This window comes from Thunnus albacares, chromosome 23 (assembly GCF_914725855.1).
Source record: "Thunnus albacares chromosome 23, fThuAlb1.1, whole genome shotgun sequence".
Lineage (NCBI taxonomy): Eukaryota > Metazoa > Chordata > Actinopteri > Scombriformes > Scombridae > Thunnus > Thunnus albacares.
In genome coordinates, this window is record NC_058128.1 from 24,406,788 (window position 1) to 24,528,683 (window position 121,896).

General features: G+C 40.9%; 4 protein-coding genes, 2 long non-coding RNA genes and 2 other non-coding genes across 20 annotated transcripts; 3 read left to right on the forward strand and 5 right to left on the reverse strand.

Annotated features, from left to right (window-relative positions):
- Positions 1-8,551: 8,551 nt before the first annotated feature.
- Positions 8,552-19,127, reverse strand: slc25a3a (solute carrier family 25 member 3a). 3 transcript variants are annotated; one of them, XM_044342755.1, is made up of 8 exons: positions 19,021-19,127; positions 18,372-18,546; positions 15,937-16,061; positions 12,628-12,807; positions 12,236-12,417; positions 10,669-10,841; positions 9,498-9,608; positions 8,552-9,033 (listed from the first exon to the last, which is right to left on the reverse strand). In XM_044342755.1, the coding sequence occupies exons 2-8, from the start codon at positions 18,514-18,516 to the stop codon at positions 8,873-8,875; spliced, it is 1,077 nt and encodes a 358-aa protein (XP_044198690.1). In that variant the 5' UTR covers positions 18,517-18,546; positions 19,021-19,127; the 3' UTR covers positions 8,552-8,872. The 3 variants fall into 3 exon arrangements, with proteins under 3 accessions (XP_044198690.1, XP_044198689.1, XP_044198692.1); XM_044342754.1 differs by lacking the exon at positions 15,937-16,061 and adding an exon at positions 17,125-17,249; XM_044342757.1 differs by lacking the exon at positions 15,937-16,061 and adding an exon at positions 17,125-17,249 and having other exon boundaries at positions 18,372-18,541; positions 19,021-19,115.
- LOC122975651 lies at positions 9,224-9,425 on the reverse strand. The gene has a single exon (XR_006400758.1). It is a non-coding gene; the product is annotated as a small nucleolar RNA SNORA53 (small nucleolar RNA).
- Positions 10,856-11,844, forward strand: LOC122974802. The gene is made up of 2 exons (XR_006400444.1): positions 10,856-11,073; positions 11,258-11,844. It is a non-coding gene; the product is annotated as an uncharacterized LOC122974802 (long non-coding RNA).
- Positions 11,912-12,113, reverse strand: LOC122975654. The gene has a single exon (XR_006400761.1). It is a non-coding gene; the product is annotated as a small nucleolar RNA SNORA53 (small nucleolar RNA).
- Positions 19,128-20,958: 1,831 nt separating the features above from the next.
- On the reverse strand, positions 20,959-46,825 carry tmpoa (thymopoietin a). Of its 9 annotated transcripts, XM_044342845.1 has the most exons (14): positions 44,831-46,825; positions 36,285-36,402; positions 34,046-34,195; positions 33,523-33,653; positions 29,670-29,759; positions 27,840-27,968; positions 27,409-27,531; positions 26,024-26,116; positions 25,056-25,109; positions 24,713-24,928; positions 24,288-24,422; positions 24,113-24,180; positions 23,857-23,957; positions 22,098-22,187 (listed from the first exon to the last, which is right to left on the reverse strand). In XM_044342845.1, the coding sequence occupies exons 1-13, from the start codon at positions 45,071-45,073 to the stop codon at positions 23,900-23,902; spliced, it is 1,608 nt and encodes a 535-aa protein (XP_044198780.1). In that variant the 5' UTR covers positions 45,074-46,825; the 3' UTR covers positions 22,098-22,187; positions 23,857-23,899. The 9 variants fall into 9 exon arrangements, with proteins under 9 accessions (XP_044198775.1, XP_044198776.1, XP_044198777.1 ...); XM_044342840.1 differs by lacking the exon at positions 24,113-24,180 and having other exon boundaries at positions 20,959-22,187; positions 44,831-46,816; XM_044342841.1 differs by lacking the exons at positions 24,113-24,180; positions 29,670-29,759 and having other exon boundaries at positions 20,959-22,187; positions 44,831-46,815.
- LOC122974841 lies at positions 45,291-47,343 on the forward strand. The gene is made up of 2 exons (XR_006400448.1): positions 45,291-45,374; positions 46,868-47,343. It is a non-coding gene; the product is annotated as an uncharacterized LOC122974841 (long non-coding RNA).
- On the reverse strand, positions 46,948-53,983 carry LOC122974840 (serine/threonine kinase receptor associated protein). Its single transcript, XM_044342850.1, has 9 exons — positions 53,541-53,983; positions 52,945-53,080; positions 51,170-51,251; positions 50,960-51,032; positions 50,623-50,722; positions 50,376-50,513; positions 49,831-49,967; positions 49,493-49,642; positions 46,948-47,706 (listed from the first exon to the last, which is right to left on the reverse strand). Exons 1-9 carry the CDS (start codon positions 53,650-53,652, stop codon positions 47,645-47,647), a joined length of 990 nt encoding a protein of 329 aa, XP_044198785.1. The 5' UTR covers positions 53,653-53,983; the 3' UTR covers positions 46,948-47,644.
- Positions 53,984-55,877: 1,894 nt separating this feature from the next.
- LOC122975408 (protein bicaudal D homolog 1-like) lies at positions 55,878-120,645 on the forward strand. Of its 3 annotated transcripts, XM_044343837.1 has the most exons (13): positions 55,879-56,707; positions 84,460-84,672; positions 85,170-85,322; positions 86,463-86,767; positions 87,662-87,836; positions 90,139-90,645; positions 90,746-90,924; positions 92,365-92,755; positions 93,319-93,513; positions 96,364-96,515; positions 105,944-106,154; positions 114,584-114,667; positions 116,827-120,645. In XM_044343837.1, exons 1-12 carry the CDS (start codon positions 56,489-56,491, stop codon positions 114,635-114,637), a joined length of 2,754 nt encoding a protein of 917 aa, XP_044199772.1. In that variant the 5' UTR covers positions 55,879-56,488; the 3' UTR covers positions 114,638-114,667; positions 116,827-120,645. The 3 variants fall into 3 exon arrangements, with proteins under 3 accessions (XP_044199771.1, XP_044199770.1, XP_044199772.1); XM_044343836.1 differs by lacking the exons at positions 114,584-114,667; positions 116,827-120,645 and adding an exon at positions 106,292-106,619 and having other exon boundaries at positions 55,878-56,707; XM_044343835.1 differs by lacking the exons at positions 114,584-114,667; positions 116,827-120,645 and having other exon boundaries at positions 55,878-56,707; positions 105,944-114,269.
- The last annotated feature ends 1,251 nt before the right edge of the window (positions 120,646-121,896 follow it).

Consider the following 121,896-nt stretch of genomic DNA (forward strand, 5'->3'; position numbering starts at 1 on the left):
TTTCTTGCGGAGCTTTCAACTGCATATCACAGTCTTCATCAGTGGATGGAGTTTACTCAGTGGTGATGCAGATGGCTTGCTTGACTTTGGCTTGGCCAGTGTAATATTTTAGTATCTGTTTTGAATATTATTCTGTGTTTCACTTCTTGTCTGCGCTGTTATGAGCTGTTTACTTCTGCTTCCAGTCTTTATGCTAAGCTAGCATAACCACTGTTGCATCACCTATTGAGTTCAAATGGTGATTTACTTATGACATAGACTTATTATAGAACTCACCCTCCCCAGGCAGGTTTAGTTATTAACTGATGTCAGCATGAAGGTTAGATGAGATGCTAGAGGGGTTTTTTAGTCAATATTTACACCATGAGCACTGACTTTATTTATGTATGATACAACCTTTCTCCATACTAAACACACAGACATGTGATTGAGATTACTGAATACTGCAGTGTGTTAGTGTACATTATTCAGTGTGTAGAATAAAGCATGTATATATGTTTTTATTTCATCCAAATCAAAGTGGAACATTAACAGCTGAAGAACTTTTTTTGCTCTCTTATTGAGCTCTTTTGCCAAAATATTAATAACAATCAATCATTGATTAAAAACACACATATTATAAGTGTGACTTGCTGACAGTGGATTTTCCTTTTGTTCATTAGTTTTTTCATGTGAACAACCAGGTAAGCATTATATTCCAGCCACTTGTGACCTCCTCAGTGAGCTATACCAGCAAGGTCACCAGCAGTGTGACAGTACAGAGTGAATGCTGACATGTAAAAACAGCAGAATCACACAGAGGGAAGCTGCTTCATGTGTGCTCAGTTATTAAGTAAAACAAGCTGCAGTCAGTCAGTTATTACTGTAAACATGGAGGTGACATATAGTGTGTGTGCCAGTGTTTCCACTTCACTCTTCACTATGCAAGGTCAGTCAAGCCTGCTGACCTCCAGTGGCAATGCTAAAGCCTCTGACCAATCAGGATGCATGCAGCTCCGACACAGCAGGAGGCACCAATGACAGAGCAGCATCTGGACAAAAGCACCTGTTGTATTCTTGCAAGGCAAGGATAAAGTTTGTCAGGCTGTGGGGGCCCGACAGGGTCCGACGGAACAAGTCCATTGGTGTAAAGTGATGTCTGCAACCGGAACTTTGAGTGTGAAGTTACTGCTTCACTGACTGTGGTGCTACTTCACAAGGAGGCACATTTTGAAGGAAGCTCTCTTCTGTATAAACTCAAACACCACGCCTTAGTTGTACTTTTCCAGTTAGTGGACCAAATATGGTGTTATGCATGTCCCTCATTGGACACTCCCCTTGCCTCTCTGCCAGTCTAGGACAACGATTGGCCAGAAGCCACATGACCATGTACCCAACCCATCTTTGTAGGTATCCCATTGGCTGATATATGTCTGGATGTACATGATTGGCTGTCTTTTATTTATTTTTTCTTTTCAACTTTTTTACTTTTTTTTTTGCTTCGTATCATCCCTACTTAAATGTTGTTTATGAGATTAAATGAAAGCTCCTTACAAGGCAGATATGGAGCAAAGGTTTTCCAGGCCTCCACGTTTATTACATTCACTGCTCTAAATCTTTTTTTGCGTTTCATGTGACCTGCGATTCTAACTGCAGCTACTTTGCCAAAACTTTCGCCAGACTCTAAGCCGTCACGCGGGCTCGGCCTCAGCTGCCAGCTGTGGTGACTGCTGCTTGTTTTAAAGATTATGCAGCTAATTTTGGTTGTGTGACAGTTGGCATCATGTCATACTTACTAGTACCAAACTACCTCTCAGTACTTATGATTCCTCCCTGGAAAGCAGTATTGATACTAAGTGGATTATCATTGTGAAATAAATAAATGATGTAAAAAAAAGATGCTTGTAATTTTAAAAATCCTCATGGTTGAGCATTGTCATAGCTTGTAGCTTATCAGCATCATATATAAAGTCACTATATTCCAAGTTCTCTTCCCATAAGCCTGTATAAAGATCACTCTGCATCTTCATAGCTGTCCCCACCTTTACCTTTAATGATGCAATATGAGAGATTTAGGGTTTAATAACCTTTATCAACATATATCATCCAATTAAACATGTTGCACCTACTTTTAATAGCTTATGTAACAGTCTCTGACCCTCTCACTGAAGGTCAAAGGTCAGGTCAGGATGTGTCATTTTCAGTTTTTGTTACATAATGAGGGCAGAGGCTGAAACTGTGATTCAGAGCTTTACAAATAAAACTCACTTGCGACAGTTTATTGAAGACAAAGACTTTGCAAAGTTTCACACATCTTGGTTGTGAGACTGCAGGAGCCCAGCTGCATGCAGTGACAGATGTATCATGGATGTAGAACATGCTTCTCCTCATCATGAAGTAGCCCAGCTGACTTCTCCTCAGTGCTGCAGAGACTTGCAGAGGCCTGCTGCTGTGGAGTGGATTCCTCCCACTGCAAATACCTCTCAGCCAGCCAGGCCCCCCCCTCATTCATGTGACCAGGAGCACTGTCTGCTATTCCAGGCTGACCTCCAAAACTCAACATAGGGCTGGAAGGACAATGGCTAGATGCATGAATGCATTCGCACATGCGCCGGCGCGGTCTCCTCCGCCCTCCTTCTCTTTCTCTCTCTGAAGAGTGGAGACAGAGTTAACTCTTTCCCTCCTCACTGTAAGAGCCACACAGCAACAGGCGACAGCTCCCTCTCTCACTGAGACACTTTCAGGGTTTTATTTAAAGAAAAAAATACTCAGTGTGTATGTACAGCTCAGCTTTCATTCTGTCATACACCTGCTTTCATGCATATCAGTAAGCTTAACATAGCATGCCTCTGTGCACACAGACATATGCAAACACATATCTCAGTTTTTCCTATCGCTAACTCCATAGTTTACTTTGCACAGCTGCTTTGTCTGGATGCAGGTCTCATGTTCTTTCTCTCCATACTCCTTGATTGATGTCTTACCTTTTATGTTACACTTTTGTAATAATAAAATAAAATTTGTTGTTGTTGTTCTTCTTCTTCTTATTATGTCATTTAAAAGTACCTCAGGAGTCCCAACAGTCTCAGGTTCACTGCATGTCTGTTGGAGTGCAGGTCAGGCATTATTAGCTAATACTGTGTCTCTGTCTTGAAGAGGAGCATTGTGTCAAAATATAGTTTCACAATCTTCAATATTTTGTTGTGTATATTGTGCTCATGTGGTGCATTTTCCAAAGTAAAGTTTTGTTTGATAAAAATACTACAAACTGAAAATATAGAGTTAAGGGGGGTCAACAGGGTCACACTAGCAACTTTAGGCTCATGAACAGGTCAATATGTCTCTGTTCTTTGAATCTGCTTTGGTAAAATGATATGAAACCTGTTTATATATTGTCTATTTTTTGAACGTCACTGATATCTGCATGCAGACTAACTGATGCACCGACCATCACTTGTTATCAGTCAGACGACCTTCCTGACAGAAGGTTCAGTACGCTTCAAACTAATTCATACAAAGTGTAAAGGCAAAGAAGATTCCATGAACTGTGTGTGTCTCAGTGCACAAACACTGAGAATAGACTTTACAGTGATGTTGGAGACATCTTGTGTCCAACAGTTGAACTTCTGAAATTAATTTCTATATTCATAAATTCTGGATTTCTAAACAAGGGGATGAAAATTGTGTGATTTAAAGATTTTTTAATTAGATAATTGAAGGTTTTTGTGGAATATAAGACAAACAGTCAAAGCAGAGTATTTTACATGACTTAAAACATCACTTGCTGTCTTGTAAATGTTGTTTTAATCCATTATATGCCTTTTCAAATTACCTTTGTGTTTGAAACACGTACAAATAAATTCATCTGACCTCGCCTGACTTCTAAAGAGGCCTATTCATTCTAAGAAATGTTTAAAACCACAGATTTCCAAATCTCATGGAAACTCTAAGTTTTCTTAGTATGAAACGGGAACGCAGCAGCAGGAGGAGGAAGCATTAGTAACTGTGACTCATCATGGGGAAACTCGCAATTTTAGTGCCTACTATCATTAACAATAAAAATAGCGTGCATCGTCTGACTTTAAATGCTAGAGAGAAATGTCTGTATTATAGCTGAAATTGCAGTGTGATGATCAAAAATAATAATCACGACCGCGACGCATGTCAAAATGTTGAAAATGATGATGCCTCAGAAGCCAGCGAATATATACACAAAAAACCCAGTTGAAAAGTGTTGAAGCTGGAGGTGGGAGGGGGACTTGGCAGAGTGTGATGGAAACATAGTTTGCATTAGACCTGATAACAAAGGTTGAAGCCTAACTGTCACTGATGGTGCACACAGTTGTTTCCGTCAGCAGTCGGATGTGCTGGAGATGGAGCCCTAAAATAGAGCTCAGATACTGCTGCAAGCTGGAAGTCAGCAGCAAGAACGATGCTAATGAGAGAACAGACAGCAAATGTGGAATAAATCACTGGACTTCATATATTTACAGGTTATCACTAAGTGTGGAAATTACTGCTAAAAAGAGAATATGTGCAAATTGTTACCCTGGGAAACCTTTTTTTTTTTCTCTCTCTCTCCAAGGCTTGATGTTTTATTCAATGTGACATTATGATCTCACAAACAGGGAACACATAAATGGACTCCATTTCCCATGACCCCTTGCAACCTTCCCTCGTCGGTAGGCCCTGTTAGGCGGAAACGCACGCACTGAGATGCACCCTGTTTCCAACCGAAGACAGCGAACAAATGGGTTTTAATGGCAGCAGCAGTGTGTATGTGTGTGTGTGTGTGTGTGTGTGTGTGTGTGTGACCCAGGCCAGGCTCAGGCCCATTAGATGATGCAGATCTCAGCATGTAGCATCTCTTTCCACATGTGACACATTACGCTCAACACACACATTAACTACTTTTCTAGCTCACCCTCCAACCCCCCCCCCCCCCCTCCCCCCTCACACACACACACACACACACTGAATTTACAGAGAGCTCAGTGCTAACAGCATCATGAGGAAGTGGTAGAGTAATACAAGACAAACTGGCAGGTACAACAGATGCAAATTAAACATAGTGAAATCTTAAGGGTTGGTTCAGTCTGTGATAAAAACTGACAAGTCAAAGTCAGTCATTTAATTTCAAATATTTCCTAAAATCAAACTTTATTTGTACTAACTGTACCGTATTCTTTCTTTTTTTAACATACAGACACTTATTTCTAGAACAAACAAGTTGATTTTAATTAAAAACTGCACTGACAACTTTATAAAGTAAATCAAGTTAGATCCACCTCAACCAGCTATAACCAAATGCATTAATGAGTCAGTAATAACCCCAATATCAGTGATACTGTAGTACCTTACTGAAGTACAGTTTTGAGGTACTTGTGATGCTACTTTCTACATTTCAGAGGGAAATATTGTACTTTCTACTCCACTACATTTATTTGACAGCTTTAGTTACTTTTCAGATGAAGATTTGACACAATAGATAATATAACAAGCTTTTAAAATACAACACATTGTTAAAGATGAAACCAGTGGTTTCCAACCTTTTTGTCTTTTGACGTCTTACAAAAAGCAGTGTGTAGTCGGGGTCACATTTCACATGTCTATGAATTGTTAACAGCTCCACCAAATAGTGATTTTTCCCTCTAAACTTCTCACATGCTTTCATTTCAATAAATGTTCCCTGATTGTGTCACAGCACAAATAAACACGTCACACCTCTGCACAACCCTGCAGATCTTTATACATCCATGACACAGAGACAGAGACAGAGAGCAGAGCGGCCTGTACTACGAAGCAGGAATTACAGTTAGCGATGTAACTTCAGGTTTAATTCTGGGTTTTCAGTCCTACGACGATGGTTCACTTCTTACCGATGTACATCACCATGGTAACTTATGCTGAACAGTTAACCTGCTCCAGAGAGGATCAGATCACAACCTGTCAACACTGCAACCACTGACCTATCAGATCACTGGAAATAAAGAGTCATCATCCAACAGGATCCCTACATGGACAAAAGTCCTGAGTTACAACTGTTATAAAAATTAGGATTATACTGTGATTAGCTGTCTTAAGCTCATACTATATGTTAGTTTGTTTTGAAAAGTCATGATGAATGTTCTTGTTTTGCAGCAAAGTTGCAGAAACAGCAAACACAGCAGCTAAGACTGACAACGGGAGGCCAGTACTATATACGTTAGAGGAAGTCAGGAGGAAATAAAGGTCAACAACAGGTCAGAAGGGTGTCATCTTGATTCAGATGGCCACCAATTAGAGAAGTGAGAAAATGTCATGAATGTCATGTTATCTGTGGAATATGTCTGTAAACATCAGGAGAAAGCTGAGATGCTAAACCAACTGTGAATGCTCCATGACGAGCCTTTTTCTCTGTAACCCTGTTAGTGTGTTGCACTGTGAAACACTCCTTCTTGTACAAGAACATAAATTCAACTTAAACTTTGATACTTCGGACCCGGTCTCCATCATTTAAAGGTCATTAAGAAGAAATTCTTTTAACAACAACAAAGTGACAAGTAAAAAAGAGCAATATATATTTTTATAGGTCAGTAGAAACATGTTATTGTTCCAGGCTTTCTGTTTCCACTCTGGTTTTAAAACAGAGCTTCTAACAAACAGAGAGATTGTTTACGACACTAAACACATCATGATGGTTTTAGCTGCATTATATTCCATCCCTGCCAGGTCCGTTCCACTAGATGCCATCAAATTCTACACACTGGACCTTTCAGTAAAGGATCTGAGTACTTTTTCCATCACTGTCAATATAATATCCTATATAGTCATATTTTTCGTTCGTCGGGCTCTGTGCTTCAGCACTTTCAGTTTGAAATAAAATAATAGATAACCTGTTATATTAAAGTGCCAAGTCTCTGCTTTCATCTGAGTAGGTTTACATCAACATAGAGAGATTTGTGTAGGAGATATAGTGTCTTTAACACAAAGCACCCAAAGTTCAGGGTCTCAAACGTAATTGGAAACTTGGATTCTGAATGTTTCTTGGGCAGCTGTTTGTTCTTTCAACACATGTTTTAAATACTTAATAAGTACATAATAAGTCTGTACTTTATTCATGTGTTTTTACATTACTGCTACTTTTACCAAGTAGTAAGTAAAAGATGTGAAAACTTCTTGCATCCCTGCTGAATAACTGAAAGATAAAGTAACTCTTCCACCAAACTGCAGCTCCTGTTCACTGTGTGCGGGGGGACTCTCCTCTGGATACACCAGAGCATCATGACATCATGGAGAACATCCTGCATCCCGTCCATGACCTGCTGGTCTAACAGTGGAGCACTTTCAGTCAGACTTCTTCAGCTCCGCTGGGACAAAGAACGCTACAGGAAGTCATCAGAATGTACAATGACTGTCCTCTGTGTCAGGAGAGGGAACTCCTCTGACAGAGAGGACATTATTACATCATCAGACTCATTCAGAGTATCTTTAAAGTACTTTCTGTATATACTGTTATATATGTATATACATTGTAGAAATGATCCATGTATCAATGTATACTTTATTCTAACATCAATGGACAATACTCCAGCTTACTACCAGCAATATCAAGCTGACTTGCACTAACATCAGTGTAATATACTGTAGCATATTAACATCATTGAACAATGTATATTCAGCAACAGTATTATAGTTATATCTCTATTCTAGTTTTATTTATTTCTTATATTTGAGTTAGTCTATTTATTGTATATATTTTAGCCTTTAATTGTATTTGTTTCTTTTACAGACCTCTTTGTTTTTATATTTTGATTTCTGTCATGTGGCTGCTGTAACACTAGTTTCCCTTTGGGATTAATAAAGTCTATCTGATCTATAGTCATCCATGCATCAACAGTGGAGTAAGCTCGCCCTCTAGTGGTAGAAAACTAGAACCTGGAAAGATGAGCCACATGGTAGAAAGTTAGTCTGTATTGAAGTACAACTTTCACATACTGACACTTTATGTGCACAACGTTTTAACTCTTAACTACTCACTTTACTTTTGTTTACATATTTTGGATGCATTTTCCTCTCTGTTCATGACAGCATCCTAGACAGTAAACAGTCTCTACTGCTTCTGACAGTGTTACATGCTAGTTGCTTGATAATGTATTTAAAGTGCAGACTGATGTGAACTGTCACCTCACCACAGTCATGGAGCAAAAATGAATACAGACTTCATTCACTGATTATGAAGCAAGTTTCACTCTAATTGATTTTCACACGTTGGCTGACTGGAACGGTAGAGTACACTGACAAATCACCTTGCAAAACAAATGTGATTTGTAGAAAATGGGCCAAAAGATTCAAAAACCCCTGCTATGTTTCCTTAATACCTCCATATAAAGATCAGATGTTATATCTGTATAGATAAACATACTGAGTCTTCTGCAGATTTTGGTTTGAAGTGCTAAACTGTTTTAGGTCCTTTACATCATTACATCATCACCTGGATAATTCCTCAAGTGTTTGTAATCTATTGAACCAATTAAATGCAAATTAAATTTAAGAACCATCAAAGTTTCAAAAGGAAGGAAAGGGACAGATGTTTTCCAGGGTCTTATTACTTTTATTAGAATTTCCACATTTTCTAATGACAGGAAATGATAAAACCAGACAGGTGTTTCTACAGAGGAATATTTTCTGCCTGACGCTTGGTAAACCAAGAGTGACAGCTCCATCTTCTCTCCTCGCTTGTTTTTAAAATATACATGAGTAGTAGCAGCAGCCCTCTGCTCTGTGCAGAGCAGCAGAAGCTGGGGTCATAAATATAGAAAACTGCTGTGTGTGCTGTGGAATTTGGGGGTTTTAGGTGTTGTCAGCTGGAGACTGCGGCTCGATGTTTGGATGTGGAGGAGTGCAGGGGGCTTTACTCTGTGAGGCCGAGCTTCTTCTTCAGAGACTCTGGCATCTCAGGGGGAGGGGGGCGGGGCAGGCGGAAGTAGACCTTGACTGAGTCATAGATGAACCACTGCAGGGCGGTCAGAGTACCGATCATGATGATACGGGCAACCAGACCCTTCCACACACCTGAGGACGACACACACACACACACATCAGATTAGATCTGACTGCTCAGCACTAGGAGCATGAATAATGGTATGCAGTAGATCAAGTGGTTGATCCTGTTAATAGTAGCATCTATATACACAACTGTTTCCCTCAGGGTGACATCAAAACAGCAGTTGAGTTAAGTCAGTCAGCTGTCTGGGATCAGCTGCATGTCCGTCCCCCAGGCTGGCAGCACTGGGAGCTCCCTGTCTGTAGAGGACAGGGTTGCCAGTGGTGCAGGTGAGCCGGGGGACAGGTAGACTGCTCTCACACGCCAATGACTCAAGCACCTCCAACTGTACAGCCAGAAAGCTGCTGAGGAGCTCTGCTCAGAGCACAGCACCTCCAGAGGTGGATCTAAGGAGCGTGTTGATAAAATCTTCACACACACACACACACACTATTCTTTCACTGCAATACTGGGGACCACTGTTGATACAGACCTTTGGGTCCCAGCTTCTTGAGGACACCGACAGCGGTGCTGCCCTTCTCCTTGTTCAGCACAGACACCACAGAGTCAGCAGGGTGGGACACGATGGCACAGAACACACCAGCTGCACACAGAGACAAAAAACACACATCAGGAAACTGGACTCAGCTGAGTGACTTCACTGTGTACACCAATACATATCTGATAGAAACAGTTCAAAAAGGAATGATGCATTATTCTTGGAACCAGATAAAACTGAGATTACTGACACTCTGTAGCTACACGCACTGAGAAATACTATTACTAATATTGCTGGAAATGTTAACATTTGAATGTTGACAGGTTCATTGATTGTTTATGGAGGACAAAGAAACTGTGCATTTATTGGAGAGGCTGACAGCAAGCAGGTTAGGTTCACAGAGTAAATCATCACAGTAGCTGACCCAGAGTTAAAGTTACTGTAAAGAACTTTTAACTGCTTATGAAACAGTCTCATGATGCCTCTATGACCTACAAAAGCAAACGAGACTGTCAGCAAGAAGACTGACTATTTCTATACAGTTATTCTAAATGCCTGCCACCAGGTCACATTCCTATGAAATCAGATGGAACTTTTAGCGGCATGCACAGCACAAGAGCCTTTGTTTCCATTCCATGTAGCTTTGTAGCATGAGGGAGTATAAAGACGTTATTGGGACGAGGAGATCTGCAACCACCGGCAAGTGGCTGTATTGCAGGCTTGAGGTAACATCATCATTAGACATACTGCTCACGTTTCAGCTGATACATTACATTGGTAACAAAAGATTACGGTAGGCAGCAAATGAATCTTTACTCATACACTTATCTGAGAATGTTAAAAGTTAAGTTAGACTTGTTTAAAAAAGACGAGGGAAAAGTGAGAGTGAGAAAGAGCAGCAGTGGTGGAGCGAGCTAGACCGATAAGGATATTAGGGAGTAAAAATTCTGGCATTGATATATCAGCTGATAATCTTATATATACTCTCCATTAACACATTTTTTGCAACAATCCCTCAATTCTGGAAGAGCCCAGGTTTTGTAGTGCTCTAGTATCCATAGGTGGAGGCACATAAACCCATCCTACATAAATGCATGTTTTCATTTGGTTCTTGATAAATGAGTGTTTTGTGTGTTGACGTGAGTTGAGACATTTAATTACTCACCAATGTAACCAGCCACGAAGGTGACCACCAGCTGCTCGGCTTTGCTGCACTCACTGCGGGGCTTAGGAACAACATACTTGTAGAGCATCTCAACGGTGCGCTCAAAGCAGGCAAACTTCATCATGGTGTAGGGGATCTGTCTCATCCACAGTGGTACCACACCCTTATAGAAACTAGAGAGGAGAGGAGACGAGACGGGAGTTCAAAGAGGCATCAAGTGATGAAAACATTTATACAGCAATCCATTCTTTTACAGATGAAGAGATACATGCATACGTCAAACCACAGGACAAGAATGGATGTCCACTACTAATCTTTTAAACTGCATGTGTGTGTTCCTGCTCCTTGTACACAATTATGATGTCAAACAAACAGTGGAGGACTATGTTAGTGAAAGACCCTAGTGTCTACTAAACACCAGGCATGGCTCTTAAAATATTGACAAACCTTTTTAAAATATTGAAACAGTTTTGAACATTTGACAAAATTACATGGCTTTTTTTTTCTTTTTTAAACATTGAAATGTTGAAACAGTTTTTTAAATAAAATGTTGCCAGAGCTTTTAAAAATCGACAATGCATTTTAACAGACGCATTACTTCTGCAATACTGTGTGTGTGTACGTACTACGGGACCACCAATATCACACATTGGCCCATGCCTACTAGATGCAATGGCTGCTGTTTCATATTGAAAGGTTTCCACTGGCAAACCAGCGTCAGGCTTTTATTGTGAAGCAGTTACAGGAAATGCTAGGTGTTTGTATGCCAGTAAAAACGGGTAGTTTTAATCAACATGGCTGTACTGCAGGCTTGAGGTAACGTTCCACTCATGTTTAATAAGTTGTCTTGTATTCAGTCGATGTCACGTTTCTAATAAAAGATTACGTCTGTAGCAAATGAATGTTTGCACACATCTATCTTTAAGGGTAAATGTGAGTGAAATACTCATTGTAGAGCCCTGAACAGTCAATAGTTTTTATACATTTTACATTTGTGTCCTCACACTGTTCTTAATCTAGTTTCCTGAATGCTATTACACTATATCTAGTAGTGAAAATGATGTGACAGTTGGGATGAGATGACCATATCAGAACAAGGTCAGTTTTCACTGCATATTCAAAAAAAGAATGAAATCTAATTCTGTAAACAATCGTTATGTAATTAAAATCTCAGGAGAAAAAAAAAAAAGAAATCAATCAACTCTTGAGGCCACAACCAAACTTTGATAACATTTGTCAGCTGCATGTCCGTCCCCCAGGCTGGCAGCACTGGGAGCTCCCTGTCTGTAGAGGACAGGGTTGCCAGTGGTGCAGGTGAGCCGGGGGACAGGTAGACTGCTCTCACACGCCAATGACTCAAGCACCTCCAACTGTACAGCCAGAAAGCTGCTGAGGAGCTCTGCTCAGAGCACAGCACCTCCAGAGGTGGATCTAAGGAGCGTGTTGTCATCTGAAATTGATTTTCTATTGATTCATTATTCAATCACTAATGTATCCATTCCCATAACCTGGTAGCTATTTCATATAGCTTACTGACACTGATAGATAACTGTTGTAAGACACTTACGCCCAGAGCCCCTCCTCTGCAAACATCTTGGGGGCACACTCTCTGAGGGTGTTGGCGTAGCCGGGCTGGGTCTGGATACGAACTTTGCAAGCCTCCATGGGAGCCAGAGCGATGTCAGCAAAGAACTCTGCACTGGCTGAGGCTGCCAAGTACAGCGATGTCCTCCACAGGTAGGTGTTCTCCTGTTGGGTGACACAAGTAAACAAATGGTCAGACAGATTGAAGTTACACTATGTCAGATCTCCCTCAAATCACTCAGCAGCAGGGAAACAAAAACTGACTACTACTACTATGTCTATATTTGGTTGCAGTTCGTTCTTTTAGACAGTTTAAAGCTAGCAGATGAACAGACATATTCCTACCTATCAGAGCAGAGTTGTGTGTGACCTCACCTCTCCCAGCAAGTCACTGTAGAAGATCTTGAACACTTCATAGAAGCCAAACTTGCACAGTCCCTGCATGGAGTAGCCGATGAAGGTGGGAGCCCAGCCCTTTGCCAGACCTCTGACTCCATCTTCCCTCACTGTCACTGAGAAACCGTTGCCAATGCTCTTGTATTTATCTGGGTTCACCTGAGGAATACAAACACTACAATAAGGAGTCATCTACAAGCTTGTTGGATGACTAGTCATGAGGGTGTATGTGTTCATGTGCTTTGGGCCAATTGTTTTTGCTTAAGGAAATGCATTTCTTGTAACCAACTTGTGTTGGAGGAACCTTTTCCTAGCCTATAACTTGTTTCAATGTGAATAGTTCTATTTATTTAAAAAGTCATGTCATTGTAGAAGAAAAATCCAGCACCATAAGTAATAACTTAGAACGACATGTAAGTCCAAAACAACAAACAGATCAATAGTCTTTTGTATTGCCTTGTCATTTTTTTTGCCTATAATAAATAAGATTATTGATCTGTGAGTGCCGACGTTCTGTTTGTTTTGTTCCTACCACAACTGTGCACCCAATACAGTGTTCAAGATTTGAAGGTGTGCACACCGCTACTTTTCACTATGGCTTATGACACTAAAAGCCATGCTTACAAATTGTGGTACAAGAGTGAATATTTAATTGCAGTCAACTAAATGGACATTTTCTGTGGCTGCTTCAGAAATGATTTTACAGTACAGAGTGCTGTACTCATGTATCAGACTACTCCTGAGGAATGTTAAAAGAGGACATATTCTGCACATTTCCAGGTCTATATTTTAATCCGAAGCTCTACTGGAATATCTTTGCATGATTTACAAAAAACAAATTAACAAAAAAAAAAACCCCTCCTTATTCATCTTACTGGCCCTTTAAAAAGGCCCTCAGTTCAGCCTCTGTCTGACAGGTCATCTCAGCTCCTGTCTGTCTTTAACTGGGCACTCACAGCAAAAGATTCATGAACAGCAGCTGGCGCTGTGGTCACTGGCTGCTCACTGACAGCCCTCTAGCAGTCGTCAGCAGGGGGCAGGTTGTTCAAAGCAGCGTTGCAGACATCACGTTTGGTTGTGGCCAATATCAAGTTTGTAGTAGAGCTATTCGACAGGCTGGCTGAGAACTTCACAAGGCTAACAAAATATACTTTTCGTGTTTACATTGTATTATTTAGTAAGAAAAAATTGTCTAGTCTATATTTCTGTCATTTAAAAAATAATAATGCTGTTTTACTTTCAAAAATCACAATGTTAGTCGAGTAGCCTATGGAATAAATCATTATGGGCTAGTTTTGTTTACGTCATGGTAAACAAACAGCTCTGGGAAACTGGAGACTGCAATGATCAATTTCTCTTTCATTTCAATATGGAACAGATGTTTTCTAGGAACTATAGTATAATGGTTGTTGTGGGGAGAAAATCAAACCCCAATCTGCAAATGACTGCTGATTCAGCAATGCTGCTGCTAATTTGCATAAAGTTAAACTCTGCTCAACTTGGTATCATGCTGCTTCCAAGGCATCTGAAGCCATTCGTCACCAGCTTTCATTGAAAATGAAAGACTGCCAGCTGCTTTTGTCGCCTATGAAACTTTGGGTGTGAGTGCACAGTAAGGCCCCTCCCCAAGGAGCCCGCTCTGTTCTGATTGGCCAGCTCTCGGAAGCTACCCCTCAGCAGTGATCCGCCAAACTATATAAACACACTTAATACTCTTGTTCTTTACTCAAAAATGTCATCTTCTCAAATACATCTCTACATGTTTGAGCCGAAATATGAGTGGACAATGCAAACAGCACATGGAAAAACCTTAGCAACAAAGGCTACAGAATAGATGGCAGTTTATGGGAACGCACGACGACGACAATGAAATGCAGAGGTACGCAAGGTAGCGTTCAGAGAAGGCTGAAGCCCTGGCTTTTGACTTGCAGGGAACATCTCTACATGTTAATCTTAAGTTTTGGAACTTTGACCATGTTTGACAGACATGACATCATAACGCTATATTATAATAAGGATATAACGGTACGTGTATTCACCCCGAACTGTTCTGTACAGGATGTTCGTATGCTCCATGACCCAAACAGTTACTGTAAAAATAGGTTTATAATCCACTTACTCCAGCATGCGGAACAGTAACCTTGGGAGCGTGTGTTCCACCCGGAACGTTTTGGCAGTGCACCACTTAGCTCTAGTATGCTCATGGGTATATGCTAGTCGGCTTTGCCAAGTTAGCCTGGTTGCCCCATGCTCATGTAGTGTTGCTGCCATCGGAATGACAAATGACACACTCAAGCTGGACGATCCTCCCATTACACTGAGATGTACTGTATGGGAGCGTTATGGTGAAACTTGATTTATGGCTGCTCAAAACTGGTTCTTATGACTTGTGGTCCAACCACGTTACAAATCAAATGTTTATAGTTCCTCATAACAGCTTAACTCAAAAGCAGAGTGAAAAGCCAACTGTCACAGAGAGGGGAGGAGGACGAGAGACGTGATATCGTTTCAATTCTAGGATAGTGTTGCACTCGGCTGTTCTGATGTCCGTACAGCTGGCCAATCACTGCATCAAGTGGGTGTGAATGTCAGCTTGTCTGTTTCGGAAAGTTACAGATATGGCCATGTACAGCCGCACCTTATTCACTCTTGGAAAGGTGTGGGGGGAGAAGCATCACAAAACTGTTGGATGTTTACAATTTTCCAGAAAGGAAGTGTAATTTTCTACCTTTCTGTTTTCTCTGCTGTACAGATAACGTATCCAACCACCAAGGTACATACCGAACCGTGAATTTTGTGTACCGTTATAGCACTAGTAGAAGAGCAGAAAAAAGCTTAATGTCCCCTTTAAACAACTAGGTCACTAATAACTTAAATTAAACCAAGGATGAAAAATTCAACAGCCTCTCTACACATTTACAATCTGCCATCCTATACACTATCCAGCAACAACTTCCAACTGTGTGAAGCACATGTCTTTTCACAGTCATAGGTAGTTTATGGGAAAACATTCAGACTACATACTTCCTGAATAAAGCACAGGAACAACATAGAAAATGTTGAGCTTTTGTTTGCTCATTTAACATGAATAGGGTGTCTCTTATACCACACTTTGTAAGCTACATTTTACAGGCTATTGATGGTATTTATGGGTCAGGGTCACCTAAATTTGGTAGACATTTACAATACTGGATGTCTTATGCTGACATGGAGCTGGAGTTGGGGCTGAGAGATTGGAGGAGCTTCTGGCTATTCGTTGCTGCCATGAGGTTCAGTTTCCATACAAACCTGCAGACGGCACTTGACAAGGTCGAGGGGTACCACTGCTGTGTGTGTGAGGCCGCAGCTCAGGATACCCCCAAAGCCACACAGGGCATAGTACTTTGAGGAGCCAAACTCACAGCTGAAATCGTCTGTAGTAGAAGGGAGGGGACACAACATACATGCAACATGCAGGGTCACATGCAGCACAGGACAAAAAAATCAATACCAGACCAGAGCCATATAATGGAAGAGTTCCCGCTCTATGTCACACCTGTGGACAGTTTGATTTAGTTCCTGGACTCTTCCACTATATGTGACTCTGACACTAACATGCCACCATTTATTAGGATCACACACCAACGGTTGATAAAAATCATTGCACACATGTGATTTCAGTATGAACTTTGAAGGACCACAGAGGTGTTTTGCAAGTTCTACCATTCAGTATCAAATCATTTAGTCACTGCTGTCACTTTCCCAAAGCATACCATCAGGTTGCCGACATGTATGGGATTTTTGTTTATTAGGTAAAAAATGCAAAACATTTGTCTGGTCCAACCAGGTTGTGATTAAAATCATTTCTTAAGGAATAAACATAAGCATCAGCTAAAATTATTAACAATAAAAGGCATAATTTCTTTCACTCATAACATAATTCTTTTATCATTTTGACCATAACACTTGTGTCTTATCAAATGTACTTTTGACTTTATACTAGACATTCTTACCTGGCAGTAGAAGGTTAATCAGTCAGCATGTTAATGAACAATCAACGGCTGCCTGCATTAATGTGTTCATATCTCATAGTTCATCTTTATATTGAGGCAGTCGTGACAGACAAGACACACCCGATGGTGTCGAATACCATGGTCAACATTCAGGACATAGTTTCTCTCAGGTCTGGCTCTCCTGACCTTCACCTACACCAGTCCTCTAATGTGGACTGAGTGGGGGAGGGGTTGGCACGGCGGGTGAAGTCATTAAAACACGAGGAACACTGGTGCAGAATCATGCAGCCATGTTATGATCACTCCAACACATTAAAAATCATGGGAATCAAAACACGATGACCAAAACCAACTTCACAACAGTCAGTTGCTCTCATGCAGATTTAGTGTATTTTCAAAAAAAAAAAAAAAAAAAAAGAACACGGTCATGGATGCGGGGGGGTGCGTGACGTTAGGAAACTGGCACCGAGCCACAGAGACAGACCTGCATTCTGCATTTGACCAAGTCGAGGGGAACGACAGCTGTGTGTGTGGTGCCACAGCTCAGAATCCCACCAAAGCCACACAGGATGAAATACTTCTGAGAGCCGAACTCACAACTGTCTCCCTCTGAAGAAACACAGGTGAGACTTGATGAATAGGGCATCTCCAAAGCTTAGAAGAATAGTTCTCTTCTCAGTCACTGGATATCAGAAATTCTGAAGAATTCAACTGGTTCAAGAAATGTTATCTGTGCCATCAGTCCAACGATATGTCTGACAAATCTTAAGCTGTAATAAGGAGACGAGAGCACTTGGAGGTTCATTTGACCAGTCTTGCCCTTATGCAAAGACACTGGTTTAACTTGCCTGCCAGCAATTGTTTAGTCTGAAAACAAAGCCATTTAAGTCCTACAAACCAACCTAGTCTGACCAAACTCGATCCACTCTGAAATTAGACGCAGATGAAATGCATCACTACTGATGTGAGCTAGCTGAACTGTTAGGCTAAACTTGTAAATGCAAGGGAGAGTGGAAGTGAATTTAGAAATGGGTAGATGCACTTAAAACCTCTCTTGGCACATAAAATATATCAATATCTCTCAAAGATGTGGTTGGCTGTAGACTGACTTCATCAGTGGAGGTGAAGCCGTTCAGCAGTTGTGAAACATGCTGGGCATTGCAAACCAGTTGGCAGAAACCTTGTGGATGTAGAGGGGACAGTTTGACATTTTTAAATCACTTTGCGGCATTATTGTCATATTATGTTAATGTAATTGCGGGCAACTTCCTATTTTACAACCTGACATAAATACTCCAAGCTAGGACAATTTGTTCTTGCCAACCGCTGAGCAGCTCAAACTTAGGGGTCCCATTTCTAGGATGGTTTGCAATTGTGTAACAAATAAATTACTGCTTCTCCATTAAAACGGTTTCATTCATCAAAATGTGCTAGACACCGCAAATGCAGTATGCTGCAGTGCGAAGACAAGATCCCACTTTGCCCTTCTGTGTCCTCCACAGGCAGCTGGGCTGCTGCAAAGGCCTAGCAGCCAAGTGCCTCAACACTCGTATCTCGTATATCACAAAACTATTAAAGCGTTTAACGATGACGCGGAGTCCGTACACAGGCAATTGTATGTAAGAATAAATATCCATATGCTGAATTACGCTGAAAAAGTTGCCACAATCGGGCAAATCGGGTGAGCTAGGCTAACGCAGCAACGCTAGCTCTGTAGCCGGCCGGGGTTACCTTGTGCAGTGGCGGCTGCTGCCAGTCTGCGGGTCCTCTGTCCATTATTGAGGCTCTGCTGGGGTTCGTCCACTTTCTGGAGGGTGAAAAGGGGAGCGCTGAACGGGTTGGCCCGGGCCAGCTGCGTCAAAGCAGTCGGGTACATAGTGGCGTCCTGCCTGCTGCCGGAGCTGCGCTGCAATGAGAAAAATGTTAACTCTGCGTTAGCTCGAGCTAACTGGCAGGCACCTGAGCTGATACACTGGGTCACGTGCTGGTTAGCTTCTTCTGACGTCTTAATGACCGTGAACGGGAGATACTAAGCTATTGAACAAACACGCAATGCTAAGCTACACAAATAATCACCACACGTTATATAAGTTACTTAGCCATTTGTAAAATCAATGGACCTCCAAAAATGCCAAAGCAGTATTCCTACCCAGCGATGTAACATGCTCCCCTTTTTTTTTTACTAGCGGATGCTACCTTGCTATGCTAAGCTAACTTGACCGCTGCCATTTGGAAGGGTCCCCCTTACAGAACAGGCAGAGGACGCATTAACAAAACGGCTGCTAGATGTTGCTGCTCATTAAAAATACTTTCTCTACATATAACTTCCAAAGTAGTATTGTCATAATTATAACAAGTGTAAATGAATAATCTCACTCACTCTCTCAGTGTCTTAAGATGGCGGCTCCGATGAGTTGCAACCGGCGGCTCGGAGAGGCCGAATGACCTCGCGGTAAATCCATTTGTCCTTTCGTTACGTCATTGGGGAGAATGGGCGGGTTCATTTGCTTCTCTGTCCCGTAAGAAAACGCCGCAGAGCTGCCAATCAACACTTCTGGTCCAATCACAAAATTAGCCTATCATAAACTAAGGCGGTGCTTCATAGGAACTTCAGCCCGAATTCTGTTCTTATGGTTCCTCCTCGCTGTTGTGTGTTCTATTCATTAATACTGTAGCACTCACGGTTTCACTGTGAATGAATAGTGCGGTACAAATTAAATGTATTATTATTATTATTATGTGTGTGACAGAGTTTGACTCCTCATGACAAACATGAGGGGAACCCTAAGTGGATTACCTGTTGACAGCTGCTTCTACTCTTGTTCTTTGTAATACTGCTTAAAGCCCCCTCAAGAGATGATCACTTAGTGACGTCACCGCACACCTGAGTTGTGGTTGGAAGCACCTTGGGGTGGGTGTGTTTGGTTACATGTGAAGACTGAGTCCTTCACAAGCAGCCAGTATTGCTGGCATTAAAACATATTAGTATTTCTGTCACTCTTTATGCATTATGTGCAGTGTTCCTATGGAAGAGTAAAATCTGGTCCCAGGTTTGCTGTTTGCATTTTTATTTATCGCACTTGTTACAGTTAATCAAAGTATATGTTTTCTTATCTTCCAAGGAACCATTTGTTTCAGTTCTGTCAGTTACATTACTGCAGTGTAGTGAGTACTGTAACAGTAAAAGCAGACATGATAGTGTGACTGTGATGGATTTGCAAACAAAAAGTGTTACCTTAGGTTTTTATAATGAAATAATTATAAAGTAACAGCTGTCAGTGAGGAGAAACACATTCACAAAGCTAAACACTGTGATAGAACTACTAGACTACATGTGTTTTAGGGCTATTATGCAACAGCCACCGGTATTGTCTTTTAAATTTAGTCTGACTCTGCAAGTGCAAGTATGCTTGGATAAAAACCCTCACGAGCCAGTTTACAAAGTCCTGAATGTATGTAAACCTGAAAGTATACAGTATTTCAAATTAAGAAAAGATTTTTTTTTTCTTTGTTATACCTTTAATCATCTTGTGACCCCTCAGATTTATCCTTGGATTGCATGGGGGTCCTAACTCCTAGTTTTGTAACCTCTGCTGTGAGGGAGCTCACTAGAGATAAGACATATAGTGTTTTACTACTACTGAAACATAACTTCAAGTTTTTAAATCTAAGTGGGTAAAATGTTGAGTTTCTTTAACTTAGACTAAATCAAGGATAGGACAAAACTAAAAGTTACTCGAACTCAGAGAAACATAAGTAACTTAGAGCTACAAAAAGATCACAGTTGTGACTGAGTAAAATTAGAAGTTACCTTAAAAGGACAAGTTCACAATTGTTAAAATGTGTCTTAAAACAACAGTCAGGTGTCTATATGAACAGTGAGAGAGGTTTTCCTCGCTGTAATCATTCCTCCTGTTCATACTGGCTTTTCAATGTAAGTGATGGAGGCCAAAATCCACAGTGTGTCCACACAGTCATTTAAAAGTCTCTGTGAAGCTTCTATGAGTCTTCATCAGTCTGAGTTAGTCATATCAAGTGGATATCTGACACATTTACAGTCTTTTTAGCATCAAATTCCCTCTTTGTGTTTCCTCAGACAGTGTTTCCCTGTTGAGCTGCAGGTGGAAGTATAGTAACAAAAAGAGTGAAAGATATCTACTTGATTTGACTCATTTGGACGCTGAAGCTTCATATTAGCTTCAGATAAATGTTTAAATACATTTTTGTACAGAAGGAGGACTGTGAAATCTTTTATGGTAATTTTTTACAGTATACACACATATTGTTTACTCATGAATAAAATGCTCTAACAGACACATTAACAACATAATAGTTTATTGAGTGAATATTCAATATTTGTGACAGTGAATACATAATTAAGTAGAATACAATGGAACATTTTTATTTCATTATAAGAGAACATTTAAGAAAATATCGTAGGGTTTAACAAGATTTAGAAGTATTTGGATTATAACAAGCCTCCCTGTCTCATTAACAAAGATGGTCGAGTACAAAACAAAATTAGTTTCAAACTCCATCTTCAAGGCTGTTAATGACTAACAGACAGACACTAAGGCAAAGTGTGAGCAGAAATCTCTCAACCACACACACATTCAACTCTCTCTCACACACACACACACACACATATAAACGCACCATGCAAGTATGACATAAAAATAATAAAAATACGGCAATAGTAGTGAGTCCACATACTTCTATCAAAGCTACTGCTTCTATTTGTGTTTCTGACAGTTGATTAGTGGCTGGCTTTGTTGTAACCTCGCAGACTGTGAGGTCAAAGGTCAAGGATGGACCAAAACAACAAACAGCAGAGGCGGTACTGTCCTTTCACGATGTGTCATGGAGATCCTTGAAGTGTCACTGAAGCGGCTACATCGCTTCTCTTTATGGATTCACAGAAAAACTTATTTAGAAATAAAAAGGAAAAAAAAAAAAAAAAAAAGACAAAACATGAGGAAACAAGGGCCGATGATGTCAGAGATCATTTCACAGCGCTTGTGAACAAAAATGGCTACAATTCAGATTCACACTTAAAAATGAAAAAGTAGAAGCAGGCAGGCTTCTCTCTCCCCCCCTCCTCTCCCCCACCTCACAACACTTCCTGAAACTCTCTACGCTGTGCTCTCACTGGTCACTTCTGTTTCTGAGCCTGCGAACGGGTTGATCGTGTTGGTCTCCATGGCTTGGTAAACCAGGAAGAGGAAAGCAGCCACGATGGCCAGCAGGAAGAGCTTTATCCACAGAGACACGCTGCGACGCGCCGCTTTGGTCTGACCTGCGGGAGGCGCTGCGGACAGGAGCCTGGAGGAGGTGGAGAAAGAGGAGATGGAGGAGGAGGAGGAGGTAGAGGAGGTGGAGGGGGGCAGGCTGCTGACTCTGTTGAGGGTGCGGCTCTCGGTGTAGGAGCAGGAGTTGCTGCTGGTCTTGGTGGTTTTTGGAGAGAAGTAGTAGTTTTCGTCGTTCCAGAGGTCGCTGGACTTCACCGGGCGACCGGCGGCTCCTCGGATGGGTCGTCGACAGGTGGCGCTAAAAAGAGAGAAGGAGTTCAGTGTCATGTTTTTTTTTCCTAAACACTGACGGCACAGCATCCACATGTTATACAGAGCTGTAACGGGAACATGATTAGCATTGATATGAGATGGTATGAACTGATAACAGTATGGATGTGTGAGGAGAGTCATTGCTGCAACTACAAAAAAATCTCACGTGTAGCAAAAAGTCTCCATCATTATTTTTATTTTAAATCACCTCTTAAAACTAATTCTTATCAATTTTCTTATCAATATTTTATATTCTGCACATTTTAAATGCTTATCTTCATCTCAGTTTTATATAAACAAACTGTAACACTGATAACATTCATATCTTTGTTTGTATTGCATCATTGCTTTGGAAAGAGCTTTAATAAAGTTTATTATCATTATTATAATAAAGCATTACTGATATGATTATAAGAGACTATAAAATAATTGACAGGACACATCCAACTGCAACAACATTAATCATTACCCTTTATGATTTTAAACGTCATAATAAAAAAGTTCATATTGTAAAACATGGTACAGTGTTGGAAGGATGATATAGTTTCACTGTTGACCAGCTGAATGATTAAACTGTAATCACAACCAATAAACTGAGTCAGTCAGCTTGTTTTACAGGTGGAGAGTATGATCAGATGTAATCAACAGTTGGACACGTCATTGCACTGATCAGCAGTTTGATAATTGTGATGTGTGATTTATTATCAGTTGTATGTCCTGTTGTGATGTAAGTGCTGCCGTTAACATGATATAAAGTCAGAGATGTAGAAAGATGATGACTGTGTGGTTCATGTAGTGATGTCAGACTATAAATCTGGAGGTGTGGAGCTGTTGGTTGCATTATGGGATTACTGGCTTGACTCAAATAAATATAATGAAATACCACACATTAGCTGATTACAATATGAAGATGATAGACAATGTCAATATAGAAAGAGTGTATGAAAATACATCTCTAGGTTTGATATTAGACCACAAGATCTGCTGGAAACCTCATATAAGATATGTGTGAGTGAAGCTGGCAAGGAGCGGTGCAATACTAAGAAAAACAAGTAACATTCTGGATGACAAAGCCTCGTTCACTCTATTGTTCACTTGTATTACTGTATCTGAGTTACTGTGTGGAGGTTATACCTATAAAAAGCAACCTACAGCTGTTATGCATACTGCAAATAAGAGCCATAAGGATAACATGGATGAAGAGCTAAAACAAAGTACCAACATGAATCAGTTCAAGAAGATATACATATGATGATTTTGAAGAGGTGTATGCATGAGGAAGGGTTGTGTTAACTGTTGAAGTTTGATCTTATTGACACTGGGTGGATACTTCTTCCTACTCCTTCTTGAACATGTAATATTTAATTTGCGTTGTTTATGAGAATTTGTTTATTGAGGTTGCTGTTTAGGTTTATTGTTTATTTTATTATTATTCTTATTTGGTTTTTATCAGTTTTTTTTATTTTTACATGTTCGGAATAACAAATGTGACGATTTGTTCTGCTTTTATAAATGATCATAAATGTATATATAAAACAAAAACAATTAATAAAACATATAAAACCTTTTTTGAAATGCTGGTCAGACTCTGGTCTTTTTCTACTACTTCACACACTATTAAAAACATGGAAACAGTGATGAGTTAGAGTATTTACCTGATTCCTGTGGGACTGTTGATGTTGTTGGTGAACAGCTCTTTCAGAACATCATTCTCTTCCACTTTGGGGGTTTGGTCGCTGGCTGCGATCTTCTCCACCTGCAGACAAACACAACCAGGTTAGTTAACATCAGTGATTCATGCAGGATACATCTCACCAGCTTCAGCAAGCTTCACACTTCTTGTTCCAAAAAGGACTTTTAATGGATTCTGGTGTGAAGGCAAAGAGTTCACCATGACCCCACTATAATCACCTGCAGGTGCATGTTTGGACCAGCAGAGGGCCCCCGCCTGACACTGGACACCTCTCACCATGTGACCACTTCAAACAAAAAGGCTGGGTCAACCACCATGTTTACTATTGAACCACCTTGTGAGTGTGACAGAACACAGTCTCTGCCCTGTGAACACTGCACAGGTAGAATCTACCTGTCTGACTAGCTGTTGCTTGGACAGAGCGGACGTGCAGCTGGGCGTCTTCACGGGGCTGCACGTGGACAGGAAGCTGGAGATTTTCTGCTGCCTCCTTTTATGCAGCGGGACATCTGGAGGGACACGCTCCTCCTGCTCCCAAACAATGTGTGTGATTGTGAATTTGAACCGACCGACAGTTCAGCTGTCACACAACTGTCCCCCTGCACAAAACCCTCAGCAGCTGCACACGTGCAAACACACAACTGACACATTCATCATTAACAGCCATACACTGAAATATAGGATGTGACGGTTTTTACCCTTCATGTTTCACCACCACCGGCTGAAAATAACACCATTCAGTCAACAAAGTGTGGAGGGAAAAAAAAGAAGAAGAAAAAAAAAAGGTGTTGCCACCAGACGTATGAGCTGAGCTGTACCCCTGCTGCAGAGCCACCGCCAGACTGACATCCAAACTGCTCTGACACAGACCAGTGGGACTCCTGGTTCTTAATGGGTGAGATGTTACACATTGGGCTAAACGTCACTGGGTCAATTTTGGTGAGTTGAACCAAAGGAGATGAAGGCCTGGATGGCTTGGCAGCCAGCTGTGGACTGTGCTCTTCAGGCAGGCTCTTTGACTTGTAGAAAGCAGACTGGTTTATTAGAGAATACAAAATCAGAAATACACTAAAATGAGGCAAAACAAGGTACTATTACAATCAATATACAGGATATAAATGTGTTCACAGATTAATTCTAGTGTGACACAAATAAACGCACCCTAGCTGCTGGTCTCAGAGGTGTGACACAGTGTTCTACTGCTGGCTCGGGTTCCTGAGATACTCACAGAAACACACACACACAATGAAATCACAATTCAAACTGAAATATGATACCCTGTCTACACAGCCCACACTCACGCTGCATATGTCAGTGTAGTTTTCCATCTCACATGCATCTGATAGAACGGATTTGCTTCAGTGTTTTATCAAAGCAGTCGTCTACATTGGTCACGCAAATGCAGCAATGATGCTCCAATCTCACAGTGACCCTAATACCTGAATTAAGCTAATAGCAAAAAATAAAATCTAGATTTTTTTCAAGCCTGGTGATGATTTATGATTGTAATCTATTTATTTTTTCCTGCAAAATGCTGGAAAACATATTTGTTAGGACATCATGTGCAAGACAGTTTAGCAAAAACATTTAAAGACCTACACCACTCGCAAGGCTGTCATTGTTATGCATTTTTAAAACAAACTACAGCTTATCCTAAACAGCTGTGGAATGTTGGTACCAGATGCTTCAACTATGTTGAGCATAGTCATCCAGTCTAACTGTTGTCATATTGTTGGCTTCATCAACAAACAAAGCTCAAAATGAGTTTACAGCTGCAAATAAACAAAGCAGAACAAAAAAACTGTATCTAATGTCACACTGTGCCAGATTTGCTTTATAAGGTCATTATGAAACATATCCAGCAGATTTGAGCATCGCTCATTTTTTAAGGTTCAAGTCTATTTTTTTTGGACTGAGGTGTGTAAGTGTAGCATTGTGCTGCTCACCGCTTATAGTGTGTGGCCAGTGTAGACAAGGTGACTGCAAAACTGTGATGTTGAGTGAACAGACCTCGTCATAGACATTCAACAGTTATTTGAGAGCAGTTCATCTATTGTGGACATGCAAAATCTGAATGTGTGCAAAACATATTGCTGCTCAGACAGATGATGCAACGACACAAAGCTAACCTCGAGTAGAGCGGTGTTGAGAAGAGCGGCTGGCCTGTGAGGAGAATCCTTGCTAGATTTGGGAGGATGCAGCCTCATTTCTTCCTCATGAAGCTACAGGTTTTAAACAGAAGGTTTGGTTGGGCAGAACATTTTTTTTAGGATTCTAATAATTAACTGAACTTCCAGCTCAAACCACAGCAGCCACTGACTGACTGTATCCACAAGTCAAAGCTGGTTAAGACCCCAGTATGCTTCATGCTTGTCAGGCATCTGAAACTCCTTTCTGATGGCGGGTTAGGGGGGGAACTGTGGCTGACAATGTGTGTAACTTCAACGGTCACACTCACTCTACACACTGATTGGCCAGGTGGGGTTGTTACTTCTCTCTCAATTTTCATATACAAATGAGTGCAACAATGTGAATGTCTCCAAGGAGAGACTGTCTAAACATTGGCACTGTTTGTATGATCCAATTTTTAGCCTCATTTGTGACTGCAGCACTGTGTATGTTACTGTGTGGATTCAGTCACAGTGTTCCAAGTGCAAATATTTAGGGAAAGTTAAAATGTTACCCATCACCCAGCAGCAAGTTGTGTAATCTCACATATGTCTACGTTCTGCCAGGAAAAATAAGAAGTTTGCCCTGAGCAAAAACCAGCGTTTAAGATTAGAGCTGCAACGATTAGTCGATCGACAGAAACTGTCAACTATTCTGATACTTTCAATTGTTTGGAGTCATTTTTCTAAGAAAGAAAATGTCCAAATTCTCTGATTGGATATTTTCTGGTTTCTTCAGTCCTCTATGACAGTAAACTGAATATCTCTGGGTTGTGGACAAAACAAAACATTTAAGGACATCACCTCGGGCTTTTTGACATAGTCTGTGGAAATATGATTTAAATGATGGTGTCGTCATCAAACATTTGATCTTTCTGGATAAACTGGGGGATCACGACAATACCTTTGAACATAGAGCCTGCTGTTAAAGTGTTTTGACTCTTCCCCTGAGGTTTGAGTAGAGAATGCTACTGAATCATGGAGTCGTGTAGTGTAGTAGTCAGAGTGCTGAGGTCAGGAATGGAGCTATCCATCATGTTGAAACTATAAAGACACACTTATTGGAGAGGTTGAAGTGACAGTGGAATGGATTGTATATGTTAGTTCATTTGAAGCATACAGAGGCCTTTAGTCTTGAGGACTAATTTCACTTTACTGTTTGACAAGGAACATTGTCACCACACAGGCGATTCCATCTGACTTAACCCTCAAGCTCAGTTCACTGTATTGGTTTCAGTCTGTCAATGCTTGATAGGAATTTAGCTGGATTTGAATCAATGTAAGTGATAGTCAGAGCTGAGACGTGAGACGCTACGGCCTACATCTTCCTGAATAAGTGAGGGCACCTTCAGGCGGGGGCTCCCAAGAGCTCTGCAGACATTCTCTGGTTGGTCGAGCCTGGGTTTGCTGACCACACTCCTCTCTCTCACACTACGGGTCAGAGATTCTCCTGCTGGACTCTGAGGCAGCTGTGTCAGTGAGTGAAACAAACTTGGTGTGATTTTTACTGAATGGTACAGTTGAGTGACTCAGGAAAATAAATAAGCTAAAACACTAAAACAGCCCATGTGATAGTTCTTGATCATAAAGAAGCAAGTGACTCATTTGTGACCATCAGCTTTGTCTACGATATACATATCTGCATACACATGCCCCACCCTTAGGTGCAGTTTGTGACAAGATAACAGGAGACTGCATATCCCTGTATCTCCTCAACAGATCAGCAACAGATCAGGGAGTCCATGCAGTATCAAGTGAGTGAGCAGCCCAGAGCTACCTGAGCAGGTCTGGACGAGGTGGAGGGTGGTTCAGCCCGAGCTGGATGCTCCAGCCTGTGGTGAACTTCTCTGTTAGACTCCAACTGAACCTGATCTGTCAATACAAACCTGAGATCCTCAGGCACTATCTGCTGGGAGAGAAACACTGCATGATCAGGACAGAAAGTGACAATTACACAGAGAGAGAGGACAGGGAAGAAGAAGGGAAATGAGGGGTTGAAATAAGCTGAGATGGACAGTGACAATAAAAAGCTGGAAAATAAACTCAAGTTCAGTTTTTTGACAGTTTTGATTGAACTGGATTGCTTTGAGGAAACTGATCTTTGCAGTCAGTTTGAACCTGATTAGTAAATTGTTGGCTTGAAATTAAAAAAGTGCCTCAGGCTGGGTTTCACTCCTTTATAGCTCTTGCACAGTGAAACACTGAATGTTGACTTCTCATCCAAAGGAAATTTATTAGGTGGCTGGATTGGAATGAAACTCTAACAAGTGCAGACATGATCTCTGTAAAGCAACACAATGACTAAATGAGTAGTATGTAATAAAGATTGGATATTAATACAGGGCTGTGTATGTTTCCTACAAAAAACAAGTCATGATCAAGTCATACAGTCTAAAATTAGAAAGAACTATCTGAGACTACAAACCTGACCAGACACTCAGCACCAACTTTCTATAGTTAGGGCTTTTGATACTCTGTGCACCAGGCACATTTCAGGGTGTACCAAAGACATCATGAGGTTTGATACCCATCTCTACAAACAGGTCATACTCTCCTGCAGTCTGAACATATTTATCAGTGTTGAGGAATAGACAGAAGTGTTAAGCTGTTTGTCAGATGTTCTGCAGCATCTGAAACTCCACCCCTCTACACCTTTCTGATGTCACAATTTGGGGAACTGTGTCTGACAATTTCTGGACCTTTCTGGAACCAACAATCTGACATCTTGATGCAGTGATTGGTCAGGTGGGTTTGAACGTCGCTTTTTGTTCCAGGTCTTAAGAGGAATAAACGTGTAGATACATCTTGGAGAAGGATTCATAAAAAGTTAAATCAGCCACATATGAGCATGATTATCTACTAGAGCAGTCATGTGTAATGTAAATGTAGACAGTGTTTAACAGGGATACCTGAGCAGCCATGCATGGTTCTTCTATGGAAACTATACAATGGTATTCAAGGACAATATTTCAACTACACAACCATCTGAAAGCATGTGTTCATCTAATCATAGCGTAAAGCAAAGGTCAGAGTGGTCTACATAGTTTTTTTTCTTATGTAATTATATAACTCTACTGCAGTTGTGCTAAGTGACATTAAAAAACACTACTAGTGTAGGTTAACCATATGTCTATGTGGGGCAGACACTCATATTTGGACAAACATATTTTAATAGATATATTCTCTTGCACTGTGGGCAACTTTCCAACAGTTAGAACAGACATGGAAGAATGATGCAGAACAGAAGAAGCTGCATGTGCCAAACAGCCCTTTGAAGCCAGGTGTAGTGCAGGTGGACAAAGATTCCTGACTAGAGGAGAAAGTTTCCTTCTGTGTTCTTATCAGACACTCTGGGCCAGGTTTACTGTAGCTTCTGCCCCAGTTTTTCAGGTGCAGATGTGACGTATTCAATCCCAAACACACTCAGGCTGGAGTCTCTCTCTCCACACTGCATATGTATGGAAGGGAGGACTGTGACATGTATGCTGCTGGATTTACTAACATCACTTCTGTAAGAAAAGTTCTTATCTCAGTAAATCTGACCCTCAGTGTACAGTGGGTGTGGAAGTGTTCACCAGTGGGTTTAATTAGTAATGACAGTGTTCACCGTTCTATGGGATAACCTCCTGGATCTGCGCTTTACTATCAGGACAGGGTCTTCATCATCATCATCTTCCTCATCCATCAACTGCTCTCTCTACACACACACACACACACACACACACACACACACACACACACATACACGGTATGCGCATACCAGTAGACAATGAAAATACCTTAGTTTGACTTATAGCCCTAAATGTGCACTACTGATGTGAAACACATACCAGGAGCACTGACAACACCAACTGAATGACGACTTCATGTTCTAGCAAAATGTAGCATAAACAGAACATTATATTGAACAAGCAGCAAAAGTCTTCTTCTGAACTGAAGGTCTTGATGGAGTATCTAACCATGTTTGCACTGTGCACACAGCAGGAGGAAGAAAGAACATGAAATTCATATAAGAAAAGGAACTAAAATACGTGACTTTCTTTAACGAGAGGAGAGGGAAAATGAACTGACTGCTACACTACAGGCCAGATGTTTCATTACCATAACTTCTTCTGATTGGATCAATGTGAACATTGGAATATCTACAACTGCACAGAGTTACAATGTGTGAGGGGTCGCTGGTTCTGTATTCTCATTTCAGATATTTATTTAAACGAGCTCTTCAATATTAGTGAACATAGAAACTCAGGACTCTCCTGGATGATGTAACCATCCTACAGGTTTATATTCTGACCAGCAGTTTACATTACTCACACTTCCTTTCCATGCCTTTTGCTGCTGTTGCTGTGGAGAAGAAGCTATGTGCGTGAATCGGATCGTAATGAATTTAAAAGTTGTAGTTGCTGAATTCACTCGGAAGTGACCCAGAAACTAAAAGCAAACAGAGATTGTAAAAATCAGGTTTCTCAACACCGTAATCTTTAGCTTCTGCCCTCAGAGACGAACGTGACCGAATTTTAAGCTCGGTGATTAGCTAATTCTTGCTGAAATGCACATTGGGAGTTGTAGTTATCCTCTGCCCCCAAATTGTCCACAGTCTAACTAATAAAGCAGATACGTTCTAACAGTTGTTCATCTTTTGTACCGATGATTTAACCAGGAGAGTTTCATGTCCATCCAAACCATACAAGAGCTCAGACTGTACGTCATTAACACTGTCTATGAGAAACATGCACACTGTATAGATTACATAATGCTGCCACTGCTTTACTGGAAACTTCATCAAAAAAGAACCAAAACAAACAAAAAAAAACTAGGAGAGAACCACCTACACTTACACACACACCCCTGGGGACTACTTGCCTAACACACACACACACACACACACACACACACACACACACACACACACACACACACACACACACACACACACACACACACACACACACACACACACACACACACACAGCACTCCAGCCCCTCCTGCACAGCTCATATCAGATTATTGTTGGCGGTCCACTGGTTCCCACGTGCCTCTCATTCCTGGAGGCCTCGGCTCACCAGGTGCACGTTCACCGTGCGGACAGCAGGAGGAGCTGCTCAGTCACATTCACTGCTGGATTCCACCCTACACACATGGGAAATCAGTTCACTCTGCTATTTCCTAAAAGAGGCCATACTTTGATAACATTTTGTACTGATTTTATAGCGCACAAACTAATAGAGCGGGTGAAGGTTGAAACAGGATAAAAGGAGCAGATTTTTAAAGGAGTAGGTCGTCCAAGTTTTAATGATTACAATAACTTTGAAACATGGAACGCCAATTATCAGAGGGGAAAAAAAACAAAATAAAAGGGATGGAAATGAGGAGCAGACGTCGAGGGGTTTGGAGGGTTGAAGAGAAAGATCGGCGTGTGAAGGAGTCCGGGTATCCGACATGGCATGGCAGCAGCTAATCCGCATCATGTGCTTCCAGTCTGACATACAGCGAGCAGCACACGGACGCTCAACCTGCATGGCTCGCGCTGAGCTGGGTGTGACTGCACTCCAATAAAATAGAAAAAAAAAGCCGCTTCCTTCTGCCTGTGTCAAGAGGAAGCTGTATAATTAAATCCAGCTGCAGGGTATCCCATCCTACCTGCTTCAGTGTGTCGCTCGCACCAGAAAAACACATCTAAATGTTTTACATTATCTGGCTTTCTTTGTGAGTTTTCATCCATTTATTAAACTAAAGACAACTAAAGAAACCGTTGGCAGAGATTCACACATGCTGCCGTCACCATTAGGACTCAATAAGACAAAGAGAATCTATGTTGTCTGCTGTAATAACAGAGTATGCAGTGCAGGAATGTGGTTAATTAAGTGGAAACCAACAGGATAAGACTGCTCCTCAAGTCACATAGCAGCTGCTCTTTTCAACATTCACCCATCAAGCTCTCCTCCAATCACAGCGTGCGTTTGCAAATAACTGTGGTTTCAAAGTTCTGATGGTAGAAAAGAAGAACATCTTCATTCAAAATACGCTCTTGCTGAGAAAGACCACAGCTCACCTCCACAGCTGTCGTCAAGAAGATAAAGCGTTGATGCCTTTTTTAGTTCTGATCTGTTTCACGCTGACTTATTATAACGTGAGCTCATACAGACTGACAGGTAGGGAATTCATTGCACGGTTTTGGTGATATCATCCTGAATCATCAGCAGTACAACAACCCAGAGGGAAATCTGATCCTGGCAGCTGACAGCGGGTCATGCAGCACCGTGCAGCACATAGAAACATGTGTTGTCGCTACGTTTCTCTCTGTTTTCAAAGAGAAACTACCAAAATCCACAACACAACACATTTCTGCTTTAAACGTTTTGCATTTTGTGATTGATGGAGACGATCTTCACACATAGGACAGGTTAGCATAGTTACTAAATGATGTTTGCAATATTACTTAGATTGCTAAAGAGATTTATGACGACTCACACAAACACCAGATGGACCCAACATATGACTTGATGCTAAAATCATAACTTACTTTGCTTTCACACAACATCCAAACTAGGACTGCAACTAACTATTCATTTAATTATAGATTCATCTGCAGATTATTTTCTTTGGCTATTAAATTAAAAATTAGTGATCACACACTATTTTTTTTGTATTTTTGCTTCAAAAAATGAAATGAAAATGAAAAATGATCGATTATCAAAATAATTGCAGATTCATTTTGTGTTAATGGTTGCAGTTCTAATCCAATTCAAACCCCCGAAGAACTGAAGCCAGACCATTCCAGACCCAGACCCTCCTTTCCAACTGGTCTCGGTCCAGTCTTTTAGTCCCAGTTTGATTGACAGCTTCCACAGAAGCCTAAACTTTATACCTAACATATCAGGTAAGGTATAAAAAACAAGCAGGCGTATGTTTTGAGCGTTTTTAAAGACACATGGGTAAGAATTAGGAAACAGTGTTTGTGCTATTGAAGATATTATCAAATAATACTGTTCTCTGACAGACGCTGGCCTATCTGATAATAGTGGATCTCAGATTACTGTAGTACAGAAAAAAACATTCAAAAGTGGCAAACTGCAAACGGCCCATGCTGCAAACATTAGAGCTTGCTTTCAAGCACAAGGCTTCCAAACCCTGTCATTTCACCAGGAAATACACAGCTCCCATACATTCTGCTTTATAGTTAGCCGGGGACATAAATGACACCCTGTCAACATCCAAACTACTGCTATCAGAGAGCGAGGCTGCTGCTGCTGCTTGTCTCCTGCACAGATCTGCATCAACACATCTCACCTTCTCTGACCCCATCAAATCTGCAGAGAAGTTACATTTCACATAACCACAAAAGATATTGCGATCACTATCATCACACGTAGCGTATAAGATAAGAAACCTTTCCATCAAACGCTCTTCCACATGGGAAAGGCTTTCACTGAGCGACCGGGTTTGAGGACTGACTCACCGTGTTGTGCTGGCTGCTGCGGGTGCGGGTGGTGACGGGAGTCTTCCCTCGGCTCCTCACTGGCCTCTCCACCACCACCGGAGCCGGTTCAGGTTCTGCCACGGGTTCTGGTTCTGGTGCTGCTGTCACCTCTGAGCAGACAGAGAACGACAATACAGTATGTACATGAGCGCCGGCCGGGCTCCGAGGTGTAGCACATGCTTTTGTTTTCATTATTTACACTCACATCGTCAGTTTCAGCTCATCTCTGAACAGTGAAAATCTAACTTGCAGAGACTTGAAGCTACATTTTTGTTTTCAAAGATGCACTGTCTCTCTGTGTTGCAGGCAGTGACAGTCTGACTTGTCGGTGCGGTTCTTTTCACGGAAAAAACACTTCAGTCTTTTAGGTTTACTTTGACACATAGCTGGTTGAATATAAACACATTTTAAAGTGCATATTTTAGCTAATCATATCACTAGCATACACTATTCCTGTGCATATAATCAGTATGGATGTTGTGTTCTGATGGACTGCTCTTACCGTCCTCCTTGTCACTGTACAGGTCTGATTCGGAGTTGCCGTTGTGGTTGACTTGAATCTCCGTGACGACCAGCAGCGGCTTCGCTGGCTGTGCAGGACCGTCATCCAGCAGCTTCTGCAGTTTCTTCTCGTACAGCTTTCGGGTGGATGCTGGAGGACGAGCGGCAGGGGGGAGGAATTTAATTAAAGCTGCACAGAAGGTCTTGGCATGTTAGAGGAAAACTGCACGATAAATATAGAAATATGCAACTAGTAATTATTTTCATTATCCGTCTGTCAATTATTATTTTGAAAAATGTCAAGTTGAGGTCTTCAGATTCTTTGGTTTATGCAACCAACAGTCCAAAACACAAAGATATTTCTATTACTATTATTTATATATATATATATATAAACAAAGAAAAACAGCAAATCCTCACATTTAAGAAGCTGACAAGTGGCTGAATTGATTAATTATCAAAATATTTGCAGATTAATCAACTACTGGTGTCTGACAGACCTGTGATTTCCTACATCTTTCATCCAACCAACAGTCCAAAATCCCAAAACATAAAATAAGCTGCAAACTCTCACACCAGTTTAACTCTAATGTGTTGGGCTGGGTGGTGGTTCAGTACAATTGTATAATGAAGGATGTTGTTGTTTACAATCATCAGTGTTGCATCTGTTACAGCTGGTCTGTAGTGGCTGTGCAACAAAAGCAGCACAACAGCTGCAGTCCACTCTCACAGTGCACTCTGCATCTGTTTATCCACACATCCACTCAGCCCGATACACAGTCATGTTCACGTTTAAGAGAAAACACGGCTGGTGTAGCCAGCTGTATTATCTCCAGTGGTAGTGTGTGTGTGTGTGTGTTGTCAGACAGACGGGTGGAAGGCCAGCTGACACTCATCAGGTGGAGACAGACTGTTGAGACTGTGGGGAGTTCTACAGTAAGCAGAAAAGCAGCATGTAGTTAGTCTGTATAATGTGCAACTTATTTCAGCACCAGGGAACTGTCAACAACATGAGAACAGCTGGTCCACCTTAAAAGATCAGTCCGCCTTAAGTGAGCCCGGTCAGGTTGTTGCTAACCTTGGGGGACCTTACAGAGCCGCTGGTGCACTATTTGCTTTGTTGCACTCCAGCAGCAGCTCAGTGTGTGTTTAGGAGTCACCAGACTCACTCACTGAAGGACATAGCCTAACTCACATGCTACAGTGATGGAATCTGGGAAACGTAGTCCAATAGCAAGCAAAGGTATCAGGATGAAGGAAACTTTTAACTTTCTTTTCCAAAATTCCCACTTAGTTTAGTATATACACAACGGTTCAGAGCACTGAGCAGGATATATAAGGGGGACATGAACTAAACATAATTTATTTAGAAATAGCTTATTGAGGGGGCAACTTCATGTTTTTCAGAAGTCCAGCTCCAAACAGTTACAACCAGCTGCAGCCAAAGAACCAAATAGATGCTTTTTGTTTCTTGAGACTTCAAGAACATACACTTACACTTGGCTTCACCAGCTTTACAGCAGAAATGACTAAAAAGTGCGGGTGTGTCCCTGCAGCAAAGTTGTAGAGTGTGATATGAGCACTGATGCACCAGCAGCAGCGGTGGTGGTGACAGACCTCTGGAAGCTCTTTGACTTGACTTGTGTGGAAGCCTGCATACCACAAACCTTCAGCCAAAAAGGAGGAAATACTTCACATACCTTAACTAACCTCGACTGCAGAGAGTCAGACGTTTATTACTAACTTTAGTTTCATTAAATCATTTCATCAGGGATGCCATGGTGAGAAAATATTTCCCACCAGTTCATAAAGCTGTGACAACACCAGTGTTACCGGTTACACCAGACAAGATAAGATATATACGTCCATGACGCTCATCAGTAGAGAGCTTCCTTTCATCTTTAATGTTTTTACTTTCGATCTTCCCCTTAAAACAGTTAGTGACGTTGGCTTCAGGCTGCTGGTCAATATACTCAATACTTCACTCTAAAAGCATTCCAAACAACAAGCTGGAATCACTTGGGCGTGTTTTTTATTTAAAAAATGAGCCGAACAGCTCAAATTATTTCATAGTTATCAACTGATTGTTCCAGCTCTAAGCTCCTCATGGCGTGCTATTCACCAACATGTCAAAGCCACTTGTGAATTCCATCACCTGTGTGGAGTGAGTAGCACCGACACAACACATCCCTCCGCATGTGTGTGTGTGTGTGTGTGTGCGTGTGCGTGTGTGGACTCACCGACAATGGGCCCTACGTCCACCCCGTGCTTGAACAGCTCGTCCCTCAGGCCCTCGTCGCTCAGCAGAGTCACGTCCAGCTCATCTGGCCGAACCTTGTCTGTTTTCCTGGTGGCTTTCTGTGAAAAAAGGGAGGACAAGGCAGCTCGGGTTGGTAATGAAGCGGTAAAAGTCGACTCCTGCCCTTGTAGGTCAGGGAAGGTCATGGGTTTATTTTTTCAGTCCTGAGGCTGTGTAAATCAGCACATAATGACATCAAAGAGTGACTGGTGTGCTGCCTGCTGAAGTTAAAACAATGTTCTCATGTCAAACTCTCTGCACTTGCTTACACAGGTCCAACAGAACCTTTCTGTCCACCTCTGAGGCTTTTTGTCTTCCCGGGGATGTTGGAATGATGCCAATTTCAAGCAATGTGGAAAAAAAAACAAAACAGCCAGGGACACAACAGCTGCTCAGTTCACACTCAAGTCCAAACTATCCCACCCTGCCCACCGTTTCACCTCCAAACACCCTCCTGTGAACTTCTGCTTTAGTCGACTAACTTCAAACAGAGGAAAAGTGTTTGTGGAGCATCCGGATAGTTACAGAAACCTGTTTATCAGGTTGGTCGTTATACAGCAGATTACTATCAATGAGCATCACTGACTGGCTGCTTAGAAAAATGTGGGAAAAAAAGTGAGTGGATTCAACATTGAGAAAAAAAAAAAAAAAAATTCCACAACCGCTTCATCACATGCATGACCTATGAGGAGATATGCGGAGGCACATGTCTCATACACACGCACGCTTACAAATCACGCACGGGTGACTATCTCGAGAAGATTCCTTCAATTTCCTACTAGAGAGAGAGACAGGGAGAGAGACAGAGAGAGAGAGAGAGAGACAGAGAGAGAGAGAGGGGATGAAAAAGATGCTGCAGGCGTTTGATGACTGATAGTAAACAAACCTGCTGGGATGAAGCCGTCCCCTCACACACCAGCCTACAGGAAATTACACTGTGTTTGAAGCCAGCGGCCTCTTCTCCTCGGATCACAGCCAAAAAGGAGGCTCTGAGTAGATAAAGCATGCATGCATGTAATGTTTCGCTGGAGCACAATGTGAGCATACCGCTGTGGGATGCAAATGTATGAAACATCTTATGTCTACATTGAAGAAAACAAACATCAGGTCAGCGTACAGCTGTGTGAACTCCTTTGTTTGTGTGCCGGTGTAGTGGCAACGTGAGAGCACAACCGGCCAATCAGAACAGAGTATGTAAATTAGGAGCTTAAAAAAACAGAATCGTCCGCTAGCTCCGACGCCGTCTGCCTCTTTCAGTCTGTGAGGGAGTGAAGTGTCCTCTCATTGGTGGAAGGCTTTTATTGTGAAGCGGCTGCAGGTGGTGTTAAGCTAGCGTTAGCACCTACGTCGTTTCCACCTGCTGTCTGCGTGGTGTTTCACGGGGTTCTAACCTCCAAATATGGCTCCAGCAGTCACCCTGCGACACCACACCCACCGGTACGGCTTAAGATTATGTGGCGACTGAAGAATGTGGCATTTGGACTTCATTTCCTTCAGAATGTGGCCTCACATTGACAATTCCCTCTGGGACCATACGTTCACTCCACACAAGCTAACGCTGCTCACTGATTCCAGCAGAAGGTGAGCTGAGGTTACACAATAGTTTTGCTTTTATTTTCTAGGCACACAGACTATAATACACACACACACACACACAGTTGAAAATATTAGAGATATTATTCCCCGAGTCACTGCCTCTTCTCTCTTTATTTAAAACACATCTAAACAAATATTATTCTGTTCTCTCACGCTGAAATATTTAACACATTCTGAGTATGGCTGACACTCTGTTGTTGAAGCCTGCAGTAAGGACAAATATTACCATTATTGTGTTTGTAGCTCTTTCACTGGTGCACATTTAATGAAAGTGACATTAAAATAAAGCACTCCACCGATCAAGCATTAGTTTGTATTCAGATCATATCAGGCAGTGAATGGATGTAGTGCTTTAGCCTGCAGCGGTGCAGCACCGGCCTGCAATGAGAGATTTAATCCAGAATCAACTTCTGGAGAAACTCAACCCGACGTCAAGCTGAGGTGGCCAATCACAGCCAGCGATCAGACTGATGGGAGCTGTACACTCTGCCATGAAGGAGGACAAAGACGTTACTAGGAGGAGAGGAGGACATTTCTCTTCGTTTGATAACGTTAAAAGTAAAGTTAGACTTTGCTGTCGGCTTTCCGACTCGTTTTCAAAAAGACGAGAGAAAAAAAAAAAGAGAGAGAGCAGCTCTGGTGGAGCGAGCTAGAGAGTGAATGAAGAGAGGGAGCAGTGGTAGCCAGCAACCTGGTGAATCAGATCAATAAAATGTTATTTTCTGATTGTTTCACAGCGGTTACGTTCTGGAGCGCAAATAAACACGCCCACACCCCTCCGCTCAACCTTGCAGCGGAGCGCCACAGCGCCTGATTCAGTCTGAACGCGGCCTGACGCTCCTGTAACAACGTCTGACTCAGACGGACAGTTTTTTTTTTAAAGAAAAGGATTGAAATTGATACAGCATTATTCCACACCTTGTCAAAAGCTGTGCCTACATTACCCACGATGCAACCCGACTCGATTCACTCGACCGTACAGATCGGGGTGTGTGCCAGTATGCTAGTTGTAGCCTAACCTCACTCAGCCCCCAACCCACGCTGACTCAAGTGACATCACTTGAGGTCATTTATCTGACTTTGCACACCTCCCTCTGGAGACTTTAAACTACTTTTTCCACATACTGCAACAGTACTCCCCAATACACGTTATATGGAAAATTCCCCTTTAAAAAGTATCCAGTTAATGTATTTGTGAAAACGTGCAGCTTCTTCTGGTGCACACAAACACATGTAGATGTAATAAGCAAACAGTGTGCTCTTAGTGGGTGAGGCAGTGCATGTCTGTGGAATGTATGCATACAGAAACAGATGTAGTGACAATGAGAAGCATATTACAGCCTGCAGCTAGCTGTTGTGATGTCAGTACAGACTCTCTGCTGTTAAGACTGAGCTGAAGCAGAGTGTGTGAAGGTGGAGCAGCACCTTCCCACAAAAACACCAAACTAAAAAACTGCTTATTGGGATTCTTTGCTTCACCGCATAAAAAAGGTCTCAAAGTGACCGTGAGCTTTAAATGAACATCTGGGACTCAGAGACTCTGCTGCAGCTCATTCAGCTGGCGGCAAATCAACGGAAAATGTGAGGAATGCAAAGAGACGATATGCTCGACTTCAGCGGTGAGGTGCTGCCGTGGTTCACAGCATGTAATAAATGAGAGAGAGAGAGAGAGAGAGAGAGAGAGAGACAGAGAGAGAGAGGTTGTCTTACTATGCGTCTGGCCTTCAGCGGGCCCTGGGCAGGGTTTGGTCTGGATGTGAGCCAGGCTGTTTCATAATCACAGCGGTCTGAGCGAGGAGCGCGGGAGAAGAGGAGGAGGAGGAGGAGGAGGAAGAGGAAGAGGAGGGCAGACCACACCCTGGCCTTTAAAGGCATAACTGAGCCCTGAGCTCACGGCTCTGTGGAGTAAACTCACTACGAAACGCTGTCACACTTTCCTTTACAACTGCTTACTAAAGCAGAGTAGTGTGAGGCTGAGACATGCCAGGACGTGTGGCTGATGATGTAACTCTCCACTCGCTGGAGACGCTTTTTTGTTTTCTTGTTTTGCCTGGCTGAGTAACAACGGAGTATGTGTGTGGTCGGCCGTTATTTACTCTGCTAGGTGTTTATTCTTCTAACTGTACCGCTAATTCTCCTAAATCTCATCAACACAGCTGTGTAAAAAAAGAGCGAAAACTCTCCAAGCACGACAGAAAGTATTTGAGCCTTAAAGGTTTTCTTTGAAAAGCCTCGGAGACTTCAGCAAACTATTTCAACAATGTGAGGAATGTGTTTCTGTGCTGCGCACCCACCTCCAGCTTTTACCTGCACACTATAATCAGTCAGACATGTGAGTTTCACAAGACAAACAAGCTCAACGCTACAAGACCACAGAACCGTAAGCACACACTAATTACACACGAGCTGCGTCTTTCCACAAGCTTGACTTTTCTCCACACACACACACACACACACACACACACACACACACAGACACGTGGTGACAGTCTAACCACGGATTCCTTTTCCTGAGAAAAGTATTTCCTCAATGAAGAAGCCAAACCCAATAAGATAACAGCAGCAGCCGTTCAGCCCTGACTGCTGCGTGAGGTTCAAACACACTGCTATCACCTTACATCACAATGAGCACAAGTTCATCACTCTGACTTTACAAATGGTTGGTTTGTTTGTTTACTCACATGGCACGGCTGCTGGCAATTTGTCTTCCACATACAAGAAGTATAAAGGACTGGTCAACAGTAGCTGAACCTGAAGGTTTTTCCTTAGCTAGTGGAATATGTACTTGGCTAACACCTTAGTGACTTCTGGGTGATGAAGTCCTTCAAACTGAATGAAACAGTTACCTCTGGTTCATAAGGAAACAAGTCATATTTAGGTCAATTTATGATTATCTGGAATAACTAAAGGGCAGGTTCACAATGTTTCAAGTCTTAAACCAGCAGTCAGGTGTTCATATGAACAGTGAGAGAGGTTTTCCTGCCTGTAATCATTCCTCCTGTTCATACTGGATATTAAAAGATCCTTCAAATGTGCTTTCAATATAAGTGATGGAGCCACACAGTCATTTAAAAGTCTCTGTGAAGCTTCTATGAGTCTTCAGCAGTCTGAGTTAGTCATATCAAGTGGATATCTGACACATTTACAGTCTTTTTAGCATCAAATTCCCTCTTTGTGTTTCCTCAGACAGTGTTGAGCTGCAGGTGGAAGTATAGTAACAAAAAGACTGGAACGTTGAAAGAGATCTACTTGAAGCTTCATATTAGCTTCAGATGAACTTTTAAATACATTTGTGCAGAGAAGGAGGACTGTGGATTGTGTGAGGTCATTATGAAGGGATCTTGTAATGGTCAGTATGAACAGGAGGAATGATTACAGCATGTTTAATGTTCATGTGGGCTCCTGACTGTTGGTTTCAAACAGAACTGTCCTTTAACTGAGGTTACAACATAACTTCTTCAGCATGTGACTGAGTAGAATTTAAACTTTGGAAAAAATCAGCACTATGTGGTTTGGTTGATGTATTTCACATGAAGATCACATTCTAGAAGCCACCATGTTAAGATGAGGTAAAGCTGCTGTTTAAACACAGTGAGGATCAGTTCAGCTCCCAGCATTCACCATACTACACCTTTATACCTTCACCTGATATCACATACTTCACAATTTAGTTCCCTTTATGAGACACACACACACACACACACACACAGGAATCAGTGCCTGACCAACTGGTGGGACCCGTCTGACTTGTGATGTCAGCCCCCTGAACAACTTCCCCTCTCGGCGTTTATTCAGCATCTAAAAAAACACTCATGAAAGATTGATCATCTTCACCACACACACAAAGAGCTGCTGTGCTGCTACACGGCAAAACAAACAAGTCAGCTGACCTTTACCTGAGATCTGTGAATAAAGTCGACCGTGAGCTCAGAGAGGAGAGAGAGCGTGAATATAAATCCTCTCTGATGTAGGAAATATGCAGCGAACCACCTGTACTCACAAAACGGCGTAGCGTCACCTCCCACGCGCAGCCGTAAAAAGCTGTTTGACATGTCGTTTTTCAGTCAGTCATCGCCTTTGTTTTGCTCACATCCTTCATTCAAACATCATGTCCAGACCACCCTCTAAAACAAGCCCAGACAGCTCCTGCTTCACACTTGTCTTGACTCTAAATCCACATCCACACTGTAACACACCCTGACATTCCCACCCTGTCATATATGAAAACTCTGTTCTCTGTTCTGAGTCTCTGCTGACCTCTGACACAGTCCTAACATAAAGAAATCTAAATGATTTGCAGTATTTTTAACACCTAAATGAGCTCATATTTTAATCAGCTGCCAGTTGTTGTTGTTGGTTTTTTTTTTAGTGTAGAGCTCAGTGGATCACTATGACTCTTCAGAGTCTGTTGCACACTGTTAAAAGGCACACAAGTGAGCATTCATTATAAAATTAGTATGCAATTATTTTTAATTGTATGTTATGAGAGAGAAACCGCTGCAGTATCTATGACTGCATATCTGTGTGTGTGTGTGTGTGTGTGTGTGTGTGTGTGTGTGTGTGTGCTCTGGCATGTGTGAGTGTCAGTGAATGTGCAGCTCTGCCCTTCTTGCAGAGACGCACATTATGATTGCGCAACAAGTAAAAATAAAGCACTTTAAAGCGAGTGAGTGTGTGTGTTTAATGGTAACGGGTTGGTTTCACTACTGAGCCACTTGCAGGTGCGGGTTTGCAACATTGGACTCGTGCAGAACTCACAAATTTCTGAGAGTGAAACTGTTTGAAATATTTGGATTCTTGTGCAGATACCCGAGCTGCTGTAAAGAGACTAAAACTAGCTGAAGATCAGGAAGTATCTGATGAAAGAATAAGGATCTGACCAGACATCTGATGCAGGACTAACAATTGTTTGGATGATCTTTTAATCTATAGATTATAATGAAACTATTCATTTTTAATCACAGTTTCCCAGAGTTCAAAGTGACGTCTCTGGATTTCTTGTTTTGTACGTCCAACAGTCCAAAGAGCTGCAACTAACTGTTATTTTCATTGTCCATTAATCTGACAATTATTTTCTTGATTAATCTATTAGTTGTTTGGTCCTTAAAAATGTCAGAAAATGGTGAAAAATGTTGAAAATGATGTCTTGTTTTGTCCACAACACAAAGATATTCAGTTTACTGTCATAGAGACTAAAGAAACCAGAAAATATTCACATTTAAGACGCTGGAATCAGAGAATTTGGACTTTTTCTTAAAAAAAAAAAAAGACTCAGAACAATTAATCTATTATCAAAATGGTTGGTGATTAATTTAATAGTTGTCAACTAACTGATTGATGGACTAATGGTTGTGGCTCTAACTCAAAGATATTCAGTTTATTATCATATAATAATAGACTGACAGCAGAGAATGTTTGGAGTGTAGACTTGACACTGACTTCAATGATTAATTGGCAAAATTAACCAATTCATTTTCTATCAATCAACTTCATTTATTGACCAGTCGTGTGCTTGACTGATCCTGCCATGATCCATTTTGATTTGTTGACTTTATTTACAATAAAGTAAACAAAAAGAAACTTGAATGACAAAAAACCTCTGTCAACCTGATGTCATCTGTACAGTAAAGTTCAATCCTCTACACACAGTCAGCAGGAAACAAGCATGAAGTATGCAGGCAGTCTGTGGCTGGAGGGGATTCATAACTCTATTAATTATTATTATTATTATTACTATCATTATTATTATTATTATTATCATCATTATAATAAAAGAACAGAGGACTGCAGAGAAACTGATGCCCACGTTCAACAGAACAACAGTTAAAGTCCTGAACTTGTAGATGAGACTCTCACTCCAACAACAGATACTTCATTCATTCATTCATTCATGACAAACAGCCATCAGCCTCTTCATCAGTGCTTTCACAGTGTCTGTATCTGGGTGTGATTGTGATTTAATCTCATGTAAAAACAAGTAAAGCAGCAACAACTCCATTTATCAACTCAAAATGCTCCCAAAAACACAAACTGATTTAATTATCATGTCAAAGAGCCACAGATGAACAGACAGGAGAGAAACTCCACCCGGTCTAGGCTTCAGATATGCCAACAGATAAGCAGCTGGTTGTATCAGTTGAGAAATCTGCAGCAGCTGTAGTTTTGTTATTATCAGCAGCAGTGAAAACACTCCTCCAACAGGCTAGAGCTGGAGAAAGCGGGAACTTTTTGGAGGGGAAGTGAAAGCTGAAATAATCCGGTTTGTGGGCTGAACAGGGTTTGGCCACCGATTGACGAGGCTTTTAAATCTAAAAGCAAAAGGATATCAAACTAGAGTCCGTGAACCAGCAGGGGGGTCTCGGGGAGGATATAGAGACGGTGCCCGCGTCACATTAATGACAGTAAATTTTAAAATGATCTGCTTGAGGGAGAAAATGAATGGTGACCACTGAAAGCATATATTAACATATCCCTCTGCCCTGGTGAAGAAAACAACTGAGATTTTTTTTTTTTGGGTGGGGGCCCCTGATAAAAAACATCTGGTAGAGGATGAGCAGATGTATATTGAATACACAATAGATAGCCTAATTGATTGACTAGTTTACTGCATGTTAGTCAGGGATTATAAGTAGTTTAAAGCATCTGATAACTCTATGGGCATTTTTATTATATCTCTGCTTTACAGATAATTAATTAATTAAAAAGTAATCAGCAGATGCTGATTAGTAGCAGAATTAATGTGGTGTGTTTAAGCTACATGTTCGTGATGGTCCAGACACAAAGAAACTAAACTTTTAAGTCAAGTTGCTGAAACTTGGACCACCCTGCTTCGGAACCACGTAAGATCCTGCAAATAAAAGAAGTGCTGGAACTAACTGGGACTAAACTCACTCTGCCGGAGGAGCGACTTCTGCTGGAGACGACGGGCGGCGGCAGCTCCTCATCGCTGGAAAAGGCGTCCAGAGTCGCGGCCGTAACACGCTGCTTGTTCTGAGCAGTCAGGTTCTTCAGATACAGCTGCACGTACACGTCCTTGGTCGGGTTGCCGCTCGGAAGCTCCACGTTGTGGGCCAGCAGCTCGCTCTTCAGCTTGTCCTTGGTGAGCGAAGACGGGTCTTCCAGATACTCCGGCATGTCGGCGTGCGGATGGAGGGACAGATTTACAGTCGCCGGGGTACGTTAGCTAGCTTACGCTGAAGGGAAGAAATGCTATAAAATCAGGGGAGGTTTGGTCTGAGCGGAGCGGCTAACCAGCGCCTCTTACCGGAATTAACTCGCAAAGCAAAATACTGACTACGGAGGAAAGGAGTGTGCCTCAAAGGGAAAAGAAGCAATAAAAAAGAGGACGAATATGAGTCGCTGTCGTTGCTCTCGCTTCCTCCTCTACGCAGAAGAAAGGAGAAATGAAAATAGCAGCTGCTGAGTGACTGTTCAGGTAAACGTGCATCGGGGGATGACCCGGACCGGACGTGACTAACTGTAGAGGCGGGCGGCTATTGGTCACACGTGGTTTGAAAAGCTTTTCTTATTGGTGGGACAAACATGCAACTATTGAAAATGAACCGCACGTCACAACTTTGAGACACGCTTCTCAGTCAGTGTTTTTAAATCACCGCTTACAGAAAGGTTCATTTAAAAAACACCATAGAAATGTTACACTTTGTTTATTTGATCAGCATATTTAAGATCTAATGGTTGAAAAAAATCATTATGGAATTTTTAAACCACATAACAAAAGATAAAGTAGTTTACAGCTTCTGATGGGATGCGATTAGTCTTCCCAAATTGCTAGTAAAGCTTTCAAAGTTCTATCAACAGGCTTTATTGTCGTAGAAATTATTATATTCACAGTTTTTCACCACACAAGGTGAACAACACTAACATTACAATATAAGAGCATTCAATAAGAATAAGAGCATTTATTACGAAAATCGGACCGAAATGTTTGATGTAATCTCTTTAGTGAAGATTTTCTCAAAATGAGATCTTTTCCAGTAAAATACAAGTAATTATTTCTGTAACTAAGTCTATTCACATTGACATGTGAGCCCGGTTTCAAAGTTGATCTAAAATGCACAAACGTAGAAAGAACTTCAGTAACCGCAATAAAGTTTCACCCAAAGAAAAAATCCTCTGGAATTAACAGTTTGCATCAGAGCTGGTTTTACACCTTCAGTTCTGTATTTCAAACAAGGTCGGGGAAGTTCATCTTAAACCCAACACAACATTTTCCCCTGTAAAAAAATCATTTCCAAATTTCCTGACATCGATGATTAATGCACAGTTTGTAAACTAGAGCCAGAGGCAGTAACAGCAGGTGTTTCTGGGGAAGTTTTGGAACAACATAAAGGAATTTATTTTCAACAGAACCAGACACTGCAATGATTGTACCTGAAGATTTAATAACCAAATATGAATATGAAATATTTAGGTTTCATTGTTGTCTAATTCTGTGAGATGGATCGTGTAAATGGACAGACACAAAAATAAAACTATTCATTGTTCATCTTTTGATTGTAATTGGTAAATTTCATATCCATACATTTTCCATGTTTCCTGATTTTAGTTTGATAGAATTCATTTGTACATGAGGACTGTTACAGTAATGACAAACAGTAAACATACAGTCATATGATGATCAACTGTTTCCTTATTATTGCTAGTGCATTGATTTATTTATACCATGTATTATTTTAGACAATTTTATAAGTATTTCATAATTGAATGTTTTTAATGTGTATGTATCATTGATTCTATATATTTATCACTTGACACTGAACATATGTAACTGATCATTGCATAAAGCAGAAAAAGAAAAAGCAGCAAGACAATGAATAATATGAGTGAACATGTTCACGGTGGTGCTATGATTTTAAATGTATTTGCTTTATGTTGTTATAAAGAAGTGCTTTTGTTTGCATATTACAGATTTGATATGAAATGATTACATAACCCCATCTGGCACATGTGACAACAGAGAAGAATTAAGACGACCAACAACAATGTGCTTTGCTTTTTGTGCATAACTGAAATAAAACAGTAATGCATTTGTTTATTTAAATCACTGGACACAAATAATGACACAGAAACCAAAATGGAAAAAAAACCCCAGTGACATTTCTTCCCTTTCCACTTTGTCACAAAACAATATTTACTTTTATTTGGACATTTAACTTTTTATACTCAACCAGTACAACAACTGTGAATATTCAAATGTTTCTGAAGAAATGAAAGCACCTCATCTTTAGCACAAACTGTGCAACAACCTCCAGTATTCTTGTAACTGAACTGAAAACAAAAAGGCATTGGTCCAGCTCATTAAATACATTAATTATGAAACCAAAACTGATCTTAGCATCATGTGGTTTAGGGGATTGTGAATTTAAAATAAGTTGAAGCAGACATAGAGGACTGGGCTGATCAGAGAGAAAGCAGGCAGCGATGACACTCACGGCTCTACTGCTTTACTCTGCAGCCCACACTGTCCATGTGACTGCAGAAATCTGTGTCTGTGTGTGTGTGTATGTGTGTAAGATGGTTGCTCTATGACAGACAGGCCAGTCATAATATCCACATCAGTTCCTGATAGATGGAGATGCTCTGGACTCTGCTCCTTGCTGGGGGCCTGATAGAACACGCTGGAACACCCCTCCGCTCGTCTCTTTTCCTTCTCATCCAGTTTTCCCAAACAGCAGCGCTCTGTCCTCAGGCTTTGATCTCAGGGGTCGAGGGGTACAGCTGCTCAGAGTTCTCTGTCCCCAAGTCGTCTGAGGAGTAACGCAAAACAAAAAGAGAAAAGGTAGAATTAGAAGAATCATCCCGGTATTTGGAAATGCCACGATATTGCTGCTGCACAAATCCACTGATGTACAGTTAAGATGGGATAACCATGTAGCAACTAACAAGGTTAAACATGATAACATGACAGATGTCAGTTAAGCAAACATCTTCCAAAAAAATATGTCCTACAGCCTCACATCCCTGATATCCCCCAAAAAAAGGGCACATGTAGATGTACATACTACATGGGTGTCTGTACAATGTCCACACATGTGCAGTCAGTGTATCTAGGTGCATACAGTCCTGGTTGTCCACACAAACGTCACATGAACAGCTGACAAACTTAATACATCACGTGGACCTTCACAGGTAAAAGAAACAAACTTTGCCTTTAAGAGGAGGCTTCCATTGTCAACACTCACACTTGCCAACCCTGGATGAATTTTATGAGTTTTACTTCAGTGACCTGGATGTGTCAGATGCAAATCACTGTTGTTCTCACAATGAATTATTGTACTTAATTTGCATAGATGCAGCAGTCAAACAGACACAGATATGATAATTCTTGATACCAAGAACAGCTTGTTTACAAAAATATGTGCTGATGCCAACACTGTTAGTTGCTCATTTATGCTTGTTTGTCCATTCGTCTTTCACCTGCATAAACACAGATGACCAAGGAAGACAGTTTCACTCAGGCTACACACTCACCTCCCACTACTGCTGCATTTATACAGTTTACATTATACACACCTCCACCATAATCAATGTTTAAGCCAATTTGATTTTTGAAAATATGATTTTCAGCTAATTTGAACACACACCTACCTAGCAGGCCACAGGCCCATTCTGCCTTCTACATACACGTGTGCACCTCCTGCTAACTTTCTAGGCAGAGTTATTTCTACGGCACCCCCCCCCCCCCCATTGTGCCATGATCTGCTCCTCTCATTACTGTTACAGGTTTAAGTTATGAATACACACTAAGAAAAGTCAGGTTTAACAATCTACGACATACTTAAATGCCTGGTGAACAAGCACACCAGCTTGAAAATGACATAACATTATGCTAACGTTATTAACATTAAATATTTTCCTGAGGTTGGCAGGTCTGCCTTAACTTAAATTAACTCAATTCACAATTTCAACTTTCCACATCCACCTCAGTCCGTTTACATCTGCAAAGGAGTTAAAAGAAGCAGCTGGAGTGAGGAGGAGGAACAACAGGGATAAAATCCATGTCATGTTGATGATGATTAGAGTCTCTTAAAATGACATCATGCATTTGTCATCTTGATTCATCCCCGCTTGATATTTGGGTGAAGGCAGGGGGAATGAATCTGGTGCTATGATTGGTCGAACTCTTCTTCTTCTTTTGCTTTTCAGCAGACTAGATGCTGCTGCCTCCTACTGTTAGACTTGAGTACTGCATGTGCACAACTGAACTCAGACATCAGCAGCTTTTTGTGTAGTTAAGAGTGACAAATTATACCAGCGTACTTTGATGTCAAAATGTGTACAGGTTGGCAGGTCTGGTTTTTAATCTGTCTCTGTCTCCACAACCTTATAGAAGTACAACACTAAATCTCTGGAGTAATAATGAAACAATATCAATCACTGCCACCAGGACATTAGAAGAAGTGCAATCACATATTGATATTTGAACTTCTTGAGAAGTTGGAGTTTTTCCTCAATGACTTCCATACAGGTGGTCTGTTATTTAAAGCATTAAACTACTATTTAAGCACTAAACTAGTGAAGTTGGAGACTTACCGGGAAGGACACACTTCCACAGGCCGTAGGTTTTCCCCACCGCTGTCTGCCACAGTCGCAGCGTGCCGTCCTCAGAGCCGCTGGCGTACAGCTCACCATCAGGGCTGAAGCGTACACAGTGCACTGGACCAAAGTGACCCTTATAGGACTCTACAGACAGGAAGAACAGCAACAGTGTTAGGTGGACTTGTAAAAAAATGTGACTTGACATTTGGACATCCTGTTTTACCTATCCTAGTCTTTACATATGTTTTGTTTAATCTTTTAAATGAACTTTGTTTTGGATTTTGACTTAATCATTAAAACATCTGGAGTAAAAGTTCATCAGTGCTCCTCACCCAGCTCCTCCTTGGTGCTGTAGTCAAATTTGTAAAGCTTGAAGTCTTCTCCACCAGCGACAAAGAAGTCCTTCTCTGGGTGGAGGGAGGCTGAGTTGATGGGAGCTGGGGCCTCCACAGTCTTGATCAGGTCCAGGCTGGAAATGTGAACAAAGTTACATCAACAGTTTATGTCACTGTGGAGAAGCATCACGTCTACAGCAGCAGTCTCTTACTCTATTCAGAGTGGATCCATTTAAATTCACCAGTCTCAAGTTGTAGATGGAAAGAGAGCTTTGGATTATCAACCATAACAGACTCAGCTGTTTGTTTCCACGTAGCAGCACTGCTACGATAACAAGAAGTCTACGTTCTATTCATTCAGCCACACTCCTTGACTGTGATGCATTATTTTGTTGATTGACAACCAAAAGAAGAAAAAGATAAGAGATTTAACTGTTCTAATATGTGGAAATGTGGATCTTGGAAACATAGTGTGGACAGAATACCATTGTATTCCCATTAGTGTGGGTGTGTTAAAGGGTGTGTGTCAGACTGTGGTGTACCTCAGAGCATTGTAGAAAGCGATCGTCTTTCCGTATGTGATCACGAGAATCTCTCCGTCAGCCACATACTCCATGCTGCTCACTGATGTGTCGAACGCCAGCGTCTTCACCTCCTCCATGGAGGTCCTGTCCCACAGCCTGGACACACACACACACACACACACACACACAGGCTACAACATTAATGTGCTTGATTGGCAGGATGATGAGATGAAGTAGTAAAACCATGAGCAGCACTTTCACTGACCGTATGGTTTTGTCGTCGGCAGCGGAGAGGATCTGCTTGTCGTTGTTGCACCACAGGGCTTTCTTGATGGCTGAGGTGTGACCTGCAATCTCCTGTGGTGCTGAAGAGACACAAACATGTAACGGTCAATGACATGTTTTTATTACTGACTAAAACTGTCTGTTTTTCACATGTTTTTAAATGAGATATGTCTCCAGTAGGGGTCAGTGTTGCTCTGACAAGAGCAGAACTTACAGGAAATGATAAAGAAACCCCCCCAAAAAAGAAGCATGTTCAACCCTTCAAAATAAATCTAATGTATCTTTGCATGAACACGTTTCCTGACGTGCTCGCTCACCTGCTTCAGGGTTGCTGAGATCATAGATGCGCAGGAGCTTGTCGTTTCCTCCGGTCAACAGACAGTTGCTGTCCTGAGAGGCACAAGTAAATGAGAGACAATAACAGTTTCAGAAACATCCCAATATCATCATCATCATCACATTCATCAATGCATATAGCATTTGTACAGGATTTGAACACTTCCTCCACATTCAGACGCTGCACTGACCTGAGTAAAGGTGACAGTCTTGACGATGTGTTTGTGTGCCAGTGTGAGGACCTCGTCTCCACTCACTGCATCCCACACCTTTCTGAAAAGCACAGCGGTCATCTTTTCATTAATAATATCAGTCTTTGCATGTATGTTTGAAAGCAAAAAAAAGCAAAGCAACAAGCATCTTTAGAAGCAAATACACAAAACACAATACAGGAATCCAAACAATGGCAAAAATCTAAATCCAATGACTGATTATTAATGCCAGATCTAACGCTCTGCTGAACTGTACTTAGTGTTGCTTACTGAGAAGCCGGGCTGGTTCTGACGATGCACATTAATTACGCCATACAGATGAACGTTCAATTGCAAAAGAAGTTTTAAAATGAATCAGCGTGTAACAGAACTTCCTTCATATCATGATTTCCTTCTCACTGCTAGAGAGCAGCTGCCACCACAGTGAGAAGACAGGTCTTTAGGTTCCCTCTCTCATGTTGATCACAATGACATGGTACAGCTCTTTCATGTGTTTTTCAGTTTTTGGACAGACAAGCGGCTACACAGAATGTCATGTCTGTTGTTGGTTTTGGTCTTTTAAGAGGAAATGCTGTCGTTAAAAAGATAAAACATAACACCAGCGCTGGTGGACCATCAGGAGATGCAAATGGTGTTGCTGCACCCGGACATGGGGCCTGTTGCACCAGCCATGGTGTCCATACCCCTTTATTTAGTTGATCATTTTTGTTTAATTGCATACGTTTTGTCCTCTTATATGACTGGCTGTGGCTCAGGAGGTAGAACAGGGCGTCCACTGATCGGACGATCCCCGACTCCTCCAGACCGCATGTCAAAGTGTCCTTGGACAAGATACTGAACCTCAAATTGCTCCCACAGGCTGTGCCATCAGTGTGTGAATGTGTGTGTGAACGGGTGAATGTTGGCATGTAATGTAAAGTGCTTTGAGTGGTCAGAAGACTAGAGAGGCTCTATATAAATGCAGGACATAAGGGCAATCAGTGTGATGTTATTCTGCTAGTGAACACCAACTTTATATTTTACACTAATAATGACTACCTGGACAGGAATCCTGCCTGGAATAAAAGAAATTGGGCGCAGTTATTAATATGAAAATACATTGATTACTCAGTCTGTTAGTACGGTAGGTTATATTCCCTGTTTGTCCTGTTTTTAACACAAAATGGAAAAACCTTTATTTGATCTTTGGCATGATTACCATGGTGAGCAAAGTGATTCTACTAATCTAAAACTCTCTACTGCTCTTTATTATTAGACACTTAATTGTAAACTCAGTACTTGATCCATGTCAGGATACTGTAGGATCCATTTTTCCAGAGATCTGATTGGTCAGTTTCCACATTTTGATCTGATTCTAATCAGCTCTGGTCTGGAGCAGCTGAGCTGTGCAGTATAAGTTACCATGGTTACCAGTTATAAGTGATCCAACTTTGTGATGCTGAAAAACATGAGTTAAGCCCAACAATAGCTGGATAACCCACTAATCACTTTGTTATAATTGACATTAATTATGAAAATTATGTAAAATCTATATATTTAATAGGAAGGGTTTAGGTGGAAATGTGAGTATTGACCACATCACATGCAAACTTTGTGTTTTACTAAAACTCTAACAGTTCACATGGATGTGTCTTTGCATGTCTTTGGAGAGAGAGAGCTGTATCCCGGATGAGTGTATTATTAGACATCTTTTTCCAGACATGCATGTAGGCAGGAGTGTTTTAGCCCCATACAAGACTGGACTCTCCACTCACGCTGTGAAGTCAGCTGCAGCTGTGGCTGCCTTGGTGGCGTCTGTGTTCAGAGTGGCTCCCCAGACAGCGCCTTTGTGACCCAGAAACGTTCCTATCCAGTCCCCTGTGTCTCCCTGGCGCAACATGGGCTTGCCATCTGAAAAAAAGGAAAGTATAGAGGGTTCAAATCTATCATATCCAGACTGTGTACCAGCAGATGACAGCTGTGACAAAACATGTGGATACTGCAGTCAACAGGTGTCTCAGACTGCCTCACTTTGAAGAGGTGTGATTTAGCTTTGAGAAAGCTGCTTTCAGGGAGCCAAATTCAAGACTTCCCAGAAAACCATTTCATTCAAACATTGAGTGACTAATTTAAAAGACAAAACAATGACAGTCGATTAAAAAAATGTGGCACCGAATATTACAATAAAACCAACTGACACATGAAAATTAAAGGTCTTTGTTACACAAAGCAGACAGGATTCTGAGTAAAGTAGTTACAACCTTACCCGTCTGGATTTACTTCTTGTACGTTAACCGCTTTGAATGTCTAACGTTAGACGTTAAGACCTTTTTCATCCATTTAATAAACCCTATATGCTTCATGGACTCACCTTTGCAGGCGCTGATGAGGAAGTAGCCATAGGGAGTGATTCCACTGAAGGCGAGGTCCACCACAGGCCGGGTGTGCCCGGAGCAGGTGAGGGGAGTCTGTCTCATTGCCATGATCCTCCAGCCGGGCAGGAGACGATTCGCACGGGAGGAGACGGTAACACCGGGTACAACGCTAGTGGCTAGCTAGCTGGCTGGGTAGGCTAGCGAGCTAAATGAAAGACAACACAACGAGCTTGCTGGAAATTTGTTGAGTAATTTCAGTTGGCCGACAGTTGGTGGTTGGTTTGGTTGTGAATGAGTCAGAATTAACTCTGTTGTATGTTTGTCAAACTAAACGGCGGGTCTTCCTCCCAGCTAAGGAATGGCTATCGTGCTAATAGCTACAACATTGTAACTAACTAGCAACGTGCAAGGCAGCAACTCCCGCTGACGCGATATAAGCCAGCGTTCCGCGAGCAGGGGGTATCACATCCGGTAAATTTATTTTCAGAATAAAAGCTATTACTAAAACAAACGTAAGCCTATGGATTCAGAGACGTTTTAAATGTCAGCACCAAAGATCCCCTCCACACATGCACCAAGACATATACAATACTCTGCTTGGAACAATAATGTGTGTCTGATGAACTGGAGAGAGAGAGGCCATGGCCAATTCACATGGAAAATGTTTCTCTATTTAATCGAATCACACCCCTATCTGTAATTACATTTTAGACACCCATAATAGTCTCCTACTTCACTGTAAAGTCCATTCTCAGTGTATGTGCACTGGAGGCTTCAAGTTTCTACATCACACTGGTGTAAATTGAATATGGACCAGAATTGGCTCGAAACTAGTTGTGATGTCATAAATCATGCTCATAGGCCCACCCCTTAAAATCAGATTTTCAATGAGCACAGAGAAACTTTCTGCTTTCAGCAGATGGATGTAAAAACAAATTCTGTACATACATCATTCTGCACAGTGAAGCTCAAACATCCAACTGTATTAACAAGAAGAAAAACATATTTTTGAGTGGAGGGGGACTTTAAATAAATAATAATATGAAAAACTAATCATATGAGTAAACACAAAATATATTTGCAGGAAATTGTGGAATAATCCATTCATCATAATAAAATGTTATTACATCCTGCTTCTTTTCACAATAACAGAATTAATTGCTGCTTATTTTTGTTTCATTCCAGCAGTTTTGATTTCGGAATAGTGTTTTTTAAACAAGCATGCAGGGTAGTACTATGTCTGACATTTGCTTTGCAGTATGAACAGTGAGCTAAACAACATGAGTGGCACTGCCCTGTTTGTCTTGACTGATTGATTTTGTGATGAAATTTATGTCATTGTGAAATTATTTCACATTATGAAATAAAACAATCTTTGAGGAAAAAAATACATTAAAAACTGACTTCGGGAAAAAAAAGATATTTTTAAAATTGGAATACAATAAAGATTACCTGAAAAAATGCAGAAATTTGGGATTATTTCACAATTTCATAGTTATATTATGTATTTTATCTTTTACAATTCATCTGATTATTTATTTTAAAATAAATTATTTATTCATTTAATGTTGATTACTTCAGGTCATGCAAAATTACACTTTTAGTAAAGTTACAGCTAATAAAAAGCTTGGTAGACAATAACACAGTTACAGACAGACCTGCAGTATTTTTCAAAACGTTCATTTTTTTATTTCCAGTGGTTCTTTTTTTCCAAACCACCTAAGCCATTTGCACAATACCGTATAGCATATTCCATTATTTATATGACACTTACTGTTAATATAAGCTTTATCTATGAATATGCAGTGCAATAGAAATCTATTGGCGCTTTTATTTTGAAAGCTTGACACCGACTTCTTCTAGTGCTCCACCTGAGGAGAAACGCAGCACTGGTATACTGCTGCCCCCTGCAGGAGACTCATACGTTCTCCAAATACTCGAATAAACCATATTTGATTTACACAATAAACTGTTGGTAGTGGTAGGTTTTCCTCTTCCGTGTTCTCTCTCAAAATGCTGTTTATAAAGATACCATAAAATATAATAATGAAATGCATCTCACTGTAGGGATGGTAGCTTTCTATTGCAAAGTGATACAATATTATAGAGATAAAATATTAAGTATAAAAATGTTATTTGTTCGGGCACCCATATCCTAAATTTCTCAGAAAGAATACCAGAATATTATAACTTTTATAGACGTGAATAAGCACCTCTTTTGTGCTTTTTGAATGACTGCACCACTAATTCCTCTTTAAGAAATAGTGTTTTCTTCGCTTTTTGATGTTTGCATCCTTCTAATGTCTCCTTTTGGATAGGCTACTCATGGATAAGCATTATTATTATTATTATTATTATTATTATTATTATTATTATTATTATTATTATTAGTCTATACAGTATTATTATATTAGTAACCTGCCAACAGAGTAGGAGAATGATGTAGGCATTATAACTGCAGAGAAACTTCTCTGTAGTGCTGTGTGATCGTCGGGCGCATGTCGCCTCTGTTATTCTGTGTGATGGTGAGGCAGAGCTGTATTCCTCTCATTGAGGATCCAAAACCTGTGAGCCTGCGGCAGGATGACAGAGAGCGGGGAGTGTGCCTTGCTTCACGGCTGCAGGCAGAGATGGCGACCTGAAGCCGGTGAATAAGCAGAAAAACAGAGGGAGGGGAAAAGGATGCGGGCAGCGGATGATGAGAGGCTGCATCACTCAGAGCATCACAGGCACAAGATGACTTTCTCTGGAGATGATGACAGAGCTTTGAGGATATTCGCGGATGTTTATTGTCCTTTATTACATGAGATTTGAAACAGCAGTGTGAGTCCTCGGAGGGGAGGCGGTGGGGGTTTGTTGTCTACCTCAGCTGTTTCCCCCTCCGGCGGGGCTCTCTGCTCATCCGACGCAGGGAGGAGAGGGCAGAGGGAGGGAGAGAGGGGCGATGGCTGCCGGTGGAGCAGGATACGGGGACACGGTGGAGCAGTGCCGGGCCGAGGTGGAGCGCCTGAACCGGGAGCTGGCGGAGGCCAACCGCGAGAAGATCCGGGCGGCGGAGTGCGGGTTAGTGGTCCTAGAGGAGAACCAGAGCCTGAAGCAGCAGTATGCCGACCTGGAGGCCGAGCAGGAGGCGCTGAGGCTGGAGCTGGAGCAGCTGCAGGAGGTGAGCTCGTATGGTTCATTACTCACAAAGTAAAGCATTAGATTATTAGTTATGACCCATTTCATAAGTCATTTCTCCTCGGAGGAAGAATTCGTTAGGCTACACAAATAGTCTGATGTTACACTACACTTGCACTCTTCAGGCATAGAAGACTACAAGTTAAAGAAAAAAAAAGATTTGTAAGAGATTTAAGCTGATTTATTATTAATATGAATAAATCAACTAATTTTGATTACTTATGGCTCTGGGGGCTCTAATTCGCTTCATTACCTTTTGTTACACCTGCTGAACACCTAACAACAGAGGCCCAGATAACATGGATTGTGACCAGTAGGCTCAAGAGGGTTGTCGCCTATGACTTGTCAAATATTTTTCTGTCTATGGAAGATCGTTCCCGCCAGGAAAATGCCCTAAACGATCAAATTAACATTCTTAAAGGGACTCACCAGCAATTTACTGCAGCACTTTTATAAAGTTATAGGGACTTGAGAAACAGATTAATTAAAGAATAATCAAAATCGAAGCAGCAGAGGCTGAGCTATCCTGACTTTTAGTCTCCAAAAAGGTATGATCATACCTTTCCCATGATGCAACTCAGTGGAGTCTCTTCTTCGATCGTCTCTGTAGAGCTGAAACGATTTAGATCGATAGAAAAATAATCTGCAATGATTTGAATGAATTGAATAATCATGTCAGTGATTCTTCAAGCGAAAAACACCAAAAATCCTCTGCTTCTTGTTCAAATGTGAGGAATTTTAATGCTTCTCTCTGTTATATATCATTATAAACTGAATATCTCTGAAATTTGGACTGTTGTTTGGACAAAACAAGATATTTTAAGACGTTATTTTGGGCTTTGGGAAATTAATGGATGTTTTTTCATTACTTTTTGATATTTCATAGACTAAACAATTAATCGATCAATCACTAATCAATCACTATTACAATGAAAATCATCGTTAGTTGCAGCCCTACTTCTCTGCCTGGTAGGGGTGCAATGGATCACAAACATCACGGTTCGGATTGTATCACGGATTTGAGTCATGGATCAGATAATTTTTCAGATCAGCAAAAAGAAAAAAAAAGAAAAAGAAAACTTTGCTCTCCATATATTCTGTAAAACACTTACAGCAAGGAACTTTTGCCCTTGGTCTTAAATGAAAACAATATTTAAGCTGTCCAATGTTTAAATAAAATCTTAAAATATATAAAATATTCAAAGCTCAATTGTTGAATTAAATTGCAATATGAGGCATGATACTGTCCTCATGGTAGTGAATGAAACTTCATCAAAACTCGATGATAACTTATAAATATGAACACGTCTTGTCCTGCAGCTTAGCTTGTTGAACGACCCCCCAAACAAACATTCACCAGGGAAAAGTGCACCGCTAACGTCAGTTAGCAGCTAGTTAGCCAATTAGCTGCTCAGCTGCAGCACATTGAGCAGGTATAAATATACCTGCAGATGTCACTATGGACCCGTTAGATGCTGGTTCGGTCATTGCACTTCAAAATCCCTGTTATCAACATGCTGTCTGTCCATGACTTGTCCTTACAGCAGTTTGTTTACTTGGTCTCCAATGAGACATTCAATTTTACTCCGCGGTTCACATGCGTGCCAAATCGTGGGGGGCGATCTGTACAGATCATGGATCAACTATGTTCCATTACACCACTACTGCCTGGTAATAACACGTCTTTCAAATTCTACGCCCCCAGTTTGTAACATAGGTTTCCTTTAAAAAAGAGCCACAGAAGCATCATACAACTGTTTCCACAGGCTGAGTAGCACACCTTTTAACAACATAACTTGATGGAGTGACCCTTTAAGTTTTAAGTCACAACTATGGTTTTCATTTTGCCTTACTGAGTCATAAGAGATAGATATTGTCCCAAACATCAATAGCCACAGTTATAATTGTGAGACTTAGTCGGACTTACTAAATTTAAATGATAAGACATAGGTCTTGTGACTTAGGAGACTAGTTTGAGAGAGTGTTGAAAAGTTTAGGGAAGCTGCTGTCTGCTACTCATTGTCTGCTACTCGTAGGCTTATTGCTGCCTCTTGTGGCTGATGTGGGAAAAAATACGAACTACTGTTTCTTACCAACCGTTTTACAGTGGATGTTTCATCATCACCATCATCCATTTACCACAGAGGGCAGTAATGAGCCTGGCTTGGCACATCAGAATGTGGCACAAATGCGGTCAAACCACACAAAGGTGAGATTTGTCTTCAAGAAGTGGGTAGCTCCCGGTCTGAAAAGTGAAGCCAACGCGGAAGTACCTTAAACCTGCATTCTTTCTAATGAGCAGGGGGAGACTCCACTGGTTGCAAAAAGAAGTCTGATTGTGTGGAAGTCTACGAGAAAATGACCCTACTTCTCACTTGATTTATTACCTCAGTAAACACTTTCCTAATGAGTTTATGGTCTCAATCGCTTAAATTATGGTCATATTTAGAGTAAAATACACGATAAAGGCTACCTTGTGATTGACAAGTTGCTATCATGGCAACAACGTTGATAAGATAACGTAACCATGGTGTGACCCCAGATTCACAGAGTATAGGCATCGCACTATTTCACAGTGTGTTTTCAGTTCATGAAAGTTAATTGCAACATTCTGGTCATCTACAAAAGTCTTGTTCAGCGTTTGGTTGCACTAAAAGACCCTCTAAGGAGTTGGCTGTTCAGTTTTTCTGGTCAGAACATAGTTTTAATGATTTTAGGCCTGTTTTTTGCTAGCGAACATTAGCATTGTAAATGAACTGTGCTAACCAAGCCAGTAGCTAGCGCTAGGGTCAGCTCCACCCTCTTGTCCAAATATGGTCACTTCTGGCTCCAAATCGCTAAACTCCAGGCATTAAAACAGCATTCCACAAACCAATAGGTGACTATGTTCATATGTTTTTTACAGTCTATGGTCTTCAAACATACAGTGTGTTTTCAGTTTGATGAGGGAAAAGACTTCAAGAACTTTTAAACTATATGTGTATGTTAGATGGATTGAAGAAACCATGAGGGCATACAAGCTGCTTGTTAAATGTTGGCTAGTTAATAATACAGGTTGGTGTTGTGTCAAAGTTTGTTTCCCAGTCAGTTTGTGTTTCCAGTAGGGCAGACTCTTGTTTTAACACTAAAATTACGACTTCTAGTTCGTCAAACCTCCACCATCATTCAAATATATCTTTTCCAAATATATAGCACAATTTCTGATGATTGTGTTCATGTATTCTGTTTCACCCCCTGGCCTCAGGAGGTGATTTACCTCCACTGAGTCTGATAATCAATGTCAGCTAATGAGCAACGCCAGACTGACCTGCAATCAACTCATTTTTCTGATCGATATGCAACAGAATTTTCCAGCATGTAGGGTAATGTCTGGCAACACTAATCCACCAGTTTGTTATCTGTAATACAGATTGGGGTTGAACTCAGAAGCTGACTGTGCAGTTACATCCTGAAGGTCGTGTCTGCGTGTGTGTGTGTAAATGGCATTGAGGCGTAGAGGAAGCAGACAACAGAACCAGTTCATGAATATGACGTGTCAACAGTATGTTATTTTTAACAGTTATTTAAACAGACAAGGACACTTTGTTAATGACACCAGTGGCCTGTGGGAGTAAATACCAGCCAGGGAAGTGAAGCTTGAACACACTCACTTTTGGAAGCTTCCCAGTGCGACCATAGTACTGCACTGTTGGCTTCTTGGCAGCTCAGCTGGAGCAGCTGGGGGTTCAGTGAGTGACATAATGTAATTGTTAAAGGTCAGTTCACTACATCTTTAATAACAACCTACCTCTCTTACCCCTAATTGTATCTAGCCATGCAGATAGTTTTCTTTTTGAGATATCTGTCTCTGTCTGAGATTTCTGAGAAAAAATAAACAGTAACTTTTCTTTCAAGAAACAGAGTCAGTTCTGTGGATTATCCACAATAACAGAGACTCTGTCAACACATTTTACTAAGGCTATTCCTAGTTTCTATGAAAACAACATAAAACCAGATACCACCAGTCAAACTATTCATTCACACTAAGCAGTCTGCACCATGGCTGAATGTTGGAGCCTGTGCAGGGGTTGCAGTTCCTGTAATGACCACCCGTTAGTTTACTGACATAAAAGAGTACTCCAGAGATTTAGCATTGCACTCCTATAACATTATCAGCCTCACGACAGACAGTTGAAAAAGAATTAAAAGTGATGCAGTTTAAGATCTGGCTGTGTTATGCTACTAGCAGCTAATGTAGCCTGAAGCTGCTAGCCTCAAGCAGAGATTCTTGACTAGAGTTCAGACAAAAACACAAATCTGTCAAATAACAAACACTGTAGCAACTTTGGCAAGAAAATGCAGTGGACAAGCAGTGGTGTTGAAAAGTACGAACCACACCAACATCTAACGGGTCCGAAGTGACTTTTGCAGGTATATTTACATCCTATTTAATGTGCTGCAGATGAGCAGCTAATGAGCTATCTAGTCTGCTAACTGACGCTAGCAGTACACTTTTCCTTGGTGAATGTTTGTTTGGTGGCTCGTTCAATAAGTAAGGTACAGGACAAGATGTGTGTCTATGTTTGTAAGTTAGATAAGAAGGAGACAGGAAAGTGAATGTGCATTGTTGTTCAGTCTGTGGCTCTTGTGTTGTGTAGCAGGATACTATCAGGCTCAGTGTGACTGTCTGCCCTGCCTAACACCATGTTATTGCTTTATGAAAATGTTTGATTATCTATACAGAGATAAGGTCTCTATCTACATAGACAGAGAACTAACAGTATTCTGTCAAATAATAAAATAAATCTATCCTTTAGTTCCTGATTTTTCCTCAAAGGAGAACACAGGAATTGTGATTCACAGAGCAGATACGTATGTTGTAATAATATAACATGACATTTGAACTTTAAGATAAGGCTGTTGTTGCTTTTGCGTCCTCATAATGTGAGTTGTTAGTGAGGTCACCTTGGTCTAATACAAGACGCCCAGAGCAAAATTTAATTTTCAGAAGATTCTCTCTGTCCTTAACCATTTTCATCCTTCATCTTCACTTTCTATAAACTCTCCCACGGGCTGAACCCATCTATACACACATTGTCTTCATCTAGTCTCCATTTCAGCCCCGCTAACTCAATACCTCTCATTTCAGCTCATTTCAGTTCATTGGACAGCTATTGATCCTCTCTGTCGCAAGACGTGCTGCTCGGGGAAAATGGTCACGCTGATGTGGGAAGAATAAACCTTGCTAAATTAGGTTATTAGTTTCTCAGAAAGACAAACACCTTTAAAGTTAAGCCATGTGACTGTTTCCTGAGTCACTGTCTCCTTTCTCATCTGTCATGTCATCCCTCATTGAGAATGAATTGGAAGAAATGCTGAATGGTATTACATGGGAAAGCATACAGCAGCTTTATTACCTATAAAAGCTAAAAAAATACACATTCTGTGTGTCTACACCATCATCTTTTTTCAGCATTTTTCAACTTGTTTTAAATACACTGAAGAAGTTTCTCCAAGATGCAAGTAACTATGCACAGCAGCTTGTTTGACGGACAGCTTCCCCCGGTGAACAAAACTGCAGCTTCTTCAAAAGTGAAATGGTCAATACAACGCTTTCGATATTTTCGATTAATGATGCAGACAAGTTTGTGGACTGACACAAACCAGTCTTTTCTCTTGCTTGTCTGTAATGGATCAACGTTACATGCAGAAGGAAAAGCAAAACCTTGTTCATTGAAACCACTGCTTGAATTAAACTGGCACTTGCACATTTGATTTTTGCCCACGAGTACCTTTAAAAAAAAAAAGTCTCATGAATTTCAGCAGCTGCTGCGCCTTCCTCATTGCTTAAATTTTATTTATAATTTTGCGTTAAGGGGTTACATCATAGCATCCACAGCTATGTGTGTAGGCTTCAACACTATGCTGTAGGTTATGCTGTAGCTGACGTATGCTGCAGCAAAAATTGGATTACTCGTCAGGCTTCAGGGCTATGGCAGCTATACGACGTAGGGGCAAGAACTGTAATTAATCATTTTTTTCTGATGTTGCATGATGTGGAGATTGTTGAGAGTTAATACAACATGAACAAGTTGAAAAAATATTCTTCTTTTTAGTAACACACACCTAGTGAAGCCATTTCTGCTCACAACCCCCACTCTCTATCACAGTGAATCATACATGAATACTTTCAAACTCAGTAATGAAACAAGGTGGACCTTCCACCCTCATCACAAAGTGAATGACAGAATGTAAACGCAGTTATTATGGAGAATATAAACACCTGATCACATATGATAGATTTGTGTAATGATGTTGATATCAAATGGAGAAATCTGACACTACACTATAAATTAAAAAGTATGCTGTAGGTAACTATGGTGGGACTATAGCCTGTATATCAAGACAGACGTAGCAAGGTGTGATGTCACCTGTTGGTTTCAATGAAGCCAGTTTGAAGCCCAGAGTTGCAGCTCATCATTGACACCATCTTTTCCATTTGGAGCTTCCAAATAAGGAGTGCTGGGTGTCGCCTTTCACACTCTGGAAACACAGTTACAGCTAATACTAGCTTACTGGGAACACCAAGTGATGCGAACTTGGGCTAATGTTAGCTACTTTAGCTAAATTGTGTTAACAGGACAGGTATCATAATCAAGTCACATTAAACTTAGTGAAACATTACGACAATAGTCTGACTCAGCGCAAGTCCCAGAGCCGAGGAGAGCAGCAGGTGAACCAACTGCCAATCACGGCTTTCAATCTACACACATGTTGCAGCCATCAAAGCTACTATAAGTCTTCAAATCTTATTAACGGAGCAATAATTCCCAGAATGACCACCAGCACACTTATTAGAGGGCCTGAATATAATAAGTCATTGAAAAAAATGATTGACTTAGTTTTCTAGAAAGAAGTTGAGGCTTTTTGAATGGGAGTCAGTTGGAACATCTAGCAGCCGTCAGTGGCTCTGCAGGTACTTCAGCATTGGTTTCAGCTTCAAGCCTTGGTAGTTGTTGCTTTGGTGGGACTCTTGTTAATCTCTTGCCGTTGACCATGAATCCAACTACAAATCCACCTTCAGTTGCTAGCTGCTGAGGCTACACATAGTGGCAGTAACAGTGAGCATGTTTAAAAATGTAACATGGTTGATGTTATGTTAATGTTTATAATGGTTGCTGCCTTAGTTTTCTGCTATTTAGCACTGAACACAAGGTACAGCTAAGGCTGATGAGAATGTCATTTGTTTTGCTAGATATGTGGTTATAAACTAAAGTATTAGACAGATTAAAATTGATCTTACGATGATGATGGCACTATGAAAAGTCAAAGGATCACTAAAGTTATTACAGTTCATCCTGAGGATATCATGAACGTGAAACCAAATTTCCAGAGCAATCCATCCAATAGTTGTTGAGACATTTCACTCAAAATCACAGATGTGAACCTCACAGTAGCACAAGAGGGAAATTTAAACTGTTAAGATGTTTTTCAGAAGCAGTTGTTTTTGCACCTTGATTTTGCATTTGAAATAAAAATATGAGACCAAAAATAATTTTCTCCACCTCAGAGGGTGAACTCTTCATGAACAGTGGAGACAGAGCAGACACATCAGCGACACTGTCAGAGCTAGTCAGGAGATAGCTGAGATAAAGGGCACTGAGTGCAAATCTACATTTATATAAAAAGCCTCTTCTATAAATGATTCACTGTAGCATACTTTCAACACACAAGCACAGAATCATTACTATTTCATGGCTCATGCGAGCAACTCATATACCATTCACAAGATATTTTACTATCTGTGTTTCTTTGCATTTATCTGTACATACAGCTGACTAAATATTAGACCAGGCGTCATCAGTTTTTAGCTCAAACACCTAAAACAACATATGTCTAAGTTTTCCTGATAGGTTTTTATGTTTATACCATTGTAATATGGAATATAATAACATTACTATGTGGTATTCAGTTGGGGAAGAAGGTTTAGAGGGTGTAGCCATGCAACATCAGGCATCACAGGAAAAAATCCAATGTTGGTTTTTATTTTTTTCACTGAAAAGTGAAAAAATCTTCCATAAGATAAAAAATCTTTTATATGAAGAAGTAAGTACTGTGATCTCAGTCCATTGGTTGACTGCATTTTGCTTTTATTTCCCAAAACAATTACTAAAACAAATCAAACAGTGGATAAACAAAAATAATTAAAAAAATAGTATTGAATTAGTATGATTTATTTCACCACTAATAACTAAAACTGCATAAAGAATTTGTGATGGTATACTTCAATTTAAACCTTTTTATTCTATTTTCACAGTCACCAAATGGCACATCAGAAATGAATAATAAAAAAAACAATGTAAAGTGTCTCACTGAATATTCCAGCTGTTCCTTATTTTTTAACCAAGACTTTCTACATGAACAGGTACTTCAGTAGTCTCTGAATGAGCGCAGTAGCCAGAGGCAGCATCTCACAGGCAGCTGAGGAGCTTAAGCTCAGCAAATTGTGTCGCCGCAACTCACATATCTGACTATCTGTCACAAGTCAATCACTGTCAGTAAATGGTTAAAGTCGGAGAGACTGCTGCAGACAGTGCCTACATTTCTACATCCCTTCTGGCGATAAGATTCTGAGGCCAATTATTATTATTATTTATGTATTTATTGGGACCATGTACAGTGTTAAACATAAATGTTACTATTTGATGTACTGTACCAGAGTTAGCACAATTAAAACATACAGTGGATGAAGATATTTTTGTCCAAAGCTGCAGAGAGGGTCTTAAGTTTTCACTCTCAGCCATCACATCATTTTGTTCATGTCATGTGCATTAGCTAATTGGGGGACACGCACCGGCTGCTTTAATGTAATAATCTTGGGTCTCGCAGCAGGTGGAATGCTCACATGGCTCCATTAGTGAGCTGTAAAGAGCTAGCTACAGCTCGCTGCTAATTAGCTCAACAGGAGTCCATCCCATTGATTTGTACAGTGAGCTTCCTCCACTCTGTGCTCGGGCTCAATGCCAGCTCAGGTGTGCAACACAAAGGAGCTACAGCAATTATAGAGTATGAGGCAGATTTATCTTTGCCTTTTTTTTAAAATAATAAATCATACCAACATAGACATTGTCCCATCCTCATTATTCCTCATTTTTGTTTGTTTTTTTTTAGGTGAATTTGAGATGTACATACTTTTTACATGCATTTTCATCATTTTGTGAAACTGAGAATATACAAATATTTGCCTGCACAGTTAAGCCTTGAATTTGAGCTTCTTCTCCACTTTACTTCAGATCAGTGTGCCAGTAGTTATCTCCTCTAGCACCACTAGCACCACTTGGCATCTGCTGTGGTCAAAACAGTGCCACCACACAGAGACAGAGACAGAGACTCTGTCCTGCTGAGACCAAGTTTCTTATTCTCTTTCTATACTTATGAGGACCAACTTTTCCCACAAGAAGGGAAATTCTGATCGATGGCGGTCTATCTGAATGGGTCAGTGTGCTTCAGCTGACCCTTGGCTGAGAGCTTGGTGCTTACCACAGACTACAACCAGCAGCAGTACAGTATCCATAGCAGGCACAGCCAAATGCCTTATTTCCACTGGGAATAGGGGAGACATGTCCAGCTCACTCTTAAAAATCCTTTTTTATTCCCCCTCACTTTTACAGGTTCACTTTTCATTTACTAAAGTACCTCACCATGATGTCACTGTCCAGCTGCCAAAATCCAGGTGGGAGAATCTCTTGAGTGGATCAAAATGTTAATATGCTCATCTGAGTCTCCTTCAGTTGTTAAGTCTGCTCACAGCAATTAAACTTAAGAGCATTTTGGTAAAACACAGTGATTTTTGACACTTTTTACCCCGGGGTTTACCCTCAAGGTAACATAGATGCTGCTCTGTTTGGGCTGTAAGCTGCCTGTGAGAAAACCTGCAGACACTACTCAGGGTTGAAAAAGTCCTGCATCTACTGCATTTTCAAATAGAAAAATCTGTTTTTACTTACAGATAATTCTCCTTGAAGGATGTTAGAAATAAGTATCATAAAGTATCAGGTCTTTATCAAGGAAATTTAAGTGATTCTAGGGTGAGTGTGTTATAATGCAGCAATTTGTGTGGCGTTATTTATATATTACCATCATTATGGAAAGCATCATAACCAATGTAATCATAATTTGTCATTTGCTAGATCATTTATACAAATGAAGAAAATAGCATTGTGGGTTGAAGAAGCTCTCACTTCATTGCTTCATTCTGGAAACAAGCCTTTGCACTTGCTTGCAGGAATCCTCAGAGCTGTGAGTTAAGTGGGGTTAAAGGTTTAGTCAGTAAAGGTCCTGTCTGATATAAATCACAGCTGTTTTTCTAGAGTAATTGCTTAAATGTCCTGTTTTGCTGATGTTTGGCCACAGTGATAGCTCATGGCCGAAGGGTTCTTCACAGGTCTTTCAAAAGGCAAGCGTGTGGTTGGGAGGGTTGGGAGTTGGAGGAGGAGGAGGAGGAAGGTTGTAGGAGGAAGTGAGGAGGAGATGCATTTGCGGGTGTGGTAAGCAGAGCAGCTGATGAAAAATACAGCGAATGCATCAGTGGAGGCTAAAAACAGAAACAGGAGCGAGTGACCCACGGGGACGCTCTGTTACTCCTCTGTGACGTCATACAGCCAATGGGACGCCTCCCTTCCTGGCTTGTTGTCACCGGACACTGACTCCCAGTCAGCGCTTTACCTCCTTCACCAAGGTTTAGGATGTAGTGGCTTTATGGATGCTCGTTTGTCCATAGTGGGGGAAAAACATGATGGCAATGAAAATAACACATTAGAAGCCTGGATTAAGCCTGATTAAAATATTGTTGAGCCCATATCACAGAGGGTTGATTCAACTTCATGGTCATTTTTGAGGCTTTGTAATTTGTAGTGGGACTGTATTTGATAGTACAGGTTGTACCGTGTATTTTCTCCATTTCCTGTAGTGTGTCAGCTTCAAACAAACTCTGATCTCTGGTCTCTACCGCTGCGCTCTCTGTTAGTTATGAATGTGAAGGAGCCACATGCTCAGAAGCACTTAAGAGCAGACTGGATGTCTGAAAGATGCATGTCTGCAAATATGTCCGCATGAGCACACATACACACACACACACACACACACATATATACAGAGCGAATGAGACATGGTGAATTATTCAGTAAGTATGAGGTCATAATGATTTAATGGGGATTCCTGAACACCGACCTCCAGTTTTCATTGTTTCCTGTATGTGGAATTAGGTTTTTAGGTTTAGTTAAGTTAAGGATAAGTCCATTTTACTACAACTTGGGTCTTATTTTTGTGGTTTTGGTCATCATTTGTAATAATAACATTGATCAGACAGGTTGGAAACAGGTTAGAAAAACTTATTTGGGAGATAAAAGTAAAACTATTACCTAAATTGTCTGCGGTAAACATCCGTCATAGTTTACAGAGCCACTTCCTGCTTCAGCTTTGACCTACTGTATCATCTGTATATGTATCATCATCTGTACTAAATCATTTGCAAAGCTGATTTTAGTAAATCCACCATTGTTTACATACATGGCATGCCTACGTCCTTGTGTGCATGCACGAGACAAACAAAATAGGGACCCACTCATCTAGCGGTCAGAAACTCCAGAGGGTACTTTTAACATTTGTCAGTGAACTTTGGGTAAAGTTAGGCCTCCATGTGTTTTCACACACTTACATATTAGTGACGAATGCCCAGTTGGATATCAGTATCTAACGTCATATAGTGCTATAAACAAGTTGGAAACTTTTAACTCTGATATGATGAGACATAGACTGTTATTGTTCTTCTCATCTCACCCTTGGAAGGAACGAGAATAAGGTTATTACCTAAAATGTTAAACTACAAACTGAGGTAACTGGTTGCTGGAGACCGTGTCTTATTTCTTATATAAACAAACTGGATTATATGCGTGTTATACTTTTCTTGTTCATTTCTTTCTTCCATGTTGCTTTGGATGAAAAGCTTGAATAACAAGAAGGAGGAGTGGTGTGGTGAACAATAGAGGGATGAAAAGATGGGATGATAGTAAAACAAAGGCCCTATGCCAAGGGAGTGGTATGAAGCACTATCAAATGTGATTATCCCTCCTCCCCTTCCTCTATCCCCTCCCCTTCTCCTTCCTCTTCTTCTTCTCCTACCTCCATCACTCCCTCTCCTCTCCTCTCCTCTCCTCTCCTGTCCTCTCCTCTGGAAACAACACCAGAGGCTAATGAAAGAGGGATGAGGGAGAGAAAGATGGATGGAGCATAGTGGCTGTTTTTCTTTTTTCCTGCTTCTTCCCAAAAGGATTACACAATCTTTACTGGATATGAGACGGATGCAGCCATTACCCACCCAGCAGACCAATACCCACTATCACATTCCCCCCCCTCTCTCTCTCTCTCTCTCTCTCTCTCTCTCTCTCACACACACACACACACACAGACATGCACACACTCTCACCTCAGCTGCGATGACATGAGAACAAAGAGGTGCAGAGTGAACTGAAGGGACATTTGCTTGTACATCATTTGGTCTTCACCGCAACATGACATGTATCACTGAGTCTGATGTGTCCAGTGTGTTTAGTATAAACTGAAGTACATATTGAATGTCTGATTTATGGAAATGGTCATGCAGCATGTTGATATTTTTCATGCCACAGAATCTGCACTATACAGCACATTTAGTACAGATGCTTCAAGGATTCATCTGTATGCAGCTAGAATTTGTGACATTACCATATCAACTCATAGTTCTCTGTTCTGCATTAAAGCCACTTGCAGATGTTGAATCTGTGCTGCTGCGTTCATGTATCACTGCAAAAAAAGGAAATTCAGGAAAGTTATAATTTCTTATTTTAAGATGATTAAAACTTATTTTTTCTTATCAAAGATAAATAATCTTTTCAAGCACCATATGCACGAGGTTATTAGACTTGTTTCAAGTTAACTGGTCTTAATTTATCTTAGGACGGTATTAAATCTGTTTTTCAGTTAGAGCTGAAAAGAAACAAGCCTGAGAAGTGGATTGCACAGTTGTCACACGATATACCACATCTCTGTTAAAAGACAAAACAATTGTGTTGCTTATTTCAAGAATCAGACCATAACTAAAGTGTTTGAAAATATCACTTCCTAAACTGAGCCGAATGAAAAGGCAGGCCCTGGTAGCCTAACGCTCATAAGATGAATGCTACAACTTATAAACTCATAACCTGAGGTGACAAATAGTCTAGTTACAACCATCTTTAAAGGACCAGTGTGCAAGATTTAGTAGCATGTAACAGAATGGATGTGGAAGAAATGGAATATAATATTCATAAGTATATTTAATTAGCATATAATCACCTGAAAATAAGAGTTGTTGTGTTTTCGTTAGAATGAGCCTTTATATCTACACTAGTGCAGTACCCGTTCAAAACATACCTGTGTGGAACAGGCAGATCTCACCAGTGAGACTAAACTGAAGTTGAACCGTAGAAGCAGTTTATGGCCTTCCATTGGTTGATTCTGCTGCCAATCAAATGTGTCTATGCTCCTATTGGCTAGTTTTACTGCCTGCACCTCTGTTTCTTTCTCTTCTGTGCACTGGTTCTTCTCTCTCGGGCAGTTTAATTGAGACTTTGTCCCGCTCAGCAAGTCAGAGCCCAGAAGCCCTGCCCCGCTGTGATGTGATGGTGTTTATATCAAACAGCCCCCACTACACTCAGACACAGAGTCGGGCTTGCTGTGCTTGTTTATTCAAGGCTTATTAATATTAAACATGTTGTGTGTCCAAATAACACCAAAAGAGCATCTGTCTCCATAGTAAATCACCTGTTGAGTGTTTCATGGTTGTTTATTTGTGCTTTAGAACGTAACTGCTGTGAAACAATCAGAAAATGATGTTGTATATCTGTCATTCAGGAGCTTTCTCTCTCTCAGGGAAAGCTTTTCAGCCTGTCTCTCTATCACTCAGCTCAACGTGTACACCCTCTCTCTCTTTTTCTCTTGTATTTTTAAAAATGAGTCAGGAAACCCACAACAAAGCCTCACTTTAAATGTTATTAAATGAAGAGACATCCTCCCTCCTCTCTCTCATGGCAGGGTTGTACAGCTCTGATCATAACATGCAGTTGCAAGCTCAGAAGCCCCGCCCTGCAGCTGTAGAGTGGAGCGACTGATGGCTTGTTTATTCAGAGTTTAAATGTATTAATATTTATCTTGTTGCGTGTCCAAATTGCACCAAATTCGTCATGGCACCCCCTTTTCCCCAGCAAAGCACTCGTCAAATGTGAAGTCGATCCGATGAGCGGTTCAAGAGATACGTGAAGGACACACAGACATACAGACAGACATTTCTTGCTTTAGTAGATAGATAGGGAGCAGGTCCTCTTCCACAGAGCCTACCATGTCGCACCACCATGTTTCTACAGTAGCCCAGAACAGACAAACCAAACACTGACTCTAGAGACAGATTTTTTCTCACAAGTTTCGCGGCCACCGTAGGTTCTCATACACACTTGGAAGGGGAGGGGGAGGGTAGGGGCATTCAGTTGGTTGCAATCTGCAACCTCACTGCTAGATGCCACTAAATCCTACACACTGGTCCTTTAACTTGAATTTCTGACAGTTCATTTTCTATATGAAGCACTAGTTTTAAGGTTTGATTGTGTTTGATAGTGGCTAGATTTTTATGCTAGTTTCAAGAACCCCATTGGCAGATTTTCTTGCTTGAAATGATCAGCCATGCTAGCATGCATGTAGCTCTGTGAAGCTGTACTTGAGCTAAATGCTCACATTGATAATGCTAGCATGTTGATGTTTAGCAGACAGAATGTTTACCATGCTCATTGTGTTGGTTCAGCTTGTTAGCATGCAAACTTTGCTAATTCACACTAAACAAAAAGTACAGCTGAGGATGATGGGAATGTCATTAGTATTGCGGATTAGTCATAAATGAAAATGTTAGACAAAATTTAATTTTGACCAGATGATGGTGTTAGACAGAAAGTCATGAGATCAAAATTATTACAATTCATTCTCTAGGGACCATGAACAAGCAATCCATCCAATAGTCGTTGAGATATTTAATTAGATCTAAAAAGTCACCCTCATGGTGGAGCTAGACGAAAAGACAGTGGATCACCAAAGTGGTTACAATGTATCCTCTAGAGATCTTGAAAATCTGTTGTAAATATCATGACCATCGATCTAACAGCTGTTGAGATTTTTACTCTGAACCACAAATGTCACTCTCATAGTGGTGCTAGAGGAAAAGTCAGGGTGTCAACAAAGACACTAGGATTCATCCTCTGGGGAATATCCATGACAATTTCAAGGAAATCCATCTGATAGTTCTTATATTTCAGTCTGGACCAAAGTAGTGGACCAACTGACTGACTGACTGACTGACTGACAGACATCCCTAGAAGCATGCAGCTAGCATGGCTAAAACAGCAACATTTTCAGAAATAGACCTTTTTCACAGCAGACACTTTGACTTGTCAAAGGAAACACACAAGCATTGCTTAATAACTTTAACAATGCCTCCATTCTTCTGACAGTGTGACAGTGAGTCAGCATGCATAATACCAGGACCCTGAAACTGAAGCAGTTAAATGGAATTCAGCCCCTATTCATTCGATTATTTACACCTGTGCTTCTCCTACTGTCGTGTCAAACTGTGAAAAAGTTTTACAATGTCTGTGTTATTCTGGGTAATCCACAGATCTTGCTGTGAAAAATATAATGGAACATACAGTATTGATAGTTATTTCAGATAAGATTACCTAACCTGGACGTTTTTGACATTCTGTGCCAGAGGTAGACATTATGGATATCTGAGTTAGTTATTGATAGTTTTAACATGTGTGAGTTAAACCTATAGCCTGATGATGATTACTATTGTAAGCACACACTGTCTGGTAGTGTTTGCAGTTGGTTCTTCCAGCATTATTTAGGTTTATTTTGGACAACCAAAATAAGCATTTAGCATGATGAAGAGACTGAACATCTAAATAAAAACAATGTCACAGTATGAAGATTTTCCTACATTATTTCCTCTCCTTCGCTCTTCTCCCTCTCTGCTGCTGTCTTTGTTTGTCTCTGTCTCTTGGTCTCAGATTAAAGAGGACACTGGCCTCCCACGCCTGCAGGGTTTATATTGATCCATGTGTCTTTGAGCTGTCCACACAGATAACTAGTGTGGAAAAAAGAGAGAATAGGAAGATAAATGTCCTCTCCTACAAATGAAGGCCATAATTCTTATTATTTCCTTTAGGGGCTGACTTAGAAATCACATCACACCAGCTTTAGTTTCATCGTTTTTAAATAGTTACCGTTATGCAGGATATGACAAAGTATTTTCAGCTCCCTATTTTTATTCCACAACACTCAAATGATCAAGAAATGAATTTGTCAAAAGGAGAAATCCACTCTAAAACTGAATAGATGTTTTGGTATTTCAATCCTAACACACAGAAAGTGTGTTAGTATTATACACAATCAGCTCAAGAGAGCAGATAAACTTGGCAAAGTTGTGAATTATGCACATAGTATTTGGTTCTGCAAGAATTAATCCTAAATCAATGGTCTGGCTGTGAAAGCTTTCTGACTGAGTGCATGGTGTAAACTATGATGTCATCGAGAGACGCTCTGGAGCTGCTCCAGATACTGCAAGAGCAAAAATGATTTTCCAAGGTCATGGTTGTACTCTGTAGTTCAGTGCCTTTGGCAGAACCATGGAACAAAGTCTGAAACTTTGTTAAGTATTTTTGGGGCATTTTATGCCTTTATTAGAGGACTGACAGCAGAGAAATGACAGGAAACAAGGGGCAGAAAGCTGAACTTCAACCAAGGATGTTGTGGTTCATGGTTAGCACCTTAAACCATGAGGCTACAAGACCGTCTCTTAACTTTGTCACCAGATCAGTCTTGAACATATCATCATTAACTCACTTAGTTATTGAACATATGGTGGTGCATTGAAATATTGTTGTAGAAGGAATGGTAAAAAGTGGCATCTCACCATGGGTAAGCAGCGTGGGTGGCTGTGGCTCAAGAGGTTGAGTGGGTTGAAATTCACTGAGCACATCCAGGCTTTTTAGAGGCTAAAAAGTCAATGTTACACACATATATCTCATAATCCAATAAGCAGAATGTCATCACATTTACTGTGGATATACGATTATTCACTTATCTGCCTAAAATAATTAAGCCTTTGCTTCTAAATAAAGTTTTTTTTATTCAATCTTCAAACTCTAGTCTCCGGTAAAATTGCATTTGGATTATATTTTTGTTTTCCTTTAACTTCAGGTTACCAGAGTAGAGCTTTTAGAACAAACACTTTAAGAAAAATGCTGGCAGGAATCTTGTTTAAAGCAAGTTCCTGAAAATCTGTTGTAAATATCATGACCATCGATCTAACAGCTGTTGAGATTTTTACTCTGAACCACAAATGTCACTCTCATAGTGGTGCTAGAGGAAAAGTCAGGGTGTCAACAAAGACACTAGGATTCATCCTCTGGGGAATATCCATGACAATTTCAAGGAAATCCATCTGATAGTTCTTATATTTCAGTCTGGACCAAAGCAGAAAAATGCTGGCAGGAATCTTGTTTAAAGCAAGTTCCTGTGTGCACACTGTGAAGGGTCTTCAGAGGACAGGAAGAGGTTGGAAAGGTCAGGGAACACCTGCTGTCTGCATGCTTTTTAAATCAGAATCCCAGCATGGAAGCAAAGGCTTTAAATAATAATGTGTGCATGTGTGTGAATGTGTGTGTTTGACTCGCATCTATTGCAGTACAATTGGCAGTGAACTGACCTTGATTCACAATACTGGCAACTCATGCAGCAGGGGTCCAACAACACACACACACACACACACACACACACACACACACACACTAGCATCGACACAGCCCTGGCAGCGACATGTGCTGCCTATCAATCTGACCAGACGTCATGGTGGGAGGATCACAGTGAAATGACACAGCAGACACTGAGCTAAAACACCTGCATTTGTCTGCACATCAGTGCCAAGGTTAAAGCTTTTACTGATGTCCAAATTAAATCTACAGTGGTCAGAAAGTCTGGAATGACTGCAACAAAATTCATATTGTCATTCATACGCTTAGTGATCTGTGGCTTCTGGTGTTATTATGGCAACATTATCATAGGGCTTTAAGATGGCTTGAAAAGGAAAAAAGTGTTTTGTTTGCTATCATCATACAATATGATACATTTGCTAATGTCTATAACATTCTTATGTAGGTTAATATTTAATTTCCCTTGTTTTCGTTGCATTTGGGGGTGAATATACAGTTCTATTGATTAAATCATGATTAGAGATGTTTGGGTGACTCAGCTAATCTCTCCCTTTACATAGACCCTCTGTGTTTGTGCTCCAACATATTTAAAACACTACAGCAATATAAGACAATGTGTACAGAACATTTTAAACCAATAAGTCCTCGAAATTAAACAACAAAATATATTATTTTTCCCTGCACTTCAGAACGACACATAAGAGCTATTTCTAACCTGGTGCCCTATCAGCAGTAATCAGCAGGACATCATTTGTCTGTGCTTTCCAAAACTGTTATACATCACTGTTAAAAAATAATGTTTTATTATGTGACAATGCTGTGGTTAGGTTTAGGGAAAGATCATGGTTTGGGTTAAAATGATCACTTTGTTAAGGTAAGAGAAACGTGTGGGGTGGGTTAAAGTTAGACCATCTTCATTGTCATGGCAACAACAATGTTGTTACACTTTTTAAAACACTGTCCCAAGTCACAGTTGAGAATGTGACACTCATGGATGGAAACAGGAAATGAACAGTGGTCCATGTGGCAGAATCCACTGTTGGGTTATACCATCCACCCAATCCACCACCCAAGAAATGAGGAAATTTGTCAACCTATATAGATGTCATCTGAACTGTGCCACTGCTCTGGGTCATATTGACTATGGCCGCTAGATGGCATCTGTCAGTCAAACGTAACTATATGTCGTTTTTGGACCACTTGCATTACGACCTACTGGATCATTTTTCTGAAGACAGTCTCTATTGAACAGTTCATTTGGAGACACTAACACCAGACTGACCATTTATAGCAAACAGAGACTGCAGCAGCAATGATGTTGGCATGAAGATATCAACAGAATAACAGTGAGAAGTGTTAGGTTATGATGGCCACGCTGTGCATCTGCATGAATATGACTGGATGATTGGATGTTCCTTGGTAGGGGGTAGCCAAGCAACTGATGCATGAACCAATGATTGTGAAGCATGAATGAAACAGCTGATGCTAATCAGATAATACAAGCTCAATTTCAGTGCTCTGTCTGATCTAACACTAATGCCAGACAGGACATTGATACTGGATGACTCTACAAACCCCAGATTACCTTCAATGACAACAACTCAGTTGGCTCTGAGCGTGCTCAGTGATGCTCTCCATAGATTGAGGCTGTTTCATAAAGAATTACAGTAGCTATGTTGGTCAGAAATGTGTTCTGTTGCACCTGTAACCACACTCAACAGTGATGTTACAGGGTCCTGGCGTACACTTGTCCATTGCACACTTGTACACTTGTACTTTACACCTGTGTACAGGTGTGAAGGGGCATAGGAAATATGTAGGTAACATTTTTAACCGTCATTGGCTCTGGTTAAAATGACACAAGCAACAGATTAGATCAGCTGTAGCTAATTAATGTTGATTTGTAACAGCTAAAATAAAAAAGTTAGTGTGTTCTCTGCAGCTGGTTTCTATGTTCAGACAAAGATTGTTTGTGAGTGGCTTGGAAAGGGACAAGTAACGTGATGTTTGTGTGTCAGGGCTTTGCGTGCCACTTGAGTCTGTCTGCAGGCTGATAAGACCATGGACCTTAAAGAGTAACACTGTGAACAACGAAAGAAAGACAGAAATGGTGAGAGAGCAAGAATGTGAATAAGATAATTGGGAGGATGAGGCTAGAGATGTCTAGGCTGCCTTTGTCTGTGCTGGCTCGAATTACACAGATTCAATTATAATCAGGGACTGCATGATGCGCCAGTCTATATTTAGCTTTAGTGTCACTGTGGGTCAAATATATGAGCAAACTAACCTCATGTGCACCAAACAGTGACCGGCATCAAACTCATCAGATCTTTCAAATTTCTACTAAAACATGATTGATCTAACAGATGATAAACTTGCTGGATAAATGATACCCGGATGTCAAAGCAGGACACTGTGGAGTTGACTAAGTAGTTAAGCACTTTTTCCTTTTTCCCACATGGTGAATATCTGGTTTTAAAGCCCAAACTCTTTCCCAGTCCCTGCATGATAAACTCACTCTGATGTCTTAGCTGTTCCTGCAGCGTCACTCAGCCAGGAACGGTTTTATGGGAAAATCTTCAGTCCAGCTGCATTAGTATGCTGACAGAGCAGCTGACTGAAGACGCAGGGGAGACTTGGATATGGGTACAATAGATTGAGCAAATGAGGGAGGTGAAACAGAGAGAGACAAAGGTTTGAGAGATGAAAAAATGAAGTGTGTTTTTGTCATTTTCCTCCTGTGAGGCCAGTGTGCTCTGTCACAGTGGGCTAGTAGGACACTGTTCTGCCTCTCTGACTCTGGTTCTCTGTCCCTGTCTTCTCCCTCGCTGTCTGATTTGCCCTCGTCCTTGTCTCTTTCAGTCCCAGACAGGATGAAGTCAGAGTTGGCAGTAAGGCACTGTATCAGCTAACTAGGACACTGGTCTCAGAGCGACATTAGAGGCAAACAGCAGATTAAAATATCACCGCTGGCCAGTTAAAAGCTCCTACAAATCACTTCTAACTTTTTATCAGCTGAGATAAATGTGCTTATTTCACTCCTGACCTGCATGCAGGGCCAGATTCAATTTCTTGGGGCAAAAATAAGATTCATGCCTCTTTTGACAATTGCTTACTTTTCTCGGCTAGGAATGCAGCCCTGACTTGCCATCACAGCTGTGTGTTGAACCCAATACTTGAGTGCCCAAAGACAAAATTCCTCTAATGACTACTACATACTGGGTGCAAAAAACCCTACTCAAGAAATACAGCACAAACCCAACTGAGATAAGATAAAACTTTATTGTTCCCCAGGTGGGTAAATTCACAAATAAGTAGAATCCAACATGCATTTGTTGTTGAATTCTATCATATGTTAGAAAGTGGTGATCACAGTGAGCAGAAGGTTTGCAGTGGAAATGTCTTTGCCAGATGTGTGTTACTGAAAAGCAGCAGATTACTGAGTCTTTCTTCTACTTGCTTTATGTTGTCTTCACTTCAAAACTTGTAGAAGTCAACCCAGAAGTCCTCCAAATGAAACGACCAAATACATAATTTGACCATGTGACTCTTGAACAATACATAGGAGCGTTTTCTAATCTGGCGCTCCTACCGGCAGTAATCAGCAGGACAACATCATTTGTCTGTTCCTTCCAAAACAGTTACAAATCAATGCTAAAATATAACGTTTTATGATGTGACAATGCTATGGCTAAATGTATACTATACAGGATTTCCCTAAAAAACAATATGTAGACTTATACAAAAGTAATCCCTCTCAATCATCACTTATGGGTGTGTAGCCTCCAGCCAATAACAGCGTGCAGGATGTGAGTGTAGCAACCAGGTTATATCGTTGTCTCCGTCTCTCTCCTCTGCTCCGCTCTGCTCTCTGTCTCTGTGTCATGGATGTATAAAGAGCTGCAGGTCTGTGTGTCTGCTTGACCGAGGGTGGGGCTGAGCTACACACACACAGAGCAGAGAGGCCACAGCGGACAGGATGAAGCTCTGCATTCACACAAAATCCAGCAATGCGGCACCTTCCTGTAGGGTTGTGCGGAGGTGTGGGTGTGTTTATTTGTCCTTTAGAACATAACCGCTGTGAAACATTCAGAAAAATAATGTTTTATTTATCTGATTCCTGGCTTTGTTCTCACCAGCGCTGCTCGCTCTCTTCATTCGCTCTCTCTCTCTCTTTCTTGGGTTATTGTTGGGTTATTATAACATCCACCCAACCCACCAACTCGGAATGAGGAAATTTGTCATATGTATACGCCATCTCAACCGTGCCACTGCTCCAGGTCATAATTACTATGGCTGCCACATGGCATCTGTCACTCAAATGTCATTTTTTTGGCCACTGAAATTACAACCTATTGTGTTGTTTGTCTTGGGAGGACAGTCTCGAGAAAACATAAGTAGCCAAGGCTGACCAATCACAGTTCTTGTTGTCTTGTCTCGTGACTCTGCTGTTTAGTTTTTTAGGTGGTGCTGTGGTTTAGCTATGGCACCTATAGGCTCTGAATCTTTGCTGTAATCCCCTGGTGCTCCCAGACAGCAAGCGGTTGCCGCTGCAGCTCCCACTTGGCAGCCTTGTCACGCGACTCCCAGCTCCCTCCAATTCTACCAGTCTATAGGCAACACAACCAGCTGCTGCTACCCACCATGTATAACCTCATCACACAGCTAAATAGAGCAGGTTGTGACTTAGAATAGTGTAAATTGTTAGCAGTATAACTGGATACAGTTAGTATTGCAAACTAGCTAGCCAATGCTGCTTCAACACCATTTCTCATTATTGATCCGTCTAGTGAAGAGGTGTATCACTCAGAAAACAATGGTGGTAGCTGTGTCTGACATCATCTTTACAGGAAATGCTAACATCAGAATGCTAACATGCTCACAATGACAATGTTAACAAACTGAAGTTTAGCTTGCCACTTAGCACTTAACATAAAGTAAAGCAAGGAAGATGAGAATGTCAAATCAAAGTATTGGAAAAAATGTAATTTTGACATGAGGATAGGGCTATAGAGGAAAATTCATGGGATCACCAATGTCATCGGTATTTATACTCTGTGGAACCCTGGGGACTGTACAAAATGTCATGGCAGTGTTTCCAATATTAGCAGAGATATTTGAGTCTGGTGCAAAATGTTGGTGTAGAAATATGGGCACACAAAATGAAATTGACTATAAAGCTGTAGCTGTCTTACCAGAACAAACTGAAACAGAAGATGTAGCAAATACAAGTCATGTCCACAGCAATATTAATGCTGTATGTTTTGAAAGCTCCCTGACATTATGTGACAGTTTCTGCAGCCTCAGAGAATGTCAAGAACAGTCTACTGTTCACTTCAAAGAGCTCTTTATATTCTAAAATAGATCCTGAGGATGCAGACTGGGCACAGTCCACAATCAAAGAGTCTATGTCAGGCTCCTGTGAGAATACATCTCACAGTCTGAGCTCAGGTCCAGTGAGTTATTAAAGCATGCAAATGTTTTCTAAAGTCCGGTTTAGTCTTCTCTGGGTCATTATGGGGATGATGTTTGCATTTTTCAGTTCAGTTGATCTTTACGCACAAGACCAGACAGGCTCAAAATTGTTTTTTTAGTTTATCTTGAGCAGTAATTTGTCTGAAGTGTGTTCATCAGAGTTTAGAACAGCTCTGAGTTTTGTCTGCTTCCCAATAATATTGCTGACTCACTCCAGGCAATAAAGCACAGCCTCTATTTATCTAAAGAAGGAGGGGGTGACATTTGTGTGGATTCTCAAATAGACAGTGGTTTTTCTTACATACTCTGTGTGCTGAATCACACTCAGATATTGAGGTGTGGAGTGGTTTGTGGTAAGTGCTGACTCCTTGTGACTCTGATTAGATGTTTACTGTCAGGTTTACTGGCCTTCTCGTTGCCAATGAACGATGACTCGTCCTACTGTTACTGCGAGACAGGAAATCTCAATGTCAAATCTAAATTCAGGCCCTCTAATAAGTGTGCTGGTGGTCATTTTGGGAAATTATTGCTCCATTAATAAGATTTGAAGACTTATAATAACTTTGATGTCTGCGGTGTGGGTGTTGATTGACAGCTGTGATTGACAGTTGGTTCACCTACTGCTGTCCCCGGCTCCGGGACTCACACTGAGACTATTGTCACAATATTTCACTAAGTTTAACGTTACTTGATTATGATACCTGCACTGTGGTGTATAAAAAATGCTTAATAATGAGAAGAATGTACTGTACCAGTGCTTTTTTGGGGCACTACGTTCTTATCTGCCATTGCCTGGAGGTGGCGCTAAGGTTTTTTGGGGTGGTCAGTGTATACAAGGAGCTGCTCAAGTGCAGATGTATGTTTACCTGCCTCCTAGTAAAGTAGCCATTGTAGTTTGCTAACTTCTCTCTGTCTGCAGCTTTAGCTAAAGTAGCTAATGTTAGACCAAGTGTGCACTGCTCGGTGTTTCCAGTAAGCTAGCGCTAGCTTGGGTCCGAGGTAGCGGGGCATGTTTCCAGAGTGTGAAAGGGAACACCCCACACTCCTTATTTGGAAGTTCCTGGCTCCAAACAGAAAAGATGGAGCCAACCATAACCAGCAACTCTGGGCTTCAAACCAGCTCCAGTGTATGTGTGTGTGCCTGTATCACTGTAGCTGTTGTCTACAGTGGTGTGAGGAAAATGGCTCTCTTTGTCTTCTCCTCTCCATGCCAGCAAGAAATTGACTGAGCAGCCTTCACCCTCACTTACAGCCGTTGCCAGAGCCCATAACGGCCCCCAAGGAAGAAATATTATTTCAGTTAGTTTATTTTTTTAGCGAAATCACAGAGGATACTGTCTAGTACCCGGGTTTTATTTATGAAGCCTTCAGCCAATCTCTGTAGCTGGATTCCTGTGATGTCCTTCTTCTATGTTCCATACTGATGTACGGCAGTTGAATGTGTGTTAGTCATATTTCATCCTGATGGCATGTTGCAGCCTGAGGTTATTGCTGTGCTTATTGAATGGATGTGGTCATGGTGCCATATATTGACATGTGCATATTGTTGCTCTGTGTGTGATGTGTCAAAATAATGACTAGTCTGGAAGAGCCGTGGCCATGAAACAGCTGGTTGCACTGTGCATGCTGCATTACCAGTGACCCTTCTCCAGCTTTATGAGCTGGGGCGTTATTGAGGGAGTTCATTGGTAAAATCAATATCTTGTCCCAGATGTTCCACTCCTGCTTCATTGCCTGTCGTGGTTTAAAATGTCTACAGTTGGATGCCTACAGCGCCTTCAGATGAGATATTTTTCACCATCACAACTTGTGAAATGGAAATTTTCTGCTAGCTGACAAGTGGAGACGTAAGCTGTAATTTTGAGCTGTCATGACAGCTTGAAACAGAACAGAAGAAAAATTGAAAGAACAGCTTCATCCGTATTGCCTACAGCATTATTGTGCAGTTTTATTGTACTATTTGTAGTAATATTTTAAGCTGCAGCTTATGTTTTGCTTCACATTTCAGATGCTTGAACACACCAAATCAACTTTGATTAGCTAAAAGCATCCACATTTATATATATAAAGCCACCATGTGTAGAATTTTCATGTGATCATAGCAGTTTTGTTTGTGGGTAAATCAGACAATGGCAATCGAACTAGTTGATGTGTTGCTCTCAGTTAATCTCAGTGTTCCCAGGTTGGATCAGTGGGAGGAGTGAACCACTGCTACTGTCTGTTTTGATACCCCAACTGAGGGAGTCAAGGGAATGCTCAAATCATGCATATATGGGCTTTAAACTCACATTACAGTTAATTGAAACAATTGATTTTTGGCCACTTGAGGGCAGCACAACAAGCTGCCCTCACAACACTGACATATTATCATCTTATAAAGTTTAAAAGACTAACATGTTAGCTGCCTGTTTACACATCCAGCAGTCACAGAGCAACATTGTCATTAATTTGGAGTCGTGTTTGTGTTCACCTGATGAATTTCAGTCCGGGATTCACTCTCCTTTTAGAGCTGTTTTGGTCTCCACCAACTCCTTGTTGAAATGTGAGGCTGCCTGCATTATGTTTTTCTTTTAGGTTCACAATTTTTCAAGTCTTTAAACAGCAGTCAGGTGTTCATATGAGCAGTGAAAGAGATTTTCCTCACTGTAATCATTCCTCCTGTTCATACTGACTATTAAAAGATCCTTCAAATGTGTTTTCAATGGAAGTGATGGAGGCCAAAAGTCCACAGTGTGTCAACACAGTCATTTAAAAGTCTCTGTGAAGCTTCTATGAGGCTTCATCAGTCTGAGTTAGTCATATCAAGTGGATATCTGACACATTTACATTCTTTTTAGCATCAAATTCCCTCTTTGTGTTTCCTCAGACAGTGTTTCCCTGTTGAGCTGCGGTGGAAGTATAGTAACAAAAAGACTGTAACGTTGAAAGATATCTACTTGATTTGACTCATTTGGATTCTGAAGATTCATATCAGCTTCAGATAAATTTTTAAACACATTTTTGCACAGAAGGAGGACTGTGAATTTTGTCCCCCATCACTTCCATTGTAAGTGCATTATGAAGGGATCTTCTAATGGTCAGTATGAACAGGAGGAATGATTAAAGCAAGAAAAACAGGTTTCAATGTTTATTTGGGCTCCTGACTGTTGTTTTAAGACAGACTTGAAAAATTGTGAACCCGTCTTTTTTTATATTTGTACAGTCATCCCCACAATATCTCTGTGTTGCAACTTCATTCTAGTTTGTTCTAGTGAAAGTAAAATTAAAGGTAGTTCTAGTATGAACTGGCACATGAACAGACCAGCATGTTTACACCATCTGACCTACAAACCTGTCAATCTTTTCCCTGCATTTTGGTCAACACAATTACTGTTGCATATGAACATAATTAGTAGGAGACTACATGTTTGGAGTGGAGGCTCATTAATCTTGAGTAAACAGACCTCAACGTGTCTGGCCTGGTGAGCAGAAGGACAGAGAACAGCAATGGCTGTTGAGACTCCCAGCTGACTGTGTTTAATGGTACTTACACTCTGCTCCTGTGGGAAAATATACAGTGCACATTCTGCCTATGCACAGTGATTCCTGCACTCATGCCTAAGCAAAATCACACATTGACTGGACTTTCCTCCAAGCTGTTTCAGCCCTCTATCCAGACTAGAGTTTTTCTCCCTTAAAAAATGAGCTTTTCTGCAACGGCCTCAGAGTGTGTAAATCTTAAAATGCTGGCTCGATGTGGCGGTGTGCACGGGGTAAACGGAGCTTTTGAAAAACAATGACATAAGCTACCCAGTGAGGGTTGGGGGCTGTGTCGTAAGTTAAGAAGGACTTGTTGCCTCAAACCTTCTCAGTGATCACTCATTTTAAATGTCAATATAGCCAAATACACAGCGCTGATGATTCAGATGGACAGAGGTTTCTACTAAAATGATCTTGACATGCTAGTGAGGAAACAAGTCGTTTTCACATGAAAATGATGTTTTGTTTGGTGCCACATAGCTTGAGTTTGTAGTGACTGACCCTTGAGTGAGACAGTGGGATTGAAGAGGTTAAACATAAATCAAATATCAATATATCTGTCTCATCATCAGCAGACATATCTGGATATTACATGACTGCATGTGGATTTGTGACACCAAGAAATGATTTGATGATATTTTTCAACTGAGGAGTTCTAACTTTGAAAAATCAGGTAAAATTCTTACTGTTATTTAGCTTCACAAATGGCAAGTTGCTCTCTGTTTCTCCATTATATTTTATGATAACTTGTAGAATAAATGATTTATAAATTGATCAGAAAATGATAACATGATGTGTATCATTCAACAAAGGTGAGTGTTGGATGTTGCTCTTCACATAGAGACCATTATTCACACAGGCATATGAAACAGTTAAACACAACACATCCTATCCAGATGACTCAGACTCTTTCCTCTCCTGCTCCATCCAGGCGTTTGGCCAGGCCTACTCCACCCAGCGTAAGGTGGCAGAGGATGGGGAGACCAATGAGGAGACTCTGCTGCAGGAGTCTGCTACCAAGGAGGCCTACTACATGGGTCGTCTCATGGAGCTCCAGTCGGAGCTGAAGCACAGCCGGGCAACCACCGCCAACACACAGACTGACAACGAGCACTTGAGCTCCCTGCTGCAGGAGCTGCGGGAGGTACAGTACTGCAGTACACTCGACAAGAGTTACTGCATTTTTGGTCAATATTACATTATTGTCATGCGCTAATAACAGCTGGATGTAGGGAAAACTCTTCCCTGTTGATACATTCATGAAGATTCTGACCCCTGAAACCTGTAGAGAGTGTTGGGCTATGAAATTACAACATCAAACCCAGAAAACAAATAATAAGAAAACATGGATGTTATGAAATAGACAGTGTGAGTTTAATGGTTTCTTAAATTGAAAAGTTTGCTACTCAGCAGGTGACGCATGAATGAATGAATGAAACAGTCAACTAAAGTATTACATGACACAAAATTAATAGCAAATAATATAAAAAGTTAAAAATAAGCAAAAAAAAGCAAAGTAACTTTACTTTGAATTTAAAGTGTGAGTTGATATTAAAAGCATACTCAAAGCAAAGACCGTCTGTAGGTTAGGAAATATAGAAAGCTGAGCCTCAGCTCTGTTTGCCTGCTCTGTCTCAGCAGAGTAATGAGATGTTGGAGCTGCAGCGCAGCCGGATGCGAGAGGAGATCAGGGAGTACAAGTTTCGAGAGTCACGGCTGCTCCAGGACTACACGGAGCTGGAGGAGGAGAACATCTCTCTGCAGAAACTGGTGTCAACACTCAAACAGAATCAGGTACGGATGCTTCAGATACACATACAGAATGAATCACAAGTTCATGCTTGGCCAATAGTGGAATGTGAATAATTTGATTTAAGTTACAACTACATTATTGCATATTAGATAATAAATAAACTAAATTTCATGTTTTTTCTGTTAAAGAATGTATGTCTGCACTGCAAATCACATGTCACATACTGTCATATATATCTCCAAGTACATTTTTCTCCCTTTCAGTAATAAAAATGTTAACAATACATTTAAAGATCTCTTTGGCATGATTTTTAACTGCAAAAAGGGAGCATTAATTATGACTTCAGTTGAACTAAAGGCTATATTTTTTTTTGAATTGTGATAATGTAACCAAGCTACTCAACAAAATTAAATCAGCAGGTAACAGCTGCCCAGAATAACCTTTGGGTATAGACACCATTCACACACATGCACACACAAGCAGAGGACAGATGGGCCTTCTCAGACAGAGAGTGACAAATTACTTTGAGGTTCTCCTGGGCTGCCTGGTAAAAGCACCTGAGCTCTGAAATGAGGGACAGAGGAGAGGAGAGGAGAGGAGAGGGGTGAGAGGAGAGCAGAGGAGAGGAGAGGAGAGGGGGGAGAAGAGAGGAGAGGAGAGGAGAGGGGGGAGAGGTGAGGTGCGGAGACAAAAGGAGAGGAGAGGAGAGAGAGAGGAAAAAAGGAGAACAAAATGGATTAGAATCAAGGTTGAGCTGAGAAGAAAGGACAGCCAAAAGCCAGAGGCGAGTAGAGAGAAGAGAAAAAGTCCGTTTTTTTGGTTTTGACATTTTAATGTTAACAATACATTTTTTGTGTTTCCCCCAAAATATTGTTTTTGTGTCATAGTTTAAGTGATACTGTAGTTTAAGTGTACAATTTGAACATTTTTGACTTTGAAAAACTCTTTTTACAGCATACAGCACCAACACCACATAGTATTTTAACCTTTAACCATAGATCAAATTTATACAAATGTTAAAAATAAATAAATTATAGACAGAAAACTTCCTTTTCATGCAGCTGTAGCCAGAGATGAACCCTCTCAATTCATCAATGCCAGAGGCCCAGTAGAATGACTAACCAATCTCTTGACATCGTCTCATTAATCTACCTGTCCTCCTTCCCTGTATCTTGGCTCAGGTGGAGTATGAAGGCCTGAAGCATGAGATCAAGGTCCTGGAGGAGGAGACAGAGCTCCTTAACAGTCAGTTACAGGACGCGCTGCGATTGAAGGACATCTCTGACGCCCAGCTGGAGGAGGCGCTGGAGTCTCTGAAGAGCGAGCGTGAGCAGAAGAAGCACCTGCGCAGGGAGCTGGTTCACCACCTCAGCATGTGTGATGTGGCCTACACTGGCAGCGCACACCTGATGTTCACCTCCGCCCCGCCCAGCGGCACTGCCACCCCAACAACTCTGCTCTCCCCTAGTACAGAAGAGCCAACGAGGTGCTTTAATATTTCATGAACAGAATCTGGAGACTTACTATTCTAAAGTGGTCTGTCTTATGAAACTGGTGCATATTGCAGGATGACAAACATGACACCATTGTGGCAAAATGGAAAGGAAATGTAATGTTTATGTTACTAGTGATCACAAGTAGAGCCCTGCACTGCCCTCAAATTGAGGCCTGACCTGAGCCCGGATATATACATATAAACCTAATATGTCGGATAATGTGTCAATTTTGAATAGCTTCTCAAATTAACACAATACAAAACACTTTCAAAGCTTTAACAGTATTAAATGTGTCATTTCAAAGTATCGCTGAACATAACGTTCCTCCACATGTTCAGGTTGCAGTGCACTTGTTGCCGACACCAGCGCAAACGGGCCTGATGGTGAGGGGCAGTCATAGCAGGCCTCCTGGCAGCACCTGGGGGTACCAGAAGCTCAAAACAAGAGTCAATAGCAACAGCAAAATAAGCTGTTTGGCATTGGCAGAGAAGATTTGGCAAATTTTTCATGGGCACAACCCGCATACTCAGCTCTGCTGTTCATCCCACAAATGCATGTTCCTTACAAATGTGGCACGATTTAAAAGGGAAATAAACAGGCTTTCCAACAGTATAAGATTTATTGCCAAGAAGCATTGTTACAACAAAGAAATAATCTACCAAACACAAATTTCCTTACTTTTTGTGCTATGTTTGTAAACATCCTTTGAAAAGTAGACTGTATCTTTGGTATTTGATAATACCTCATTTTATGAAGTTTTAAAAGGCTAATACCATTGTTCTCTCTTTATTGTGCTGGTTATACATATTCTACTTTTCTACCTGATATGAGGGAAACAAAGTGCATATGTGGGATTTTAAAGATGCTCATCTCTGATCTTCTAGGTGTAATGGTCACCTGCTGGGCGGGTCAGGAGCGGGGACACCTACTGGGTCGGTGCCCAGGGCTAACGGAGAGTGCCGAGGCCCGGGTCGAAAAGCCGAAGGGGCGGCGACATCAGACCTCTTCAGTGAGATGAACCTGACAGAGATCCAGAAGCTCAAGCAACAGCTGTTGACGGTGGGTCTGATCTCAGATCATCCACTTATACATTATTAACTCAGAGACAGCCAGCATTTATGAGGCTGTCACAGAGGAGCACAGAACACAGTTTGAAACTGATCAACACAGGGAACATTCATAGTTGTGTTTGAAAGACACCAAAGTCATTAGTTGGTAGGACACAGGAAGGAAACAACAGTCTCCCATATCAAAGTCACACACTACCCAACCACCCACCCCAACCTTCCACAAAAAAGATTTTTTGCTGCTATACCATCAGGCTAGCTCCCAATTTGCTTCTCACAGACAACAAGGAAAAAAATAACTATATCCTTATTATTACCGTTTCTTACCTTTTTTTCAGCTTGGGTCTTTCTGACAAACGTCTTTGACATGTCTGTTTTTTAACGGATTGAACCAACGACGTGTCAATCAGTGAGCTTTAGACGTGTTAGAAGGTGTAGTTTTGAACTTTGGACAGAGCCATGCTACCTATTTCCCCCTGCCTTCAATCTTTATGCTAAGCTAGGCTAACCATTTCCTGACTCCAGCTCCATAGTTAACACACAGACGTGAGACTGATATCTGTCTTCTCATCTCACTCTTGGTTGGAATTTCCCAAAATGTTGAACCATGTTGTATTACTTATTTATTTTTTTCCCACTTACCTGCAATGTTTAAACATTATGTTAAATATTCTGTGAAATTACACTAAAAAAGTTAGACTTTTGTGCATATTTTGGCTGCAGTAGTCACAAACCCTGCAGCCAACTCCTCTTTATAAAATCAAAGCTTTTGAATAATTTACTGTAAACCACACTGACACACAGTATCCCCACTGCGTAAAGCACTCTGTCTCTCACCTTCTCCCTTTGTCTTCTCTGGTCACACACAGTCACACATCTGTTTTTGTTTTCTTTCCAAACACCTTTCTCTTATATGTTCCCAAACTCGTAGTATTTCTCAACCTTACAATTACCTTACAATTATTTAGTGCATCAAATCATGCTCAGAGCACTAGCATGTGTGTATACGCACATCCATATGTGTGTGTGCATCTGGATGCTTCAGTTCCTGTAGGTGTAATCCCATCTCTCCCTGCTGTCTGCAGTCTCTCTGATAGGCTGGGCTGCAGGAAGAGCTTATTTATATCTCAGCTGACACACTACACTATCGACCACTCTCCAGCAGATGGGTGGGTTTCATTGCTGGCGAAGCTGCTCTTTTTAAATGTTAATGAGTCCACTTTTGTGCTACTGTGTTGTTTCTTTACACCTGAGGGAAAAAGTGGAGTGACATCCCATCCATGTTGTGTTATTATGCAGTCTGAAAGATCTGAGACAGTTTTTCATGACTCAGTGTATGTTAAAAGTCTTTCCAGTTGTAAAGTTGGTAAGAGATGTGCTCATGTGTGCAAAAGTGACCTGAGATCAGACCAGAGATGTTGCAGTCATATGGTATACATCTTAACCAAATGCCCTGTGAAATGGGTGCTCTACTGGCCCACCATTTTTGCTAAGTTTGGTGGTGCATTACTGCCACTAAATATTGATGAGGGACATCACATCATTTGATATTCATGTCTAATCTTTAAATACTGGTGTCATTTATCATCACTTTGCTTTGACTGCTGCTTCACCTTTTTCCAAATGATGTGATCCTCCTCTGCATCTCATCCTCATACAAGCACTAGTAGAGTAGGAGATTCAAACAAAATGGACACACTCACTAAAACATTGTAAACCCTCCAAAACTCCACAGGAGTCCTTTAGTTACACACTTTATGTATCTTTCTCTTTCTGACATGTTTGTCTCTTACCTGATATGAGCTCTCCTCAGCTGGTCTCTTTGTTGGTACACTTATCATTGAGAACATGTTAGCTCTGGGTGAATTTCTCTAAGCCTTACTTTGGTCTCTCCTGTACATTGAACCTGAAGGCTGAACCATTCAATGGTTGCCATTTCAAAAGTACTTCATCCTTCTGGTGGATTTTGCTCTTACTGGCTGTTGTGGGTTAGTTTTTATGAACATCAAACAGGTTTCAAGTGCTTGTGGCAGACCTGATGAGTCTTGCAGGAGCTTAGGAAGGATCGAGTTTATCTATGAACTGCTCATATTGGCAGACACTATGTATTGTAATTATTGTATTGGAGGTGAAAGTGCAGAAAGTGATTGGGACCCTAGTTGTTTTGGCTGTTTAGTGAGGGATGCCAAAAATATTTGAGCATTTAAATGAAAAAAACATAATATTAAACACCATACTGATCATCGTGTACCATATAAGATGTTTTTCCCTAATCGAGTTGCTGCCCCCTTCAGGTTGAACGTGATAAAGTAGCATTGATGACCAGCCTGCAGGAGTCCCAGACTCAGCTCCAACATACCCAGGGGGCCCTCACTGAACAGCATGAGAAGGCCCTCCGCCTTAGCAAGAGAGTCACTGCCCTCCGCCGCCTACATCGAGGAGCCCGCTTCACCCAGGAGGCCCAAGCCTCTCAGCTCACCCCGGAGGCCCTGATTGAGCTGGACAGGTGTGAGGAGGAAGCTGAAGAGGAAGAAGGAAATGATGAGGATAAGAGTGGGACAGTAAACAAAAGTCAGGTATTTTCATACCAGACGCCGGGTCTGGAGATCATGCAGTGCAAGTATCGTGTGGCTGTGACAGAGGTGGTGGAGCTCAAGGCGGAGGTGAAAACCCTACGGGAAAGGCTGGCTCAGTGTGGGGAGGGCGCAGCACAGGAGAAGCTAAGGGGAAACTCTCAGCTCCACAGACTGGAGAGGCAGGTCGCCTCACTGGAGAAGAGCTGCCGGGAGGGAAGGGAGAAGGTAATCACTTCATACTGACTGTCTGTTTGAATGGAATGAGAGATATTTACTTGGATAAAGGATTTGATCTCCTCTCCTCTCCTCTCCTCTCTCCTCTCAGGTTTCTAGTTTGGAGTTGGAGTTGCAGGTAGCTCAGTCAGCATCCAGTGAGAGTCAGAGCGCGTTGAACGCAGCTCAGGACGAGCTGGTGACGCTGAGCGAGGAGCTTGCCCAGCTGTACCACCACGTCTGTCTGTGCAGCAACGAGACACCCAACCGCGTCATGCTGGACTACTACAGGTCTGACTGTTGTTTTATTAATAGGACACATAAAACATCAAAGGGTTGAGCACGGTTGCTCAAAGTTACAGTGACTGAGACTATTGGAGAGCCTATTTTAAGTGGAGGGCCAAAAATACACCCTTGAAAATACTACATTTTATTCATTCTTCTTCTTCTTCTTCTTCTTCTTCTTCTTCTCCCACTTCTTCTTCTTCTTCTTCTTCTTCTTCTTCTTCTTCTTCTTCTTCTTCTTATTATTATTATTATTATACATGCAGAACTCCATGTCTTCAAGCCAGGGGATGCTCAGTTTCTTTGATACATGTGGTCAAGTACTACTTGTTCTCACATTATCGGAGGGTGTTGGACTTTGGAAGAACATTTAACTACTTAAAGAAGTTAATACCATCCTCCTAGCATCCAATATTTCCACAGCATCTCCATAAGACACTCTGAGGGGCATGGACTGAGTTGTCTTTAAGTCTATAGAAAGCTTTGCCTATCCAGTCTTCATGGATAGGCAAACACACATGACCATCCCACTTGTCTCTCAGAAGTAAAGAGATAGTTCACTCTTCCACTACCAGGACAAAATAGATATTGGTCCTTCATGATTCGAGGTTTTACAATCAGTTGTAGTCTCAGTCCCAGTGCTGTAGCATAAGCATGAGAAGGTCTGAGTTGTGTAATAACTGGAGCATATTTGCCAGTCATGTGCCACCCAGGAATCCCAACAACACCCAGAGCCTTCAGATTCAGGGTGAGTCTCATATACTCCTGAATCCTTTCTATTACTCAGCTTGCCAGTTTTGTCTTTGCAGAACATTACCACTGCCATAGAGATGGGTAAGGTTTAGCCTGAGCTATCTGGCTGAACCTTCTCTGAAGGATGTTTCAGTTACACCCACTCAAAATGCTCCTTTCATTTCTTCAACTCTCCTGACTCATCTTGAAAGTTCTTTGCCTCACCAAACTCTTCCCACACCCATGTTTTGGTCTCTGCTACCACAGAAGCTGCAGTGCTCCTAGCCTTGCAAAAGGACCTTGCAGAACAGTTCACCCTCACCAGATGTTTGGGTTTACCTGGTCTGACTCCTTCCCCACCAGAGAGGAGACATTCCAAGTGTCAGCCAGTTTCCAAATCTGGTGGCCAGACTGTCGAGGCCCCCATGTTTAACACAAGCTAAGGGGAAGTTTGAAGAGAAAAGACAGAGCGCTTTATTATTTCAGTTTTATCAGGCCACACAAAATATGTTTGCAACCACTGGGTAGCAGACCACCCTTTGAGAACCCTAAGCTAGACAGTTTCTCCACACTTGCAACAGTGTGGTGTAACGAGTAAAGAATCTGTCTTTCAACAGGAATAGGTAGGCTCAAACCCCAAAGTTGGTGAGTGTCTGTATCAGATACACGTCCTACAGGTTTAAGTAATCAAATGAATTTTATTCTCTCTTCTAGACAAGGCAGGGGCCTCAGGGGCCTCAGTGCCTGTCTCAAAGCCATGTCTTCGGACAACAGCAAAGTGCTCCTCACACCACGCCTCGCCAGGAGGCTGGCCACTGTCGCCTCGGCAACCTCAACTCCCACGGAGTCGCGGAGCCCTTCGGCGTCTCCATCCAAAGAACCCCTATCTGGGGAGGGGAGGAAAGAGGAGAAGGAGGGGGACAGGGAGGGCCTCCAGGTGCCGTCTGAGCAGAGCCTGCCACCCTGCACACCTCCGACCCGCTCACCCAGCATCAGTGCCTCTTCATCATCGTCATCATCCTCATCACCTGCCATTGAGCCAGCTGGCGAGCTGCGCAGGGAGCCAATGAACATTTACCACCTCAACGCTATCATCAGAGACCAGGTAGAACACAGTGTCAGTGGAATTCCCTGTCCTCCTCCTTTCCTCTCCTATCTTAAACTTTTCTGTCCACTAACTCTCTCCCCTTCTCAGGTGAATCACCTTCAGCAACCACAAATGAACCACTTTTTTTCCCACCAGGCAAACCTCTTTCACTTTCCCCCACTTTGTCCTGTTTGTCCTTTTCTCCCCTTTATTTTCTACTTTTCCTTCCTCTCTGCTCTCCTCTTGATTGGTTCTCTTCCCTTAGATGTAACACCTTTTAGAAAACTAAGGTCTGTTTTTTCTTTTCTTATCTTGCTTTTTCAGCGGTGTACTATCATTCCTCTCCTTCCTTCCCATTCATTCTGTCCTCTCTTCTCCTCTCCCATAAACGGAATCCCTTCTTTTATCCAAATTCCTCATTATCTCTCTTCTCCACTTTCCACCCCTCTATAACTTCCTTCCCTTCTTCCTCTCTCCTTTCCTCTGAAGTACCTCCAAAATGAATTATACCACCGTGTATCCTCTTATTTCCTCTTGTCCTATCCTCCTCTCTCCTCCACTTCTCTGCTGCCCTCCCCCAGGTGAAGCATCTCCAACGGGCAGTGGACAGGTCTCTGCAGCTGTCCAGACAGAGAGCTACAGCCAGGGAACTGGCTCCTCTGCTGGACAAGGACAAGGAGAGCTGCATGGAGGAGATCCTGAAGCTCAAGTCTCTGCTCAGCACCAAGAGAGAGCAGATAGCCACCCTCAGACTGGTGCTCAAGGCTAACAAACAGGTGAGAGGACATGTAATGCCAGGTTCAGAATACACGGTATCAGCCCGATAATAGCCTGACCCGACATACGTAAGCTGTTGGGACTGAAAATGGGCATTGGGCGCGACAATTGATTGTTTTATCTCATGTAGTGTATCACAGTGGACGGCAACCGATGCTGCATCTGGGACGCCTCACAACATCCTGACAAAAGGACTCGTGAGAATTACAATATATTTACCTTCTTTTGCTGAGCACTCAACATGTTCCATGATGTTGACCAATAGGAGCACAGAGTATTTGCACAATGCCAATAATAAGGAATTTTTTATGTATGACGGTTTGTGCAATATGTATATGATCATTAAATGCGCAATCATTTTATTACAACTTTCAAATCAGACAGGTTGGAAACAAACCAACAGTTTATCCAGATTATCTAAACGACTTTATTTGGAAGTAAAACTTAAAGTGAGTGCACCTGAAATGTTGGTATGCAAACAGGTATGTTAAATACGGTAGGTCAAAGTTGAACCAAGAAGAGTAATGGATATTTACAATGGATAATTAGGTAATTATTATACTGTTACAATACCTTTGTGTTCTCCTCTAAGACTGACTAACTGCAGGGCTTGTCTGGCTACTCATGTTTCTTGACTCATCTGACTTCTCTTGCTGATGTCACTGCCTTCTCAAATACTATATTTGCCTGAATATAAGACGACCGTGATTATAAGACGTCACCCCTTTTCCAACACCTGTCTTTGGAAAAATACTTTTTGAAGATACAACACACTTTCACACTAGTATTGTTGGGAAAGTTTATTGAGATATCTTAAATCTATGGAGAAGAAAGTCTTCATCCTTGAAACCTTTTATCTTGTAAAAGTCAAATAATGCCATTAAAGCAGAACGTAAATTCCACATTTGTGTAGCTTTTTCTATTAGCCATATACTCACTATCAGGCTCTTGGTCAAAATGATTTTCTCCAGCAGTGAGCACTTTTCAACTGTCTGTCTTTTTGATCTCCTCATCATCTGTGACAGCAGCGATTCTTGGCTGCTTGCCAGATGTCTCAGTCCACTGTCTGTTCCTGCAGTAAAGACACTGAGAGAAGCTTTGGACTTGTTTTCACTCATCATTTTTTTATTTTCTCCATAGCAGAAAAAACATGTTACATAAACCTTCAAAAACTCCTGCAACTGAGCAAACTAAACACTTTTATTGATGAGTAACAGCGGACTGGACACTCACTAGCCCACTAGCCAACAGTAAGACTACAAACAACCCATAATGCAACACTCTCTGAAGGGGCTTATGTTACACTGGTATTCTCTCCATTTAAAAAGAATATCTGAACTTATGAACATGTTATTGCCTAGTCCTTGAATATAAGAGGACCACTTTTTCAAATGTAATTTCCAGAGAAATATATCTTCTTATATTCAGGCCTATATATTATTGTCTGTTGGAATACCAAACCATGAAAATAAGAGCAAGTTGTGATAAACCAGAATTATCCTTTAAACTAATGCTGAGAAAGTTAAGAAAAGTATATGGCTTAACTGTAACACAGCTTTTAAGAACAGGCAATAAGATGGATCACAACATTACAATAATGTAACTCCCATAATACATTTAGTATCATATGTCATAGTGATATTATTCTAATGTACTACCCAAAAATGCAAAAGTGATATTATCATATAGTGTTTGATAGTATAAGATGGACCATCATATTAGCATATGATTGATTAATCCTTACTGTATGTCAGCGTTCAGGAAGCTTTAATCAGCTTAATCACATTCTAGTGTAATGAGGATGCATGACAGTGACATTGCAATAAAGACTATTGTTGATGCTCCTTTTCCCCGTCTTTTTTTTCTTTCTTTATTGGTTGGTGCAATATAACATAACATACAAGACTGTCAGAACATACAGTGGTACAGTGGTTGTAGGTTCCCCCTGGCCAGCAACCCAGAGGCGGGTTCACCCGCACCAGAGGGCAGGTAGCAGAGGACAGGTCCAACCCAGACATATAATTATAATATGCATTTTTATTGTTGTCATTATTGTTGTTTGTTTGTTGTTACTAGAAGGACTTGGGCACAGTATTATTTAAGATTTATAATATCATTTATACCACCACCATCATCCTACTTGTTATCATAATACCATTGTTTACTTTGTATCTATATTTGTTATTATGCATTATTAATAGTCATTAATTGTCAATAATTAAATCAGATTTAAAGGAAGAGAAAGAGAGAGAGAGAGAGAGAGAGAAGAACCCCCCCACACAAAAACAAAAAGGGGGGGTCTGTTTGTTAGAGATGGAGATGAAGTCTTTGTAAAAGTTGTTTTCCCATTTGTATTTGTATCAGCTTAAACAACCGTATCCCACTATCTAGTTGATAGCCCCATCCTCATTTTATTGTCCACCAGTCACACAGAAGAAATCAACCCAATTCCCGTAACAAGAAAGCAGCCACTCACACTGGGTTTAATAATGCCATTTGGGAATGAGTCTAGCAGTTAATAGTCCAAGTGTTTACTGGCCTGTGCTTCTCTGAAACACACCAATCAATAAGCTTGATTGGATTCGCTGTCCCAAACCTCTCCTCTATTGCTATTACTTTATATTGCCTGTATTATTTGGCTTTTCCATAGACAGATATGTGCATCAGTGATACAGTGTACAGGCTAGAGCTGCTGTCCATTCAGAGAATGTCTTCCTTTGGATAAAAAATAGCTCTGACACCTGTTCTGATTTGGACTTACACACAGTGCAAACTATACTCTAGGAAATGACAAAAACACTAATACAATAATTTAGCCATGTATTTTCTGTGTGTGTGTGTTTACCCAGACGGCAGAGGTGGCTCTGGGCAACCTGAAGAGTAAGTATGAGGCGGAGAAGTCCATGGTGACTGACACCATGATGAAGCTGAGGAACGAGCTGAAGGCCCTGAAGGAGGATGCCGCCACGTTCTCCTCTCTACGGGCAATGTTCGCCACCAGGTCAGAGACCCAATACAAGAAATTACAACTCCACTACCTAATTTATTTCTTTACATTAACAATGAATCATGTTCCTCTGTGTCAGCTGGATGTGTATAGTAAGTATTTGCTAATACATTAGCCATAATAACTTCATAAGATTATGAGATTTATAATATTCTGTTCCATCTGTTTGGGAGCTACTCTGCCTCCAAGTGGCCAAAAAATCCATTAATGTGTGTAGCTTTAAAGTTGCAAATATCAACCCCTCTCCAATTTTATTATAGAAAACACTGAACAGTTGCATTTCTTATATCAGTTCTTTCATTTCTTCATGTATCAATTTGTGCCAGCTACATTTTCCCTGAAACCTACAATCAAAAAACTCTCTGATCTCAAAGGAATACTTTGACATTTTGGGATATTTGCTGGTTCTCTTTCTTGCCGAGAGCTAGATGAGAAAATTGATACTACTCTAGCATAGAATTAGAATTTTCCTTAGTTGATACTAACGTCGCTTCAAGACCAACAATTAAAAAAAACTCTCATTCATTTGATTAATTTCATTCAAATAAGTCTGTGCAGCGACTTAACACAATGTCATCTGGCAAGGCACTGCATTTGCCAATCACATTCATGTGCACATTCCTGACATTGTAACATGAATACTGTATTTTTGTTGTTTACCTTGTGATTTTAGCAATGAAAGATAGAATAGTTTTTGTGCAGTGCTCAAATGTGTTACTTCACTTCCTTCCTGGATTGATTCCTTGATTGTATGTCATTTTCTCACTGGAACCTTAAAGGATAGGTTTGGGCTTTTTCAAGTCTGTCTTAAAGCTATAATATGTAACTATTCCACATTAAAATGTCTAAAAACAACTAGACCTATGTTATATATTTTGTTGAGTTGCATACTTACATTATCCCAAATGTTTCCAACAATTTTCAAACTCAGAGAAATCTGCAATTTTAATTAAGATAACGGTCTGTTTCATTTGGTCGCCTGTCAATGGCGTCATACCCCCTCTACCAAAGAGTATACGTGCACAAGATGCATGCGTCGGTATTGTGTTTGTCCGCTACAATTGCGTCTACCAAAGATCATACACTCACAAGATAATACGTTGGCATTGCGGCTGTTGCAGTCTCTGTTAGCTAAATTAAGTGGATATATTCTAAAGTTACAGCCTATTTAGAATGAAATTCCCTCCTTTTTTTCTGAGGACTGAAGTGCCTTGCTGAGCTGTGGTGGAGGGATACATTCTGGTAGTGGTGGTGTATAAGTCTGATTAAGTCTGATAAGCTGACGTTATCCAGCTTTTACTGCTAAGGCCGTGCTCAGAGAAATCTTTGAATGCACCAATAAACTGGTTGCCAACCACCAATAAAACCCAAAGAAGAAGAGGATGAGGAACTTTAAAGTGATTCTGTTTTCTTTGCAGATTTGATAGCTGGAGTATTTTTAGCAGTCTGTGTTTTTGGATGCTAATATTTTGGTAACAAACTGTTTGAGTGTTTTGGGGTCGATCTCCAGCTGTTGTCCTCCAGACCACCTTGGCTTGCTCCTGCCTTTATATATTGAATCAAGTTAGGTAACTGAGACTGCTGAAGCATCACATTAGCTTCAGCTGAACTTTGGAATGCACTTTTGAACAAAACGAGGGCTGTGGATTTTGTCCCTTATTTCTTCATTTACAGTGTAGTGACGTTCCAAGAGAACAGCTTCGGAGTCAGTATGTAGAGTTATAGTTATAGCAACAAAGACCCATTTCCATGCACAATACATAATGGCACATCAGTATTGTATTAAGACAGATGTGAAAAAACCTAAACCTATCCTTTAAACAATGTGTCCACTCATTGCAGCCCCCCGCATTGTTTTGACACAAGGCTGTTAAGTGTATGGACAGGGCTGTATTTCATGGTATATAGGATGGCAAAGGAGCAGATATCAGTGCTGGAGCATGTTCTGCTGGGGTTTAAAGACTAAGCTCAATATCAAAATAAGTCATAAATAAGTCATAAACGGACTTGAGAGGAAGATTTCCCTGTTAAAGTTTATGAAACATGTAAACAGTTTATGAAAACTGTGACTCTTTTTCCATACCTTATTATATCACAGCTAAGGGGCGTTGTTCAGACAACCCCGTTTGTTGTGATATAATCACAATATATCACCGCCAGGCGTGACATATTACTTTTATAAAACGGTTACCAAATATTACAATATAGAAATTATAGACAATCCAATAAAAACAGTTTTTTTTAAGGTGCAGTGTGTAGAATTTAGTGTCATCTAGTGGAACGGACATCTAGTGGGACGTTGTGTTTTCATTAGCTTAGAATGAGCCCTTTATATCTACATAGGGAGCAGGTCCTCAAACAGGACAAACCAAACACTGGCTGTAGAGAGGGCCTTACATGTTTTTTGTGAGTTTCACGGCCACCATAGGTTCTTCTATAGACTTGGAAGGGCAGGGTAAGGGGAGGGGTATTCAGTTGGTTGCAATCAGCAACCTCACCGCTAAATGCCACTAAATTCTACACACTGGTCCTTAAAATAACCACATTACAAGAGTCATTTACAAGAAAGTAGTTCCCAGCTGCCTGCAGTTGCTATGCAATGTTAGTAAACTGCTAAACTGGCATTCAAGCTGGTCGGCGATCTAATTTATTTTTATTATTTATTTCTAGTGGCTACTGGCTCATCTTCTTCTTCCATTCCTCCCCCTTTGTGAACAATGTGTGACAGAACAGGGCCTTCTCTCTCTCCATCTCGTGGTCATTTTTCCTCCACCTCTCCTCTTTTTGAGCCAGCTCCTCTCTCAGGCTCACCTCCAGAGCATCATATGCTCTCTTCCACTGCTGGTCTCTCAGCTTCATCTCTTTTTCATTGCATGCCAGCAGGTCCAGGGCTTTGGTTCAAGCCCTCCTTTTTTTTGGTGACCCTGCTAAGGAGCTTGTCCTTTTGTTTGAGCTACAGTGCTGTATTCTCCTCATTCAGTGCTGTAGTCTGCTCTCTCAGTGCTGTAGTCTGCTCTTTCAGTGCAGTAGTCTGCTCTCTCAGTGCTGTATTCTCTTCATTCAGTGCTGTAGTCTGCTCTTTCAGTGCTGAAGCCTGCTCTTTCAGTGCTGTATTCTCCTCATTCAGTGCTGTAGTCTGCTCTCTCAGTGCTGAAGCCTTCTCTTTCAGTGCTGTGTTCTCCTCTTTCAGTGCTGTATGCTGCTCTTTCAGTGATTTCATTTCACCGATGGCTTTGTATAGGGCATCTCTGAGTCCCTGCGCAATTACATTGTGAGGGATCTGGTTAGAGTTCTGCCGCTATACTACAGCTGGCCTGCATGGATTTGGACTGTACATGGCAGCACCAACGTGTCCAAATGCCTGAAAGACAGGATACTCATAAAAACATAACCTTTATATTATAAAGACAGCACTTCTTGGAGCTCCTGGTGCAATGTAACTAAGTACATTTTCTCAAGTACTGTGCTATTTGAGGTACTGTATTTTCAATTTCTGCCACTTTATATTCAATTCAACTCAATTTTATTTATAGTACTGTGCAAAAGTTTTAGGCACTAAAAGTAAAGTGAGAATGCTACAAAAAGATTGCTATAAATTGTTTTAATTTATCAATTAACTTGTTACAAAGTTGAGTAAACAGCAGAAACCTAAATGAAATCAATATTTGCTGTGAGCAGCTTTGCCTTTAAAACAGCAGCAGTTCTCCTTGGTACACCTTAACACAGTTTTTCATGGTAACTTGCAGGTAGGTTGTTGTAACCATCCTGGAGAAAGAATGTTCTTCTGTGGTTTTATTATTTAGGCCATCTCAGGTGCTTCTTCATGTAATCCCAGATTAACTCCATGATGTTGAGATCAGGGCTCTGTGGGGGCCATACCATACCATCTGTTGCAGGACTCGTCATTCTTCTTGTTGCTGAAAATAGTTCTTTATGACTCTAGCTGTATGCTTGGGGTCATTGTCATGTCATGAATAAATTTGGGACCGATCAGACACCTTCCTGATGGTATTGCATAATGGATAAGAATCTAAACATCTAGGGTGCCTAAAACTTTTGCACAGTACTGTATATAGCGCCAAATCACAACAAGTCATCTCAGGGCACTTTTCACATAGAGCAGGTATAGACAGTACTCTTCAGTTTACAGACACCCAACAATTCCCCCATGAGCAAGCACTTGGTGACAGCAGTAAGGAAAAACTCCCCTTTAACGGGAAGAAACCTCAAGCAGAACCAGGCTCTAGGTGGCGGCCATCTGCTTTGGCCATCGGTTGGGTTGAGAGAGAAAGAAAGAGAAGCATAATGACAACAGCAACAACAACAACAACAACAACAACAACAACAACAACAACAACAACAACAACAATAGATACTTGACTAGTAACAACAAACAGCAGCAACAGTTGGAAGAAGTCAAGTTAGTAACATGCAGTAGTGGTATATGAATACATACCGATGGAGAGGAGGAGAGAGGAGCTCAGTGCATAATGGGAAGTTCCCCGGCAGTCTAGGTCTATAGCAGAATAACTAAGGGCTAATCCAAGGTAAGCTTGGTTGGCCCTAACTATAAGCTTTATCAAAAAGGAAAGTTTTAAGCCTACTCTTAAATGTAGAGAGGGTGTCTGCCCCCCGGACCGAATCTGGAGGATGGTTCCACAGGAGAGGAGCCTGATAGCTGAAGGCTCTGCCTCCCATTCTACTTTCCAATGGGGTAATAGGGTACTATGAGCTCTTTAAGATATGATGGTGCCTGACCATCAAGAGCTTTGTAGGTGAGGAGAAGGATTTTAAATTCAATTCTGGATTTTACTGGAAGCCAATGCAGCACAGCTAAGATGGGAGAAATATGATCTCTTTTTCTCGTTTTTGTCAGTACATGTACAGCAGCATTCTGGACCAGTTGGAGAGTCTTTAGATACTTGTTAGTGCAGCCTGATAATAAGGAATTGCAACAATCCAGCCTGGAAGTAACAAATGCATAGACTATTTTTTCTGCATCTTTTTGAGAAAGGATGTGCCTGATTTTTGCAATATTACGTAAGTGAAAAAAGGCAGTCCTTGAAAATTGTTTTATGTGGGAGGACAAAGGACATATCCTGATCAAAAATAACTTCCAGATTCCTTACAGTGGTGCTGGAGGACAGGGTAATGCCATCTAGAGTTGCTATATCATTAGATAATGTGTTTCTAAGGTGTTTAGGGCCAAGCACAATAACTTCAGTTTTGTCTGAGTTTAGTAGCAGAAAATTGCAGATCATCCAGGTCTTTATGTCCTTAAGGCATGCTTGGAGTTTAGTTAACTGATTGGTTTCATCTGGCTTCATTGATAAATATATTTGGGTATCATCTGCATAGCAATGAGTGTTTCAGAATAATATTGGCCAAAGGAAGCATATGCAAGGTGAATAGTATTGGTCCAAGTACAGAACCTTGTGGAACTCTGTGTCAAACTTTTGCCTTCATGGAGGATTCATCATTAACATGTACAATCTGAAATTGATCTGATAAATAGGATTTAAACCAGCTTAATGCAGTTCCTTTAATGCCAAATAAATTTTCCAGTCTCTGTAATAGGATGTGATGATCAATTGTGTCAAAAGATCTAACAAGAAAAGTACAGAGAGAAGTCCTTTGTGCAATGCAGTCAGGAGGTAATTTCTCAGATAGCAAAATTGCTGTGGCCCATATCCGGCCCACACTCGACACTTGCATGTGGCCCACATACCGCATTGAATGATGGCACTTGGGCAGTCCACTCCTGTTTGCCAGATCTGGGCCATAAGCAAACCGGGCTTGTTCAATAAAAATGAACTGTGGTCCAGATGTGGGCCAGATCTGGTTTATTTGTTTAATTTTTGATTTACATGTGGCATTGCTATGGTTTGCTTGTGGCCCGGATCTGGCAAACAGGGGTGGACTGCCCAAATGCCATCATTCCATGCGGTATGTGGGCCACATGAAAGTGTCGGGTGTGGGCCAGATACGGGCCACAGCAGTTTTGCCATCTGGGCTGTGTCGTATATTTGCCAGAACTGGCCCAGATATGTTTAAGATAAACAGGCCACATTTGCTGCATCATATGTGGGCCATTTCAGGCTCACATTCAGATTAGCCAGTACCAATTTTGCCACATCTTTACCTAAAGTGGCCTGCTAATGTTCAGCAATATTTGGGCCATATTTACTATTTCAAATGTGGGCCACATTAGGCTCACAATATGATAGCCAGTGCTGACTGTGCCATACAATTGCCAAAAGTGGGCCAGATTTGTTGTATAGTATTTAGGCCATATTTGCCATATCATATGTCGGCCACTTTAGGTTCACATCAAGTCAAGCCAGTGCTTTCTACATAACAATAGTTTATTTGAGGATTTTCAGTCAGGATTTAGAGTGCATCATAGCACAGAGACAGCACTGGTGAAGGTCACAACCCAGATAGCATACGGAAGTGGGCCACTTCAGGCAATGATACAGCACTGCTGGCCTTCTTCTGGCCTGGACAAAATGGATGTGTGCCTGAAGTGGCCTACATGTAAAATAACAAATATGGCCCAAATATCCCAAAACAAATGTGAGCTAATTTTGGCAAAGGTGTAGTGCTCTCAGCGATGTCTAGACTGGATGTGACCCTAAAGTCGCCCATGTGATACATAATGAATATGGCCCAAATATTACAAAACAAATGTGGGCCACCTTTGGCAAAGATCTGGCCCAGTCGATAATCTTATCTTAAAACATACCGAGGCCAGTTCTGACAAAGATACGGCACAGTAAGCACTGGCTTGACTTGATGTGAACCTAAAGTGGCTGACATATGATATGGCAAATATGGCCTAAATACTATACAACAAATCCACTTTTGGCAATTGTATGGCACAGTCAGCACCGACTGTCATAGTGTGAGCCTAATGTGGCCCACATTTGAAATAGTAAATATGGCCCAAATATTGCTGAACATTAGCAGGCCACTTTAGGTAAAGATGTGGCAAAATTGGTACTCGCTAATCTGAATGTGAGCCTGAAATGGCCCACATATGATGCAGCAAATGTGGCCCGTTTATCTTAAACATATCTAGGCGAGGTCTGGCAAATATATGACACAGCCCAGATGGCAAAACTGCTGTGGCCCATTTCTGGCCCACACCCGACACTTTCATGTGGCCCACATACCACATGGAATGATGGCACTTGGGCGGTCCGCTCCTGTTTGCCAGATCCAGGCCACAAGCAAACCATAGCAATGTCACATGTAAACCAAAAACTAAAAAAATAAACCAGATCTGGCCCACATCTGGACAACAGTTCATTTTTTGTCTGGCCCTTATCGGGCCCACATTCCATATCCTCTTCTGGCCCACATACCACATGGAATGATGGCACTTGGGCGATCTGCTCCTGTTTGCCAGACTGTTTGCCACAAGCAAACCATAGCAACGCCACACATAAACACATGCATCTCTGGTGGCTATTAGGGTAATCAATAATGAAGTGTTTATAACAAATTAAATAAAGTCTGCATGTTTAAGCATATTTCAGCCTTGTCGCAATTACTGTTTGAAGTTTTCACCATAAGGTTTCAGAACATTAGAGAACATTATTTCCATTATGTTTTTTTATGTCTTCATTAATTGGGCATAAGACAAAAGTGGAAAGCCATTTAATTTCGAGAAATGATTGTCTGACTATATTTTGCAATAAAAGACAATAGAATAAGATTTCCCTGGAATCATGTTTATTTGTAGAATTAAGCTGCATTAGTCTCCAAGTGTTAGCCCAGTCTGTTGCAACATAAAAATAGATTAAAAAAACTTAAAGGCACAATCCAAATATTGAGAAAAAGTATTGTCCCCAGTATTGGGGATTAGATTAGGATTAGAGGATTAGAACCTGCCATCACTCTCAAACTGATTGTATGGTCTTAATACAGGGAGTAATGTTAAATAATAACTCAAAATTATTAAGTCTAAATTAAAATTATTAAGTCTAAGTCTTTTCTGGTGCTACTAGAGATTTAATTGCATCAGTAATGTCTGTAAACACAGTCATAAAACTGATCATATTTCAAAAGTTATTAGTTGGGAAACACTGTACATTACAAGCACCTTAAGACTGTAAAATATTATACTTATTATAAAATTGTATAATACTTATAAATCAACAATGACTTAATGTTAGTGTTTCAAATCTTGTTACAGTGTAAACTGTTCCAAATGACAGTTTGAATTGACTTTTAGGATCTACTTTATGACCATGTCTCACATCCTCAGTAACAAGAAGATGGTGGTAACCTATCAAACAATTTGTTCAGCCAACAGTAATAACTTACTTATAATGCTGATAATGTATCATTTTAAAACTGCAGAAAAAACAAACTTTGTAGGCCTTCCCAATGTTGGAGCCCTGTTGGGTATGGAATTGATCTGCAGATACATGGTTCAATATGAATCTATGGATATCAGTCTTTGAGCCACAACAAAGGCCAAAATGTGGCCTGCAATAGATTAGGTAAGCCTTGTTTTAAGCCTAGTTGATTGCTGGAAATGCCTTTGGCTATGTCAAAACGCATATCGTAAAATGGCAAGCGTTACTGAAAAGACGAAAGTCTAAGCGAACGATAGGCTCATAAGGAATCTTATCAATATTTATTTGAATTCACAACACAAGCCGCTCTTAACGTACTGAAATTTGGCACCGATTGATCAAACGTGGCAAAAAGGCATAATTGATTGTCCGTATCGGAAACAAGATTCCAAACTGAAGCAGTTGTTGATTTACTTGCGACCCCTACCGGCTGGTTAAGAGGAGTGAGGAGTCAGTCAATGGCAGTATAAAACAGAGCAGTCAATGGCGTTATAAAATAGTTTTTTCAAAACTTGTGAATCACCACAACCACAAGAGGTCCTTAAGCATACAATCATAAATTATGCACCAAAAATATTAATCTGATGGGTCCAGTAGTATGCGAGTAGCTGTGGACAGATATGCACACACACACACACACACACACACACACAACCAAACGCATGATCCCCTCCAGGCTTACACCTGGCGGAGACAATAAAGCTACCACCAGCCACCATCAAGGTTAGCTTAGCACAAAGACTGGAAATGGGAAAACAGTTAGCCTGTCCGAAGGTAACAAAATCTGCCTACTAACATCTCCAAAGTTCACTAATTAACATGTTACACCTCGTTTGTTTAGTCCATTCAAAAACTCAAGCCAAAAAATGGAAACAGTATAGTTCTTCTTTGCTAACTCTTGGCAATAAAGTGAGCGTTTTTCCAAAAAATGTTGAATATTTCTAGCTTCATGATCTCTTTTTTTCACCTTGCTTTTGTTCACTTCCGCATTTGTTCCTGGTCCTTTCCATCCCTCTTTGATTTGGTATTAATCTGCTGAAATGTTGCTTTCTTCAGGTGTGATGAGTATGTGACCCAGCTGGATGAGATGCAAAGGCAGCTGGCTGCAGCTGAGGATGAGAAGAAGACGCTGAACTCCCTCCTGCGGATGGCCATCCAGCAGAAACTGGCCCTAACCCAGCGCCTGGAGGATTTGGCCTTTGATCAAGAGCAGACCCACCGGACCCGCGGGAGCAGGCTGACCCGCGGGAAGACCAGCACCCCCAAAGTAAGTCCCCCAGTCTCTGCTTCGACCTCCAACCTTGCCCATGGCTCCACTTCAGCTTTGGCCCCCTGTAGCCTCCCCCCTCCCAGCCTTACTAGTCCTACGTCAATATTTTCTGATGATCCCTCTGTCCCCCTTAGCCCATCCATGGTCAGTGCAGCTGCTGCAGCTCTGGCCTCAGCTCTCACCTCCCCTACCAGACATATACCCCCTCGCAGTCCGTCATCACCAGCAGTCACCTCATCGGTTGGCCCTGTGGCTCCAGAGAGCCCCCCATCTCTGGAGGCCCCCTCCTCTTCCTCATCCCAGACCCCGCCTTCAACCCCTCTGAGGCTGGCTCACTCCCAGTGGACCCTGGGGGTGCGGACGTTTATGGTTGACTCCCAAAGTTTCAGTGTCAATATCTCTCCCGCTCTGCCCCGTAGCCCGGGACTCTCCAGGCACTACACCCCAGACTCTCAACCCTCTCCCCTGTCAACCTCTACCACCACCACCACCACCAGGTCTGCCCAGCCAGGATCTGGCCCCTCCTCTCCCTACCGTTCCCCTATTCTGGGACTCAGGCGCTCCCTGTGGAGCCCCTCACCCCGAACTCGGCCCCTGTCCAGCCTGACACGCTCCTCAGTCCTCCACACCCCTTCCTCATCCTCCCCTTACTCCTCCTCCCACTCTTCTTCCTCCTCCCACAGCTATTCATCTGCCTACTACAGCTCCTCTCCCGCTTTTACCCCCTCTAGCTCCTACCTCACCTCAGGCACCTCCACCTCCTACAGCCACTCCAGCCACTACACTCCCCTCTACCCCAGATACTACAGTTCCTACCGGCCCCGACACTGACAGCCTAAAACCTTTATTGTTCCACCAGGCTCCTTATTGACAATAAAACTGCAACTCCCATCATCCCTCTCTTTCCGTCACCTGAGAAAATGGGGGCTCACAGAGAGGAGGACAGAGTGGTTTCCTTTTTCCCATTTCCTGTTTTCCTGTGCCTAAGCTTTGGCCAATGGGTTCTGAATGTTCAGTGACTTTGCTCAGGGATTTGACATAAGGAGCACAAGCGGCCCCGCCTTGCTTTTATTCTGAGACTGCTGATTGGTCCAGGAGGACGTTAATAGAGACTTTTTAATGAGAGTTTTTAGCATTTAGGTTCTTCAGGTTGAGACCACACATGCATGAAGCGATTAAAACACAGAGGCATTCAGACATTGACTGGACACTTGGCGGACACTTTTCACAGGTACGAATGAGTGCCATGACACAATAAATACCCTCTATATTCAGTGTAATATCCACTGTGTTTTAAATGGTAGTGAGTCTCATATACTGTATACACGAACACTTTAAACCAAATATCTTTCAGCGCAAGGATTCTTCTTTGTTGATGAAATACTTGGATGCTTAAGGGATGAGTATGCTTCAAATGAACTAGGTCGTACAAAGTCTCATCCAAACATGTCTGAACGCAAAGGTGTTTATACCTGTTATGAATGGCCATGCTCTATGGCAGAGATAAAAGCCTGTCATCATAGACGGAGTTGAAGAAATGGGGATAACAGCACACACGTTCAGCATGCCTTCTCCTCAAAGGCATTCATTGCCCTAGTGACAGCAGAAGTTGTGAAGAACAAAAACAGAGATAGTCTGGAATCTTTTACACCTCCACATACCTGACCAATCTTTGCGTGAAGCTGGAATGCTTGTTGCATTGTCGGATACAAAAAAATTGGATTTTTTCAGTTCCTTCTTTGGAAAGGTATGAGGGGAGGGTATTTGAGATGTTGCTCGTCAATCCAACAGAGACTTGAAGCATACTGACCCCTTTATTGTTTCAGCTTTCACTCTCTAATCTTACACAAGACACACACAGCTTGTATGATGAGACAACCGTGGATGAGGAATGACTGACCAGTCACTGGTATGCATTGAATATTTTTCTGTCATGGTGGGCACTGCTTTCCAAAAGCAATCCATAAGTGCACCTCAGTGAGTAGTGTTCTTCATCTCTTGTCCAGGGTTGTTACCATCATCAGTTCAACCTTTAGCATATTTTGTTCATCTCTAGCACCACCCAGAGGTTGCTATGTACTCAGCTATGCATGTTCACATTTGGATGCTCTTATACTGCAGACTCCTTACCCTTCCACATGAAAAATTGACTTCACAGAGGTGCAGGCTTCATGGAAGGTTGTGACAAAGAAGAACGAATGAGAAGGAGGAAGGAAGGCGGAGAGCACTCAAACATGGCATATGACCAGTGTAGAATCAGCTGAATCCCATAGTAAAGTCATTGTACAAAGAAGTGATATGACTTAGAGTTAGCTCTGGGGTGTCTCTAAATAGTATGAAGTTGCTTTCTCTTCATTTCTCCTTATTTGGACCTGCCTCAAGTATATCAACTATTAAAGGCATAACTTAACGTAGGCATAACTTACATTAGAAAAATAGATTGACTATTAAAAAGAAATCCTCAACCAGCCAAAATTATCCAGCATATCACCTGTCAGTTGCTGTCCCTGATATAACAGGGTGACATAGTGAGTTGAGAGATTTTTTTTAACTGCAAGTGTCTTTGAGTAAGATACAAATCCCTACCAGTTATACTGGTTACAATTTCAAATATGAAATGAGCTGCTTTTTGAAGCAGGGTATGAATCTCACAATAATTTGAAAATTGATTCTTTTTGGTCATGCGCCACCATGCCAAATTCAGTTCTCATGCAACATAAGATCTCAACTCTTGCGGGCTATTTTTGCAGCCTAATTTTTGTAACATGTTTGGACATTGAACTAGACTGCTGTATGACTATTAGCTTACTAAAAGATGATCACTTTGCAGGGACACTGATAGTTTTGGGCGATTAAATCCTTTAATCAGTTTAAATCAGTATATATCTTTTTCTTAAAACTAATGAAAACAATTCAGCAGTTTTTTGAGATGAGTAACCATATCATGAAATTAGGAATTTACTCAACAAACCATGTGATCTGAAGTAAAGTAGAAAAACAACATGACTCAGTATCCCAATTTTCACTCACTAGCAGAAAGAGGAAGTGATTCAAGACCACTGTGACTCACCATCATTGCTGACTTCAGTTATACTGGTACAATAACAATGTAGCACCCTCTTGTGCCTCTGAAGCGATCTGCAGAGGTTTGTCCGGCAACACAGACTGAATGTATTCAGGTTATGTGAAGGCTTGTTCATGGCACTGCACCAAACTCAGGGAACATGACACACCTCATTCAACCTGGAATGAGTCAGTAACCAAAATCAGATTGACTATTAGCATCATGACATAGTTTTGACTGATAGAACAGATCACTTTGTTTAGACTGCACCTAATGTTAGAGTTAAGTTGAAATCAAAGTTAAAGGTATAGACTTAAAGTTTAAGAAATATGCTTGTTTTACATCTTACCTTAAGATGAGTATCAGTTTCAACTGGGTGTCCAGTTCAAAGACAGGTCTATTGTGTGTGAAGTCTAGCTTAGCACAAACACTGCAAGCATGGAGAAACTGCTAGTTTATGCTGCATTCATGCAGTGTCAACAGAATGGGAGGAACGGGAAAACCTTCACACATTATTCCAAAATAAGTTGTCTTGTAGTCACACTATATAAAACCCCAGCTATTTTTATTGTGTTCCACTTTTGAAGTGGTTTGTTAGCAAAGTTAATAGCTCCATTTTAATTCACTGGATTGATATTGGATTTTATTTAGATGCAACTGGCAATGATGGTGGCTTTGCAGCCATTTTGCTATCAGTTTGTAGTTCTATCTGTTAGGTGGGAGATATGGTAGCTGTCAGAATTCCTGATACATTTCACTTGTAATTACAACTTGGAGGCTTACATGATCAGTTCTTCCCTCTCAGAAGCTTATAATTACAATATGAATGATTCCGAGTTGGTCCGTAAAACTGAAAATACATCTTCCAGGAAGTGTTTATTTACCCGTTATATGTAGTTACACAGCAAGCTAGTCCCAAATATATCCATACCTCTGTACTGGATTCACAATTGATGTTGATTATCTCATTTGATCTGAGCTGGCAGCAAATTTATTTCTTTACTTTTAACTTTTGGCTAACAGCGTATCTGAAATCCTACCAGTTCAGCACACATGATACCGTATTCCCTGTGTCTGTGTGTGCCTTACAGTACCTATTATACCTTCACAGTGTAGCCTAATAACAAGTACATGCTCTGGCTGATTGTCTTTGTCCGGACACAAAAGCTTTTTTTAATATGCTTTTCTTTCTTTTCCACACCTGCACCTCAGGCTATGAATGCTGGTTTTTATGTATTTGTTTTTGGCTTGGATTGCTTTCAGTGGGGTGAATAATGACTCAGCTATGCCAGATAGTATTTGTAACTGTCAGTAGATAAGTATCTTTTGTCTGGGGGCTGTCCAGAATACAGACTTGGCAAATATTGCCCTATATACCCCTCAGCTGTTCCCCAAATGTACACTTTCCTTTTCCCCCTTTCCATCATTTGAACCTATAAACACCACTCTTCTTCTTTCCTTCTTTATCTACCAATGTAGACGATTTCACGGTTCTCTGTTGACTCTTGTCTTATACTGTAAATGGATGCACCCTCTTACCTACAACACAAACGTCTTTCACTATGCAACATGGGGCAAAAACTCATTTGACAGGCACCTTAATTTTCCAGATTTCTGATTGGCTCCTTTGAAAGCCATGATGGGCCCACATTTTCCCTTTATTTTTTCTGCTAAAACTTTTGAAGCTCTATGGCTGTAGTCATATACTTTGATTTTAAAAGAGCAAATGGCATTTGACAAGAAAAGGTTTTACACACACAGTGTTGGGCTGGATGGTAATTCACTTTATGCCCCTCCCTGACTGTTCCTGCACTCATAGTCAGCTCTTTTTGAAGCCTGACCTTGAACTACAGATTACAAACTTTACTGCTGACCATTTTCTAAAATATGCCGCATGGTGTCAGGTTTTTGAATGTGTATTTACCTTTTAAGAAGTTGCTGGTTTCTATTAATTTCACAGTATGAAAATCAACATGCACTGACTTGAAACATGGTAGTACTGATGCATGCTCATGATACTACTTACCATGGACCTTAATCACTGTCATCTGGAACATGGACATTTCTGGTAAAAAATACAAACTTATTGGATGGTGGGCAATTTTCTTAACGTCATAACCTTTCTTGGTTAGATTAATATGATTTGCCCTCACAGAGAAAGGCGTCTTCCATTACAGTTAATATAAAACCAACCGTGCTGCTCAGCAATGAGCTCAGTGCTATCACTGGTGGCAGAATAAAATGGCACTCTCCCTTACATAGCTTCTGTTCAACAAGTGGAAAAAATCAGAATTCAAATTAGATATTGATGTATTAGATATAGAAATTGATATTTTTTACATGGTTTGTATTAAATTATTAAATTTATGTTTTCTTTTATCTTTGCACCCAACTTTTTTTTTTACTCCTTCCTTTACAAATTTTATGAGCCACTTAGTGACTGAAATGTCCATGTTCCAGGAGATAGTGATGCAGGATTGTGATATGTTGTATCATGGTCCTAGATCAGTCAGTTACATTGTTGCAGTGTAGTAATACAGTGAAGTTTGAGTTGATTTTTACACAATAGTGAAATGAATGTAACACAATTGCTGTTTGAGAGGTCGGGCAAACCTTCAAAAATCTAAACTATTACAGTATAACTTAAGTATGATTTGGATTTTTACTTTTATGGTGCTATAATATATCTTCAGCCATGTGGAATTGGTTTGGGGCCAATGCTGTATTAAGAAGAACGTACTCGATATTTATTATGCGATATTCTCAAATCAGTGCATAGCTTAGTTTCTTGACTCAGTGTAGTCAGAGATACTGCATCAGAATCAGAGTTATTGTCTTTGAGGTGAGGCAAGAGTGGACTCAAATAGAACTAGGAGTATTAGAATCTTTGATGGGTGTAAGCTGTATTTTGGCTGAGGTAAAAGATGGAAACCAGTGTGACCTCCTCTCTGTGATACCCCCACTCTGCCTAAACACACACACACTGGACAAAAACACACACTGTACATGTCACCCAATTCGTCAACCATCATACCTCAAGCTCTATTGTGCTTAGTTTCAATTAGGTGAAAATTTAACTAACGGGAGAGGACCTGAAGTCTGTCAAATGTTGTTTTCTGCCCCATGGTATCCCTGAGATATTTATACTGGAGTACCAGTAGCCCAATTTAATCTGTATACTGCCCCAGAGTCTTGAATGTGGGTATTGGTGCACTAATATGGGCAGCCTTATTTAGGGTTTAGATGACCATGATACTGCTACACACAGGTGAAATACATAAAAAAGACAGGGTTAAAGGTAAGTACAAAGGGTATTTGTTCAGTCTGATACTGATGTACGTTCCCTACAATATTGTACTAATATCTATGCGCAGTTCACAGGTTTTTGGAATTCTTTTCCCAAAAATGTTCCATTGATAATTTTACTCATGTAGCCTGCTTATTTGGTGTTTAAGAATTCTTGAAGACATTCTTTAGTGTAGTAAGTGATTTATGAGTTTGTACTTACAATAATTCATTCTGACTGTGACTCTAAATTGTCATATTCTTATTTGGGTTTATTACAGTCAAATGGATGGAATTTTGCCATACAGACATTTCATAGAGCAACACAGTGCTGTTCTTATCATCTTATTATTTGTGTCCAACTTCAGTGGGCAGAGCCAATGAACAGTAATTTTTGTGAAAAAAGTGAAAAATTGGCAAAACTGATAAATGTAGCTATGGTTAAAACAGTTACTGACCATGGTAGTCAAATATTTTAGAAGTGCACTAGAACATTTAAATGACATCTACACTAATTGTACTTTGTACAGAAAGATAACATGCTATTATATGATTAATATCTACATACTGCATAAATCACATTAGCCCTTCAGGGAGACCCAAAAATAGGTACCCCAATGGCAAATAATAAACAAATAAGCAACTTTGATTGGAAAGTTTTGTCCTTCATTTTGAATACAGCATCCATTTTTGGCAACGCTAGTGGGATGATTCCAATGATGGTGGTGTTGGTTGTTGGTCTGTATGTCAGCAGGACAGTCCACCACGTTTGTCCAACCTAAATATCCTAGAGGATAAATGTTAATGACCTTGGTAATCATTCATCTAGTGCCACTGTGAGGTTGACATTTCAGAGTGAAATGTGTCTTGACAACTAATCAATGGATTGCAATGGAATTTGGTATGGACATTCATGTTCCCAACAGGGTGAACTATAAAAACTTGAGCAATTTTTCATTTAGTGCCAGCATCAGGTCAAAGTTTTGATTTGTCCTTCATGACCAAATATTTACAAAATTATCCTCTCAGCCTCAGCTGCACTTTGTGTTTGTGCTAAATAGCAAATGTTAGCACAATAACACACTAAATTAAAATGGAGAACTAGCATGTTGATGTTAGCATGTGGTTCAAAGCACTGCTGTGCCGTACAGCCTCCCAGAGCTGCTAGTGTGGCTATAAATTTTTAGTCTTGTTAAATACACATCAACAGAGTGACAATGAAGCACCCGAAGTACTGAAGAAAAATATGCTTAGGTCCCCCAGGCTAACATTGCATAAACTGTAGTTCTCCCCCTCTTTTATCCCATGTACTTTTTGCTGGACTTAAGTCTAGCATTGCTTAACCCAAAAAATGTCTCTGTGGCTCCACACACCATGTTCAAAAATAAAAACTAACCTAATTTCTGGCTCCAGAGCAGCTCTGCCCTCAAGAAATGTCTGTCTGACTAAAACTCCAGTCTGTTGTTACAGTATCACCTTGCAATACAAACCATATCACACAACACTAAGAATCTCAGTTTTATTTTATTGTGGTCATACTTTCTTGGTCATACTGGGAGTTCTGCCCTAGCATACTGTAAGCAGCACCTCTGAGCTAAAACCCTGCTGTTCTAACATCCAGACTGTTAAATGTCATACCACTGAATGTGTCTGATGCCTGTTTACTTTCTGACCACTTTATATGCACGTGTACATACCAAGTATTTTAAAGCTTTAACTGTACAGTGTTATGTTAAAATATACTGTAAATATCTATGAATTAATACTTTGTGTGTTGTAATTTGTGATTGGGTCGTCACTATCAATCTCCTCCATTCTTCTCCAACACTAGGAATATTTATTTCCACAATATAAACTCATATATTTAACCTATTCAGCCCTTCAATTCAAGCATTCAAACTTTAGAAAGAAAGAACATAACTTCACTCTCCTTTAAAATACAAAATCCAACCCAACCATAACCTTACAGATGTGTGGGTAAGTGTCAAGTCCTTGACTTTCCTCTTTTAAAAAAACTTTTATTAAGACAGTTTATATGTGTTCTATGTGTCCATCTAACAGCGTCAGTCTCTTGCAGATTGTCAGTAGCCTTCTGCCACAGTGCCGTTCCTCGTACCCTCCCCACAGCTGAGGGTCTGAGCCTCCTCAGCTCTTTTCACAGGTAATAGCAAAATCACAGTCACACCAACTACCAGTAGACTGCAGGGACAGATTTTCACTGCCCTGCAGTTGTAGAACCCATTCACTCAAATTTGAAAAAAAAAAAGTCTTAGCTGTGAGACAGAGGACATGCTGAGTGCTTCCTTAAAAAGCAAAAGTTCCTGACTAATGAAAACTGTTAAAGGAATAATATTAGATAATATTGTAAAATATTAGACAACAGCAATAAGAGGCTGATATTAAGGTCACATTTGGTTACACTAAACGAGGTTAGGTTTAGGGGTTAGGGTTGACCATTCAAAAAGAGAAGAAAGCCAAGGTGGGCTACATATGGGATCTGTGCAAGCGATGTTATTCTGTTTTTCACCTGTTTTCTGTAAGCAATCGTCCTCAGTGTCAACTTACATTATGGACAACAAATGGAGCTTTTGGCTAAAACATCAGCACAGCAGCCATTTTATGTGTAAATAAAATTGCAAGGCATGGCGCATGACAAAAAAGTTAATAACATTTTATTATTATTTTCAATTTATCTCTACAGTAAATTTAATTGAAGTAGACATAGTCTGTGTCTGAAATCACTCCATATTTACTAGATTGATTTATTTGAGTGTTTCAATTCTGAGTGTGTAATTCCACAAAAGCTCTCCTTATTCTTTCCTTTGTCCTTTGCTCACTTGCTTTTCTCACAAGATAATGCACTGCATTTTATAGTTGTGAATGTTAACACTTTGTGACTGCATGGTCATAATATACTGGCTGTGAGTTTAGTATGTTCATGCTCTATGTGCCCTGAGAAAGGAGAGACTTTAAGTTGATTCAAGAGATCTGTACTGTCATGATTTTTTTTTTACCGCTTATGTCTAAACTATTGTGACATTTTTCATCAAAGGAGGAAGATTTAGGAAGATTTCCACATATTGATTACCCCTTCCTTCCGTTCATTAGGTAGTGAGATGGACCTCTATCAGTCTGAAGGAGCCTCCTCTGGCTAGAATAGAGTATATGACTGGATTCTTCTGATACATTTTAGGCCATATTAGCTTCTATCACCTAGCAACCTGAGCCACATGCATTTTTATTTGTTTGACATCTTAAGGTTTTTTTTTACATTATTTATGTGACCTTCATTTGCATATAAACAAGTGTCCCTTGCATCCTGGCATTCAGCTAGAAAAGCTAAACAAATCTATTTGGTTATTTGTATATTTTTTGTAACTTTAGATGTCTCACACAGCACATGACATGTATAATGTTGCTATGGTTGCTATAAAGCTGTAAAGAGGTTGTGTACCTGTAAGGTAATTATTTCAAAGGAATGTGATATGTTCACAAGACACAAAAGTGTTTTAGATGATTACCTTCATATTTATTCTCACATATTTTTTGCGTGTAGAGCAGGGTGACAAATTAAAGGAAAAACTGGTACAGGTCTGAATGCTTGACCCCTACAGTGAGGGGATCTGGTGGCTCTCTTATGCTGTGGGGAGCATTTCGCTGGCATGGTTTGGGTCCACTTGTCCCCTTAGAGGGAAGAGTCACTGCTAATCAAAAGTTGTTCTGAGTCATCACCTTTATCCTGCAATGAAACATTTCTATCCTGATGGGAGTGGTCTCTTCTAGGATGACAATACCCCCATCCGTAGGGCACGAGGGGTCACTGAATGGTTTGATGAGTATGAAAATGATGTGAATCATTTGCTATGGCCTTCACAGTCACCAGATCTCAACCCAATTGAACACCTATGGGAGATATTGGACTGACGTGTTAGACAGCGTTCTCTACCACCATCATCAAAACACCAAGTGAGAGAATATGTTTTTGAAGAATAGTGTTCATCCCTCCAGAAGAGATCAGAGACTTCATATTTCATCATAGGATAAAGGTGATGACTTAGAACAACTTTGTATTGATTAGCAGTGACCCTTCCCTCTAAGGGGACAAGTGGACCCAAACCATGCCAGCAAAATGCCCCCCAAAGCATAACAGAGCGACCAGATCCCCTCACTGTAGGGGTCAAGCATTCAGACCTGTACCAGCTTTTCCTTTAATTTGCCACACATCTGTATCTGAATTATTGTCTATGTAAAATTACTGGACACCTAAGCATCACCTTGTATCTCAACTTTAGTTTCTACTTGCTCTCTTGTTCTCTGCAGCAGCGCATCGACCCCTCTTGGATCATTGACCCTCAGTCTGCTCAGCAGATGCCCGCCGTGTGTGCCTCCTGCCTGGATTTCTCTGTCCACTCTGGGACACAACACAATCCCTGACCCGTGACCATTGACACTGAAGACTCGCCCATTAGAAAACTGTCCCACAATGCCTCTACAGGGAGTGCCTGGCTCACATTTACATTGCTTTGGAGAAGCAAAAGTGATACTGTGACACTTGCTACTGCCAGCAGAGCCACACGAACCTCCTGACACAGTCATTGCCAGAACTACCCATACAGTACCTGTTTATCCATGTATTAATCCAGTCATTCTGACTCATCAAAATCATCCTCTATTCATGTCACCCACAGTGGTTATTGTGTGTGTACGTGTAAACATTTGGTTGAAGAGTCCTAAAATGTGTATCATGAGTGTATCACAAACAGTATGGCACCATACAAGTATGTTAATTCTAGTGTGTATTTCATATGCATGTGCAGCTAGGTTTTAGATTTGGATGCTGTTGACAATAATGCTGGGATTATTTCACATGCTCTTTTCCTGCTCACTGATTTAATGCTTCTTCTCTTCAGACTTTCACCAAAAATTCACATAAACCTTATCTGTATTTTTGTGATTGTGTATCCTCCATGAAAAATTGAACTAATTTAGACAATGGGCAGATGCGGTTTCAGCAGTTCATAATTTGCATATATGTAAGAAATCAAACAGCCATTTAAAGAGCAACTCCACACTGGATGTTGTACTTAGGAAAAGCACTGGTGCACTGATCTTTGTGGATTGAAAGGTTAAAGTCTGTTGAATCTCTGATTATATCATCACACATGTCAGGGTCATGTATGGTCTGTTGTACTTGTGACCAAACCCAGCTATGATGTTTTTTTATGCTATCGAGGTCCAGTTCCACAGTTGACGTCATGGGTAGAAAACTCACTTTTCTCTTCCCTGCTATGGTATTGAAGTGAATGGATACTGACTGCTGAGGTAGCTGCTGTACAGTAGTTTCACCTGGGTTAGTCTTATCAAAGATGTTTTTCACCAGCTAGACACAGGTTGCAGTCAGTATTAGTGCATTTACATTTTAGCAGGGCCAAGAATAATGTTTTTTTTCTGCCAAGTTTTATGTCAAAGTCTGCTTCCCCATCGAGTTGTGTTTCCTCTTAACCTGAACCTTAATGTTGAATTCAGGTGTAATTCCCATATTTACAGCTGTATCTCTCTGGCTTTTTAGAGCTCAGCTGAGACAAGTTTTCAGAGGGTGGAAATTGGCCACCAACAACCAAACAAAGATGGAGCCAGTGTATTACTTTAATATGGCATATGACGTTAGATGGTGATGTCACTACAAGACCTCAATAGCACAATAGTAGGCTACCTGCATTACACAGGGTGTGGCAAAGAATGCAGTAACTGCTAGATGACAGAGCAAGCAGAAATATTAGACTGCAGTTACTTTTTATGTTGATTCAACATTTTTTCAAGGTCATCTGTAGCACAGTGAGTTTTAATCAACTGTGCATTCTGTGAAGCTACTGTTAGATTACTCTTTGAGAACATTAGGGGTCCTATTGCCTTGCCAGTGCAGGGCACGAAGCACAGTGTCACACTGGCAAACTGGTCTCTTCCTGGTATGCACTGAGGTTATTCATTTGACCCACTGGTTTGATAACCGGATGGTTTACACAGAACCATCTGAGAAGTTGTCCTTAGAAACTGTTTGGAAAAGGGCAAGCATTTTCAAAACATACTTGGCAGGTGATTGGATGAGCCATCTGTCTATCACCACCTATCATCGCGTCTCGCTGTTGTCACACCTAAACCAGGCCTTAGCTGCCAGTAGTTCTAGGACACTGATGAGAGTTCAGCCACAAGTGCATAACTTGAAGACTGACAAGATGGATTCTTGCATGCTCTTGTGAATCCAGCTGCCTCACAAGGTAACCAGTTTGGTATCTCGGTGACTCGTTGTGTGCCACAGTGGGAGGGGAGGTGCAGTAGAGGGTGTAGCGATGCCAATCCAGAGCACTGCTATCTTGGTGCCAAGAATGAGTGAGCCTTGCACCATCCTTCTCTGATCAATTAGATTTGACTGTTTGACAGCTCCAAAATAACTGCTGACAGTTTGGGAAGGAAATAGTTGCTTGTTTAAACTTCATATTGCGACATACATGTGATCCTGGAAATAAATTAGGATTTTTAAAATAACAAACATTTTAAATTTAACCTGAATAATCTATCACATGTTGCTCGTCTCAGCCACTTTGGCCTGACCTATTGATTTGCTTTAGAAACTGTACAGAACAATTAATCATAGCAGGTAGTTTTGATGTAGACATAAGTGCGGACATTTCTGTGGTTATTTTGCAACAGTCTGGTGCTGGTTGCACCTGATTGAGTTATTAGGGGACAGAGTTTTATTTCAACTACACTTTATCATGGGACTGCGTGAACTGTTTTCAATATGTCAGTATCTAACACACCTGTTGATTTGCATTAGACATTGTAGAGAATATTGAATCATAACTGACAGGTTTGCAACAGTCTGAGACTGCAAATGGAGCAAATCTGCCACCTTCAGATGGCTGTGAAGAGAATGACCAGAGTAAAGGAAAGGCTGTCAGTATAGGATGCTAGCTGCTGTTGATGACAGATGCTTTTAAGAATCACTCAAGTCTCACAGTCATTGATGCTATAAACATTATAAAACAAAACATTTTTTGTGTGTGATCACGTGTCAGATGGTTAGAGAACACGAGTCACCAGGATACCAAACCAACCAGTGGAGTCACCTCAATGCACCTCAGGAAAATACGCACCTGTGCCGACACCATTATAGAGCCTGCAGACTTAAAAAGAAAAAGAAAAGGCAGCAACTGAAAAGAGACACAACTGCATTGTGTTTTCAGGAAGTTTTTTTTTTAACCCAACTGTAAAATCATTACACCACTCATTCATATGTTTTGTTCCTTTTACATTTATTATTCCTACACATCCAATCCTTCCCTTCAGATGATAAATCCCCAATAGAATATTAAGCACAAACTGGAGCAATGCATTCCAAAAACCTATGTGTGACTGTGACTGTTGCATCATATCAAACACTGCAGAAACATACAAGTCTTCTTGTTTTAGTGGACCATGCTTGGATGTAAACTGGTTCAGTCCACTGGTCCAGATGCCAGAAGCCTCTGTGCTGTTTTGCAGTAAAGTGGGACTTTCTTATCCATCCACGAACGCTGATTCACTTGCTCAACTGCCAAAGCTGAAGCCAAGAGGACCCAAACGGATATGAGCTGGACTTTTTGAGTTTTTACTTAGTAGTGTAGGGGAGAACAATAACTTGCAATTGCATCATTGAACTTTACTCAAACTAAAGCTCTTAGAAAACTAAACCCCTCAGGTTCAGGGTTTTTTCTAGGTTGGACTTTTTAAGCTCTGATCAGACTCTGATGATGAGTGAATTCCTGCACAGAACAGTCATAATGAGAGGGCTTATCTCACCTCAGTCCTGCAAGTTTTCTCGCTTTAGGTCGAACTGTCTCATCATCTCTGAGGACACGAATGGAGGCTTTTTACAGCAGCCTGAAACTGCAACACTGAGGTAAAGAGTAAAAATGGTTAATAATGATTTCACATGACTGTACCACATTGTCAGGATGTTATTACTTACTTGATACAAAATGGCAAAATGTGAAGAAGAGATGACTCATTAATAAGCAATATTGTTGCAATATGTTTGTGTCAGAAATTTTTGCTCTAATAGTCTCCCTTTCAAATCCGAAATAAACTACTCATACTTGTGTTTGCTTTTTCTTGTCTACCTGTTGTATCCATAGAAGAAAAACATGATGTTGCATGTTGGTGATGTCATTGGTTTTGAAGGATGAAATAAGATTTAAAAAGTGGAAAGATGACTTAACAGGGATTGAAATTAAAGTTGGATAAAAGTACAGATATGACCTGTAGTTAACTGAAAGGGGTTGGACTTCCAGTTGAAGTGTAAGCTCTCAAAGAGTGTTAAGAGTTGAGTGTCTGTAAGAAAGAATAACTGATTCTTCAAAGGTCCATGTATGCATGTATGTAAACAAAGTGAGGTCCCCTCTTTGATGGATAGACATCAGTCAGGGTTGCAGGCCTGCTCTTGGCAATTAAAAACATAAAAAAATGCATATTTACAGTTACATCATGAAAAAAGACCTTTAAAGAAAATGTTCAATTTCATTTTTGTTTCTTCAAAATGACCAGAAACCAGAAAGGTAGGAATGTACATGTGTGTGTGCATGCATGTGTGTGTGAAAGATAGAGAGAGAGACAGTGACAACATCTAATATTGTGTAGTTCTGAATTGTGAATGAAACCTGAAGCAGCTGAAGGTCTGAAATGATTGACATTTAAAATGGGAAGAGAGAGGTGTCAACTGACAAAAAGCAATGGAGTGTAATCAGCCAATCTAAACCAGCTGTGTGATGAAACCAAAAAAATCTGTCAGTCACACAGCAGTAATTTTGAAAACCAGACTGAACAAACAGTTCAGTATATATGTATAAGTATATGTGCATGTGAGACTGAGGGTGGTTTGAATTGTGGATGAAAGGAGAGAGAGAGAGAGAGAGAGAGAGAGAGAGGTCTCACATTTTTTTAATAAATTGTGTATGAAAGTGAAACTTCTGGAAGTAGCAAGGTCTGAATACATAACATTTTATTTGAAGCAGAATATGGGAAGAGGATCAGTGGAGGTCATGTGACACACTCTAAGCAGCGCATGGTCTTCTCATATAATCTCTAATAATCTTGCTTTTAATTTGACAAGTTTACATTATTAATTTCTAGTTGACATTGTGGGTGTATGTGATGTGTTATTGTGTGTAGATTTGTATTTTATATAATGTGTTCTCTGTGTTTTTTGCTTTGTACTGTTTGTTATTGTGCTGTTATATGTTTTATTTGTAAGGGACTGCAGATGAAAATTAGCTTGAAGCTAACTCTGGTGCAGTACATCAAATGTTAACATCTATGTTTAAAACTGTACATTGTCCCAATAAATACAATACT

Coding starts and splice junctions, on each gene's coding strand:
- slc25a3a (XM_044342755.1), bottom strand. CDS start 18,516: ATGTACCCGACTGCTTTGACGCAGCTGGCCCGGGCCAACCCGTTCAGC. Junction 10,842..12,235: donor GCAGAGGAGGGGCTCTGGGC/GTAAGTGTCTTA, acceptor TCTCCTCTCTAG/TTTCTATAAGGGTGTGGTAC. Junction 9,609..10,668: donor CTTCGTGGCTGGTTACATTG/GTGAGTAATTAA, acceptor CTCTGTGTGCAG/CTGGTGTGTTCTGTGCCATC.
- LOC122975408 (XM_044343835.1), top strand. CDS start 56,489: ATGGCTGCCGGTGGAGCAGGATACGGGGACACGGTGGAGCAGTGCCGG. Junction 86,768..87,661: donor AGTACAGAAGAGCCAACGAG/GTGCTTTAATAT, acceptor CTGATCTTCTAG/GTGTAATGGTCACCTGCTGG. Junction 87,837..90,138: donor TCAAGCAACAGCTGTTGACG/GTGGGTCTGATC, acceptor TGCCCCCTTCAG/GTTGAACGTGATAAAGTAGC.
- tmpoa (XM_044342840.1), bottom strand. CDS start 45,073: ATGCCGGAGTATCTGGAAGACCCGTCTTCGCTCACCAAGGACAAGCTG. Junction 34,196..36,284: donor GGACGTAGGGCCCATTGTCG/GTGAGTCCACAC, acceptor CTCGTCCTCCAG/CATCCACCCGAAAGCTGTAC. Junction 24,423..24,712: donor GCGGTGGCTCTGCAGCAGGG/GTACAGCTCAGC, acceptor GTTTGGGAGCAG/GAGGAGCGTGTCCCTCCAGA.
- LOC122974840 (XM_044342850.1), bottom strand. CDS start 53,652: ATGGCAATGAGACAGACTCCCCTCACCTGCTCCGGGCACACCCGGCCT. Junction 51,252..52,944: donor GCTGCAGCTGACTTCACAGC/GTGAGTGGAGAG, acceptor TGTGCTTTTCAG/AAAGGTGTGGGATGCAGTGA. Junction 47,707..49,492: donor GTGGAAGTGTGTCCTTCCCG/GTAAGTCTCCAA, acceptor GTTACTCCTCAG/ACGACTTGGGGACAGAGAAC.